The sequence below is a fragment of the Salvia miltiorrhiza genome, chromosome 3, assembly GCF_028751815.1.
Source record: "Salvia miltiorrhiza cultivar Shanhuang (shh) chromosome 3, IMPLAD_Smil_shh, whole genome shotgun sequence".
Lineage (NCBI taxonomy): Eukaryota > Viridiplantae > Streptophyta > Magnoliopsida > Lamiales > Lamiaceae > Salvia > Salvia miltiorrhiza.
Genome location: NC_080389.1, coordinates 41,192,178 through 41,335,734, shown reverse-complemented (window position 1 = coordinate 41,335,734; position 143,557 = coordinate 41,192,178). Strand labels below are relative to the sequence as shown.

At 37.5% G+C, this 143,557-nt stretch overlaps 11 protein-coding genes, 2 long non-coding RNA genes and 1 other non-coding gene across 21 annotated transcripts; 6 read left to right on the top strand and 8 right to left on the bottom strand.

Annotated features, from left to right (window-relative positions):
• Window positions 1-6,818: 6,818 nt before the first annotated feature.
• Window positions 6,819-7,697, top strand: LOC131018815 (uncharacterized). The gene has a single exon (XM_057947521.1). The coding sequence runs from the start codon at window positions 6,819-6,821 to the stop codon at window positions 7,695-7,697; it is 879 nt and encodes a 292-aa protein (XP_057803504.1).
• A 24,133-nt stretch (window positions 7,698-31,830) lies between these two features.
• On the bottom strand, window positions 31,831-34,353 carry LOC131016759 (60S ribosomal protein L4). The gene is made up of 2 exons (XM_057945482.1): window positions 33,160-34,353; window positions 31,831-32,187 (listed from the first exon to the last, which is right to left on the bottom strand). Exons 1-2 carry the CDS (start codon window positions 34,261-34,263, stop codon window positions 32,074-32,076), a joined length of 1,218 nt encoding a protein of 405 aa, XP_057801465.1. The 5' UTR covers window positions 34,264-34,353; the 3' UTR covers window positions 31,831-32,073.
• Window positions 34,354-35,471: 1,118 nt separating this feature from the next.
• LOC131016758 (mediator of RNA polymerase II transcription subunit 4-like) lies at window positions 35,472-38,676 on the bottom strand. Of its 2 annotated transcripts, none has more exons than XM_057945481.1 (3): window positions 38,397-38,676; window positions 38,143-38,259; window positions 35,472-36,924 (listed from the first exon to the last, which is right to left on the bottom strand). In XM_057945481.1, exon 3 carries the CDS (start codon window positions 36,904-36,906, stop codon window positions 35,686-35,688), a length of 1,221 nt encoding a protein of 406 aa, XP_057801464.1. In that variant the 5' UTR covers window positions 36,907-36,924; window positions 38,143-38,259; window positions 38,397-38,676; the 3' UTR covers window positions 35,472-35,685. The 2 variants fall into 2 exon arrangements, with proteins under 2 accessions (XP_057801464.1, XP_057801463.1); XM_057945480.1 differs by having other exon boundaries at window positions 38,147-38,259; window positions 38,397-38,669.
• A 9,843-nt stretch (window positions 38,677-48,519) lies between these two features.
• LOC131016757 (uncharacterized) lies at window positions 48,520-51,250 on the bottom strand. The gene is made up of 3 exons (XR_009099209.1): window positions 50,953-51,250; window positions 49,395-49,459; window positions 48,520-48,817 (listed from the first exon to the last, which is right to left on the bottom strand). It is a non-coding gene; the product is annotated as an uncharacterized LOC131016757 (long non-coding RNA).
• A 3,266-nt stretch (window positions 51,251-54,516) lies between these two features.
• Window positions 54,517-55,437, bottom strand: LOC131018814 (cyclin-dependent kinase G-2-like). Its single transcript, XM_057947520.1, has one exon. It carries the CDS (start codon window positions 55,435-55,437, stop codon window positions 54,517-54,519), a length of 921 nt encoding a protein of 306 aa, XP_057803503.1.
• Window positions 55,438-63,528: 8,091 nt separating this feature from the next.
• On the top strand, window positions 63,529-72,953 carry LOC131016754 (uncharacterized). Of its 5 annotated transcripts, none has more exons than XM_057945474.1 (20): window positions 63,529-63,965; window positions 64,168-65,508; window positions 65,597-65,662; window positions 65,742-65,940; window positions 66,638-66,722; window positions 66,842-66,964; window positions 67,050-67,118; window positions 67,224-67,305; window positions 67,383-67,442; window positions 67,569-67,621; window positions 67,701-67,867; window positions 68,742-68,910; window positions 69,567-69,624; window positions 69,744-69,800; window positions 69,881-70,126; window positions 70,621-70,682; window positions 71,137-71,193; window positions 71,300-71,393; window positions 71,967-72,107; window positions 72,274-72,953. In XM_057945474.1, the coding sequence occupies exons 1-20, from the start codon at window positions 63,963-63,965 to the stop codon at window positions 72,349-72,351; spliced, it is 3,210 nt and encodes a 1,069-aa protein (XP_057801457.1). In that variant the 5' UTR covers window positions 63,529-63,962; the 3' UTR covers window positions 72,352-72,953. The 5 variants fall into 5 exon arrangements, with proteins under 5 accessions (XP_057801457.1, XP_057801456.1, XP_057801460.1 ...); XM_057945473.1 differs by having other exon boundaries at window positions 65,594-65,662; XM_057945477.1 differs by having other exon boundaries at window positions 63,530-63,830; window positions 65,594-65,662; window positions 66,638-66,716.
• Window positions 72,954-72,978: 25 nt separating this feature from the next.
• On the bottom strand, window positions 72,979-75,766 carry LOC131016756 (uncharacterized). The gene is made up of 3 exons (XM_057945478.1): window positions 75,088-75,766; window positions 74,223-74,529; window positions 72,979-73,608 (listed from the first exon to the last, which is right to left on the bottom strand). Exons 2-3 carry the CDS (start codon window positions 74,502-74,504, stop codon window positions 73,183-73,185), a joined length of 708 nt encoding a protein of 235 aa, XP_057801461.1. The 5' UTR covers window positions 74,505-74,529; window positions 75,088-75,766; the 3' UTR covers window positions 72,979-73,182.
• Window positions 75,767-83,652: 7,886 nt separating this feature from the next.
• On the bottom strand, window positions 83,653-86,607 carry LOC131016753 (uncharacterized). Its single transcript, XR_009099208.1, has 3 exons — window positions 86,451-86,607; window positions 84,530-84,596; window positions 83,653-83,929 (listed from the first exon to the last, which is right to left on the bottom strand). It is a non-coding gene; the product is annotated as an uncharacterized LOC131016753 (long non-coding RNA).
• A 5,966-nt stretch (window positions 86,608-92,573) lies between these two features.
• LOC131016752 (uncharacterized) lies at window positions 92,574-93,420 on the top strand. The gene is made up of 2 exons (XM_057945472.1): window positions 92,574-92,790; window positions 92,874-93,420. The coding sequence occupies exons 1-2, from the start codon at window positions 92,656-92,658 to the stop codon at window positions 93,144-93,146; spliced, it is 408 nt and encodes a 135-aa protein (XP_057801455.1). The 5' UTR covers window positions 92,574-92,655; the 3' UTR covers window positions 93,147-93,420.
• Window positions 93,421-100,693: 7,273 nt separating this feature from the next.
• On the top strand, window positions 100,694-101,887 carry LOC131016751 (histone H2A). The gene is made up of 2 exons (XM_057945471.1): window positions 100,694-101,091; window positions 101,495-101,887. The coding sequence occupies exons 1-2, from the start codon at window positions 100,882-100,884 to the stop codon at window positions 101,735-101,737; spliced, it is 453 nt and encodes a 150-aa protein (XP_057801454.1). The 5' UTR covers window positions 100,694-100,881; the 3' UTR covers window positions 101,738-101,887.
• A 417-nt stretch (window positions 101,888-102,304) lies between these two features.
• Window positions 102,305-106,387, bottom strand: LOC131016750 (soluble inorganic pyrophosphatase 4-like). 2 transcript variants are annotated; one of them, XM_057945470.1, is made up of 10 exons: window positions 106,256-106,387; window positions 106,096-106,144; window positions 104,890-105,018; window positions 104,788-104,816; window positions 103,913-103,978; window positions 103,735-103,842; window positions 103,242-103,307; window positions 103,048-103,168; window positions 102,834-102,915; window positions 102,305-102,575 (listed from the first exon to the last, which is right to left on the bottom strand). In XM_057945470.1, exons 3-10 carry the CDS (start codon window positions 105,014-105,016, stop codon window positions 102,533-102,535), a joined length of 642 nt encoding a protein of 213 aa, XP_057801453.1. In that variant the 5' UTR covers window positions 105,017-105,018; window positions 106,096-106,144; window positions 106,256-106,387; the 3' UTR covers window positions 102,305-102,532. The 2 variants fall into 2 exon arrangements, with proteins under 2 accessions (XP_057801453.1, XP_057801452.1); XM_057945469.1 differs by having other exon boundaries at window positions 106,096-106,381.
• Window positions 106,388-113,954: 7,567 nt separating this feature from the next.
• LOC131019208 (small nucleolar RNA R71) lies at window positions 113,955-114,061 on the bottom strand. The gene has a single exon (XR_009100130.1). It is a non-coding gene; the product is annotated as a small nucleolar RNA R71 (small nucleolar RNA).
• A 5,876-nt stretch (window positions 114,062-119,937) lies between these two features.
• Window positions 119,938-123,484, top strand: LOC131016749 (ras-related protein RABE1c-like). 2 transcript variants are annotated; one of them, XM_057945468.1, is made up of 9 exons: window positions 119,938-120,076; window positions 120,256-120,336; window positions 121,122-121,194; window positions 121,283-121,383; window positions 122,246-122,311; window positions 122,486-122,583; window positions 122,901-122,963; window positions 123,039-123,131; window positions 123,203-123,484. In XM_057945468.1, the coding sequence occupies exons 2-9, from the start codon at window positions 120,264-120,266 to the stop codon at window positions 123,281-123,283; spliced, it is 648 nt and encodes a 215-aa protein (XP_057801451.1). In that variant the 5' UTR covers window positions 119,938-120,076; window positions 120,256-120,263; the 3' UTR covers window positions 123,284-123,484. The 2 variants fall into 2 exon arrangements, with proteins under 2 accessions (XP_057801451.1, XP_057801449.1); XM_057945466.1 differs by having other exon boundaries at window positions 119,943-120,076; window positions 120,199-120,336.
• Window positions 123,485-137,586: 14,102 nt separating this feature from the next.
• Window positions 137,587-139,353, top strand: LOC131016748 (trihelix transcription factor ASIL2-like). Its single transcript, XM_057945465.1, has one exon. It carries the CDS (start codon window positions 138,150-138,152, stop codon window positions 139,293-139,295), a length of 1,146 nt encoding a protein of 381 aa, XP_057801448.1. The 5' UTR covers window positions 137,587-138,149; the 3' UTR covers window positions 139,296-139,353.
• The last annotated feature ends 4,204 nt before the right edge of the window (window positions 139,354-143,557 follow it).

Here is a 143,557-nt window from a genome sequence, read left to right as displayed (position 1 = left end):
ATTTATGACATGTGGCGCATCAAGATGGTGACACGTGGCAAGGAGCTTCCAAGCATTCCAAGGCAAAATCTGGAGGGGTAAAATTGGAATGTAATTTCCGAATTTAATAATTAAAAAAATATATATTTTTTTTAGATTTGCTCAAAATAGATATATTTTAGATGCATATAGTTTCACGCAAAGATGCATAAAGTTTTCACATGAAATGCATAACTTTGAACAGAAAAATGCATTTAATTTTTCCAGTTTTGGTATTTTCACCACCCCACCCCATACCACCCCCCAATCCAGCCCACACCACCCCCAACCCTCCCCATTACCACCCCCCAAAAATAGGAATGTTTCACATGCATATAAAATCAAACAAAAATGCATAAAGTTTTCACATAAAAATGCATTAAATTATACAAAAAATGCATTTCATTTTAATAAATCTGGTAGTTTCGCCACCCCACCCCCACCCCACCCCCAATTTTTTTTTTTTTTCAAAAACTGATTTTCTGATTGCTGGCCCACCCCCACCCACCCACCCCCCCACCCCCCCCAAAAAAAATATATTTTTTAATTTTTTTAAAAACTGATTTTCAAAAAAAAAATTTGGGGGGTGGGGGGTGGGTGGGGGGTAGGGGTGGGTCAGTGGTCAGAAAATCAGTTAAAAAAAAAATTGGGGGGGGGGGGGGGGGGGTGGGGGGGGTAGGGGGTGGGGTGGGGTTAGGGGTGTGGGGGGTGGGGTTGCGGTGGGGTGAAATCTTATGCATTTTTATATGAAACTTTATGCATTTTGATATGAAAGTTCATGCATTCTCGTATGAAACTTTATGCATCTAAAATATACCTATTTTGAGAAAATTTAATTTAATTTTTTTTTTAAATTTCGAAAATTACATTCCAATTTTACCCCTTCTCCAGATTTTGCCTTGAAATGCCTTGCCACGTGTCACCATCTTGATGCGCCACATATCATAAATGTGTGGTCTAGATTTGGATCTACGGATCTATTATAAGCATAGGGATCCACCGGAACCCAACCCTATATATATATATATATATACCTCTTATAATAATAAAAAAAAGTTCCAAATTTTCGAGTTAAACATGCTATAAGTAAAGCCAATACCATGACTCATCGGTTCAACTACAATTTATAAGAACCTGTTTTATATATATGTTTGGCACTATGGCCAACAATTTCGTCCTTGGCACTATGGCCAACTCGGTTACTGATCTTCTCATTCTTAAGAATCTTTCCATCGCTGGACAACCCAGGAAGCCTTTCTCCTTTATTTACGTTGCTTGGCACCTTCCCCCGCCGTCTTGGATTAAAGTTAATACTGATGGCTCGGTCCGGGAAGGGAGGATTCATGCGGGGGGGCGTCTTTAGGAATGCCTTCAACGACGTTCTTGGTTGTTATCATTTTTCAGGCGGCCATGGGGTTGCGTTCGAAGCAGAGCTTTTATTCTTACGTGGTTCAGCTTCTTCGGTCGCTTTCTGAGACGGTTCCTTGGAGATTCAAGCCTCGGTGGCAGCTTGCTCTCTCCAAACTCCATACTTTCACGTGGCGCATTTCTCACATCTTTCGCGAGGGCAACAGATCGGCGGATTTTTTGGCTTCACAAGCTTCGGAGGAGGGTTTTTGGCCTCATGCCATTGCTGGTTTAAATGATTTTGTCAAGGAAGATGTTTCTATTCCCTATTTTACTCGATTCGCTTAATTTTTTGGTTTTTTTTCTCTTGGTTCTGGATCGGTTGTGAGCCGGGAGGCCTAAGGGTAATGGTTCGGCCGGAATCCTTGAGACCTCCTAACTCAGCTCTGTCAACCTTGGTCCTTGACGAGTACTCTTTTTCCTCAGCTGTTATGAGGTTTTTAACGAGGCTCGGCCCTTAGTCTGCAGCTTTGTGCTTTCAAGGGTTTTTGGTTCTCCGTTGTTAAGTTTCTTTTCTTTTAATAAAATCTTATTTCAGCCAGTTTTATATTTATGTTTGGCATGAATCTGGATTTTGTAGAAGATCGTCTCTATATTCCATGTATGTACAATTATTAATAAATATATGTGCGCGTGTATTGGCGTAACGGTAAGAGATTAATGTTCAACACTTGAGGTATTGGATTTGAGTTATTAGTCGCGCGATTTTTAAAATTTTCTTTTAATTTATTTATGTAATTTATCAAATAATAATAATAATAATAATAATAATAATAATAATAATAATAATAAGTTACAAATATACGGGATATCTTAAAAGGTTTAGTGGGTCCGTCTTATAACTACGATTAATAATGTAATCATAAATTCGAATAAATTAAAGAGCCGACTTGATCCTTTTTTTAAGAATCAGCCGACTAGATCCTTAAGGTGGGAAAATATAATATTTTGCAGCCTTGATTTGGTTGGTCGGGTGTATTTTATGGGGTAATTGTAATTTATAATCTCAACAATGGAATTATTTATAAAAATTATTTGAATTTCAAGAAAATATAAAAATAACTTTCTTTTAAGTTATTTATAAAAGTGACTCAAATTTTGGAGCTATTAGTAAAAATTACATGAATTTTAAAGTTATTTGTAAAAATTGCTCGAATTTTATAAATATAAAAAATAACTTGAATTATGACAATGTGAAGGATCGAAGTTGGGATGAAAATTATGTGAAAATTCTAGTAAATTCTTTGGAACATTCCTAACAAAATATAATAATTCTATTTTCCTATGAACCCTAATCTAGCACAAATAATTTTATTTTCCCTTTTTTGAATGTTAAAATATTTGTGGATAATGTCAAAAATATTTTGCGAGAAAAAAATTATTTGTGCGAGATTATGATTCATAGAAGACAAGAATTCTTATATTTTATTGGGAATATTCCAAGTGATTTTTGAATTTTGCGTCAACTTCGGGTCTTTCACATGGTCATAGTTCGAGTTCAAACGTGTAAACTCATGCTATTTTTATAACTTTATGAAAAGTTTGGTACGTCATGTCCCTTGTTGATGGGATATGGTCGGCTCTCGCTTTCGCGGAAAGCAGCTTTGGTCGGTGATGTGCTTTCTTGCTGGGTTCGCCCTTGGAAGCGGGTCTCCTGCTGGCGTCTGGTTTTATTCTTTGTTTGTTCGCTGTTGGCTTTGCTCTTCAGGGTCAGGAAGGTGTCCGGGGAGGCTTGGGGACGATGGTTAGGCCGGAGTTTCCGAAGTCTCTCCCTCCTTTTTGACTTTTTTTGTTCTCTGGTTTCGCGTTTGTTTGTCTTTAGACGGGTACTCTTTTTCCCCTTTAAGGTTTTTCCCTTTGGGTTTTCTTTAAAGGGGTTTTAACGAGGCTCGGTCCTTAGTGAGCTTCTCTGTGCTCTCAAGGGTTTCTAGGTTTTTTCCTTTTTTCTTTTAATAAAAACTCGATTAATAATATAACTTTATGAAAAGTTTTGGTCACTTTTTGTATTTTTTTAAAGTTTGTGCCATTTTTACAAATAATTTTAAAGTTTAGACCATTTTTTTGTATTTTTTAAAATTCATGTCATTTTTACAAATAACTCCAAAGTTCAAGCTATTTTCCTATATTTTTTTTAAAGTTTGTGCTATTTTTTTAAATTCGAGTCGTTTTTACAACTAGTTCCAAAATTCATGCCATAAACATTTGTAATATTGTTCGACCTTTGATGGCCAAATTTTATTAAGTTTTAATGGTCAAATAGCGTACAAACTTTGACAACATTTCTAATTTTTGTTCGACCTTTTGAAACATTTTAATATATTATCTGTTTATAATTTATATTAAATTAGACATTTCATCAATGTTTTCGAATTTCGACCATTCTACATCGAAGAGTACATGAATCCCAAAAAAATTTAATACGTATTTAGAGTAAAATTTGTAATAGAGTACATTATTGAAATCTTTCAAAACTTGATTTAAAATAACAAAATGAGTAATAATGCATTATTTAGCTATATATTAATCAATCTTTTTTTTATAAAATGCATTAAATTTTTCATTACTAAAAAAACTATTGATAGATTTTTATTATCCTAAACTTGTTGGGGACAAGTTTAGTATACTTACTCAAAGGCGATATCTATAGTTCCAAAAGATCATATATTCGTTGAGTAGTGATTTTCGGACACTGCAGTGTCCGGACACTGCATGAAAAACCGGTTTTTTTAAGGTTTTTTGATTGAGCCGGTTTTTTGCTAATTTATGGTTTTACTAAAATATCATTTCCTTAAATTTCTCAACTACTTTTAATCTTTTCCTAAATATATTTTATTTACATTTTTATTTTCTGTAAATTTCGTTTTTTTTTTTTGCCATTTTTTTTCGAAAAATATTTTTTATTTTTAAATTGTTTTTTTATTTTTTTTATCGTTTTTTTATTTTTCTTTTAAAATATTCTTTCCTTAAATTTCTCAACTACTTTTAATCTTTTCCTAAATATATTTTATTTACATTTTTATTTTACCTAAATTTCGTTTTTTTTTTGCCATTTTTTTCCAAAAAATATATTTTATTTTTAAATTGTTTTTTTATTTTTTTTATCGTTTTATTATTTTTCTTTTAAAATATTATTTCCTTAAATTTCTCAACTACTTTTAAAATTTATATTTTTTTCGAAATTAATATTTTAGTTGTTTTAAGAGTAAATTTTTATTTTTTTCCAAAATTATGTTTTATTAATTTGTTTCCAGATTTTTTTTATTATTATTATTTATTTTTCGAAATTAAATTTTTTTTTCGAATTTTTTTTTCCGAAATTAATATTTTAGTTGTTTTAAGAGTAAATTATTATTTTTTTCCAAAATTATGTTTTATTAATTTGTTTCCAGATATTTTTATTATTATTATTATTATTTATTTTTCGAATTTTTTTTTTGAAATTTATTTTTTTCCGAAATTAATATTTTAGTTGTTTTAAGAGTAAATTATTTTTTTCCAAAATTATGTTTTATTAATTTGTTTCCAAATATTTAGGGATTCTCTTATAAATAATCATAGATTTGTTTCTAGATATTTTTATTATTATTAATATTAATTTTTCGAAATTACATTTTTTTTTCGAATTTTTTTTTGAAATTAATATTTTAGTTGTGTTAAGAGTAAATTTTTTTTTTCCAAAATTATGTTTTATTAATTTGTTTCCACATATTTAGAGATTATACTAAAATAATCCTAGATTTGATTCCACTAATTTAGAGATTTTCATTCTCCAAAGATTAATCCTATATTTGATTCCAGTAATTTAGATATTCTCCTAAAATAATCCTAGATTTATTTCCACATATAATTTATTTTGCGAATGTTATGTTAATTTTTTTATTTTTACTAATTTAGAGATTCCTTTCAAAATAATTATAGATTTGTTTTCATTTATATATTTTATTCGAATATTTTTTAAAAAATAACATATTGAAGATGATTTTTTAAAAAAAAAACGAAATACAATAACAAAAAAATAAAATTGGAAGAAGTTTTTTTTTAAAAAAAAAACGAAATAAAAGCAAAAGTTGCGAAATTTATGTTAATTATTTTTATTATTACTAATTTTAAAGACTCCCTTCAAAATAATCCTATATTTGTTTTCATTTATATATTGTTTTTGATTTTTTTTTAAAAAGAACATATGGAAGATTATTTTTTAAAAAAACGAAATATAATAAAAAAAAGAACATTTGGAAGAAGATTTTTTTAAAAAAAAACCGAAATAAAAAGAAAAAGGTGTGTTTGCGGGATTTTAACCTGAGACCTCAATAATATGTGAGTAATACTTTGCCACCTTGTCCGGTAGTGACAAACGCATTAGTTATGCGTTAGAAATAAATTAAAATGAATCATACTATGGGGCATCGATTGAAAAATTAAGGAGTATATACTTAGATTAAATATATTATAATAATTGGAATAATACGAATAAAGTTTACTTAATTAATTGAAATAAATTAATGAACTTGAAAAAAGGAAATTGTGAATACGTTGGGATATTGGTCGGAAAAGTATATAACATATCATTGAAGATAAATAATAATGCATTGTAATATAGTATTGATGTCGATTTGATAATAATGCATTGTAAAGCATTCATCTGGACCGGAAGTACTCTGAAGAAACCTTCTTTTTCTGTGAGTTGGAACAGAGCTCGTGCTCTGAAGGAACATGGCGGCATTGGAGTCAAATCTTTCTCTGACATCAATAATAGTTTCATGTTTCGGCTGGGTTGGCATATTATGAACATGAACAGCCTCGGATATCGGCTGCTTCGTCAGAAATATCTCACTCAGACCATGGATTGGGCTTCCCAATGGGCGAGTTCGTCGATTTGGACTGGTGTGAGAAGGACGATTCGGGAGATTGTTTCGGATACCTTCTGCACGATTGGCACTGGAGATACGATTTATTTTTGGAGAGATAATTGGCTCGGGTATCGGCTGATCGACAAAATTCAAATTCCGGAGTTCATGACACCCTATTTCTCTCAGAAAATTTCAGACTACTACTTTGATAATAAATGGCACCTCACTTCTAGTTTTATACAGTCTTTCCCGCGCATTTCTCTAGACATCATTTCTACCCCCATTCCTGGATTGGCGGACGACAGATCCTGAGTACACTCGGGTTTCGGGAACATTACAGCTGCTTCGGCCTTTGCTCACATTCGACCACATTTCCCTAAGGTCGACTGGGGCTCCTGGATTTGGGCCCCTTTTATCCCCGCTAGGCGATCTCTCTTTGTCTGGCGCACTATTGTTGGCAAGCTTCCTACCTTTGATATGAATCGCCTCTTTGGTATTCAGGGGCCTAACCGCTGCACTTTATGCTCGGCAGCGGAAGAGACGATGGATCACATTCTGTTGAACTGTCCCTTCTCGGCTTCTATTTGGGCGGATGTCTTTCGTTGGTTTTTGATTGAGCAACCTTTGCCGTTGGACGTGGGCAGCATGATTCGCTTCTCTATCCACCAGAAGAACAGCAAACAAGTTGGCAATTTGTGGAAAGTTGGGGTGGTCTATCTCCTCTGGAGTCTCTGGTCTCACCGCAACAACGTCATACACAAAAATTTAGCACCTTCGCGCCACTTGATTCTCAAGCAGGTTCGGGTTTTTCTTTGTGAAGCTGCCAACAATTTTGTCCTTGGTTCTATGGCCAACTCGGTTTCTGATCTTCTCATTCTTAAGAATATCTCCATCGCTGGACAACCCAGGAAGCCTTTCTCCTATATTTACGTTGCTTGGCACCTTCCACCGCCGTCTTGGATTAAAATTAATACTGATGGTTCAGTTCGTGAAGGGAGGATTCATGCGGGGGGCGTCTTTAGGAATGCCTTCAATGACGTTCTTGGTTGTTATCATTTCTCAGGCGGCCAGGGGGTTGCGTTCGAAGCAGAGCTCTTAGCTATTATTTTTGCGATTGAATCTGTGCATCGAGCCAAATGGGAGAGAGTTTGGTTTGAGTCGGATTCTTCTTACGTGGTTCAGCTCCTTCAGTCGCTCTCTCAAACGGTTCCTTGGAGATTCAAGCCTCGGTGGCAGCTCGCTCTCTCCAAACTCCATACTTTCACATGGCGCATTTCTCACATTTTTCGTGAGGGCAACAGATCGGCGGATTTTTTGGCTTCTCAAGCTAGGGAAGAGGGTTTTTGGCCTCATGCCATTGCTGGTTTAAATGATTTTGTCAAGGAGGATGTTTCTATTCCATATTTTACTCGCTTCGCTTAATTTTTTTTGGTTTTTTTTTTCTCTTCGTTTTGGATCGGTTTTGAGCCGGGAGGCCTAAGGGTAATGGTTCGGCCGGAATCCTTGAGACCTCCTAACTCAGCTCTGTCAACCTTGGTCCTTGACGAGTTCTCTTTTTCCTCTTCTGTTATGAGGTTTTAACGAGGCTCGGCCCTTAGTCTGCAGCTTTGTGCTTTCAAGGGTTTTCGGTTTTCCGTTGTTATTTCTTTTTTTCTTTTTAATAAAATCTTATTTCAGCAGATTTGATAATAAGATAATGAACTACTATAGTGTAAATAATGATGTCGAAATAATTATACTAAATGAAATAATGTTGAACTAATTGAATGAATGAAATTAGTGAAGTCAATAACTATATGACATATATATGAAGACAATGTATTATATTTTAGTATTAAACGCGATATAATTATAAGAAATAATTATACTCAACGTTCATCAATTTGAATTTATTAATTCAAATAAATTAGTGAAGTTGATAAAAATAAAAAATAAAACAATTAATCATACGATGGGATTTTGATCGGAAAAGTATGTAACATATACTTTATTTGATTATATTATAATAAAGTATTGTAATAGATATCACAATAACTAAATAAATCACTATTGTGTGATTAATGAAGTCGAAATAAGTGTATTCAATGAAATAAAGTTGAATTATCTAGTGAATTTGAAAAAAAAAATGAAATAAATTGAATTGTATAAGATATATATGTAATGAAGGAAATTTTATTAAAAATGAAAGAATATATATGTTGGCCAATTAAATGAAGACATATATAATATTAAATATATTATAAATGAAGGAATACGTATGTGGGCAATATAAATGATGAAAATTATAAAATTAAATATTATATAAATGAAGGAATATTTATATTGTACAATTGAATATGTTTTAGCCTAAAAAACATAAAATTGCATAAAATATATTATAAATGAATAAATATATTACTCAATGGAATTATGTTGTGTAATTAAAAATCTTACTTAAACAAAATGAATCATACGATAAGACATCGCTCGGGAAACTATATAACATATACTTGAAGAAAATGTATCATAATATAGTATTGATGTCAATTTGATAATAAGAAAATGAACTACTATAGTTTAAATAATGATGTCGAAATAATTATACTCAATGAAATAAAGTTGAACTAATTGATTAAACTAAATTAGTTACATTTTTAAAAATAAAATGAATCGTATGATGGGAAATAGATAGAAAAAATAAATAACATATACTTTATTAAAGGTGATGTAATAATAAGAAAATGAACTACTACTGTGTGAGTGACGATAAGAAAATTAAAATAAATGAATCAAACGAATGGATTTTGTTTGGAAAACTATGTACCATATACTTTGTGAAGTCGAAAAAATTATATTCAATGAAATAAAGTTAATAAATTATTTGAAATTAAGTGAATTTGGAAATAAAATTAACATATAAAACTATTTAACATATACTTGAGGGAAATACAATGTTTTATTGAAAACAATTAAACTTGATATGCCAATAAGACAATGAACTGCTATACTATAGTTTAACGAAGTCGATATAACTATTTGTTATAAAATTATGAGTTATTAATTAATTTAAGTTAAATTTATGAATATAATATATAAATAAATGAAATAAAGTGAAATGATTCATACAATTGGATTTCGGCCGCGACACTATTTAACATATTTTTGGATGAGAAAGAATGCATTATACGATGTCATTTTGTAATCTATTGAAATTAATTATTGAATTTGGAAAAAATAAAAAAATTTATACGATTGGATTTCGCTTGCAAGACCATTTAACAAATACTCCCTCCGTCCCATGAATCTTGACACGTTTTTCTTTTTGGGCTGTCTCACGAATCTTGACACGTTTCCTTTTATTTTATCAATTTTATACACACTTAAAACACTAATCAACAATATAGTTAAATTATATTAACAACTAATATTTTTATAATCAACATAAGAATTAAATTGAATGTATGAAAAAGCTAAAATGAGCTAAAATAAACATAAGTACACGACATTAGAAGGTAAGTTAATTTCCAACCATGAGGCTGCCACCGCCGGGCAAGGTGGCAAAGTATCATATACATTAGACGAAGGTCAAAGGTTCGATTCCCCCTTGTCCCTTAGAGGGGGTGATTTTTTTTATGGCAACAAATCGCTAGTTTTTTTTAAAAAAAATCGAACAGGCATTTTCACAAACACATGGCGTACAATCACTTAAAATCTTATACAAAACATAATCAATATTATTTTTTTCCTTTTTCTTAGCCTCAAATCTGCGTTTTAATATTCTAATTCGTAGACTATATATAACATTAATATTTATTTATTTATGGCGACATTAGAAAATAATTTACTCTTAAAACAACTAAAATACTAATTTCGGAAAAAAATAAATTTTGAAAAAAAATATTTAATTTCAAAAAACAAATAATAATAATAAAAAATCTGAAAACAAATTAATAAAACATAATTTTGGAAAAAAATAAAAATTTACTCTTAAAACAACTAAAATATTAATTTCGAAAAAAATATAAATTTTAAAAGTAGTTGAGAAATTTAAGGATATAATATTTTAAAAGAAAAATAATAAAACGATAAAAAAACAATTTTAAAATAAAATATATATTTTTTAAAAAAATGGCAAAAAAAACGAAATTTAGGTAAAATAAAAATGTAAATAAAATATATTTAGGAAAAGATTAAAAGTAGTTGAGAAATTTAAGGAAAGAATATTTTAAAAGAAAAAAAGAAAAATGATAAAAAAAAAATAAAAAAACAATTTAAAAATAAAATATATTTTTCGAAAAAAAATGGCAAAAAAAAAAAAACGAAATTTAGGCAAAATAAAAATGTAAATAAAATATATTTAGGAAAAGATTAAAAGTAGTTGAGAAATTTAAGGAAAGAATATTTTAAAAGAAAAATTAAAAAATGATAAAAAAAAATAAAAAAACAATTTAAAAATAAAAAAAATCGAAAAAATGGCAAAAAAAAAAATGAAATTTACAGAAAATAAAAATGTAAATAAAATATATTTAGGAATAAATTAAAAGTAGTTGAGAAATTTAAGGAAAGGATATTTTAGTAAAATCATAAATTAGCAAAAAACCGGCTCAATCAAAAAACCTTAAAAAACCGTTTTTCATACAGTGTCCGGACACTGCAGTGTCCGAAAATCTTTATTGATATTGGTTTTTTTTTTTTTTTGAGAGGGATCATATATTCGTTTTTTAAAAAGAGACAAACTATCTTTATGATTTCTGTCTTTACAAGTAAATCTAAATATAGTAAAAAATATGTGAATTGTAGTTTGCCCATAATAAGTAAGAATCAAGATTACTTATAGATACAAATAAAAGGTAATAATGATTTATTGGGAGATATTTTGTTAGCATGATATGCCATGATTAGGGATGTCAATGCAGCCCGAAACCCGTGGGCCGACCCGAATAACCCGACAAAATTAGAGGGTTAGGGTTGAGAAATCGCAACCCGAAAAAACCTCCAGCCCGATTAGCCCGCACCCGACTAACCCGGAACCCGATAGGGCTAGCCCGAAAACCCGATGGGCTGGCCCGGTGGGCTAACGGAATTATGACTGATGCATCCAGTTACAACTTCTGCAATGTTTAGATCTATGGTATTTGCTTAAATATATATATGTAGCCTCATTAAAAAAAAGTGAAATTAATTAGTTAGAATATATATATGTGTGTGTGTGTGCAATCTCATTAAAAAAAGAGAAATTAATTACAGATTTTTTGTAGAAATTGATTATTAGTATCTCATTAGTTAGAAATTAATTATTAGTATCTCATTTTAAAGTGATACCAATTTTTTTTTTTCTGTCAATGAGACGTGCATGACAAATCCACTAATTATTCAGTAATAATCCAGATTGATTCTAGTGCATTGATACTTGTTAAATTTTACTATCTCATTTTAATATAATTTTGTTTATGTAATCTTGAATATCTTATATTTTTGCATTTCATGCTTTGCTATATAATTTATATCTTTAATATCTATGTATATTTTATATATTATACATTAGATCATTAGGAATAATAAAATACAAATGATAATTTTATTTTTACGCCTTTAACCTGATTAGCCCGATGGGCTAGCCCGAAACCCGAAAGTTTAGGGTTAGGGTTGAAGATTTACAACCCGAAAAAATCTCCAACCCGATTAGCCCGCACCCGACTAACCCGGAACCCGATAGGGCTGGCCCGAAAACCCGGTGGGTTGGCCCGATTGACATCCCTAGCCATGATAATTAGAGGACACCTTACCAACCATATATGAGTTGGCAAAATCATTCATCTTTTGGGTAATGGTGTCACGGAAATGTCATTGTTTATGCTATGAATTCAAATTACATTAACTTTTTAATTGTATGTGTATATAAGATTTATTTAAGACGAGTTATCATTATTGTGTAGTTTACGAAGTATTATTATTTACCATCAAACTGCATTTAAAATACAATACGTGTAGAATTTGTTTTTTGTTTTAAAAAAAACACAATACTGCTGGTGTAAGAAGTTTGTTACACATTCAGTCACAAGTAGAAATGGTAAAATCCGAAATTGATGAACAGTAGTGAAAACAAATTATCTTCTTGTTGCTTTCAGAAAAACATGAGGAGTTAAAGAGAGATGAGACGTGAGAGCTATTTAATGGAGTATATAGTTTCCCATACCCATTTTTATTTGGGTTTTCTGATAAAAAATAAATAAAAAGTTAAAAATGATTTGTAATTGAATTAACATGTTTAAGTTTGGTGAATGGAAGATTCTTATATATTCTAGTATTGCAGCAGGTGTGTAGGGGAAAATGAAATTAAATTTTGTGACAAGGTTTGATGACCACCTAGGAATAGCAAACAAGTGTAATGAAGGATCAAGTGTATATGCATGGATCGAAAGAGATTAATAATGTGGGGGCGTGAGGCTAAACAATCCACAGACGTCTATTAATAATCATATTTGAAGGATCAATTATATGCATGGATTTGCATGTCCGAACTCATTAGAAATAGAAGCTTCATCTTGATAGCATTCTCAAACTTAACCTTAATAATTGAAATAATTCCAACTAACCAAGCACCTATTAGCGTCAACGATGGCCAATCCAATTGTCAAGCCAAAAACAATGTCTCCCACCGACCAATCACTTGAAGGACTTATCTGCAAACTCAAAGTTTCTCTACACTTTTATGCTGCATTTTGGGATCCTAATCTACGGCTTAGATTACTCCTTCTCCATTGTATAAATTCTGTATTTTTCAGCTTACATCACACATTGTTATCATCTCTGTGAGTGCGATAGATTAGCAGCATTAAGGAGAAAATAGAGAGACTGCAGTGCCTTTACACTAGGCTTAAAGTTTGTTGGTTTTCTTCTTCTTTGCCGCTGTTATTTCCTGAGTTGATTAGTGAAGTTGAGAGCTCTACCGTGGATGTAGATCATCTTGATCGAACCACGTAAATTTGGTGTTTTCGTTGATTGATCTTTTACTTCTTTTATTTCTATTTGTTGTTCTATAAGAGTGTTAAAATCTTGTGTAATTGAGTTGAGATTCATAACAAGTGGTGTCATCCGGTGGGAAGCGATGATCACAACGAAGAAGACAGTGGAGGCAACTCAATCTGACACAAGAGCAGCTGGGATCCTATCATAGCGACTGCCAAGTTTGATACTGAGAAATTCACTGAAAAGAATGACCTCGCCCTCTAAAGATTGAAGATGAAAGCTATTCTAACACAACAAGGCCTTCTTGGTGCATTGAATAGCAAGAAAATGCCAAAGGAAGAGGATAAAGAAAAGCATGAGGAGCTGATGCAGAAGGCACACAATGCCATCATACTTTGCCTTGGAGACAAAGTATTGAGGGAAGTAGCTTGAGAAGAGACTGCAGCAAGGGTATAGTATAAACTGGAGTGTCTCTACACGCCAAAGTCATTAACAAATAGACTTTACATGAAGAGGAGACTCTACTCCCACAAGATGTCAGATGATAAGAGCATTCTCGACCAACTAGATGAATTCGCTAAGGCAGTAGATGATCTAGAAGACATTGAAGTGAGCCTCTAAGATGAAGATAAAGCCATCCTACTAAATGCTCTTCCCAAATCTGTTGATAATCTAAAAGATGTCATGATCTATGGTAGATAGAACTCTATCACTCTGGAGGAAGTGCAAAATGCACGGAGATCTAAGGAACTACAAAAGGCAGCAGAGAATAAAATCGCAGCTGCAAATGAAAGCCTAAATGTGAAAGGAAAAATTCACCAAAGGAAAGCCAAATAAGCCTTGGAAGGACTACAAGAAGCCTGGAAACTCTCAGGCTAAAGAAGATGATGGAAAAGAATCAAGAACCTGCCCCTACTGCAAAAAGCCATGCCATATCAAGAAGGATTGTTATAACTGGAAAAAGAAGTAAGCTCAGAAAACCCCTACAGCTACTGATGCAGTAGACATTGCAGAGCAATGTCAAGAAATTGAAGCTCTCAATATACTTACTTCAAAATTGGGAGATGAATGGATCTTGGACTCTGGTTGTTCATTTCACATGTGTTATAACAGGTCTTGGTTTATTGATTTGCAGGTGGAAGATCAAGGTTCAGTAATTCTTGAACATGATCAAATTTGCTCAGTGAAAGACATTGGATCTGTCAAGCTTAAACTCCATGATGGCTCAATAAGACTGCTAAAGGATGTGAGGTACATTCCTACACTAAAAACAAAATTTGAATTCTCTTGGATCCTTAGAATCTAAAGGGTATGAATTTAGATCTTCTAAAGGTAGCTTCCATGTGACTAAAGGATCTAAAATAGTCATGGAAGGAATTAGAAAGCATAGACTGTATCATCTAGAAGCTAAAACTGTTACTGAAGAGTCTGCAATAGCGTTAAATGATGAGGCAAAATAATAGCATGTTAGATTAGGACATGTTAGTGAAAGAGGGCTAAATGAGCTAAAGAGACAAGGGATTCTAAAACTAACTCAAGCGGCTAGGGGGGCTGAAGCCCCCTCCCAATTTTTAAGTTTTTTTTAATTTTTAATATAGAAATTTATTTTACTTTATATATCTATATATATGTATATGTGTATATAAATAAGAAATAGAAGAAAAAATATAATACATTATTTATAGTATATCCAACTATCCATATTAATTCTTTGAAATTGTACATTGATTTGTTACATTTATGTTATTTTTATCCTATTTTTTTTCTTATTTAATTTTTAATGTTGAATTTGAGTCCATTCAAACGTTAAAAGTAAAATTACTAATTATTAACAATGAAAGTTAGTTTATATTTTTTTAAAAGAATGCATATGCATAAAAGTATTGTTTTGTATACTTTCAATCTACTTGATGTTGAATTAATTGAATTGCAAACAATTATCTATTATATTAAGTGATTGTTAAAAAAATGCATGAAAATAAAGTGTACGGAATGTTAAAAAAAAATTGATTATGTCTACATACGTCATAGATCAATAAATTCAGCCCTCCCTAACCTCAAATCCTGGATCCGCCCCTGAACTCAAAATAGTAGCCCAAAGAACTGTGAGGAATGTATATTAGGTAATAAAAAAAACAAGAAACTGACCTTCCCTAAAAGTAAACAGCTTTCATACATGCCGCTTGAGTATATTGTGACTTATGGGGGCCTTCTAAGACTTCAACCATTGGGGGTGGAAACTATTGCATATCTTTAATTGATGATTACTCAAGAAAAGTATGGGTTTATGTTATTAAAAACAAATCAGATGCATTTGACAAGTTTGTTACGTGGTCCAGAGAAGTTGAAACTGAAAAGGGCACAATGGAATTGAGTTCAAATCAGAAAAGTTTCAAGATTTCTACAAACAAGAAGGCACTAAAAGGCATAAAACTGTTCCAACAAATCCATATTATGGAAAATGAGACATTTGTAATGGGACAGAGGAAGTATTATTATATGCATCAAAATTTTTATTTGTGTTATTTTACCGACAAATATTTTTATTGGTGGGTGATGAATTCGTTAACTATAATTGTTGATTTAAAACAAGATGATTCACCTATAGTATGCAACAGATCGATAAACTAGTGAAAGCAATGAAAATAGTGTTGTATTGCAGATAACGTTTCTTTACAATAGCAAATGAGTTCCATATTTATAAAGATATTACAAGGAGGGAAAATAAGTCTTTTTACGTCCCGTACGAACCCCGAGTCGGCTGAGAAGATTCTCTCGCAAAAGCTGTTAGTAATTCGTACACCCTCGGCCCTAATCCAGCGTAGAAACTCTTCAGCTCTAGGTTTTTCACGGTAGACTTGTCAGCCTAGTCCGATGAAACGAGTTATCTCTTCCCTGTTTTATTCCGACTCTGACATCCGTTCCATGTTGTGCTCTTCTCGTCATGTCAGCTCTGGCTCTTTCTGTAATAAAGTCCCTTTTGTTCTGGCTCAGAAGCTTTCACTGTATGGGCTTTTCGCAATGGATAGTGACTCATCCAAAAACACCTAGTGGATGGACTCGAATTTATACGAGGTCGTCCTAGGGTGGTAAGGTGACTCAAGTCGTCTCTCAAGGAAGGCTTAGCAGGGCTTCAATTGTGCTACTCACAAGAAACAGAAATAAAACCTAAACACTCTAATCGGGTAATTGGGTCTGACACTCTCTCTTTAATTCTAGGTGTAATTAAATAAAGCTTGTAAATTATCTAATGCAGAATCAACAGAAAGCATATAAATCTATCTAGGCGAAAGATGGGAAGCAGATTAAGAACGCAGGAAAGCCAAAAACCTAGGGTTTTAACTAGCAATCTAGAAAGCAATAGTAAATCAACAATCATAAACACTAATTATCTAGGCGATGAAAACATCAAAAGCATAAATCAAATATCATTATCTAAGTGCTCAATTATCTAGGCAATGCAATAACAAGAAAGCTTGTAAAGATTAACTAATCAAATTGCGAACTTACAATCGATTCAATGTAAACAACGATCTAGCGGAATCCACAAGTATCTAGAATGTTTCTATCTAACTAAACTAAGGGAAAAAGCATAAAATTGCGTCTGGAGGCTGCTGGGGTCGGAACCGTAGAATGAAACCCTAAAAATCGGATTTTAAAGGTGAAATCCGTAACTGCCGGAACTGCACAGGGGCGGCGGCGCCGTGGACGGCGGCCGCCGTGACACGGCGGCACCGTGAGCGCCCTTCGCATTTCTCACCAAAAATGTGCACGGCCCGCGCCGTGGGGCCGCGGCCGCCGTCTCCACGGCGGCCGCCGCCTGGCAGCGGTGGCCGTGAGCCGAACTCCAGAAAATGCTCGAAAAGAATGCCAAAACGCTCGGCAACTCGCGAATCCTGCACGCGACAATAGTACATCCAAAAGATCATCGAGCACGTGAAAAATAAAGCACAAAGGTATGAAACGAGCTCAAATGCACAGCAGGAAAACTCACAAAATTATCACAAAATAGGGCTAAACAACCCCCCCACACTTAAATCCTTGCTTGTCCTCAAGCAACAGTCACAACATCGACAGAAAATCCATAAGCGATTCTTCTCACCAAGCAAACACTAACCAATCCAAGTCCTTCAAGATATCAATGTCCCCAATCAGAAGTTCAAAGTTAAAGTTTAAAAATGCAACAACAAGGTGATACAACTCAATCCGATCAGACCCGATTCTCCGCTAGGGGTGAATTTCCTAATGCAATTTCCTTTACAATCATATCTCATTCCTTTTTCACATTCTTACATTTTTTTCACATTTCACTTTCTCTCTTTTTTTTTTTTGGGTCAAGTTATTTTCGCTCTCAATAGACGGACCATAATTCACGAGATTGGACTTTTGGAGGTGATCCAAAATATTCTCGTGTGGTTTCCCATGCTCATAATGAAGCCATTAGAGGAGCAGAGACCCAGATCTATCAAAAACTCAACAACCAACCAAACAATTCAACACAGAGAATGATATTAGGAATTTGCACTGAAAACACTCCCCCTAGCTTCTACCGGACAAATCACCTCAAAAGTTGCTCATCAGGGTGTTGCACCAAAACCTTAAACTAATTACACTTCATTGGGAACAAATCAATCAAGAAAAACGAGGATAACAAACAACACAGACACAATCCAGAATCGCCAATGAATCACTATCAACATGCGATGCACTTAAAAACAAGCAAGAAAACAAGGCAAGGGGACCATTCGCCCCAACACAAGAAAGCCCAAGGACACAACAAGAAGACACCCACAGGATTTACAAATACCAACAAACGCCCCCCCCCCCCCACACTTAAAATTTGGCACTGTCCTCAGTGCAACAAAAAGAGGGGTGAAAGAGGAAACTTCCCTAAATACCAATCCAGTGGTGAGTCTGTAGTGTCCCACGAAGTCTGCCTGTCTCTATCCACTCAAACTATCATTCCCAAGCACCAACCTGCACAAACACAAGAAACAACAGAAACACAACTCAAACAAAGCAAGAGAAAAAACAAGAGCAAAGAATAAAGCAAGAAAAACATGGGTTGCCTCCCATGCAGCGCTAGTTTTAAAGTCGCCAGCCCGACTAAGATGGGTCCTTAACCAAAACCCCATTGAAGCTCCATCTGCCTTAGCATCTTTGTACACATATCTCTTTCAATCGCAGCTGCGGGCCCTCCAGGTGAGCGTTCAACGCTCATATCATAAGATGATCTCCTGTCTACACATTCTTGGGGACCGAGTGGAACTACCTCATCAAACTTCTCTTCCAGTGGCAGGGCAAGCAGAAAGCCCTGCTCTACATCCTCATCCTCTTGCAGCTTATCGATAAACTCCTGCTCAATGTCAGCCCCATCCTGCAGGTTAGCAAGGGATTCCTCCTCGATCTCGTCCTCCTCCTGCAACTGATTAAGGAATTCCTGCACAATATAATCCTCATCCAAAGCATCAAATGTTTCAACATAAGAGCAGATTTGAATTAAGGGAGTGGGGGTAGTAGGTCTTCTATCAAAAACTGAGAATGTGACCGCTCTACCTGCCCCTACCATACTTACAGTTCCCGTACCCACATCGATGCGAGTATGGGTGGCAGCCATAAAGGGTCGGCCAAGTAGCACGAGATGCCCATTCTCGCCTCTAATCCCTTTTCCCACATCAAGGACAACAAAATCAACCAAGACACTAATCCCCCTCACAACAACCTCAACATCCTCAACAAGGCCCCGTGGACTACTAATAGAGCCGTCAGCTAGCTCTATCTTCAAATTCGTGCCTTTCAGCCTTGTATTACCCAATTTTTCAAAAATATCAAACGGCATCAAATTGACTGCCGCGCCCAAATCAAGCATCCCAAACACCTTTTCAACCCCACCTAAGCTAATATCCAAAATAAAGCTACCTGGATCTCCTTGCTTGGGTGGTGATTGGTCTCGTGCAACAGTGACGGGTGGCCATGGCTCACTGGGGCATTGGGTAGCCTTGATTGCCTGCACAGTTTTGCTTCTCCATCTCCCCATGGTTATTGGGGCCTCGTCCTTGACTACCTCGACGGCATGAGCTTGATGCGGCTGTTGATCCTGGTTTGGGAACTTTCCCGTTGGCTGTCCTTGCTGCAGCTGATTCAATGCTCCAGTTAGCTGCCCAACTGTAGTCTCGAGGCGCTTGATGGTAGCACTCTGAGACTCCATGTTCTGTTTGGTCATCTCCATAAAGGACTGCATGGTGTCCTCGAGAGACGGCTTCTGCGGTTGAGCTTGCTTCTGAAACTGTTGAGGAGCATTCTGGTATTGCTGCTGCTGCTGAAAATTCCCTTGTTGCATAGGGAACTGTTGATACTGCTGATACTGCGGGGGCTGCTGCTGCTGATAAGCTTGATTGTAGTTCTGCTGCTGAGCTCTCCAACCCGAATTGGAGCTTTGTTGCCCTTGATTAAAGCTGGGCCTCTGTTCAAATTGAGGCCTCCCCGGATAGCCCTGAGCAGCATAGACTTCTGCTTGTCCTTCAGGTGGGAATTCGCCCATTCGATGGCATGCGTTAATTCCATGGCCAAATTCGCCACATATTCCACATCCTTCTGCTGGTGGCGCGTGAACTGGTGGGGCTTCTGCCTGGTTCATCTTGAGGTGCTGAACTTGCCTCATCAATTCTGCTACTTGCTTCTGAAGCTCATTGTTGGGAGCTACTGCATTGGCTTCAACCCTCCTTCCTCTAACTGATTTCTGTTGAGAGCTCGCTGCAAGTGTGTTGAAAATCTCCTTGAGCTCATCAGCTGTCTTCCGGGCAATGTTGCCCCCTGCTGTACTGTCCACCATAAACTGTGCCGTCTGAATCAATCCGTCATAGAAAAACTGCATCAACATGACGGGTGCTAACTGGTGCTGTGGGCACTGGCGGAGGAGCTCTTGGAATCTCTCCCAAGCCTCGTGGAGAGGCTCGTCAGCTCCTTGCATGAAGTTCATTATCTGGCTCCTAATCTCCTGTGTCTTGTGGCTAGGATAGTACTTGAGCATGAACTTCTCACATGCCTCTCCCCATGTGGTGATGGAGTTCGGCGGCAGGGACAGTAACCACGTCCTAGCTCGGTCCTTGAGTGCATAAGGTAAGCACTTGAGTCTCAACTGATCCTCGGTGAGTCCCGACAGTGGGAAGGTTTTCACTTGAGAGCAGAAGTCACGGACGAACTGCAAGGCGTCCTCACTGGGCATCCCATGAAAGAGCGGCAGCAAGTTTGAGTCGTTGGGCTTCAGATTATAATTCCGGACCGCCGTGGGAAACACTATTGCAGAAGTGCTAGTGGTCCCAATAACAGGCCTGGAAAAATCCCCCATATACTGTACGTTCTGCTCTACCATGTTTTCTTGGTCAGGATTAGGCCGAACTTCTTCTTCTCCTTCCGAGTGCACAGGAGGTGTATCCTCGATGGCTTCCAGAATGGGATTGGAAGCGATTCTCTCGTCACGGTCTCCCTCTTGAGACTGTGATTCCACAAAGTTCCTCGAACTGGACTCGGACTCCTCCTCCAGGCTTAAAGGGACCTCACGAGGTCGGTGAATGTTGTCAAAGTAAGGCACTAGCTTTCTCTTCAAGCTACGGCGACCTTGCATACACAACACTAGCAAACCAAATCAAACGCACCGGAGGGAGAAAATAACCAAGTCAAAAGAAAGAAACAAAAATAAACACGGAAAACAATGCAACACAATCAAATGCCTAAAGCCTTCCCCGGCAACGGCGCCAAAATTTGACTCATCCAAAAACACCTAGTGGATGGACTCGAATTTATACGAGGTCGTCCTAGGGTGGTAAGGTGACTCAAGTCGTCTCTCAAGGAAGGCTTAGCAGGGCTTCAATTGTGCTACTCACAAGAAACAGAAATAAAACCTAAACACTCTAATCGGGTAATTGGGTCTGACACTCTCTCTTTAATTCTAGGTGTAATTAAATAAAGCTTGTAAATTATCTAATGCAGAATCAACAGAAAGCATATAAATCTATCTAGGCGAAAGATGGGAAGCAGATTAAGAACGCAGGAAAGCCAAAAACCTAGGGTTTTAACTAGCAATCTAGAAAGCAATAGTAAATCAACAATCATAAACACTAATTATCTAGGCGATGAAAACATCAAAAGCATAAATCAAATATCATTATCTAAGTGCTCAATTATCTAGGCAATGCAATAACAAGAAAGCTTGTAAAGATTAACTAATCAAATTGCGAACTTACAATCGATTCAATGTAAACAACGATCTAGCGGAATCCACAAGTATCTAGAATGTTTCTATCTAACTAAACTAAGGGAAAAAGCATAAAATTGCGTCTGGAGGCTGCTGGGGTCGGAACCGTAGAATGAAACCCTAAAAATCGGATTTTAAAGGTGAAATCCGTAACTGCCGGAACTGCACAGGGGCGGCGGCGGCCGTGAGGCGGCGGCGCCGTGAGCGCCCTTCGCATTTCTCACCAAAAATGTGCACGGCCCGCGCCGTGGGGCCGCGGCCGCCGTCTCCACGGCGGCCGCCGCCTGGCGGCGGCCGCCGTGAGCCGAACTCCAGAAAATGCTCGAAAAGAATGCCAAAACGCTCGGCAACTCGCGAATCCTGCACGCGACAATAGTACATCCAAAAGATCATCGAGCACGTGAAAAATAAAGCACAAAGGTATGAAACGAGCTCGAATGCACAGCAGGAAAACTCACAAAATCATCACAAAATAGGGCTAAACAGATAGCGTCCTGAGTCTTCTCTACTCTTTCGGTTCCAGGGTTGAGATTTTCATTGCTGTCTGATCTGACTCACACATATTTTACTCCCCATCAGTGGGTAAGTGAAAAAATGAAGGGTTGAACATGAGATTTGGGTCGTTCATTTTAAAAATAAAGTGTAAACAATTTTCAGTAAATTTAAATAGACGTGCTACTACAAAATTAAACTCTTCAATCTACTTTAATTTTTAATTTTAAAGAGTATCGATAATGGTTCTCCAATTAATGATTTTCCAATAAGTCATTTTGATGCTTAATAGATATGTAATTATCAATCTAATAATAATAATAATATGTTAATATAAATAAATATAAAAATTCATACAAAAACATACTAAAAATTTAATAAATCTAAATCTTATTTGAAATTCATATATATATATATATATATATATATATATATATATATATATATGTGTGTGTGTGTGTGTGTGTGTGTGCGCGTATGATTATTTATCTATAAATTTATATTAATATAAAGGGTTAATTGCCGGAAAAACCATATACTTTTTCGAAATTTGGTTTTTTCCCATGACAAAAAAAACCTGAACAGAAATCCATGAATTGAACAATTTATTGCATTTTTCCCCCGCGTCCATTTTCCGGCGATCTCCGATGGAGGTCCGATCCAACGTGGCTGCCACCTAACCTTAATTTTCCACCTCACCCTAACACCTAATTTTCCACCTCACCTCAACCCAAAACCCTCACAGCAGCCCTAAGCATCGAAATTTCTTCTCTTCTTGCGATTTTTTACAGATTCCATCTTCAGGGTCAATACCACTGTAAAAGCTTAAATTTTTACCATTGACTAAGTTAATTTGTAAGTACACAGTCACTTGGTGGTCCCTCAAAGAGAATTCCTCTCTCTCGGTCGTTGGAGTGATGGCAAATAGGTAGGGCTTCATTGAATTCTTTTTTACCTTGCTTTGTTTGGTGTAGATTTTTTATTATTGTTTCCCCCCTTTTTTTGCAGCAGCACCTTCGACCTATTGCTCTACTATGGAGGTCAATTTGAAGAAATCAATGGCGGTAAGGATGGAATCGATTGCTACGTGGGAGGATTTGCAGTTGGGAGGTATGGCTTAGACTTAGATTTATTCGGCTATTTTGACCTCAAGGATGAAGTAGATAAGCTAGGTATAAAAAACTGGAATGGCTTGTGGTATGTGAAACTGAAAAATAGTACCCGGGAAGAGATTGTAGATGATAAATGAGTTATGTCAATGTTAAGTGATGTTAGTGATGATTACAGGCACGTAGATGTTTTCATTGAGGGTGGGGATATATCTGGTGTTAGTGCTGCTAATAGAGAGTTTGAAAATGTAATTAGGGAGTGTGAGGGCAGGGACCCTGATGAGATCTTGATAGACAATTATAATGGGGAAGAGAGTGAGGATGGTGAGGATGATGACTATGATCCTGTAGAGAGTGAGGGTGGTGGGGATACTGAAGTCAGTTTAGGTGACACAAATTCAGGAGATGATGAGTTAAATGAGAGTATGAAGAAGTTAAAGGAGAGTAGGAAGAAGATAAGAGAGAAAGATCCTGTCTTTAGTCACATTGATGATCCAGAGCAAAATTTCAATGAGTTAGAGGTGAGTGGGAATATTTCAGAGTATGAAGAGAGTGATGGGTATGTTAATACTGATGAGAGTGACTTAGATGCTGAGACCAATAAGCTTAAGTCTAATATAAAGGTTTATGATCCTACTTGTGATCATAAAACCTTAGAATTCCAACTAGGCATGAGGTTTGACAATGGTTGGGTTTGTAGAGATGCATTGAAGACGTGGGCTATAGAGAATGGAAAGCATATTAGATTCAAGAGAGTGAGTGCTGATCAATGCGAAGCCTACTGCAAACCTCCCTGTAAATAGAGAGTTTATGGGTCTATTGTTGGTGCTACAAAGACTTTCAAGATAAAAACTTTGGGTAAGAATCATTCTTGCAGTAGGGATATGAGCAACAAATTGGTGGGTTCGAAGTGGATTGCCACAAAGTATCTCAATATCTTTCGGTTGAGGCCCAACATTTCAGTTGAAGAATTGAAGGCTGACTTGTGGGAGAGGTTTAGTACCCGAGTTGGTGTTGATAGGCTGTATAAAGCTAGGTCTTTAGCTAGAGAGATGGTGATGGGCTCAGTGGATGAGCACTATGGTATGCTAAGGAGATACTTAGCTGAACTTAGGAGGGTTGACAAGGATGGCAGGTATGAATTGCTTGTTGGGGAAGAAAACATTTTCAAGGGCTTGTATATTGGCATTTCACAGTTGATAGGTGGGTTTATAAGGGGATGTAGGCCAATAATTGGTCTTAATGGTTTCATATTAAATGCAAGGGGTAAACACATAATCCATATGTGTGAAGAGATTAGGACCTCTATTATGAGTAGACAAGTGAAGAAGCTAGAGTTAGTCAAAGATAGTGTTGAAGGAATATGTCCAAATGTGAGAAAAAAGCTTGAAAAACTTAGGTTTGAGAGTAGGAATTGTATAGCATTTCCAGCTGTTGGTTGTAAGTTTGAGGTACAATTGCATGCGGATAGATTTGTAGTTGATGTAGAAGAAAGGGTTTGTGCTTGTAGGGTGTGGCAGTTGACTGGTCTGCCTTGTGTACATGACATCTGTGCCATCCAATATATAGGGAGAGAGGTGAGTGATTTTGTTGATGACTACTATTCGGTGGGTAAATACTTGGAGGCATATAAGGTTGGTGTAGAGCCTATTAATGGCCATTTGCTGTGGCCAGAAGTAGAGGGGTTCACTGTGAAGCCTCCAGTGGTTAGGAGGATGGCTGGTAGACCTAAGTTAAAAAGGAAGAGAGCAGCAGAGGAGATTGACCCCAAGAACCCCCATAAACTGAGAAGGCATGGTCAAGTGATAAGATGCAAGAACTGTGGCATGGAAGGCCATAACTCCAAGACTTGCAAGAATGAAAAAGTCGAGATGCCTAAACCTGACAAGGTAGCATTCTATTTCTGCATCATTGTTTCCATTACATACAACATATAGTCTTAACTTTTTGCACTCTTATTTACACAGAAGAAAAGAGGAAGGCCAAGCAAGGACAAGCCCTCAACCTCCCAAGCACCAGCCCAAGAAACCTCTCAAGCACCAGCCCAAGAAACCTCTCAAGCACCAAACCAAGCACCATCCACAGCTCAAAGTAGTGTTACAGCTGCCATCATTTCAAGGGAACTAAATTTCTCCAAGAAAGGAGTTGGAGTGTACACGAACTTAGCAACTGGAAATGTCTACTTCCAAGGGCGTAGAATCACTCGAGGAAGCACCTCTCAACCTCCAGCTAGGGGAATCACTCGAGGAAGCACCTCTCAACCTCCAGCTAGGGGCAGAGGCAGGGGAAGACCAAGAACTACTACTAATGTGGTGACAACACAAGAAAGTGTTGCTAGAGCTCCAGGAGATGGTGAAAATTGATGTTTGAACTGATGCTTTTGAAATATGTAAACAAACTTGTTTTTTTGTGAAGTTGTGTATTGAAGTTGGAATATGTAAACAAACTTGGTGTTTTTTTGTGAAGTTGTGTACTGAAGTTGGCATTTATGAAATTCACATTTTGGAGATATGATTTGTTCACTTTATTGTGCATTCCATTTCCAGTTTTTTGGTGTCATTAAGCTCTGCATTTATGGTTTTTTAGCATTCCTAAGTTAAGAGCAAGAATCTCTCCAGATTTCTTCACATTTCCAGTTTTGAGCAGATTGTTGAGCAGATGTTGAGCATTCCATTTCCAGATTTTTGAGCATTCCATCTCCATATTTTTTAGCATTCCATTTCCAGATGTTTGAGCATTCCATTTCCATATTTTTGAGCATTCCATTCCATTTCCTAAGTTATGGTTTTTGAGCAGGGACAAGTTAAGAGCAACATTTCCATTTCCAATGATAATGAACAACAACATTTCAAACAAACCAACATTTCATTTCCATTGATTATCAAAACAATGTTGTTGGCATAACTATTACATTGAATTGCATTAGGCAAAATAAACAACCATAACACAAGCTACACACAAAATCACTAAAGCTCGGATCTTCCATTCAAGATTCTTCACGGAATTCTCCAATTTTGTCAGATTAGTCTTCACTTCATCAACACAAATTGATTATCCATCATTTGATTTAGCAAAACACAACCCATCGGAATTTCCATCTCCAGCTTCACCGTCCTCGGCCAGAGCTTTCAACCTCAGTACAGTGGTCTTGTAATACGGCGATAGCTCAGGATCCACCCATTTCCACATGCCACAATCGCCCTATAATACTACAAAATTATCAGCAAGATCAACCCAAAACACAAATATGCAAAAAAAAAACACCAACCTTTACATTTCTACAACAAAGGAATCGCCGAAACGAATTTTTCTCGGTGTGAGATACACGAAGGACGGTTGGTATTCGACATCCACATTGTGCAGGCGGTTGCAAAGCTCCTGAATTCGAGCTTTCCGACATTTTGCTCGACGAACCCTAATCGCGACACCAAATGTTTCCCAAATCCTAATTTCAAATTTTCTAATTCAACTGTAAAAAAAACATAAAACGACGTCGTTTAATTAAAATTAAAACGGCGTCGTCTCGTTCAATTGCCGGCGATGACACGCTGGAATTCCGATTGCCACCTCGGATTCAATTTCGCCGGAAAATAGACGCGGGGGAAAAATGCAATAAATTGTTCAATTCATGGATTTCTGTTCAGGTCTTTTTTGTCATTGGAAAAAACCAAATTTCGAAAAAGTATATGGTTTTTTCGGCAATTAACCCTAATATAAATTTGACCTTTAAAGATATATTTTTAAGCTAAAGAGTTTTAAAATGAACAAATATAAGTTTCATCTTTTTAGTTGAATTAAACTAAAAAATATACATAATAAAATATAAAAAATAATATATGGTAAAAATATGAGTATAAAATAAATATGGAAAAATGAATGAAAGAGAAAAAAAGAACGGTGACATTAAGAAAATGAGAAATGAGAAAGGATATAATAGACAAGAGAATAGAGATGACAGAGGAAAAAAAATTGCGACTTTAAACGATAACAACTTATTGGGTTTAAATTTATTTTTTATAACTTTTACATTAAATTAAAGATATTGTCATTATATTTAATTTAACATCCATGTTAAATATTTTTTAATAAATCAAAGTTGATGATTTTTAAAAAGAATCAAAATACAAAAAAAGAAAAATAAAGAGAAAAATTTTGGTGGAATTTTTTTTACGTTAAACACCTCTTTTATATATTATATAGATTATGACTCATGCAATCATTGATCGCTGAAATTGGAGTTCAAAATTTTTGTAGGCCACTAACTTAGGGCGCTTTGCAAAATTAGGCCACATTTTTTCGGACTTACAAATTTGGGCCATTTATTATTAATTTGGGCGTAAATGAGCAACATTTGGGCCCGTTCGGGCTATAATGTGGCTTAGTTACGCCGAAATTAATAATAAATGGCCCACATTTGAAAGCCCGAAAAAATGGCCTAATTTTGCAAAGTGCCCTAACTTTGTGGCCTACAAAAAATTTTGAACTCAATTAAATTGGTGGCTAACATTTGACTTTCACTATCCATTTCGCATATTTCGCACCATTAATACATTTGAGAATGTATATAATGAGAATAAGTGTAAATAAAAGAAATTTGAGAAAAATTCAAATAGTGAGATTTTAGATTGTCATGTAGAAGAGAAAAACATAGGTATATGTCTTTTTATAAATATATAAATAATTATTGTTATCTTGAGGAACATACATTTTGATACATTTTGTTACACGGTGCGACCTCAAAATCAGGGGAGGTCGCCCCAAGATTTGAGCCCTAATCCTCTTTCCTCGACACCGAGCCCTAGTTTTCCTTGCCGTCGAAAATCTGCCACCGCTGCGACTGGATGGCCGGCGAGATTCGCCGCGTTGCTGGACTGTCTTGAGGCGCCGCTGCCTCTCCGACGTTCGGCTCTTTCTTTTCGGTCCTTCGAGCTCCGACAAGCAGCAAGGTTCTGCCTCGTCGCGCCGTCGCCGTTCCGACCGAGCGGAGGTGCGTCGTTTCCGATTCAGAGCAGGCAGTCGCCCACTCCTCACACTAAAGCTAAGTAAAAACTCGACCCTCTTTCTATCGGCTCTCAACGCGAATTAAAGACAAGGCGTAATCTCTTCTTGTTTGTATAAACTCAGTTATGCACATTAAAACTACATATAAACTGCCATTTGCTCACGAGAGTATATTTGGTGGTTCTGCTAAGTTCTATAGCGTGAGGTAACCATGAATGAATCATGATGTAGTTGGTGTTTGTACTATAAAGAATGCAGCTTTGCTAAGTCCATTATGTCTACAATGGTTTTCTGTCATTAGATGTTGATCATACTTTGGTATGTATGCGAACTGAAATGGATATTTGGTATAGAATTAATACCTTGGGAATTACTGTTGGTTGGCTGATTGCCGTTGAGTTTAACGAAATGGAATGATTGAACTGAACTGAAATGAATGTTCTTTGCATTAATGCAGGTGAAATCTTAGAGGAGTTGAAGAGAGTTAAAGAAGTTTACCTCCTGGCAGAGAATGTATGAAGGCCCATGCTGTCCTGAAACTTTCTAAGTTTGGAATGGGAACGAAATGGAGGTTAATAGCTGCTGAAGTCTGGAACAAAAAGGAGTTGTTGGATGTGGTATGCACACTTGAGTGTGCTAGGGAGAAGAATGCAGAGATAGGGTGGCTGATGTGTGGGTTAGATTAGATGGGGCTGATATGGGGAAGCTAGCTGAAAGACTGCACACTTGAGTGTGCTAGCAAAAAAGGTGCAGAGCTAGGGGTGGGAGATGCTGCTCCAGCACACCCACACGTCCTTCCCCCTTTTTTTTTTCTTTCTCTTTCTTGTATACTTGTTTGACTATGGTGTAATTTTTGGTGGAATTTTTTTTGGTGTAATCAAAATACAAAAAAAGAAAAATAAAGAGAAAAATTTTGGTGGAATTTTTTTTACGTTAAACACCTCTTTTATATATTATATAGATTATGACTCATGCAATCATTGCTCGTTGAAATTGGAGTTCAAAATTTTTGTAGGCCACTAACTTAGGGCGCTTTGCAAAATTAGGCCACATTTTTTCGGACTTGCAAATTTGGGCGTAAATGAGCAACATTTGGGCCCGTTCGGGCTATAATGTGGCTTAGTTACGCCGAAATTAATAATAAATGGCCCACATTTGAAAGCTCGAAAAAATGGCCTAATTTTGCAAAGTGCCCTAACTTTGTGGCCTACAAAAAATTTTGAACTTAATTAAATTGGTGGCTAACATTTGACTTTCACTATCCATTTCGCATATTTCGCACCATTAATACATTTGAGAATGTATATAATAAGAATAAGTGTAAATAAAAGAAATTTGAGAAAAATTCAAATAGTGAGATTTTAGATTGTCATGTAGAAGAGAAAAACATAGGTATATGTCTTTTTATAAATATATAAATGATTATTGTTATCTTGAGGAACATACATTTTGTTACACGGTGCATTAGGATATCTTGAGGAACATATATATTCCGTGTCGTCGAGCAAAGACAATTATTTGTATATTTTAATGTATTTTTAAAATATTTTTTAATTCCTTTTTTATTTGTGTTTTTTTAATTATGATTATTTTATTATTTATTTTTACATGTGTATAAATATACCAAATAAAAGAATGAAATAAAATTTCATATGAGCGTTCGGGCTCCAACTATGAGTCTGTGAAGTCACGCACGTCTCACGTGCAAAATAGCTCGATCGGGCCCAAAATGTGGCTCATTTACGCCAAAATTAATAATAAATTGCTCAAATTTACAAGCTCGAAAAATGTGGCCTAATTTTACAAAGCGCCCTAAGTTAGTGGCCTACAAAAATTTTGAACTCCTGAAATTGAGAACATAAGCGGAATCTTCTTGACCTAAGCTACAATACCATAAAACCATTTTACTAATCCTTGTATAGATTTGATGTTGGAATCGCACCTCAAACAACCAAGAAGCCCTAAAATTGTACCATCAATTTTCCCGACTCAAGTCAATTGCTTGCTTAAAGGACGTCCGACGATCAAATTAAAAATATAGATTGATAGTCAGTGAATTCTAAGATCACGGAGTTTAAATTCATTCTCGACATTGAAATTCAGACTCGAAAGTGGCGTTACAAAATATTCACGCGCAATTTAGGACATTCACCATCTGATTGACAATCCAAATGAACTATTGGAAAACTCTTGACAATAGCCTAGATTCGATTATCATAAATGGCCGAAATATGAGTATATGGTAGGATAGAATGTTAAAATAATATAATTTTGCATGTATTGAGATATAGTAATTGTGAAAAGCACGAAAGTTAATTTTCGCTTTATATTTTCCAAGCTAAGCATATAGGATAAAAGAAAGGGTTAATAGTATTTTATGTCCCGAACTTTCAACGTTTTCCACAAAATGTCTCGAACTTTTATTTTCTCTTAGAAAATCTTAAACTTTCAATTTTTTCCATAAAATGTCTCCCAAACTTTTATTTTCTCTTAAAAAATCTCAAACTTTCAATTTTTTCCATAAAATGTCATGCTATACAAAATTCTGTGACAAAAATATTAATTTTCTCGCAAAGAAATATTTTGGAGACCGTTATTGTTGAAAAATCATATTAGGAACCACCATTGTTGAAAACTGCTGAAAGTTCTGAATTTTTTTATCATGTTTCCGTCAATGAATTTTGTATAGCGGAACATTTTATGAAAAAAAAACTAAAAATTTGGGACTTTATAGGAGAAAATAAAAGTTCGTGACATTTTATGAAAACACACTGAAAATTCGAGACATAAAACACTATTAACCCTAAAAGAAACAAAGAGAACGGCGACATTACCGTTCAAATTACTCTTTTATTAACTTTTTGTGTGAAAACAAACGACAGTTAATATCTTTTCTCAAAAAAAAAAAAAACAAACAAACAAACATTTAATATCCCAAGTTACAAAAGTCAATAACTAACTAAGGCCAAACTTGCTCACAAGATTGGCCTAAATTCTTACACTGAAATGCGATTATTATTTACAAAAGTCAAATGAGTTAATGGGCTCAATTAGCCATTCTTGTATAAGAAAAGGAAAAAATATCCATCCAAATAAAAATATGGAAAAACTAGCCTTTTCTAACGTAAATATACAATTATACCCTTAATACTGTTACACATTTTTTTCCAAAAGTGTGTAATAACATAAAGTGTGCAAGTGTGTAACAGTGTATTTTACACTGTTACACATTTTTTCACAAAAGTGTGTAATAATGTAAAAGTGTGTGGTTGCGAAAAAATGTGTAACAGTGTAAAATACACTATTACACACTTTTTTCGTTTCTAAAAAGTGTGTAATAGTATATTTTATATTGTTACACACTAAAAGGGTATTTTAATCAGAAATGCTATTATTTCCATATTTTTATTTGTATGGCTAGAATTTCCTATGATTAAAAGGTTTTGACTAGACTATGTAAGATGTTTTGAGAACGATCCAAAATAAAAAGAGAGACGTTTGAGGGACGGAGATCCAAAATAAACGTTCATTCAAACGCCTATTTTTAGCATCAAATATTCCAAACCCTCCAACACAATACTGTATCACATTTGTTTGAGACCATTCTCTATATAAATATATATAACTAGCGATGAAAAAAAATTAATTCGATGCAGATCACTTTCAAGCAATAACATGGATTACAAAACAGAATGCAATAAATTAATTATGCAAGATGAAAATAATAGAAATTCAAAGGTAGTCGATCACATAATAAAAATACGTAAAAAACATTGAAATAATATCTAAACCAAAATTTCTCCAACTAACAGCGAGATACTTGTGCTCCAACATAACAAGGGAATGAAGAACTAAACTTGAGATAGAAAAGATATTGCAGTCATTCTTATCCCACACAACCACGTCCATGTCTTAAGATAGCTCAAAGGCAAAAAACAGTAACAGAGTTCAAGATTAATATAAAGACTATAACAAACTTAAATCAAGATTTGAATCACTGAGACGCACCCAACCACTTTGTGAAGTTCTCAAATTCTGTGTAGTCACTATCCGAGATCATGGTCTTGTACCATGATTTGCTAGCCGACTTGATCGCTGAAGCTTCCTCCTGCAAGAGACAAATAATGGAATGAGCAAGTCACAATGGGCAACTAAATGAGTTAAGGAAGCTCTGCTTCAGTGAAATACTAGTATTTATTTAACTTGTACAGTTACAAACAAGAAACAAGCCATAAACTAGAAAATGGAGTATTAACTAATAAACTTGGGATCTCCTCACATAAATAAATATACAATCAATAACTAAGCAATCACAAAAGTAGATAATCTATTAGAAACACTTAAGTCTCAGCAAACAATTACTGCAAAGTATATGTGAGAGAGAAGCCACTTAAAGATCTGATAAAATAACAACTATAACATGGAGAATGATCAAATAAAGAAATCATAATCAAAATCACACGGGCAACCAAAATCAGATGACATATATACTCTTGAAAAACACAAGCGAGGAGCCTACTACTACAAAGGGACCCTAAATATATAATCCCATATGAAATGAAAGATGAAAGTCTCTCCTGTAGCAGGTATTATCAAAGTGATAACAAGTCTAAGCTGAAACACAGACATGATATGCTACAACCAAAATGAATAAATGCAAACCAAAATAATGTCCTCTTAAAGGTGATTCTTCTGGCTCAAAATATAACAAAGTTGATTGTAAGAAACAGGTCATATAGAAAGTGATTTATACAAGACAATTTGCAAATAGGCCCAGATAGAAGCCATGAGTTAAAACAATCAACAGTATTCACTCCAAGTATACTTGTGAAGTCTTAGGCAACACAACTAAGTAATCAATACTACATATACCACCAACTATCTGAAACAGAGGCATACACATGAGCAGAATCATACTTTAACAAAACATTGACAAATACCGAACAAAATTGGGAATTAAATCAACAAAACCAGGAACACAAGTGTAAATGAAAAATTATATATTGATTAGTAATGATATTGCAAATAAAAAATCGCAGAAAGAAAGAATGAACACATAGAAACTCAGCATTAGAATTACCTTAGTGATCGGCTTCCTCTTCTTATCAAGCTTCTCCTGCTTCGCCTTAACCCTCTGCGCCTCAGCCAAAAGCGCCATCCTCCTAGCAGCCTTAGCGTAAGGGTTCAACTTCAACATCACATTGAGATTCTTCAATGGATTCTTCTTCAATGGGGCCCTCTTCACCTCCTTCTTGATCGGTTTCACAACCGACTGCACCTCATCAGAGTTAATAATCCTAGCGAGATCGGCATTCACCATCTTCGCCCTCGGCAGAACGTATCCATTCTTCTTCTCAGAAACCTTGTCGAAGGTGCCGTAAATCTCATCGAGTTTCTCGAATGCCGACTTGGTCCAGATAACAAACCTGCCTAGGTGGCCTCCCGGTGCGAGCTTAAGGAGATTAAGGCGAGAAACATGAGCAACCTCAACTCCAGGAATGTTCCTGAAGGCCTTCACAAGCTTCGCCCCCTCATTTCCATAGACAACGAGCGGCCCCTTCCTAGAAATGTATCTACGATTACGCATTTTTCCCTTACCTGCACGGATTCCCTGGCTATCCTTTGCCTTTTCCGCATCTGGATGAGCTCCGATTTGCTTCAAAACTTTGAGCGCCGCGCTGGTTTTCTCGACAGCCTCAGCAGCGTCGGAGACAACCAAGGGCAACTCAGGAACCTCCTCAATCTTGTGCCCACGAGCGAGCACCAGCGATGGAACAGCGGAGGCGGCGATCGCCGAGACGACAGCGTGGCGCTTCTGCGTGACGTTAACCCTCCTGTGCCAGCGTCGCCAGATCTTCGTCGGCGCGAACATACGCCCGCCGCGGCACATGTTTCCGAAGGCTCCCTGTCCGGCACGGTGCGTTCCGCCGCCGGGCACACGGGGGATACGTGATACGGCACGACCGGTTCCCCACGACTCGGCGGAGGTCTGGTGGCCGGCGCGCTTGGAGACGGCGTAGGGTTGGCGGGAGTTTTTGGAGATCTGGCCGTGCACGAACGTGACGATGTCGGGGCGGATCGCCGCCTTCATGACATCAGGAAGAGGCACGGAGTTGGCGTCGGTTGCCATGTCGCTCTCGAGCGACTGCACGGTGACGAGAGGGCGGGCGGCGGCAGCAGCCATTTCCTCAAGCTCTGAGTTTAGGGTTTTGGGTGGAGTGAGAATTTAGGGTTGAGAATGGAGCAAAGGAAAAATATTTATACATTTATATACGCTGCAACTTTACTTATTTACGGAAATGCCTTTACCTCAAATTTGTTAGGGTTTCAGCCCATTCTGATTTGGCCCATTTTAATCGGACTTCGCTTATCCATACACGATTTGTTCCATTGAAGCTAATTGCATTTTTTAATTATTATTATTATTAACTGTATTATTTTGGGGAAAAAATGTTATAAATAGATTTTAAACTTTCATTTATGTTAAGGAGGAATGAATTTCTGCTCACCCTTTGTTATCACCTTTCTTGAACACCGCTACTATTTAGTTCACTCCAACATTGTTCTTTTTATCTTAGTAGTTCTTAAATCATTATTGGAATCATTAAGCAAAAAATAAATTTTGATTAATTCTTCTGTAACTTAAAAGAGATTAATAGAAGAATAAAATCAATGCTGACATTGAACCGTAGTTCAATTGGTAAGATGTTTTCCCTTCGACGAATGAATCTGGTTTGAGTCACCACAGGAGAAATGATGAACTATTATTATTTCTTTTAGAAAACGGAAAGAATATATCAAAATTAGATTAAATTTTGTGAAAATTTCTTTTTTTTAGGGAAAAATTAAACTTATATTAATCAATATCCGAAAGCCAGGATGGAAAATCTATAGCCTAAAATTAGATTAAATTTTGTGAAAATTTCTTTTTTTTAGGGAAAAATTAAACTTATATTAATCAATATCCGAAAGCCAGGATGGAAAATCTATAGCCTGACATCCGGCAGCAACAATATGGCCCCTCAAGACACGCCCTACACTTTATTTATGTTAAAACTTTGATATTTGTATTACAAAAAGGGCAACCTATTTTGACATAATAAAAGTACAAATACAGAAATACTTGGTTTGTTCAAATGAAAGTTTAAGGACCAATTAAAAGAAGTGGAAGTATCGAATGTGTACAAATAAAATTTTAGGAGACCAAACTAATGAATAAAAACTTGAAAATATGGTATTCCAAATATAACCACTTAATCATAGATTTTTCTTTGTTCCTCAGCAGGGAGCATTTGTCAAACTCCTATAATGAGAGAATATTTCTCAATGATTACTCATATAATTTATAAATAGAAATCTATAGTGCGAGTTTTCCTACCTGATTGCAACCTATTTGGATAAAGAAAGAAGCTAAATTTCATTAAAATGTGACGTTATCATATTACTCAAACTTCATCACTCATATAAACGTACGAGCAATAAACTTTGAATCTACAATAAAGTGGTACAAAACTATTGAGTAGCGACCAAAAGGAAGGGATCAAACCATCTAGAGCTTCAAGCATAAATGATAAAGACACTAATTTCCATAGCTCCTATCAACCAATCAATCACTACCAGAGCTGGCATCATCACTGCTGAAATCTTCACTACTGTCATCCTCAATATCAAGCTGCACATGCCGTACCTGTATAGGCTCCGGAGCTTTCGCAAGACCAGGAGGAGGGCCGGGCCTTGGCTGCTGTTCCTCGACTCTTGGTGGGAGAGGAAGAGCATCCAATGGGGGCAACGGGTCACCAGGCTTCCACCCGGGAGGCGGAGGAGGAAGAGCTGATAGATCAATAGGCAGTTCCACAGGCATTCCAGGTTTCCATCCTGGTGGTGCAACTAAAGTCGAAGTAATTGCTGATAAGCTTGCCAGTGGATTGCTCTCTGCAGGTGGTGCAGCAGGGGTTTCGATGAGTGATTCGATGATTTTCTCTTTACCCTCATCTGTTTTGGGCAATCCAATATCCAAATCAGCAAAGTTATATAACTGTGATGCGCGCATTTGCTCGTCTTGTGGTGCAGGAGGGAGTGCTCCCCGGAGAGGAGCTTGTCCAGCGCCGAATTCTGGAGGTGCAAAGGTAGTATAGCTAATTTTATGTGCATAGGAGAGGATATCTGACAATTTTAGCTGTGTCTCAACTGTAGTTTTCGAGGAATTATCCGCGTCATCCACTGATTTGGTTCTTTTAGGGCGACGGTAGTCAGAGTAATCATCAACGAGCATGTCGAGAACATGCTCGGTTTCCTTAAGTTTGTTGGCAAAGGCAAGAAGAGAAACATCTTTGGACCTGATGTCGCGGGTGAGCTTCTGTTTAGCATCTTGAAGGTCGAGTATCTCCTGGAGTTCAGCAACGGCTTCAAAGAGCTGACTCTGAAGGGTTGTGAATTGAGCAATGATTTCTTTGGCAGAAGAGGGGGCGGAGTCTGCCTGAGCAGGTGTTGGGGATTGTGATTGTGAAGACAAGAAGGAAGGCAGAGAGCCTCGAAATGCACTGATCCAATGTGGACGATTGGGTGAGACTTCAAACAGTTTAGAGGCAAGAGATGCCATTTGAAGGAGAAGAGATTGAGCTCTGGGGAGAGGTGGTAAGAGAGGAAGGAGTGTTGATGAGACGCTGGGAGTCGTTAACTGATTCAATGGCTGGTGGGACTGTTGAGTTTGTGGGTTTTGAGACGAGAATTTAGGTGGGTTAGGGTTCTGAAGAGATGGCGAGTTGGGGTTTGGCAGGCCCAACCTCGCTGGAGATTGCACAATCTGGTGGGGAATGCTTTGCAGCATTTTTCAATATAAGAACTCCTGCAAATAAGACAACCATAAGTACATGCCATAAAAGAATACCTGTAAGCAATATCAAAAAATAGCATAAGCTCTGTGTCAAACAACCAAAATGCATCTAATTTGGCGAAAGGAAGAAGATAAACAAAAACCAATGTTACTCGAACTAATGTCTTCTTGAACTCCATACACAACATTACCTTATGATCAACTAATAGTTATCAGACAGAACCACCAGGGACTTAAAAACACCATGATATCGATTTGCATCTCCTTTTTTTTGGTGGGTTAATAAATACATTAAAATAACATAAACATACAAGTTACTAGGGCTAGAGGAAAAAGCTCAAAAGAGTGGGGAAGGGGTAACACTCGGAAGACCTAACAAGAAGTCCACCATGTTAGCTGAATGTTCATTTCTTTTCCAGTATAAACTATTCTTTTTGTTAGGGGACAACATAAACTACTCTAGTTATCTGCAACCATAACCAACTAGTTGAAGAGTTCATTCAGTGAAACAGTTAAAACTTCTGAAACATATTTAACTTTTAGCAGAAAAATATAGACAATTAGTTTTCCCATTACAATAGTAATGTCAATTTTGGAAACAGATTCAATAGCTTAAACATGTGAAGTACTCATAAGCTACTAGAGCAAAATTGATTCAGCAAAATCACTTGCATCAATGCAATCCAAGGATAGATGGAAGAACACACTTAACCCTGAAACTTTTCAAACAGCCATTTCACTTCTGAATTAACAAATTAAGCAAAACCTAGATCGAGAAGTCTTCAGCATATCTTTGTTTAAGTTGTAATAACACGACACATGACCTCAATCACTATTATCAAAATAGAGTTTTGGAGCAGTTAGTTTTGGAGCACAGAAAATCAGTTTTCTTTTTCCTTCTTCCTAAAATTCCATAAAAGAACAGCTACATGAAATGTATAATCACCATTCGTGATGCATCAATTGTGAGTTCCATTCTTCAATTTTTCCACTCCCTAAAATAATTTACAGCTGATTTCAATAACAAGAGCAAAATTTCCACCCACCAAATGCAGAGAAATGTCGAACAAGGAGACTGCTTTGATTTTGATGCAAACAGAAAGTTTATGAACCATTGGAACAGGAAACATCAAATTCATCAAAATTATGCCTATAAAACCAAACTAAAGATTTCCAAAACTATAAAGCAAAGTCGATATAAAAACGTTTTCTAGGGTTCAGGATTCATACTTACACGCTGAATGAAGAAGTTACTCTGAACGCACAGAGGCTTCGAGAACGAAGATTGAATCGCCGGCGGCGGTGGCCTCGGAAGCTGCGGCGTCTGTAATTGTGATTGTATTTGATCTAATACGTCAGATCACAAAAAATTAATGGTGTCAGCATTCACCCCAAAAAAAAAAAGTTTTTGAGCCCTAAGCTTAATTGAAGACTTGAAGGAATGAATTGAATGAAGACTTGAAGGAATGAATTGAATGACTGACCTGCTGGCTGTTGCTGTGAAGGCCGGACGGAGCCGCAGAGGCCGTAGAGGAGGACTGCCGTCTGCCGGACTCCTGCTGCGGTGAATCTGGGGGGAATGCTGCCGGCTTGCAGCGCTGCTAGCGGAGGAGGCGGGGCGGGGCGGGCGATCGGGGGCGGGGGAGACCGGCGGAGAATGAGAGTGAGGCCGGCGGAGAGAAATATTTATGACTTTGTAAGATACAGATACAGTAAGATTTACTCCCTTCGTGTCCGACGGTATGTGAAACCTTTTCTTGACAGGAAAATTAGGAAAAGTGTATTTTGTTTGTAAATGAAAAAGTGAAAATATGTTTAAAGGGTAAAATCTTTACCAAAAAATAAAAGAATCTCACTTACAATTGGACGTTTTAAATAGATAGAGTTTCAAATACAGTGAGACGGAGGAAGTACTTATTTAGATCGATATATGAAATTGGCTCCTTTGTAAAATTAAAATTTGTTCACACATATAAAATTTAAAATTTGGTCGATTTTGGTGTAAAAATACAATTTTACCCCTTGTATAAAAAATTAAAAAATGGCCACACACTCTCCCTCTCTCATGCATCATCTCCCCATCTGATTCCCTCTCTCTTTCTCCTGCAATGGCCGTCGATTGCCACCACCTTCATCTCCATTGATGTCGCCGCCAACCACCCGTTGTAATTCAAGTGGCAAAAGGAAAACAAATTCGTTCTCTCAGTTCCACCTTCATGGGCATAGCTCCGCCATCAGCTTCAGCCTGCTGCGAGATCTCGTCGGCGATGATCCGAGAAATGCTCTAGAATAGTTATCTCTCTCTCTCTCTGCGGTAGTCTCGACCGCCTTCGCCAGATCATGGGGTGGCTAGCGTCGATGGCATGGAGCAAATTAAATCGATGTACACAAATTGAATTTACAGACTGGTGGAAATCGATTGATATAAATTGAATTCACAAAGAGGACAGAGCGTAGGACATATATTTTGGTGTGGAAATTGGTGGATACAAATCTAATAAGCTAGTGCAAATGAAAAATGATGAAATCTATATTCCCTCTGTCCCCAAAATAAGTTCATCTTTGGGGACGGCACGGGTTTTAAGGAAAAATGGTAAAGTGTATTGATAGTGAAGAAAAATATATTACTCCCTCCGTCCACGAAATGAGTACCCATATTTCCTTTTTCGTCCGTCCACGAAATGAGTACCCATTTCCCTTTTTGGCAAGTGTACCCCACACATCTCTTTAATTAATACACTCAAAAAGGGGGACCCTTAAACTATTTACACTACACTCCATACATTTCTTAAAACCCGTGTCGTCCACAAATGGATACTCATTTTATGGACGGAGGGAGTATAATTAGTATTGGGAATAGTGAAAAGGTGTAAAAGTGTTATAATTAGTATTGAGAGTGGTGAAAAAGTGAAAAGTAAGGGCCTGTTTGATATGGGTTTAAAAGCAGGATAAGTTAAATTAATATGGATTTATGTAGTGTTTGATATTATGTGTTACTAATATGGTCAACTCCAGGTTTATCCCAAGACCCTAGCTTATTTTGTGGGATTAACCCACACTAATTATCCCACCTCCCCCATGGGATTAACCCACACTAATTATTCCACCCCCTCCATAGGCTACTAATTTAGGTATTTGATATGTTAATCCAACCTATTTCAATGGATACCAAACACTTTTTGGGATTAATTACCAATGATATCAAACACTCATCTGAAATTAGAAATCATGACTAATCCACACTAAATTATCAGGATAATTTATATCCTGATTAATCCAATACTGAAAATCAAACGGGCCCTAAGAATAAATAAAGTATTATTAGTGGTGGGGTAGTTTTCCAAAAATGGAAAGAAAGAAAGAGGAACTTGGAGGACGTCCCAAAAAAGAAAAAGATGAACTTATTTCAGGGACGGAGGGAGTATTATATATAAAAAGGCAGTTCTAACAACTATTTTTTACCGCCAAATTTTAAAAAATTAGTTTTTTTCTTTTCCAACTATAATCCCATATTTTCGGACACTCATCCAATTTATCCAAATACGGTTTAGTTTCTCAGCCCACCTTAAAAACATGATACTTTCCCAAATTTTTTTTCTTTCTAAAATGTGTATAATCTATATAATACTATATAAAAAAGAGTTTTTCCACTATTTCTTTCCTTTCTTTTTTCTCTCTCTTCTCCCATCAATTTTTATCACTAATTTTTTCTTCTATATTTTAATTCTTTTCTAAACATTGTCACATGATTTGATTTTAAAAAAATATGTAATATGCATTTTAAATTTAATATAGTATAAAAATCGTGAAAATGAATTTAAAGCAAATAAGTTATGAAAAAAATTAAAAATTAAAATATTTTATTTGCTCTCTTTATTAAAATTTTACAATTTTCCATTTATGTTTGTGTATGAAAATATTTATTTATTTATTATGATGTGTAATGCTCGATAATAATAATGCGTAATGCTAATTTTTATTATAGACTTTTTTTATATTTATTTAATAACTTTAATTATCATTACTCTTTATACAAAGTTGAAAATTTATATTTTGAAGTTCAGGCTTTTATTAAGTAATTGACGTGGAATGTTTTAGTTTATTTTATTTTTAAAATATATTTTGTATTTATATATTTTAATTTTATTTAATATTTTTATTTATTTATTTATTTAAATATATTATTTAATTTCAATGTTCGTCGTGCATCGCACGAATGGTTCGTGCTAGTTTGCAATAAATTTTCAACTGGCCTCATACGTCTACGGGGAAAAAGTTTTTTATGGAGAAAAATGGGGAAATAAGTCTATAATGAAATTTACAATAAATTTGTAGAAATAATTTTTGAATAGAGCACAAGTATGTTGATAGAAGGCTTGCGCGCACTACAAGAAAATGCGGCTCTAAAGATCGAAATTTCGGTCGTTAAAATCCAAAAATCGGTCGTTAATAATATTAACGACCGATTTAACGACCGTTTTCATCGGTCGTTGTTTGCATCGTTGTGCCAATCTTAACGACCGTTTTTTCGGTCGTTAAATTTAACGACCGAATTTTCGGTCGTTAAAAAGAGAAAAAAATAAAAAAAATAAAAAAAAATATTTTTTATTTTTTTTTAAATAACGACCGAAATTTTATTTTTAACGACCGAATTTTCGATCGTTAAAAATAAATAAAAAATATTTTTTTTTTGAAAAAAATATATAAATTTTTTAATTATCTTTGTATCCTACAAGTATTTTAGTGTATTTCTAGTGTATTTTGACCTTAATTGCATACCATTTGACGAACTTCCTAGTGGATCACCCATCTTAATTGTGCTTTAAGTCAAGCACACTTAACCTTGAAATTTCTTACGAGCGGTCACCAGTACAGAACACTCGTGCGAGGACGTGGCTGCTATCTCTGCCGCCCAACTCCATAACCACTTGGGGGGAGGCGTGTGAGAAGTTCATGCTGAAGTACTACCCGAATCACAAGACAAAGGAGATCAGAGCTCAAATCATGAACTTCATCCAAGGAGCGGACGAGCCTTTTCATGAGGCTTGGGAGAGATTTCAAGAACTCATCCGCCAGTGCCCGCAGCACCAACTGACCACTGTGATGTTGATGCAATTTTTCTATGACGGGCTGGTGCAGACTGCCCAATTCATGGTGGACAGCACTGCAAGAGGGAACATTGCTAGGAAGACTGCAGATGAGCTAAAGGAAATATTCAAAACCTTAGCTGAGAGCTCCCAGCAGAAGACAGTCCATGGAAGGAAAGCAGAGGCAAGTGCAGTGGCACCGAGTTATGAGCTCCAGAAGCAGCTGGCCGACATGAGGAGAGAGTTGCAGCAGCTGAAGATGAGCGAAGTGAAAACCCCTCCTACCCACGAGCCAAATGCCGTGAGTTGTGGCATTTGTGGCGAATATGGCCATGGTGCCAACGGGTGTCATAGGATTGGTGAGCATACTTATGAAGGAGGAGCGTAAGTCTTTGCTGCACAAGGGTATTCGAGTGGGCAACTCCAGGGTCACATGCAACGACATGGGCAGAGTCCTAATTCTGTCAATTCCAGCAGCCTATGGGTTATCAGACCCAGCAACAGTTCTACCCACCTCAGCAGCACCAACCTCCAGGTCTCTTATTTGAGGATCAGATACAAGCTTTCATGCAAGCTAGCAAATAGGCGATGGAGGCTCAGAGTGCTACCATCAAGCGCCTCGAGACTACACTTGGGCAACTAACGGGGGCCTTGAATCAGCTGCAGCAACAACAGCCAACTGGGAAGTTTCCAAATCAGGACCAACAGCCGCATCAAGCTCATGCCATGGCGGTAGTCAAGGAAAATGCCCAAAGGACCACGGGAAAATGGAGGAGCAAAACCGTGGAAAGCAATAAAGGCTATCCGACATCCCAGTCCGCCTCTGCCACCAGCCACTGTTAATTCAACCTAACCACTACCGAAGCAAGAAGATCCTGACAGTTTCATTTTTGGTATTGGTTTGGGTAGAATTGGGGAGGTATCGAGCATGCTAGATTTGGGTGCGGCAGTCAACTTGATGCCACTCGACATTTTTGAGAAGCTGGGCAGGAAGAAAAACGAGCTGAAGTGCATTGATATGAGAATAGAGCTAGCTGACGGTTCTATCAGCAGTCCACGAGGACTTGTGGAGGATGTCAAAGTCACGGTGAGAGGAATTAGAGTGCTGGTGGATTTTGTGGTGCTTGATGTAGGTAAAGGAATTAGATGAGAGAATGGTCATCTCGTTCTGCTTGGTCAGCATTTTATGGCTACCACCCACACTCGCATTGACGTGGGATCAGGAACTTTAAGCATGGCAGGGTCAGGTAGATCGGTAACATTCTTAGTTTTTGATAAGAAATCCACTACTCATAATCCTTCATTGATAAATTGCTCTTATGTTGAGATCATTGACTCTGCGGATGAGGATCGTGTTGTGCAGGAATTTCTTGACAACATGCAAGAGGAAGATGATATTATGCAGGAGGAGGACGACATTGTGCAGGAGTTTTTTGCTAACTTGCAAGATGAGGTGGCCATTGAAGAAGAGTTGTTGGACAAGCTGCCACACGAAGATGATATAGTGCAAGAATTCCTAGCTAACCTGCAAGAGGAGGCAATCATTAAAGAAGAATTTCTGGACATGCTGCAACGCAAGGATGATGTAGTGTAAGGGTTGCAGTGTGTAGTGCCATTAGAGGAGAAGAAAAAAAGGGAATTTTCAATCTGGCTCCCGAAGAAGAGTTGTAGGGAAATCATTGTATGCGATGAGCGTTGTATGCTCATTAGGAGGGCCCACAACTGTAATTAAAGAGGATGTGTTTACATAGGCACTTAAGCAGCTGACGTTTCAATCGGATTTTGGTTAAGAGATCCTCTTAGTTGGGCTGGCGACTTAAAAACTAGCGCTGCATGGGAGGAAACCCATATTTTTCTTGCTTTCTCTTATTTTCGTTTTTCTTTCGTTTTGTTTGGGTTTGTGTTTCTGTTGTTGGTGCAGGTTGGTGTGTTGGGGATTGTTTGTTTTATGGATGAGAGATAGACAGACATCGTGGGATACTACGGGCTCGCCACTTGGATCGGTATTCAGGGAAGTTTTCCTCTTTCACCCCTCTTTTTGTAAGCACTGAGGACAGTGCTAGATTTTAAGTGGGGGGGTGTTTGTTGGTATTTGTGGATCCTGTGGATTGTGGATCTTGTGAGTGCCTTTGTTGTGTTTTGGGCTTTCTCGTGTGGGGCAAATGGTCCCCTTTATCATGATTGCTGCTTGGGTTCAAGTAATACTGCACACTTTGATGATTTGTTCACAAGTAATTTCATGAACAGTGTCGGCTTGGTTGTTATCTTTGTATCTCATGCTATGCATATTCCTTGCTTGATGTAAGTTGTTTAATGTTTTGGATGCAACACCCTTATGAGCTATTCTTGACGTGATTTGTCTGGTAGATGCTAGATGGAGTGTTTTCATTGTGATAGCCTACGATCTTATCCCTTGAGTTTGAATGTTGGTTTGTTGTGAAGTTTTCTATAGCTCTGGGTCTCTGCTCCTCTGACGGTTGTGTTATGAGCATGGGAAACCACGTGAGAACATTTTGGATTACCTCCAAAAGTGTTGATCTCATTAAATTTGGCCCATCTATTGAGAATGAAATAACATCACCTTGAAAAAGAAAGATGTATAAAATGAGAGTTGGTTTGATTGTTTATCATCTTCAAGTTATTTGGGATTTGATTATAAAGGTAATCACATTAGGAAATTCACCTCTAGAGGAGAATCGGGTTTGATCGGATTAAATTGGATCATGTGGTTGTTGCTTCTTAAAATCTTAACAATGAACATCTTGTGAGGAATGTAAATGGCTAAGAGACTTAGATTGGTTTGAGTTGTGAATAGTGAGGAAGTTTTCTTGTGAACTATCATTTGGTGTGTGACTTTGCTTTATGACAAGCAAAGGATCAAGGGTGCAGGGGTTGTTTACCTCACTTTTGGTTGATTTTTGCGGGTGTTTGGTGGCACATTCTAGCATATTCTGCGCTTTTTTGTATTATTGTATACTTGCTCAATGGAGTTGTGCTCGTTCTTGTAGTTTTTCAGGGTGTCGAGGTGTTTTTGGCTTTTCGTGAAGTTTTGACCACATTTTGAAGAAAAATCGCGGCCGCCGCCCACTCATGGCCACCGCCGCCTCGACGCCGTCCGCCGCTTCGCACCGCTCGCCCACTTGCAATTGGTGAAGAGTTGCGAAGGGGGTAGACTGCGGCGCCCACTCACGGCCACCGCTTTCCGGGTGGCCATGACCGCCTGCGTGATCTGGCAATTACGTTTTTGAGGGTTTAAAACCCATTTTTTAGGGTTTGAGCGCCCATTCTCGACTCCACAGCCTCCTTCGGCGATTTTCCTATATTTTTCCTTAGTTTTTGAGAGTTAGAACACGTCTTAACAACATTGGATCATTTGGATTGGAGTTTTGCATCGAATTATTGTAAGAACTCATTGAATTCTCATTACTGGTTTTATTGATTTCCCTTGGTTGATCTTGGTTGTTTATTTGCTTAGATGAATGAGTATATTTAGATAATTGTTATTGATGTTGATTTATGTTTTTGATTATTCCATCGCCTAGTTATAATAGTTAGCTTGTTGGTCGATTTGTTAGTGTAATTCTCCGTTGAATTTGTGTTGCTTTTCATTTACATGTTCTTCAGGATTAATGATGGCTAGTGCTTTCCATAGATTTGAACGCTTGTTTATTTCCCTTGCCTAGATAACTGTTGTTTTGTGTTTTTTTTCATTTAATATTGCTTTCTAGATTGTTAGTTTAGAACCCTAGTTCTATATGCTTTCTTACTGCTTTCTTTTTCTGTTTCCTTTCGATTGTCTAGTTAACTTTACATGCTTTATTTCAATTACGCATTAGTTAATTGGAGAGTGTGTGTCAGACCCAAACTTCTGATTAGAGTGTGTAGGTTTATTTCTTGTTTTCTGTGCGTAGCATGATCAGAGCCCTGTTTAGCCTTCCTTGAGAGACGACTTGGGTTAGCTTACTACACTAGGACGACCTCGTACGATTGCGAGTCAATCCCTTACGTGTTTTGGGTTGAGTCACAAATCTACGGTTATTTTTTGGAGAATGAGAATTTCTAAATTAGTGGAAACAAATCTAGGATTATTTTTAGAAGAATATCCAAATTAGTGGAAACAAATCTAGGATTATTTTTAGAAGAATATCCAAATTAGTGGAAACAAATGAAAATAACAAATTTTTTGAAAAATAAATAAATAAATAAATGTTCGGAAAAAACTAACATAATTTTCGAATATAAAAAAATTAAATTTTAGAAAAAAATATTAATTTCGAAAAAAATAATAGCTGGAAACAAATCTACGATTATTTTAACAAGAAACCCTAAATTATTGGGAACAAATCAATAATAAAATTTTAAAACAAATAAATCAAAAAAAATTCGGAATAAAAAATTATATAAACTTCGAATTTTATGATTTATATAATTTTCACAAATAAAAAATAGAAAATTAAGGAAACAAAAAAAATAAGGAAACAGAAAAACTTAAATTTCGGATATTTAGGAAGGGATATTTTAGTAAAAACACACAACACTAAAAAACACACAACACTAAAAAACAACAAATTGAGTATATTTAGGAAGGGATATTTTAGTAAAAACACACAACACTAAAAAACCAGCCCATTCTACACTAAGGCAAAAAACCGGGTTTCCGCATGGTGTCTTCGACATTGAGTGTTCAAAAATCATTTCCGATTTTTAATTTATGTATGCAATAATAACATATTTTTAGAAGAGTGGATTTTGAAAATACCCACTTTCCTTCAGTAAAATTAAAAATTAGCCACTAAAATAAAAACTTTAAAAAATACCCACATTTACCATTTTACCCTTACATATAATTTTTTTACAAATACCTACGAATTCACAACCAATGAATTCACAACTGAATAACAAGTATTGGTTGTGAATTCAAGTTTTAAAGTTTGAATTCACAACTATAAATAGTGTTAGCTGTGAATTCGCTTGAATTCACAACCCACACTATTTCAAGTTGTAAATTCACAACCGATAAAACTTGAATTCATAACCAACATTTTTTCAAATTGTGAATTCACAACCAATAAAACTTGAATTCACAATCAACACTGTTTTAATTGTGAATTCACAACCAACGCCGATAATTCAGTTGTGAATTCATAAACTTGGTTGTGAATTCAAGAACATTTGTACAAAATTGCGCGATTTTCATCAATTTCTTCAATCTGTGATCAAATATACTTAGTATTCAATCAAAGCAAAGTTTATGCAGAAAATTTATTACATTTCCTTTCTTGAAACGAAATACATCGCTTGTAAAAATCAAAAATCCTCAAAATAAGAAAAATTTAAAAAAGCCCCAAGTTCATCTAAAATTAGGGCACAATTTCCCCAAATCAGGAAACTAAATCACCAGAGACTTCGGCCTCTGCAGATCCGGGGCGGCGCGGCGCTAAGGCGGCGGCTTGGTGAAGGACGGGGTGGCGCGGCCGAGGCCAGGCTCCGCTGCACGCCATCGGAAGCAGAAATCGAGAGAGAGAGAGAGAGAGAGAAATCGGCGCCGGCTGAGATCCGACGATGGAAGCGCCGCTGCCGGGGTTGGTAGCTCTGCCTCTGGCCTCATCTTGGGCGACGGAGTTGGCGGTGGCCGTGGGAGCGTGCGGCGGCGCCGCTTGGAAAAGAGAAATCCAGAGGGGAAGTCCTACGAAGCTGCTGACAGGACGCGGGAGACGGCGGAGGAGACGGGCGCCAGAGCCAGGGAGACGGGGGAGTACACGGCGGAGAGGACGAAGGGGGCGGCCGACGCCGCTGCACAGAAGGCCGTATAGACTAAGGATGCGACGACGGAGAAGAGAGAGAAGAGAGTGAGAGATGAGAGAGCGTGCAGAGAGAGAGGGAAGAGCAAAAAATATGTTCTAAAAAGTGTTACCATAAATTTTATTAATTTAGAGATGTTAATAGGCAGAGAGAGAGGGAAGAGCAAAAATTTGGCCTCGGTAATGTGTCGTCGGGTATAATGTCGGCTTATGTCTTAATTTTACCGAGGGAATTCCCTCGGTAATCCCTCGGTAAATGCTCCCATTTTACCAAGAAGTATGTTTCTCTCGGTAATTTATGGCTATATTTTTTAAATTTACCGAGTGAGATTTCCCTCGGTAAAGTTTTATTTTTATGTTTTTTCAATTTTAATTTTTTACGTACCTAGTTACGGCAACTTGTTTATCAATAAATCCAATCACAACATAATCTAATCATAATTTAAAATTCATTCGACATTGTTCAATATCCAACAATATGTTTATATGTAAATAACATAATAACATAAAAAGTACTAAATAAACTAAATCTAAGCGAAATATCATAATAATGTATCAAAATGTACCAAACATACTATACGAAAGCTAAGAACCTCCTGAGTCACTACTCCTCGACTGCTGGGACCTCAAGAACTGCTGGAGCATCTCATTAGTTGTCACAACCCACTATCCCAATGACGGGTTAACCGGGGTTATGACTTGGGGTGAACAAAAAGAAATGGAAATGGACAATTACTTAACATTAAAGTATATGAAAATGTCACTCATAAATAAAATGCTATGATCATATATGATTATTTGGATACTTATAAAACATACACATAAAGGAGAACTGATTAAGGTGGGTTACCCAATAACACGTGTCACAACTTCATAACATAGAGCTATCTTAATCAAAGTGTTTTGCAGCGGAAAACGTGTGAGATATACATATGAAGATGTATACTCAAGGTTACATTTCTTGAAATGTCAAAGGAACACCCGCTCAACGCCATTCCATTCCATCAGCTGCTCAACCTGCACATTTAGAAATACATGCAGGGCTGAGTATAAAAATACTCAGTGGGCATAGCCGAAAATACAACATGCATACATATATAAATTGAACTGCCATAACAGTAACACACAGGGGTTTTCTTGAATGGCCTGCGCTTACTTAAAACATTTCGTTCATTTTCATAAAGTCAATCGGCCGATCATTTTCCTTCATATGATCCATATCTGTTCCTTTCTGTCACGCGCCGGGAAGGAGGCCTCCTTACCACGGACGCCAAGACCGGTCGCAAGCGACTCGCGGTCTCCATAAGTGTACACGTTAACCCTAGCTAGCGACCTTTGTCTAGCATAGGATCCCAATTGGATTTCCTTTAAAGTTGGCGAACCAACACAGATAGGATACATATAAAAACATAAACATTTTTGGCAGTCAATCATTTCATAAACATTTTCATTTTCATTTCATAAGAGTCATTTATCATTTGGGCATAATAATAAACTGAAATTAATAGTTAAAATCATCTCATGCATATATTCGTATAAGAGGCCTACGACACGCAGGGGATCTCTATATACGTATAGTAAAAGTAATGCCCACCTCAAACGTTCTTAAGCTAGCGTGGAGTCGCTTCTTCTTCGGCTTCATTTCCTGTCGCCCGGACCCTTATTGATGAAGAGTCGGTAAGTTCGTGAAGAAAATTGTCACAAGACAAAGTCTAATTCTACGTGTCTAGGGTATCTTTTAGTATTTTAGGGTTCTAGCATCCATAAGTCGTTTCGATTAAAATAATCAAAAACCAACATAACATCGACTAACCACATAACAAACGAAATAATAGAATTCAATATCCTTAAACTTAATATCATTTAGAAAGCTAAGAGTTTAATATAAAACATTCTCAACCCAATCCTTGAAAAATAAATCACATAAACAATTAATCTCAATAATAGCATTCTTGAAAAAAAAACTAAACTCGAGGTTTCTTTGTAAAAAAAAATTCTCAAAATTTCAATTTGAGCTCACATAGTACACAAGAATACAATTACATGATCATACGTCTTAAGAAAAAAATCAACAATCGGCTTCCCCTTTTTATCATCATTTTCGGTCCTCCCATAAAATCTTAGGGGATGGTTCGTCTCATCTCATATCGCATATATGAGCTCAATTATTCATCACATAGTCATATATGTTCACATCCAACACCTAACTCATCTCATATGAGAGACCTCATACAAACGCGCAAACTAAACTCTTTGAAAATTCAAAATCCTTTCTAATCCTTGTAAAATCCATACTCATAAAACCTTAACTCATACTCTATCTCATATTCTATCTCCTTACTCAACTCTATATAAACTCTCCACTCATCTCAAATCCTTAAGTTCAAGGATAGGTTTCAAGAAAATCATGGTTCTAAGTCTGGATTTATCTCTCATATAAGGCTCGTCTAATCTCATTCAAACACATAGGCCACAATCACATAAAGCACATAAGAATCACAATCAAACATCATTAAAACATGCTCTGTTTTTACACTGATTCAACTTTAAAATTTAATCTGTTCTGACCCCGACATCTCCTGGACTCGATACTCATACCGAAAGAAAGATCTTCAAGTCTAGTTTCTTATAAAAAAAAGTAGAGTTGAAAACTCCAAGTGGTTTGAGAGATATGACGTTTTTACCACGATCTACCATATTCGGCAGTTTTGAGCAATCGAAAACTTGGATTTTTGAAAAATAGTAAACGTTGTCAAACTGGACTCAACTTTGGTGGATATCTATCTAACACAATAAAGTTAATACCATAAAAATTTGGAAAGCTATATCACAAAGGAAGCTACTGAAATGAATGACTCTTTCCCCTGTTCTCTGAAATTCTCGGTAGTAATGTGCAGTTTGGATTTTTCATTTTAAAGAAATATCAAACGAAGTTGGAATGGCTTGAAATTTTACCAGGGTACTCAAGACTCATGTAGGGACTTGCTATAAAATTTTCAAAGTTATTAGACATCGACAAACCGTCGATCACAGTAGGTCAGTAGGCCTACGAAATTCACCAAAATGTCATCTCAAATTCTTTAAATGCTCAAGATTATATACTCACATATAACATCATACAATCTAGATCTATGAAAATAAGAATCACTTACCCAAGATTAAACAAAGATCAAAGTTTTCCTTTCTCACTCTTCAAACCAAACCCCACGGTCCTCTTGAAATCTTCAAGAATTGAAAGGTGTTTATGTTGATTTGGTGGAGGATTTGATCTTGAAGTGAACTTGGAAGCTTTGGTGATTAATCTATGGCGATCTTTTGGAGCAAAATTGGAAGAGAGGGATTTTTGGAGGTGACCGAGAGTTGAAGTGTGAGGGAGTGAAGTGATGAGCTTTGTCTTGCAATGGAAGAATGATTAAGGACAAAGCATTATTCATGATTAAAGCTTGGTTCCCTACCACCTTAGCACACTAATCCTATCTTCACTCATCACACTTCCACTCATGTCTATTAGATAAAAAATAAGTTAGTGGTAGGGAAAAGAAAATATTAGTGGTGGTAGGGAAAAAGATTAGTGGTAGGGAAAATAAAATATTAGTGGAGGATAATGGGGTGTTACATTAAGTAAATATAAAAATGTGGTGTAGGAATAACCCATGTGTAAAAAAAAATATGGAAGACTAATCATCAATTAATAAAATGCTAGAGCATAAAACTCTTGTGATCAAAATTAAAATAAATAGCACTAACATTAGTGCACTCTCTCAATTTATAAATACATCATAGGAAAATAATTTGAGAAAAATATTGATGGAAAATTTTTATAACTCATCATTCCTAAATTTCTCGGTAAAAATAAATGAATACATAAATTTTTTTTTCGATTTGAAAACTCAAAATAAATCTTTGAGCTCCATCATTCTCTTAATGGACTAAAAAAATATTTTGAGTGCATCATCCGTTGAAATAAAAATAAAAATAAATCATCACGTATGTAAATCATCAAATTCACATAAGTCCGTATTTTATTAATGGATGCTGAACCCTAATTACCATAAGAAATCCTTAAATCAATAATTAAAAGTCTATAATCCTTAATAAAAAGTCAGGGCATTACATACTATCCCCCTTAACATAAATTTCGTCCCGAAATTTGTACCTCAGAAAATAACTCTGAGTACTTCACTTTCCTGTTAGACGGTAGTCTATTATTGACCATGATATATTCATAGGTCCCTTACTATCGGTATTGACTTAGTCCTTAGTACCTGAACTTCCCGATCTAAGATAGATTTGGATCTTCCTTCGTAACTCAAATATTGACTAATAATAATGTTGTTCTTATGGATCATATGCTTTGAATCGTAAACATACTTCTCTATTTGCGACACATGGGATACATTACGCACATTCTCAAAGCTTAGTGCTAACGCCAACCAGTAAGTTATTGGGTCTATCCTTTCTACAATCTCGTATGAGCTTATAAAACGGGGTTTAGGTTTACCCTTTACACCGAATCTAACGATTCCTCTTGATGGAGAAACCTTCAGAAAAACTTTCTCTCCATCTCGTATTAAGAATAAATTCTTGATTCATGTATTCCTACGCAAATTTTTAAATTGGTGAGAATATCGCGAAATTTCGAAAAGCTTTTGAATTTTACGGCAATTAACCCTAATTAATATATTTTAATAGTAATTTAATATCGATCTAAGAAATCAATTTATTCTTCTAAATATATACGTATATAATTTACATAATTATCCTTAAAACTGAAAATACGTAATAGGTAATGTATCTTTTATGCCAAAGACATTTTTTATACACAAAATCTCTTGTACACCCGGGTGTACGGTACACCCGGTCGTACCCAATCCAGATCCTGATCCGAATCTAACCCAATTGGACTATCCTACCTGAATATTAAGTGTTAGTGTCATTTCAATATAGTGTTAGTATCATTTACATGTAGTGTTAGTGTCATTTCAATATAGTGTTAGTGTCATTTTCGAAATAGTATCATTTGTAAAACAAAATAGTGTTAGTGTTATTTTCAAAATAGTGTTAGTGTCATTCCAAGATCATGTTAGTGTCATTTTCGAAATAGTATCATTTGTAAAACAAAATAGTACTGTTAGTGTCATTCCAAGATCGTGTTAGTGTTAATGTCATTTCGTGTTAGTGTTAGTGCCATTTGAAGAAAAAATGTATCAGAATAGTCCAATTGAGTCAGAATTCGGATCGGGTACAATTCGGATGTACGGTACACTCGGGTTGTACAGGAGACCACCTCTTTTTTATATTATAATAGATCGTAGACACCTCAATTTCCTTGGAATTACTGAGTACAAGCACACACGATAACTAAAATTAAATACATACTTCCTCCGTCCCTAAAATAACTTCCTCTTTTTCCATTTTGGAACGTCCCTCAAATAACTTCCTCTTTCTTTCTTTCCATTTTTGGAAACCTACCCCACCACTAATAATAATTTATTTATTCTTACTTTTCACCACTCCCAATACTAATTATAACACTTTTCACAACTTCCAATAATAATTATATCATTTTTTCTCCACTATCAAAGAGGAAGCCATTTCAGGGTACAACTTTTTATTAAAATCCGTGCTGTCCCCAAAGAGGAAGCCATTTCAGGGACGGAGGGAGTATTAAATTATGACGAGCAAAGGTTTCACGACATTAATTCATCCTTGGGTGTGAGGAATCTTAAACCATGTTTTACGGATTTAGTGCTCGTTTGGTTCAAGTAAAGGAATGTGATGAGGAGTAAAATATGCACCATCATTGTGCGCAACAGGACCAAGATATCTCTATTTATTCTTATTATTATTAATACTGCTAATATGTTAATTTTAAGTATTTGGTGCAGTTATGAACTTGACAGGGCTGACTTGGCCCCACTTTCCAGCTATGATACACACCAGCTCTGACCACTCAAGGCTCTCGCCCCGGCCAAACTCGGCTCTACATCAGTTCTGTAATAATGACCTAGGCTTAGTTATATGGGCTAATAGGCCTTAAGGGCCAAATGGGCCAAGGCTACTTAGATGCTTATAAATAGGACTTCCATTATTAGGTTAAGGACTCTCTCTCTTCTAAAAACTCTCTCAATGTACAATGTAATCTAATACGAAAGATAGCGAAACTCAAGCAATCCTTTTGGACGTAGATCATTTATGATCAAACCACGAATATCATTGTGTCGTTTTATCTGTTTTTATCTAGTTTTCCAATTATTAGAATTATTTATGAACTCATAAGAATGGAAAGAGAATGGATATAAATAAAGGAGTGGAATGGTAACAATAACCATTACTTTTATTGAGTGTTTGGTTTAACAATGGAAGGAAATCATTAGTAAGACATTCACTTTCTTTTGTTTTCCCTCTATTTTGAGGGGTAACAAATTGAGTGATTATGTTACCCTCAAGTAAGGGTAATGGTTAATTCATTACCCAAACCAAACAACAAGTAATTGATTCAATTAATTGAACCCCTTTCCAACCTCTAAAAATACCCAATCAAAACTTGTTCTAAATGTGTTACTGGTTTGTAAAAAAAAAAAAAAAGGAGGAATGAACAAAAATTTGTATATATTTCATTCGATTTGTGAATAAAGATATGATACAAAATAATGAGAGGTGAATTACTTTAATAAGTAAAAATACAGAGATTCTTAAACATATGCATTTAGACTCTAAGTAGGAATAGCGTCGAGTTCTTGAAACCAAGCGTGATTGAGTGCGTCTTTGGCCGTGATCCTATACTCTGGTTGGTACTCGAGAAGACTCTCAAGCAAGTCAAATCCGGCGGGAGTGAGGGAGGCGATCGCGGTGGCTGGAGCCTCCGCTGCAGCCAGCTTCAATTCCCTGCGGAGGAAATTGAAGGGCGGGTTCATGGTCCATCTTATGCGCCAAATCTGGTGGCACTCGGAGTCCTCTCGGAAAAGAACTCGATCTAGCAACAACTCGGCCATGGTGGCCCCCACCGCCCACATGTCGACCGCGCACGTGTAGTCGCGCGAGCCGTGGAGGAGCTCGGGGGCCATGTACCAGAGGGTGCCGACGCCGGGGCTGTATGGCTGGCCCGGGAAGCGGGCGGAGAGTCCGAAGTCGCAGATTTTGACCTCGGAGTTGTGACCCAAGAGGATGTTTTCGGGCTTGAGGTCTCTGTGCATGACGCCGTGGTCGTGGAGAAATGCGACGCCCTTGAGTATCTCCTCCATCAGGTACTTGATCTCGATGGGCGCGTAGGGTTTGCGGCGCTTGAGCCTCCAGCGCCTGAGGTCCGACATCATGTGCTCCATCACGACGTAGGCGCGGCCCCCGTCGGCGCCCTCGGCGGCCTGCTTGAAGGTGATGATGCAGGGGTGGGGCGGGAGGGATTTGAGGATGCTGATCTCCATTACGGTGGAGGGGCACAGCCCGCCCACCTCCTCCTTGATCGCCACCGTTTCGCCGCTTCTCTCGTTGCGAGCACTGTACACCACGCCGAACGACCCGCGGCTGATCTCATCCAGAATGTCGTACTCTTCGTCGTCGGGATCTTTCTGGAAATCCTGCTCCCCACCCAAGTAAGCCTTTGGAAGAACGCCTAACCCTAAACACTTGGTGCCCATTTCAATTTCTGAGATGATTCACAAATTAATTATTAAGCACATAGATACAGCTTTTAAGTATGTATACTTGAATACTATATCCCAATCCTATTAGAATTACAAGTCATGAAACGCTTTCAAATTAAATCAAGCCTCTTAGATTTTCTAGATTCGTTTTATTTTTAAACGTGCATGCATATGGATCAAGTATGGAGTACGTAACATCGGATAACTTTAATTATTAGTAATTTGATTTGGGTTAAATCTTGAGGGTCTACGTCGTGCAAATGTATGTTATCTTTAGAATTCAGGCTTCAAAATCAAGCCATGTCGTTGTTTTACCAGGATTTACTTTTTTGGGCAAATAATAGCAGTAAAATAAATTGTCTATAATTTGGGAAAATACATATATAAGATAACTTTGAGTTTTAATCTACCTAAAACTATATTTTAAATTTGTACATATATGCACTTTTATAATTTAGCTTATAACCGACCTAATTGTTAAAATAGGACAGTAACTTTCAGGATTTTTAGAAAAATGACTATATGTTACAGAATTTGAAAATGAGGACTATAACTTTTTTATTAATATTTGCACTCCTGTTTCGGGTCCAAAATCAATTATTCGGGCTTTTGGTGCCACCTAGAGCCCGTTGCTGATGTGGCCATGCCATGTCAACATTTTTGACAATTTCAAAATAGGAGTGTAAATGTAAAAAATAGAAGTTATAGTCTTCATTTTCAAATTCCGTAACGTATAGCCCTCTTTCTAAAAACACTGAAAACTATTGTCCTGTTTTAACAATTAACAGTTATATTTGTTTTATCTTAATTAATTTAATATCCTAAAGAAAGTTACATGTATAAGTTCATTATAATATTGAAAGACATGTATTTTTTCACATTTAATTAAAAGGATAAATTATAAAAAAAACATGCCATCAATTTTTGACGACTCAATAAGAATATAAAGTATATCAAATTCACTATTAGCACCAACTAAATTAACTAATATATGAAGAAAGTTTTTGAACCTCACAAACCTCATAATCATATATATTTGACCCCTAGCATCACGTCACTTGAAAATTATGACACGGGATCATAGAGTGGAGACCAGTTTATTGTGTCGTTCCCTTTACACAGCTTGCATGCGTAGTAGCCAATTGCTTTATAGCTCCAAGAAATGTAGCCGCAACAGTAGCTACCATCCGCAAGGGTTCAGCAACAGTAGCTACCATCGTGCAATCAATTAATCTTAACTCTTAAGTATAATGCAATAAAATTGTTATCGACGGGTGTAGAAATGTGGACAGAATAACGACGAGAATGTAGGAACCGAGGCAAGAGTTGGACTCTTTCTCCATAAGACAAAATTGCCCCGCACAGTACACACGGTTCGATGGCAAATGTCCCCAAGATACAACGGTTTTAATGAGTACGAGACCTTGTACTAGGAACTCGAACTTCCAGCGAACTACTGAATACTCGGGACTCGAGTATGAACTAGAAGAGAGAATGAGTAAAATAATTATCTGAATTAATTTTTGGTGTGTCTAATCTCATTCTACAGGGCTGTATTTATAGGAGAAGGAAGGGTGCTATGAAGAGGTGTCTGCCAGGGGGTGTCTGTTCGAACCAACCCAGATTCCTTATCCGCCACGCGGTGCCACGTCACCGGGCCACCGTTTCATTTGTCAAAACTAAAGGCTCCTCAAAGCTCCTCGCGAAGTGCAAAGTGCGCCTACAAAGCGCCCATTGCGACAAGTGCGACGTGCACGTGCTCGGCCTCGGCCTCGGACTCGGACTCGGAAGGTATGCTTCGCACCTTCCTCGTAGGAATTTGAGTTTTAGCCTTAAAAGGCTAAGTCAAAACCCACTTGGGTGCACCATATGGTCCACCATAGAGAAGCACACTTGATTGTTCCTTTATGGTGGAAAGCACTTTATAAATAACTTTCAACTTCCTTATTTTTCCAATGTGGGATGACACTCCACATTTTCATTTTCAATGGCTATCTTTTGGCATTTAATTACTCATTCAATTTTTAATAGATTTGAACAAGTAAATATACCAAATTAATCTACTCAAAATGTAGATTCCAAATATGCCATTTAATTCCATTAATTACAAAGTAATTATGGACTAATTAAGCCATTTATTCAACAAAAATCTTAAGCTCGAGCTGCGTCGGCTGCCGGGCACGGGCTGCAGCCCTCGACAGCGGAGTGCCATTCAAAAAAAACATGCATGACGTATGTTTCTTTTCTCTCTAAGTTGCACCATTCTCTTGCTTTACTTTCATAGCCTCTGTTGCTCGAAGATTGGAATTGAGGGTCGTCGTCGGTAAGGGTGAGCAAAATATCTGAAATTCGAATATCCGATTCGAACTAAACCGAAATTTAAAATTTGGTTTGAATTTTTTGGATTTTCGGATCGGATCGGATTGACACTTCAAAAATTCGAAAAAATTCGAAATCCGAATTATATTTATACTATAATTAATATTATAAATAAATATATATAATTATTACTGTTGGGAACTTAATGGAATATCCTAATCCTTGTTTTGATTATACCAAAATCCATAGGCTTTGTTTGTAATAGACTATAACTGTTCGAACTCAAGTGTTAGAGTTCTTTTTCTAGTTTAGTTGCAGTTCTGAAGACTGAAGAACGAAGAACTGAAGACTGATGACTGAAGTTGCCGACTGAAGTATCAGTCGAAGAATCAGTCTTGAACTGATTACTTAATGCGTGCCACGTGGAATCAGAGGACTGATACTAAAGTCAAGTATCAGTTAAACATTCTTCCTCGGACTGAACCTCCAACGTTCAAAGGAAGCCACATACTCCAAAAGTACAACCGCATTAAATGCAGAGATCTCAGGATCGTCCTTTCTCTGCAGAGGTCATTCCTATTTGGTGACTACTTTATCAGAGACGTCGCATCTTCTGCTCTCCAACATAGCCGTTCTCATCAAACAAGGAACCTCGAAGATTGAAGCCTCAGCCCAAGTTCAAATTACTCTCTAACGGAAGAAATCTTGAAGACCTTCTCCGCCAACGGATCTATTCAAGACTTCTCCTATAAATAGCGCTCGAGGATCACTTCAATCTTCACCGATTCAACAATTAACATAAGCTGAAACTCTGCCAAAATTGTTTCTCAGCCAAAAGCTTAAGATCTCCAAAGCTTGAATCGAAGAAGAGAATTCCAAAGCCAAAAATCAGTCACTGCTGATTACATAAATTCTCTTAGACATTAGGCAAACCTTGTTTACCCAAAGCCTAGGTCAAACTAACTCCAAAGAACTTGTTCTTTGAAGTTTAGTTGGCAAGATTTCAAACCTCCCTTCGACCGATAGAATCGAGTGTTTGAGTTGCAAAGGAGTTCAGGAAGGTACTCTGTCCCCGTGAGGTCCTAGTGCCAGTTCGTGCTAGGAGTGAGAAATCCAACAAGGTGTGTTGGTACTGAAGATTGGATCTTCAGTTGTTTCGGTTGTGTGCACCCGCAAGCACACGGTTCGGTTTGTTGTGCACCCGTAAGCACTAGCATCGGTTTGCAGTGCACCCGTAAGAACTTGCAGAGTGAAGTTGTTGGTCTAATCAACCGACCGTGGATGTAGGAAGTGTTTTCCGAACCATGTAAAAATCTCTGTGTTATTTATAGCTTTCAGTTTTTAGTTTCTTACTTGTGCTTCTCATTTCATAAACTGAAACCTGATTAATTGCAAAGAGAAACTTAAGACTAACAACGTGCTCAACTCAAAAGGCTATTGCGAAACAAAAGATTTCCGCTGCATGTGTTATCAGTCTGACTGATCTATCTTCCGATAGTCAGTGAGATTTATAACATCTCTGTTTATCAAACTCGACTGAAGCCTTACGTGCATCAGTTAAGTTCTTGTGACTTAACAGATAACTCCTTACTGAAAAGTCTTTCAGTATCAGTCGTCAACCCTGTTTTGGTCAAAACTCTTTTCAGTAAACAGGTGTCTGAGTTTGTATTTGTAGTTTCGCTTTTGATCTCTGAATTGAGATCTTGCTTTTAAAAAATAGCCTATAGGTGTATTGCCCCTCCCCCCATACACCTATTCGAAACCCTCCGGACCTAACAATTACTTTTTAAATAATCAATTATTTCTAAATTATAACCCTATACTCTCATTTTGGTTGATTATAATCAATGGCTTGTTAATTAGGACCTTAATTTGCTTGTAATTATCTAATAGGTTATGTTGACATCTATTTCGGATTTATCAGATTTTTTTCGACTTTTTCAAAAAAAAAATTAACATTTCAAAAAAAAAAATCATATTTCGGATTTTTCGGTTCGGATCGGATCGACTTTTATCCGAAATTTTTCGGATTTTCGGATTCGGATTTTTAGATAATATAGTTCGGATCAGATTGAATTTTAGAGAAATTTCGGATTTTCGGATCGGATCGGATCAAGCAAAAATTCGATCCGTAATCCGAATGCTCACCCCTAGTACTCAAAGTATCAGAGATTGGATCAAAATTGGAGCTCTGAAATTAGGGATTTATATAAAGTTAGGGTATCAAGTGAAAATTGGGGATTAGAATTGCTGCTTCTTTTTCTCTTTGAAGCTTAAATGTGCTTAATTAGAAAAATGATAATACAAAAAAGAAAGAAAAAAAATTGCTAAAAAGTTGACATGGCACGGCCACGTCAGCAACGGTCTCTAGGTGGCACCAAAAGCCTGAATAATTGATTTTGGGTCCAAAATAGGAGTGTAAATGTTAAAAAAAAAGTTATAGTTCTCATTTTCAAATTCCGTAATATATAGTTATTTTTCTAAAAATCCTAAAAATTACGGTCCTATTTTAACCATTAGGTCGCTTATAACCAAAAGTGTTGAAATATATATTTTCCATTTAGGGTATATTAATTACATTTTAAATCTTAAACTATTAAAGTTTTGATAAAAGTATTTTTAATCATTGCTAATCTATATATATAAAAGGAGATCAATTTCCATAAATAGTACGTTACGTTTTTTTACCGTTAAAATCACCTTACTATTTATGAAAATAACTTTTTTCTAATTCTAATTTTTTTTTAATTTTATCTACTCCAAATCATTCGTATATTTGTTTGTTGTAATTTTTTTTAATTAAAGTATTAGTTAAAATTTTCATCTTTTAAATATATTATAAGTGTTAGTTACACGAATATATAAAATGATTGCAAATGATCACATATGTTTAGTAAATATAAATAATTTTTTCTTAAAAGTAAATAAAATCACTAAAATATTGATATTGAGAAAATTTATGATTATACATGGACTTATAACATATTTATTTATTCTTTCACTACAAAAAATCGCGCGATTACCGGCGGCATTTTCCGTCGGTAATCGTGAGGCGATCGCCGGAAAAACGATTACCGGCAGCGAATTTCCTCGTCGGTGATTCGTTTACCGGTGGCAAACGACCGCCGCCGGTGAATCTTGTCGTTGATCGGTGGAGCTTCGCCGGACTTTACCGGCGACGGTGGTTGCCGGTGATTAGCGGCGGCTCGGTGCCGCCGGTAATTATATTTTATTTATTTATTTATTTATACCCTACAAGTATTTAATTCTGTATTTATATAGTAGTGCATACGTTAGACGAACTTCCCATCTTAGTTGTGCACTAAGTCAAGCACGCTTAACTTTGAAGTTCTTTTCGAGTGGTCACCAGTACAGAACACTTGTATTATTTATATATCTAGTACCTATTAATTCATTTAAACTCTATTACAATATACAATATCATACATTCATAACCTTAGAATATGTCGAGATGATATCCAAGAGATGTCGTTAATTATTTGCATTTGATTTCCTCGGTATACTGCTGTAATATTACGAGTCCCTCAAAGTGTGCCACATGTACTTCGGGGTCCCCTGATCCATCATAATCTAGGGCAATAGACTTGTGATTTCGAGGAAGAACATCCAACAGTATATCCTCAGAAAACGGACTAGGTCTCAGTCGCAGTGCCAACCTTATGTCAATGACGGCCCTGCACTTTCCCTATTCCGGGAATAACTATTGACATCCCTGTGTCTAGAATGTTCATGATGAGGGGAACGATCATGCTTCACATCCTTTCTTTTATCCCGCTGTAATTTTTCAGTTAAGCGATCTTTTTCTTCCATGGCTGCTTCAAGCTCCTTGATGTGTTCTTGCATGCGGGACACTTTCCCAAGCAACAGTGCAGATGTGCCCTTGTTCAATGACTTGCCCATCTGCTTGCTTGCAGGGGTGGTTTTACTAGACGTGTTTGCTACGTCTTCAATACAATCCATGTCTCCAGGGAAAAGAGGTCCCATTTGTTTGAGCATTTTCTCACGCTCTTTCCCCACACCTGAGTAGCGGTCTTGTTTAGCGTTGAATGGGCTATCTCTTTGGCAACAACAGTGGTGCCTCCAAGAATAACAACGATCCCCACATCCAGCGAGACGGGTAGCTCCCCTGTTGGTAACACATGTGGCGCGATCGGGGTGAAAGGTACTCTCATTATCTGTCTCATTACAACATAGTTAATTAAAGACAACAACATTTGTTATGTCATGGTGACATTGACCAATCCACTACAAGATGTAGCTGGTCCAATAGTAGGCAAGCTTGCTCCCAGAGGTGTAGTGAATCCAGGTGGTAACGATACCGGCGTGGTGAATCCCAGTGGTGCCGACATTGGCATGGTAGCGGAGTTCAGAGTAACAGATGCCCTGACGGCCTTATCATTCAGATTAGGTAACGGAGGTACCTCGCCCTCAAAGTCTTTAGCTAGATCCTTGTTAACAGTCGCAAAATCCATAGAGTATCCCTGCACAAGTTGTAATAGAGAGAAAGTCAAATCAAAGGTGGGGGTGGAGGGGTGCGGGTGGGTCAGTGGCAAAAAAATCGGATCGGTCGAAAAATGCAATGAATTTTTTTGTATAATTTAATGCATTTCTGCGTGTAAAGTTATGTATTTTTTTATAAAAAAATTGACCTCGGGGGTGGGGTGGATCAGCGGTGAAAAAACCAAATTTGTGGAAAGTGCAATGCATTTTTTGTACAATTTAATGTATTTTTGTGTGCAAAGTTATGCATTTTTGTTAAAAAAAATTAAAAAAAGAAAAAAGAATTAATTTTTTTTTACCTTGGGGGGTGGGGTGGGTCAGCGGTGAAAAAACCATATTTGTGAAAAAGTGCAATGCATTTTTCGTAGTACAATTTAATGCATTTTTGTGTGGAATTTTATGTATTTTTGTGTGAAAAATTATGCATTTTTGCAAAAAAGAAAATAAAAAAAAATAAAAAATTTGTCTTGTGGGGGTTGGGGTAGTGTGGGGTGGCAAAAATACCAGATTTGTAAAAATGAAATGATTTTTTGTATAATTTAATGCATTATGTATGAAAAGTTTTGAATTTTCGTAAAAAAATAAAAGAAAAAAATTAAAAGAAATTGTCTTGGGGGTATAGGGTGGGGGTGAGGTGACGAAATACCATATTTGTAAAAATAAAATGCATTTTTGTTCAATTTAATAGTACATTTTTGTGTGAAACTTTATGTATTTTTGTGTGAAATTATATGAATGTAAAATATGTCTATTTTGAGAAAATCTAAAAAAAATTAATTTTTTTTTATATTTGATTTTGGTTTTTCAATTTTACCTATGTACAGATTTTGCCTTAGAATGTCTTGAAAACTCTTTCACGTGTCACAATTTTAGTGCGCCACATATACAAAATGTGAGGTCAAGATTGAGTATATAGATCCAAATCTAGACCATATAATATGGTCACGTGGCTAACTAGAAGCGCGACACGTGACATAGTAATTTTTAAAAATTATTAAAACAAATTAAGAAATATTAAAAAAAGATTGGATAGATCTATGCATGAATTATTAATAAATATTAACATTTAAACGACATAAAATACTTCTAAAATGAATTGGTGCCCACAAATTTATCTGATCTACGATTCGCTCCCAACTTTCTTCTCGCTCCTTCCGTCTCACCACGACTTTTCCTCTCTCATCAAACTTAAAAGCCAAGAAAATGCTGCTTTTTCTATATAAATAAATAAAAAATATATCTTTTTACTCCAACTTCAACTGCTGCTACTATAACCTGTAATCCATACCGCCAATCCAACTTTTCAGTTTTCTCTCAAATAACAGAAAATTTCACAACCAATACCCAAAACCCTAATAATTTCCCTCCTTCATTGTTGTTTCCTTCCATTGTTAGATCTGTGATTTCTGAACTATTATACTCGTAGTCGCGCTCACGAATTGGAGTTTTGGATTGAACAATTGACGCAGTTACCAGATCTGTCGGAGTTTCATTTTCGGATGAGTGATTGGATTTCAATTCCATTTCCCGTTTTATTGGATTGAAAGGTCTGTTTACATGCGTATATTGCTTTAAACTCAGTTCACAATTTGCAATTTCGGCGATTCCATGGATTGAGCGGGTTTTTCCGGTGCTTTCGGGGTGTATGAATTTTCACGGGACGTTGCATTACGTAATGAATGGTAGTCATTATCTTTTGGTGACTATTGAGTGAATTCAGAGCTAAAATTGTTTGGTATTATCGGAATACCGTCAAATTTGATAGTTTGTCTATCTAATTTCTTTTTTCACATCGTCGCGGTCTGTCTTTTTCTTTTTTCCTTTAATCTGAATTGGTGGTGCAGACTGCGCTGCTGAGTTTCTTGTCTTTTTCATTGTGTGTAGGGTTTTTGTGGATGGGGGAGGTGGGAGTGGAACTTGGGTGGTTGTTATTTCGTTAATGCGATGGAAATGAACGGTGGATTGAGGATTAATTCAGAGAGCGGGCAACATTCGATAGGGTATGGTGCGGGAGGCGAGTGGATGGTGCAGGAAGAAACGAGGAAATCATTCAATGATATTGAGATGACGCCTTGTGTGGCAACTGAGTTTATGGATGGTGAAAGTGAGTCTGTCTTTTATGACGTGAAGGTAACTGAAGAGGTGTTCGATGAGACTGAATTGATGTGTTCTGTTGACGTCTTGTCAAGTAACAGTGAATTAGTTTATGAAAGCCACGTGAAGAATGGTGCTAAATCGAAATCATGCTCTGAAATTCAGCTCAGAGGACCTGTGGATTATTCTGCGTCGGAACCTTGTACAAGGGCTCGTGCAAATGATGTTTTTAGTAGTGCAGAGCTAAAACCCTCTGTGGAAGATCATGAAACTGAAATATTCATGAATGACATGGCAAAGGAAGCACAGAACGGTGGAGATACAGAACCGAAGGGAGTACTGAATGATAGTGAGATGGATCTGCGTGCGGAGAATCATGCACTGGAACAGTTAGATGATGGTAAGGTTGAGCTGTATTCTAATAGTGACGAGGTGAAAGAAGCACAAAATTATTCTGGTTTGGAGACGTGTCACAAAAATCAAGTTAAAGAGCCAACCAATGATGATTTGCATTCTGAAGTTTCAAACCCAAATCTGTCCCCGAAACAGGTTACCTCAAGCTTCACCATTAGCAGTCAACCTCTTGATGTGCTTAGTGGTGAACGTGGTGGTTGTGGAGAGATTACATCAGCTTGTTCCTGGAATTGCTTCGCTGATGGAAACTTTCGTGAAGAAGAACACAGTAAGTGCAAACAGGAATCACTTTCTACAGCTCGTGTGGTTCTTGAAATTCCAAAGCATGTTAGACCCACTGGTATTCGAAAGATTACATTTAAATTCAGTAAACGGAAAGACGAATGTGATTCAGACCTATCCATTAAGCCCTTGGTTGATGACAAATTTAACGAGGACCTTTATGATAATGAAATATCTGTGGCTGCTGCTGATGGTTTATCTATCCATGGCTTTCGCAATGATGACTGGATTGCTTTGGAGAACTCAAAAGTGAAATTAAGCATGGTTGACGGAGAGTGTCTTGACCCAAGAAGTCCTTCCTCTTGTGCTCCCAACATGGAACTGAGGATGTCTAAGAAAATAATTCCAGATAATTACCCTTCAAATGTTAAGAAGCTTTTGTGCACTGGAATACTGGAAGGAGCTAGAGTTAAGTATATTTCTATGTCTGGCGAGGTATGTAGTTGGTGTATTTGTGCTTTCTAATCTTCATAGTTTTATTCTAGTGTGATGTTAACTCTGGTTTCTAATTTATTGCTAGAAGGAGCTTCCCGGAATTATAAGAAGTGGTGGGTACTTGTGTGGCTGTTGCATCTGCAACTTCTCCAAAGTAAGTCATGTCTGCAAGTTAAGTTGTTCTTTTGATCAGTTGTTTGGTCTGTTCTAATTATTTAAATTCACTTATGCAGGTGGTTAGTGCATACGAGTTTGAACTTCACTCTGGTAGCAAGACAAGACATCCAAATAATCACATATATTTGGAGAATGGGAAGCCAATTTATAGCATAATTGAAGAACTCAAAACTGCTCCTCTCAGCGCAGTGGATACAGTGATAAAAGCTGTTGTAGGTTCTTCTTTAAATGAGGATTACTATCAGCTCTGGAAAGGTAAAATTTCAATTAAGTTCCCTTTTCTCTTTTAATTTCACTGAAACAGTCTGTTCTTTATACAAGAAAAGTTCTTCCTATACTGGATTGAAGGGTAGGGTATATACTTCATAATTACAACACTCGAGTATTTCCAGGCAGGTTCTTGCAAGTGTGCCTGCATTTCTCTCTAACTTACAAATAGTTGAACTGAATAGGTCCTCTACTCTGGCATCTTAGTTCGCAAGCAGAAAACCTCTCATGCTAGTGGTATAGTTCTGGTTGGGGACCATTACTTTGTGGACAGCTGGGGATTGCACATATGAGGTTTCTTGTCTGGTGTGAGTGGAAAAGGTGATAATGAATTACGTAAAAGTTATAAAGAGGAGGGTTACAAACGTTTCAGAATATCTAAGATAAACAGTTTTAGCTACTTACCCATCCAAATGTCACTTGAGAAATCGGAGATTGTTCTCCTATGCTATAACTTATTCATCAAGCTGATTTATATGTAAGATTGCTAAAATAAGAAGGAGATGACAATCAATCAGTTGGTGGCATTCTCGGGCCTATGGAGGCAACCACCTAGGTTTTTTAGTGCTTACGAATCACTACAATGGGTGATCACTGATCAGGGTTTTAGACATGAAAGAGGATAATTTATTGCATTTTCTGCCAATATTTAGTTTCTGATGTTTTATTTCCTAAAATGTTGTAGCAAGTCTTGAACATAAACATGATGTAGCCTATGGAGACAGTGTACACCACTATTTTGGCATGTCGCACTCCACCACCAGGTACGTGTATGTGTATAGTTTTCAATAGAAATTCATAGAATCCTTTGTGATGTGTATGCACATCTCTTAATTAACTTATTGTGCTTATTGGATATTCTCACTCTCTCCCTGTTATGATTTTCCAGCTCTGTGAGACACTCTACTGAAGACGGCACTTGTCCTAATGCATATCTTTATTCTCATGTAACACCCTTTAATCGGCAAGGCTATGCCGAGGCACAAGTTGAGCAGAAGCGTCCAATCAAGAAGTTTGTTTATTTTCCTTGCCTCCTCTGTCCTCTTTTCTCATATTAATGCAATTTTATCAGGTGCTCAATATAATTTCTTATGCAGGCCAAGACACAACCATTCTAGCTCTTTTTGGGAGCATAAGAAGACCACAGAAGGTGGAAACAAAAAAAGGCAAGCTTGTTGTTATCTTGTATTTTTCTAATTTCCTGTACATGGCTCTTTGTTGGTCTTGTCTGACAGCAAAACCTTGGTCTAATGAGTATTGATGTACAATAGGGACAATGATTTGCACAAATTACTTTTTATGCCGAATGGACTGCCAGATGGGACCAGTTTGGCTTATTACTCTAAAGGAAAGGTTGTATATAGCACTCTCATGCAGATCGCACTGTTTCCAGCATATAACTTATGACAATTTTTCTTGTCTGTTCACAGAGGATTCTTGGGGGTTACAAGCAGGGAAATGGCATAGTCTGTAGTTGTTGTAACTTTGAGGTAAGTACATTTATCTGTGGATTTGAAGTTTCTGTTTAATGGATCTGATCTGTTATAATATATCTAGCTCAAGAAACACTCAAGAAACACATCTTATGCTAGCTATTCTTTTTATTTTAAAAACAGATCAGTCCCTCCCAATTCGAGGCTCACGCTGGATGGGCAGCTAAACGTCAACCGTGAGTTGCTTTTGAAAGTTTATAATGTTTTTACCTGTGCAATTGGTGTTCAGAAATATGATTTCTATTCTTTTCGCAGCTATCGTAATATCTATACATCCTCTGGATTAACACTTCATGACATCGCCTTGATGCTGGCGAATGGCCAAAGTCTTCCATCTAGTGGAAGTGATGATATGTGTGCAGTATGCGGAGATGGAGGTGAACTTATTATATGCAATGGATGCCCTCGAGCTTTTCATGCTGGTTTGTTTCACCTTTCTTCTTATTGTCAATTTCTTCTTGTACTTGATCCGATTGTAGTTCTGTTTGTTATCTTTATACTTTTATCCTTACTGCTAGACTTTGTGAGTACCTTCAGTATAAAAATCACTATTTGTTGGAAACTAGTTGTTCTTCGAATATCTTCTTCATACCATATTCAAATGCATCTCTACAGATGCGCCCTGTACAAAATGTAAAGATAGACTAATTAAAGGAAGAATATACTGTCATTGTCCCAACGCTTGCCGATTTCCCCAAATTGTCATGACATTTAGAAGTATCATTTCCGTCCCCAACATTTATATATTGTGACTAAAATGTCCCAAGTCACAATTTCAAGGTTTCAAAAATCGACGTGTCAGACCAAAGTTTCTCCACTTGCTACATATCTCTTAGACGATATCGACCTCCTACGTGATACGTGGGTATTCCGAGTCCGAAATTGTGACTCGGGACATTTTAGTTACAATGTCCAAAAGTTGGTTGCTGTATCATTTTTAAATGTTTGGACATGTCTGGGAAAATTGCCAAATGTGGGAACAATATAGTATTTTTCCCCCTTAATTAGATGCATCTTTATATATGCACCTCTATAGATAGATTAATTATATAGATTTATATCACACTTTTATGTTGAGTTGTATGTGGTTCAATTAGTTGGCACATATACAGCAGCTTCACTTGTTGCATTTTCCTTTATTTGCCACCATATATATAATTAGTTGGTATATGGTGGTAGCCTTGTAGGTGAAGCTTCTGCCTTTGTGTTAATTAGAAATTAACTCCATTCTATAATCTAATGTGCTCGTGAGCTAGTTTCATGTTTCTTGATCCCTTTGTATCGATACTATTGCAGCTTGTTTAGGTTTACAGTGTCTCCCCGCAAATGATTGGTATTGTCCGCATTGCAAGGATAGACTTGGTCCTGGTAGAAAAGCATCTGGAGAGTCGAGACCAATTATCCTTAGACTAAAGAGAGTGGTAAAGGCACCAGAATTCGAGCCCGGTGGCTGTGTGATCTGCAGGTTTGTTGCAGTGGTTCAGTTATATTTCATTTGTCTGTATTCTATTGCAAGTTCTTTGTTAAAATACTTGTTTTCAAGATGTAGTTTTTGGTTGTTGATTGTCTTCCACACATCAACCAAGCAGTCAAATTGATAGTTTATTTACCGTAATTGTATTCTATTGCTTCTTGCCGTTTTCTGCTTCAGAGGACTCACAACAAATAGGGATAGAAGTATAGCTTTCCAACATGCGAGTAGTCTTCTGCATCTCTTTTTCTTTTGACTTCTCAATTTATAACTCTCTCAGCATCTTCTTATTTATGGCAGAGAATAACTGCTATTGGTATTTTTATTTGATTTATGATCAGAGGTTTTTTGAAAAGAAGAAACTGGTATAGTGGAATTTTCAACGGTATTGAATTATTATGAATTGGACAGATAATTTTAAATCTCTGTTGAAGTATCTATTCTAGATAAAAAGATTTTGACTGTTAATCCAAGTACACTTTTCTCGTCTGATATGTTTCTTTAGCTGCAATTCCTGTAACTGACCAGTTGGTTCCACAACTTTCTAACTTAAACTTAATGGCTTCAATAGTTGTTATTCTGAAGTGTGTATGCATATCTCGGTAAATTTCTAAAATTCTATTAAGTGGTTCTTATCTTCTGCTTTGTAGGTCACAGGACTTCAGTGCTGCGAAGTTTGATGACCGAACAGTGATAATATGTGATCAAGTATGACTTGCTTGCTTATCTTCGTTTTCGACATTTATTCTGCTTTTTCTTGGCCATTTACTTATCTTTAGCATATCATTTTTTTTGTTTTATGACTCCATATTTATCTTGTTGTCTAGTGTGAGAAGGAATATCATGTTGGTTGTTTACGTGAGTCCGAGATGTGTGATCTGAAAGTAAGTCTTAAAAGTATTTTTCATCAAGGAGTAATTTTTGACAGTTCGTTTTTAATGGATGCTCAAATATATGGCAACAGGAACTTCCTGAGGATAAATGGTTTTGTTGCGATGACTGCTATAAGATTTTCGAAGCACTACAGAGTTTGGCTTCTGGTGAACCTGAGATAATTCCAGCTTCAGTGTCATCTGCAGTATGTGAGAAGCATGCAACAATTGGTTTGAATGATAGGTATATGAATGAGATCCAATGGTGCATTCTGAGTGGAAAAAGTCGAGCTCCAGGGCATCTAATGTTGCTCTCTCGAGCAGCAGCAATTTTTCGCGTAAGCTTTGCCATCTAACATTACAAGATGATTTCCCTTTTTTAGCTAATATACGCCTTGAGATGTGTTGGAAGTCTAAAATTTGTTACCCTATGTTAACCATCTTTGCAACTTAAATAGCTATTAGATACTATGCCAGGGAGCATGTGTGTGTTTTCCATGGTAACCTGAAAATTTGAACATCATCAAGAAACCTTACATGTCTAACCATTGAATGGTTGAGGACTAATATTATAAGTATGTCATTTGGTTTATTATTTCTTACAACATTAGATATACTGACTGTCAGAAGCCTCTTGTGTTAAGTGCTTTTTAAAGCATTTAGATTGCCAGAATATTGATGTTGGCATAAGTCATAATATGAAGATTGAAGTATGAAATATGTTGTGTTATGGAATAACTAACAACAGGTGGATCCTACATATCACAAACTGGTTTTATATGGAAATCATGTATTACTGGAGATGGCCTTAATATAAGTTCATTGTCTGTAGGAATGCTTTGACCCCATCGTTGCAAAATCTGGTCGGGATCTTATCCCAGTTATGGTGTATGGGTAAGTTAGCCTCTTTCTTTTGTATATACTATATTTTTGTTGGAAATTTGGTTGTTGCTTAGACCATCTTAAGGTGAAGGCCATTGTATGTTCAGTTCTTGATTTTAAATGTGCTTCGTACATCTGTCCCTGTAGAATTGTCATCTGGTAGTTCAAGTACAATAACTTCTGTAAGATTTTTCCCTTTCTTGGGACAGAGCAGGGTTTAGTAGTTCAGGATCTCAGGAATTTACTGAATAATGGGATTAAGATTAATTCGGGAGCTTACTGGGAGATATAAGGGGACATTTTGGGGAGATAAATTAAATCAACTTTTCTGGATTATGATGATCATATATTGCACCCAAATTTTCATGATGTATTACATCATGAATTGATATGTTGCACCCAAATTTTCCTTGGTTAATGATAATGAACTCCATCCACTAATAAACTTGTTTGAACTTGTATGCAGAAGGAACATATCTGGGCAAGAGTTTAGTGGAATGTATTGTGTGGTTTTAATTGTGAAGTAAGTTGATGTTCTCAACCTCCTTTTAGTTTTTAATTTTGCTTTGTTATTATTAAAAGTAATATGACCCATGCAAGTTGACATATTATGCCCTTGGTACGTGCAGCTCCATTGTTGTATCAGCTGCTCTCCTCAGGATATTTGGAAAAGATGTTGCTGAACTTCCGTTGGTAGCTACTGATAGAGAAAATCAAGGAAAAGTAAGACCCTCTTGGACACACTCTTTAACTTTAAACCTATGAAAGCATAGACCTTTTCTTTCTACTAGAAAGTACATTTGTTTTGCATTTTCTTTCAATTCGCTTAGAATTCATCCTCAATCGTGTTCAACGGCAAGCATGTTTGTCATTCCTTGTTTTGTTCACGGGTGTATTAGGTATGAATGGTACTATCTGTGACTGCGTGCATGTAGTTGGACGCTTGGGTTGCAGCAGTACGAGACCATTTTCCTTTTTTCTTTATTTATGTAGGGGGTTGGGGTGCTGAACCTTGCGTCACCACTGGGGCGTGCAGATGGGCATGATTTATGGAAAAGGAGTTCTATTTTTATTGCTCTGTAGGCACACATGCTTGCTTCTTTTATGTAGTGAAAGATTCCCACTATAATCTGTGTTTGTGTTTCATTGTTGACTACAAACAAAATAAGGATTTGTTATTCCAGGAATTTCATACTTATTTTAAACTGCTGGAAGTATTTATTTTTTGTTACTAGGTTTTGTTTAATGTGATTACATTGACAGTGACATAACTATTACCATTGAAATGCCATATAGGGCTATTTTCAAGCGTTGTTTTCATGCATTGAGAGATTCCTATCATCCATGAGTGTGAGACACCTGGTACTCCCTGCGGCTGAGGAAGCTGAACCTATGTGGACAAATAAGCTAGGCTTCAGGAAGACGAGCCATGAGAAAGTAAGTTTCTTATCCATGCATCTTTTATCGATATTTTTCGGTTTGGTACTGGAACATAGGAGCATAATTTGATTTTTGTGAGAAACCCTATATACGACTGTGTCTCGTTGCAACCCTTCAATGCTTGAGAAAGTTCTGACAGTTGATCTAAAATTTCCTTGAGCAGATGCTTAAGTACACGAGAGACTTTCAGCTAACAATTTTCAAGGGAACATCCTTGTTGGAAAAGGAAGTACAACCATAGTGGACAATTTCGAGAGATGTGTGGAGTGCAGCTGCGGCAACTAGCTCGGGGGTGCCTTTGTTGATACGACTGAGGCTCACATCCCACGATTGATGATATCTGGATGCGCCGCAGTCAACCTTTTCGTGTAAAAGCACGATTCTGCCATATGCATGGGGGTAATCATCAGATGAATGGATGGAGCACTCCACCTATATACAGAGATAAGGTTTGGACAAATGAGGGAACTTTCATAATATAGCATTGTGGTGAGATTTTTAAGGAGTTGGATTTTTAGTTTCAGCATGATATGTGAGGCTACATCCTGCTGCCATAGAGATGCAGTAGTGAAAATGTCGCATGCAAAAATATCCAAGCATGCTACCCTTTTTAATACGCATGCAGGATGAGCTGAGCTGATACCCTTTTTTTCTTTTTCTCAGTTTTTATTTTATGAAGTTAGGGAGATAGTGGTTTGTTTTCGAGGTCCAAATATTTTGTTTCATTTGATTTGTACATTTTGACTGATGAAAGCTATACTTGAGTTGGATTATAGTGATGCAATGTACAGTTTCATACGTCACGCTTTTGTGGCTTGTAACAAAGTTGGAGTTTTATGTGTATGCTTCGGAGTTGTAAAGTACACAGTTACATAAAATAAATCTCTTGGATGATAGGTGTAGATTTGCTATACATGTATGCACGAAGTGCAGATTCGGCACCAAACTTCAGAATACTATAGTGTCCCACAAACACAATTCGTTCCCTTTCTCAAAAATCCAAACTCTTAACGACTACTTATTTGTTTACATTGGAGGGAGAAAACATGCAAGGCAAGCCCATGAATGCACGTCATCGTGTAGCCTCCGCAACGGGGAAGTGCAATTTCTGGACCGATTCCTTGAGAAAGCTACTTCCACAGAATGGATCTGTGCCGACAACGTCGAAATCAATGATGCCTGCCTCAGGCTCAGAGAAGCTAGCCACACTGTCATCATGTACAGACTTGAATTTACTGGTGGTGCCGCCATTCTTCCGAGCTTGCTTCTTGTCTTTGCCTTTGCCCCCTCTCGAGGATTTTCCACCTCCTTTCTGTTTGTTCTTCCCATATTTCCTGCCATTATTGCGGAGGTATTGATTCCTGCTTGATGGTACATGAGATACCGATGTTGGAATTGGATCGTATACATCAGGGGCCCAAGTGACGGACAGCTTCTTAGGCGGTATACCCTGCTTTTCACGGCTACCTTTCATGGCAGATGCAAGCTTGGAACGAGTCTGAGAGAGAATAACATTCAAGGAAAAAAAAACAAAAAAAAAGACCGAGAGAAACACTGTTAACATTATCTTTAACATTTATATATACCACTGGAGGAATTAAGGTAAGCAAGAACATTCAATAACTCAAAAAAAACGAAAGGCAAGAGCTACTATGCTTGCCTGCACCACTAACAAAGAACGTTACGAAATTCAAAGAAAAACACATATCTGATCAATTGGGGAAAATGAAAAGGATCCTAAACGTGAAAGTAAAACCTCATGAATTAACGTGAGCACATGAGATCAAAGTTTCTGGCAATTCTTTGAAGAGATATGTAATTGCTGCCAGAAGTCGGAAATCAAAGGAAAGATTCAGTTTATGCATTAGCAAATATACTCTCAAAGACCTGGGACTGATGCCTACCATCCCAGGATATTACATGATCCAAGGGACCAGCACCGTAATTCCACTAATGCAAAATTAAACAGCTGTCAGTAGACTACAATATATAGCCTGACAAAATTCAGCATATGATGTTAACTTGGTAGAACGGGAGATTCAATTTCACATGATATATTTGAGAAGTTACAAGAATTCATAAATACTGGAAAGAGGTTGAAAGAAAACTTACAGCAGAAGACGTGGACTCAGGAAGATTGTCGCCCGATTTGTTTGAGTAGTTGCAGTCATCTTCCACCACAAAATCACATTTGATATTGCTTCCAGCCGATAAGCCACTAGTTGATATTCCAACGTCTTCAACACTTATAAATTCATTCAAGCACATTTTCAGATCATTCATAGAAAGATCTCCTGATCCGTATTGAATTTGGATACTAGGAGTCGTCACAGGCTCACTGTTGCTGCTTGATTCTTGGGAAGCCAGTGTATCACTAGGAACAGAACCTTCCATCCACAACTGAGGTTGAATAGAAGAGCTGCAAGAAAGGCAGAATTCGAAGTTGATTACTTTCAATTTTATTCCAAGCACAACCAAGAAATTATATCTAGGAGGCAGATCCTTAAAATGAGTGTATCACGAGGAGAATATCTAAGAAAAGTCAAACTAACTGGCAGAGAAATTCTGAGTTCAATCAACTTATAAAAATTCAAGTATTACCTCGAAGCTTTACTTAGGTGTTACATTCAAAATTTATACAGCCATAGATGCCATTCTGCTATTAGCACCCCTAGAAGATTGTCGATGTACTGGATCTAAAACATATAAATCCAATCCTTCCATCTCTCACTCAGCCAATTAAATTAATCTACGCACTCTTACTAGTGAGGTTTTGGAACTACATTGTGCTGGCAATGCAGTCATGATTATTGCACCCAAAAAAGCTACAAAATATCTCGGGCACCAATTTCACAAATATGTTGATAGAAAGTTGAATATCAACCATTTAAATCTCAGAGATGCGAGATATACTAGTTATTCCCTATTAATAAAATAAAAATGTAAAAGCTTAACAAAATCCTAATCCAGAAATTACCTTATATCGGTCCAACACCCGTCGAGAATCCTCAATAGTTAATATCTCCAAAACGAGATCCGATCCACAGGAAGAACAGAAGATCGTCAAATCGAGACAGCTAGATTGCCAACAATATTAGATCCACCACTGGTTCACTGATAGTATCGAGACACACTAACAATATCACGTCGGAACCGACAAACAGCACGAAAACGTTCGAAACTGAAACCTTCGCGAAAAATTAAGCTAAGATCTTGCGGAGAAAACGTTAACTGCTAAGATTACCGCGTCGATCACTTTTCTGAAGATGTTTCCGGCGATGAAAAGACGAGCCATCGTAGTACGACGTCATATGCGGGCGCGTGAGCGATAGAAAGTAGATTGAAAGCACCGGATGCATTATCCGATGCTCTTAGATTCACGAATCTCCCTTTTTTGGATGCTTTCACGCAATCCAACTGTGTGCGGAGCGTTCGATCAAAGTAACACGAAGAATTTACGGCATGCTTATGATTGAGAGAACGCGAACTTGGATCTGAATTTCAACTGGGAAGTAGTATGTGGAATTGATCTGAACTTGTCGTCGAAACCTTAAGGGGAAACTTGATTGGATTGATCGGAAAATGGATAGAACTTCTGATGTGCGTGTGTGTGAGAGAGAGTGTGTGTGACTGCGAGTCTTGTATAAATTGTAGTAGTAATATTGAGATTTTTTGGGGTTTATCTAATCGGCCCTAATTACTATTATGCCCCTGGAATTTTTATTAATTACTTGATTTGTCCCATTATTCATGTTTTTTGGACACTCTCAATTAACACAATCGGTTTCCTTTTTAGTGCTCGTTTGGTTCAAGTAGAGGAATGAAAAGTGAATGAAATCAAATAAAGGAGTGAAATGGTAACAATAGCCATTACTTTTATTGAGTGTTTGGTTTAACAATGGAAAATAAATATTAGTAAGGGATTCCCTTTCTTTTATTTCCCCTCTATTTTGATTGGGTTACCCTCAAGTAAGAATAATGATTATCTTATTACCCAAACCAAATAACAAATAATGGATTCAATTACTTGATTCTCTTTCCAACCTCTAAAAACATCCAACCAAACGTGGGCTTAAGCTATAATTAAAACTTAATTAAACTAACTAGTTAAACCTAAATTCTACACTATTTTTCAATTCACCCTCTCACTTTTTCTTCTCGCCGCCTCACCCCTGCTTTCGTCTTCTTTTTTCCCTCATTCGCCACCGTCCCCCACCACTCTGGTTGCCGCCTTCTCCACCTTGAACACACCCCTGCTCTACCATGCGCTAGATTCGTCCGCCATCCACCCATCTGAGTGGAACCCTAGCAGTGGCGCGATGCGACGCCAAATCCGTCTGCTATCCACCCGATCCGAGTGAAACCCTAGCAGCAGCGCCAGATCAGTCCGTCGTGTTATGCTCGATCCCTTTCTCTCAGAGGCATTCAAAAAGCCTTCTCTGGATTCTGGTCGGAGCCCTTGAAATTAGGCGAAATTAGGCCTCTCGAAATAAGTTTTGCGAGTTGCCCTTATAAAGAATGCGGTCACTCCTATGACCATGACTATGACTATGATGAAATGCGATTTTATATATAAAAAAAAGGAAAAAGACCTATGACCATGACTATGAGATCAAGGAATTAGTTTTGTGATGGCCTATGAAGTCATTGGTAGGATGGAGTCCATTTCGCTCGTCGCCTTAGGGTTCATGTTCACCACTAATGATGTCGATTTCACCATGAGCAGAGTCACTATATTTAGAAGCAATAGTACGTTTTTCATCTATTAGAATGTGGCTCTCATTAGTTTAAGCTTTGGATAATCGCTTTTCTGCAATCCCTTTAAAGCTTTGATCTGTTTTGTTTTGTGTTGTTGGTGATGTTTTTTGTGTGGCTGTTGTGATCTTATTGCAAAAGAATTTTAAAATGCAGAGAAATATGGACGTGTCTACAGCTGCAAGATTTTGAGTAAAACTTTAATTAATTTTCTAATGGGACATCTTTCCTCTTAATTTTTGTTCTTCTTAATCTCCCTGTCGAAAATGCATAGGCCATAAATAATGGGACGGAGGGACCCATGAATTTTATTTTTTAAATCTAAATATATGAATTTTGTGCTTGTATGATTTTTCTCATGAAACTTAATTTTTTTTTTCAAATTGTTGCGACCAACGTTAAACCTAAGGTTTTGATACCAATTAATGAAACCGTATAGTGAAATACAATTTTTTTTTTTTCTCATTTGGTTCATTTTTGGTTATCAAATCAATAATCATACAATAATAGCTATATACCTAGCATGCATCTAATAATTTAACCGCATCACATTGGTGGTAGAATCACTTACTTGAGAAGTTGCAGATGAAAGATTCCATATATAATCTTGTGGATTGTGATCTTCTGTCAATGTTCTATATCTTTGGTGGGCGAAAATTCATAGAATAATCCCACTTGAATTGCTGCTCACTTTTAACTATGGGGGTGCGTTTCCGAATGGCGCATGTATATGTCGTCCCCTTGTCTTTGTCTTTCTATTTATAATTCTCTAATTACTATCCTAGGATAGGTCTTGAAACTCTGGCCTAATAATAATTAATTATAAGCCTCAGATAGACCTGTTATAATTAAATAATATGGAGTGGGCTTTCACATAATTGCAGCATTAATTCCCTTGGGCTTGAGCTTAAGTAGAGCTAGTTTAGAGACCAAATAAAAATAATAAAGATGAATGAAATGTAGCTTTACTAAGTAGAAAAAAACCAAAAAAGATAAGGAAGAGGAGGGGAAGAAACGAGCACACGATGCAAACTAAGGGCCAGACCTCGTTAAAACCTTTACAGAGAAAACCCACGAAGGAGAAAACAAAGCGAAGGAAAAAGAGAGCATGTCTAAGAACTCAAAAAATTGAACAAGAGTGGGTGAAACCCAAGCTTCGGACTAACCATCACCCGGGATGCGCCCACTCAAAAGTCGTCTCCTTATTTCTTATATCCAAGCTAGGATACAAACTAATTAATAAATATTGATTCATTCCACCATATAATCAATGTTGACCTACCTAAGGGTGTAATATCGGGTTCCGGGTACCGGGTATACCCTCACCCGCCCCGATACCTGCAAAATTAACGAAGAGGGTCGGGTGCGGGTAGGGAATTCCCAAAGATTGCGGGTGTCGGGTACCCTCGGGGTACCCGCGGGTACCAGCACACTCGAAGTAATTTTTAATTAAATAAATAATTTTTATAGTATTAATTTTTAGGAAATAGGAATTATTAACAAGGTAAGGTTTCTGAATATAGCAAGGGCTAAGCTAATTTTAAAATGCTGGATAGCAACGCAGTAAGAAATAATCTACTTAGAAAATAAAAGAAAAGTCATTTCCTTAAGCATACATCTCAAATGGAAAGATTTCAAATGTTTAATACTAATTCCGAATATAAAAATAAAATAAATGCATATTGCCCATTGCTTTTTGAATTTGAAGTTAGTTTCGTTTTTTAGTAGTGTGTACTTGCATTTGATTCCCCTTTTTAATTCTCACTTCTCAGTATGTGTTTGGGTAGTAATGAGGCTTGACCAACACAAGATCAAACAGTTTGGATTTCTTTTGTTTTTGTAAATATGAATCTCAGTTGGACGAATTTCTTTTACTTCATTATTTTTCAATATACTTTTTTGATTATGAATATTCTACATTGTCATATTTAATTATATTAATACAAACTTAATTTGATATTACAAAGAGGGTACCCACAAATTGCAGGACAAAAATACCCTCCAGCGGGACAAAATACCTACAAAATTAAAATCCACCAAAAAATCACGGGAAATGAGGGTACCCTCATACTCGCAGAGGATACCCATTGCAGGTATTCAGGTACCCGCACAGTGCCAGCGGGACGGGTGAGGGTAAGGTATTTTGACGATTTTGTCCCACGGGTACCCACAATTTGCAGGTAGGGTACCCGCGGGTACTCGATTTTACACCCCTATACCTACCCATTTATCTCTGATTTGAGTCGGGTTTGTATTATACATGTCTTAACCTGTATTTAAGATTACAAATATCCATTAATTAATTAAAGCTATTTACTAGCTTATACTATTAATTAATCTCTTATCAATTCATCGAGTAATATCACTCATCCTTATTACTTGCATGTCTAAACTTAATCAACCTGTAGGGTTTTGCACAATAATCTTTATGGCTCTTCGATGGGATATCATCACCCTAAACGGATACGGTATCAAGATACAAACTATCAAAAATCATAAACGCATTGTTGCTACCCAAGACACAAAGAATATTGAGTATGGACTGACTCTTACCCATAGTAAGTCAAAATGACACATAATATGCATGGACCCTTATACTTTTATCAAGAATAAAGTTATCGACAGTCACCGAGATCTCTCATTCTTCTTCTTGAGTCAGTTAAGAAGAACACATCTCACCCTCAATACGTGACAATGTACCAGCATAACTAAATAACCAAGATAAGTCATTTATTTATTACGTTGCAATCTAAACTGATAATTTGTCATGGATTATATCAATTGAGATTTAGTATTTTATATCTCATAAAGGTTAATTAATCCAATCATATAATCTATCTGCGATTCGATTATCACCATTTGATTTACTTATATAATGTGATAAATGAACATCCATTTGCAATTGTAAATAATTCAAATAGGATAATATTGAAGCAATGTGATAAATGGACATCCATAGGCATAAATTTTTTTATCTTATAGTATACAACCCCAATACATCCATATGCAATTATAAGATGAACACTAACTGGAAAGTAAACCCTGGAACTGAAGGCAAGCCAGTGGATCACATTACATACAAAGAAATCATTGGATTATTGCTCTATCTCACTACCAGCCGACCAGACATCTCGTTCGTTTTAGGAGTATTTGCTAGTTGCCAGGCTTATCCACACGAAGTTCATCTATAAGCAGCAAAGAAGATATTGCGATATCTACGTACTACAACCAATCTTGGGCTATGGTATCCCACTGATGATAATTTTGAACCAACAAGATACTCAAATGTTGATTTTGCAGGTTGCAGGATAGATAGAAAATCTACTTTCAACACTTATCAGTTCTTGGGAAGCAAGCTGATATCCTGGTTCTCAAAGAAAAAACTTCAATAGCTAGATCCACAACTGAAACTGAATGCATGTTTGTTGAAAGTTCACAATCTAAATAGATTTGGGCAATCTATTGGTAACAACTAAAGTATCTAAGTTGTGCTTATAATTATTTAAGCATATCAGGAGATTTATCCTAATCTTCCTAGAAATCTCTATCTTAGCCCATCTACACCTATAAATAGGGAAGAGGGGAGAACAAAAATCCTGCATTAGAAAAGACAATTTCCGTCCCCCTCGTCCCCCCTCCCATAGGTAGTGGCGAAAATTTTCCTCCCCATTCTAAAGGATTTTTGTGCTCTTCTTTCGACTATTAGGCTTGTCAGATATCTATCCATCCAATGTTCAAGCTATATGAGGGAATAAGTTAGAAGATTATCAGGTCGAATCAGATAATGCTAAAGTATTCAAAGGCCATTAAACTACAGTAAGGTAAAATTCAAATATCAGGATTTGTAGTATTTCGCTTTATTTGGTTGTAGATTTATTTTGTGATGGCTATAGAAAATTAATATGCATGTTATTTAATTTATCATCATATGAGTAGGGGTGAACTAAAATGCCGAAAAATTAATATACCTCACTTGCCGTATCGAACAAATGTCGAAAATATTGAATTTTTGGTATACTATAAATTACGGTACAGTATTGTACCATACCGAAATTCTTTGGTACGACAACGGTATCAATTTTTCTCATATCATGGTACCGATATATATATCGGTACCGCGGTATACACTGAAAAATCAGTATATATTGTTGTTTCGGTATATACCACAATACCGGTATATATCAAAATAATCGGTATACCGTACTGATTGAAATAAATTACATATATATACACACACATATATAATTCTAGATTTGTGAGAAGGTTATTTATATTTGTTTAATGAAATTTCAGTATGCACAAATACACGATATATCGTAATATTTTGGTAAATTTAAGCATGAAATGATATACAAATAATTTTGGTATATTGACTTTCGATACGGTATACCGCACTATCGATACGACATCGTCATGAGAAAAGTTCATACCGAAATTTTCGGTATGCTGATCTTCGGTATACTGAAGGGTGGGTTCGGTACGACAACAATATGAAAATTCTTATACCGCAATTTACGGTACGATATACGGTATGACGAAAAAAAATCGGCATACCGTACCGATCCACCCCTACATTTGAGATCCTTGACAGAAATACGAACTTCTCACCAGGGTTCCATACACAAAAGAAGTTATGCTGGTCAAACTTAGCACAACTAAAATCCTTGTCACTCGGCACAAAAGAGGTGTTTTGACTCAAGGGTTAATGTATGCTGAAAAGTCGCCTCCATCAGCTGATAAGTTCAACGACTGACGACTACGTGGCATCTAATGATTACTACATCGACAGGCTAGTAACCTGAACTTATATCGCATTTATTACTTACGGTTTCTATATTTAAAAATATGATTTCATATTTATGTTACATCAGACGTGTTAGACATCACATTTAATGAACCTGCTAAAAGGTTTTCACTTTTTCACTTTTTACTCGACCGAGGTGCGAGTACAAAATACCAACAGTCTCTTAGCCTCTTATGTGCCTACGATTTGCCACTCATTTACACCCACATTTGAGCTACATCATCACACATTAAATCTTGACATCTATATAACTTCTCAAACACAAATTCAAAACTTACACCCTTAAATTATCAGATTTCTTAAAGTTTCAGAACTTCATACTTTCTGACAAATCACTATGTGCTCGTCTGTGAAATTTGTGCCTTCAATTCTTCTTTCTTATTCATAGAGGTATTGCATAAAATTATAATAACTTATTGCATATCATATGAAATCTGTCTAAAACTAATAGGTAGATATTCTCCCTAGCTCGTAATAGCTCATCCATATTCTATAAATATAAAACTTGAATGTTGATGAGCACACTTTGTTTTTCAGGTACAATGTATCAATATATACATTTTGATCATGCTTATAGCTTCACATGGTCTAACCTTCCCGAGGACATGTTTGTCTTCAAGCTTTTTGACTTCCATTTCTATCGGTGGAGGTTGACCAATTCTGTAAAACCCTTAACCATGATAAGGAGTCCAATGTCTTACAAGCCTCCATTCGGGTGAAAAAGATTTAGGATGATGACAATCGGAAGAAGGTCTTTTTCAACATTAATATTGTTCGTGTTGTCGAGTATATATTTGAACTAGAAAGAAACAGTATGATCACTTATAGTGACCTCGATGATAGCTACATCAAAGCCGATCTAAGGAGGATGGTGATTAGCCCACGTGATGAGATGTCATCTACCATACTTCGTGCTGAGCTAAAACCCCAATCCAGACTTCTGTTGATGATGGTGCAGAAGAGGTTTTTTGCATATCTTGGTTCTTTCAACCAAACCTCTTTGGTCCAAAAACACATGATGGTTGTTATCGCCAACAACTAGAAGTACAATTGGAACCTCGCATTCGTAAATCAGTTGTTGAGCGATACTTCAGCTTATGACACGAAAAATAATATATGACTTGGTTCTAAAGTCTTTATCATCATTCTACACTCCACACAGCGAGTTTAGGTGGAATGGGTGAATGTACTGCCTCCCTGCCAAGGACTTGAAGCTGAAGACAGATGTTGATGTTCGCCAAATTTTGGGGAAAGATGCTACAACTGGTACTCCTACCAAGAAATGAACCCAAAAAAAGAGTTTCGCTGTGGACAAGACTGAAAACTAAAGAAAGACGGCGCTCGAAACTCTGCACAAAAAAATGTATATATTGCATGTCAAAACTAATTAAACAGATGTGATTGTGAAAATCTACTAATACCTTTAAAGAATCAGCTGACTCTTAGCCTATCTTTCAAGTGAAAAGGAGACCAAAAAGTAGGGATGCCAATCCAACCAAAATTGATGGGTACCTGAACTCGATAAAATTAAAAGGTTAAGTTGAAAAGTAGTAGCCCGATTACAAATCAGGCTAGCCCGTTAAGGCTGGCGGGTTAGGCGAGTCAACCCGCCGGGTTGCTTATAAAAAAAAAATGCTAAGGTTTGAAAATTGAAGTTTAAATACTCGCACACCACTTCATTCCACCCCAAAGTCACGAGGCACCTCCAAATTTAGTCACACACCACTCCACCTCATTCTTCATTGCACCACTGCCGTCGGAGACCTCGTCTGCTACCACTGCCGGTTGCCCCACCTCCTTTCGTGCCACCACCGCGATGCTCTTAGGCCTGCTTAGCCTCTGCACTGCATTAGCCGCCGCCTGGAACTGTCACAGCCCGCCCTAACTAGGGATAGTTAGGCCGAGTGATCCACGACTAGGGATGGGGTTAAAGAAGAAGGGGAAGAAAAGGGGCGTCATTTATAGCCGTAAAACTTACTCATCTTAATAAAACTCGTCATTTTTATTCATTAATACTCAATTGAAAACAGTCTATGAAAGACTGCATAAAAGTTAATTAATATCATTAATCAAGTTATACATCATATGAAACCATTCTCTTAAGACTCAAAGTATGACATAACATACTATAACATCAACAACATCTTGCAGCGGAAAGTAGCTAGACATATGTATGAAGACATATTCTAGACAGGTTAACTATTTATTAACAACCCTGGAGACTCCGCTCATTGCAGCACCATCATCACATCAGCTCAACCTGCACATTTAGAAAACATATGCAGGGCTGAGTACAAAAGCACTCAGTGGGCACGTATGCCTAGGTATAAAAATACATGCTTCAAAACTGTAAATTGTCATGCCATCATAAACAGTACAGCAAGGGAGTTTTTCGCTAAAAAGGCCCAAGCTTACTAAATTCATTTGTGATTCTTAAAGTTCGTCTGCAGACTAAGTTCTCTTGTAATCTATCATATCAGGAACTTTGTGCCGGAGAGGTGGCCACCTCTCACGGTCACTTGACCGGCCAACCCGCTAGATGACTCACGGTCACTGGTGTACACTAGCCCTGGCAGGATAGCTATCAACTGCTCAGGACCCGAATTCGATTGCATCATTGGCAAAGCCAAAGCAGATAGATATCATACTAAAATTTAAACATTTTATGGCAAGACAATACTTGAAATAACTTTAACTCAAAGATTTTGTCATGAAATAACTTGCTTGAATGTAACATTTAAACTCATTTGATATATATGAAACTGAAATTAACAGTTAGATCATCTCATGCATTCATTCGTATAAGAGGCCCACGATACGTAGGGGATCTCTATATACGTATAGTAAAAGTAATGCCCACCTCGTTGTGTCTCTGTATCAATGAGTAACGTCACTCTCTCCCTCAAGTCGTTACTTCCCAAAAGGACCTTCATCGTTATGAAGAATTGGTGAGAAGTTATAAAAGAAACCTCGATTAATAATCTAATCTCTTTTATGAAACATTAGTATCTCTAATGTTCATCTCTCTTGATTGTTAATCAATATAACAATTATTATCTCTCGTCATTACTCATTAATTATAACATCCTTATGTTATAATTAACAGCACTTCAATTAAAAGAAATATTTAACACATCGAAAAGTCCACTTTCTTAGCAGATCTATTCGCTCTCATCTCGTCTAATTAACCAATTAGAAAGTTAAACTTTCCATTAGGCATGTATTTGAGTCACGGGTCAACAAGAATTGACTATGCTCAAATCCTAATTTCACTAAAAATTTCGGCATGACCCATTCATATATAATGTCAGCCACGAGATTTCATCGCGTGAATCTCACTACGTGAACTCGTCTCTCGACTCCAAACTTAACATCTTGACATCTTTTCAACGCAAACCAAACAATTCAAAATCATCAAAACTCTTTATCAGTAAACTATCATTTATACTCGACACCAATTGTTCGAGTGTCAGATACCAACATTTATGTGCGTTAATCATAACTCTCACAACTCACACCATTTAGTCATATCGTATCATCCATCAAAACAAATATAATCAAGTTGTTTTCTAGAAAGTTTTGCTGTTTTTGTGTCATCTTTAAAAATTCATAACAACCAACTCAATCATCATAAACTCTCATACCAATTGATCTCAAAAACTTCATGAAGTGTAGTTCACTCTAAAAATGGTAGTTAACCAAAAAGGTTAAAGGTTTTTGGAGATATTGCTCTTTCAGTGCAGGCTGTCAAAGATTGACAGTTTCTGCCAATTTTGTTTAGGCCATTAGAAACCAAGGCAAACCTTAATAAAATTCCATCAAATTTAATCATCCAAAACTAAAGGTATCCTTGAAGATTTGGTTAAAATTTCACAAGAGAAAACGTTCATATGATCTGCCAAATAAACAATGAAACTCATACACTTTTACTGTTGGACAAATATGACAGCAGAACAGGGCATTTTTGAAATAATAAACTGCTCTGTTTCAGAGGTCATAAAAATCGAAATCTTATGTTTTTAGAAAAGTATTGAAGTCTAGTTTCGTTTAAAAAAAAACGGTGATGCAAAATCCTTCATGGATTAATAGATATAAACGTTTTTGTGAAGTCTACCAATAGTTGATAGATTCTGTCAAGGATTTTTCAAAATATCTTTAAAATAGCAAACATCATCCAAAAGACATGAAATTTTGCAGCAACGAAATACACATATCATAGATAAACATACTAAAATTTCAGAGCCATCAAGCAATGAAAACTCATCGAAACATAAGCTTGAAACTGCTGTAAAATTTTGACAGAATTCCAGTTTTAATTTCGTTCAACAATTATCATCCATAAATTGTAAATCAATTAGCATGCTCATGTGATATCGTAGAACACATATACGCAATAATATTCATTATGCAACGTCCCAAACTTCACGAATTTAAATAATCATACTCTAAAAACTTATACAATTTTCGTGCTTGGAAAAATACGAATTTAATATATATCGATTCTAGCATACCCCTAAGCACAAATATCAAGTCAAAACGATCAAACAAAAATCGAAAGACAAGCTAATATGTGAAAAACGGGGCTGCCCTCATGGGTTTCATAGCTACGGTCCGTTCCGTTCTTACTCCCTTCATTAAACATGCTCAACATCTACCCAAGAACAACATACTAAAATTTCACGACGATCCGACGTCGTTTCAAAATAAAGTCGAGAATCGACGTTTTTCGACGTCGACGAAAATCGAAAAGAAAACCATCAAAACGTAGGTAGAGATCTTACCTACTTAGATACGTGATCGAAAAGATGATCGGCGCTCGTCTCGGTGCTCAAATCGGAAGTCAAAAGCTTGAACACCAAAGAAATGGTGTTAACGTGAAGTGTGTGTGTGTTTCTAATGTGTTTTAGTGTGTGTGCAGCACAAATTAGTGTGTGTGTTGTGTGTGCAGCGTGAGTTAGGTGAGATAGAGGGATAGTGGGCAGTTGGGGGGGTGGTTAGGGGTAGGGTAGGTTAGATATTTAGGATATTAACCCGTTAGTCGTTAAATATCTCGTTTCGTCTCGTTTTAACGATTAACTACCCATACTCTTCGTTACTCGCCCTCTCAACCTCTACTCACTTTCATTGCACTCGTAATTCTATATAAATATAGAAAACGCAAGCTCGTTCTCGAAATTCTGATAAACGAGCTCGGTTCGTTTATCGAGAAATCCCGATTTACTATTCACTCGTCGTCCAAAAATAAAAACTTTCATTATTGGACTCGTATCGAAAAATTAAGAATATTTCTCGACGACGTGCACGTAAGATTTTGAAAGTCGACAAAAAGACGAAATAGCAGTATTTTACTATTCATTGTCAAAAAGTCAAAAATTTCAAAAACGTCTTAACGGACTCAGATCTCACTTCCGAGTTCACCGTTCTCATTCAAATAATTATCTCGAATTATTCAAATACTCAAACTCAATTACGGATACAAAATCACACATCATCCTCACATCATCAAAAGAACATCTCAACATCTTTAAAATATAACAACAAAACTTCATATAACTCCTCATCTCTATACAAAGTAATCAAACAAGGGATCTTATACCCTACTTACTCAAACTTAAGCAATTAAACACGTCATCAAAAGCCCGGGTATTACAGGAACAGACAGAGCTCAAGTCGCCACCTCAGCCTACATCGGTTTCTCCAATTTCTCCAACAACCTCGTCCCACCCGCCTTTGCCGATAGTCGCTGCCCGTTATAACATAGTTAGTGTTGTTTGTCAACTTGTCATTCTATTTTGTGATCTTATTTCCTTTCCAATTATGATGCAATCTAGACTATACTGATTAATTCTTTTGTAATATGCTTTTGTCATGGTTTTTGTTTAAATGGATGAATTAATTATCATTTTACATCAATTTTTGCTTTTATAATGGTTTGTGTTTAAATGGATGAACTAATGACTAATTTTGATTGAGATCATCATGATTCGTGAATAGAATTAAACATTGCTTTAAAAGATATTTGCCAAAAGTAGAAAATATCTTCATTTAGTATGCCAAGAAATTTGATTTACTCTCATTATAAATAACACCCCACATCGTTGTAGTTGATTATTAATTTAAATAAGAATTAATTTGAAGTAACCAAAGAATATTTAATAACGCAAATGAGACCAACAATAATAAAAGACCTACACGGATCTCAATCAAAATTGATGTAAATCAATTTTCTCCGATTTGTTCTTATTTTGTAGAACATTTCCCTTTATATGTTTTTTCTTTTCCAAGCCATAATTTACTACCACGGTAGGTTGTGACTATTGGTAATTTTTTATTCTCATGTGTTCATTTATATAATTTTTTTTATCCATGCTTTTTTTATGTCAACCCAAACTATATTATATTTTAATATTATATTTATTTTTAATATATGGTGAAATTATGAGCAAGAAGTCAATGATCAAGTTGAAACTCCAAACATTATAGATGTTGAAGAAGATGTCATTCAGGTGTTTAGACTTTAGATTCATTTATGAGATACTTTGATTCTATGAGGCCTAACTACTGTTTGTTAGAGTTATTTTAACTCTAAGATCGAATTAATTCATATTATGAATTAAATCCTTTTATTTTATCATTTTAATTAATTATCAATTAAGAGAATTAATATAACACTACATATATATTTTCGGTTCTTTTATTTTAAGGGAATTTAATTTTGACTTTGTCAAAATTTAATTTAATTTTGAAATCAAAATCAATCACTCCAATTTCATGTTAAATACTGAAAATTTAAACCAAGGACATGACATCAATTAGTGAAGAATGCAGGGAGTGAAGAGTAAAGATATATGCTTGGAAGAGAAGTGAAGATCGGAGGTGTAACAAGCTGAACGGATGTGTAGACTTTATCTTCCATGTTTTTAGGGAATGTTGTTACACATGTGTAACCAATCTCTAAACTTGGGGAGCAAGAGCTCAACCCTAGCCACGTTCAAAACCCTAGATTATCAGCCAAGTTTTCGTGCCCTACAAGCTTAGATCCACATCTATAAATAGGGGCAGACTTCCATGCATTCGGTACCAGTTTTTGAAGACTACAAGATATACAAGTGCAGGAACGTCGAAACTATTTTTCAAACATTAATCACGGTATCTAGTACAAACACACCTTGAGTGGGAGACTCGTGTGCTTAGCAATCCGTGAGTGGGAGACTCGATTGTTAGGACTAGTGTTAGGTTGATTGTTGTTCTAGTATAGCTTCATTCAAGTCTAGTTGTTGCTAGCATCGTAGTTGATGGGATTAGAAGTGATTTCTTTTCTTTTCAACTTCTGTTCAATTAGAGGGATTCTAATTGAATGGTTCATGTATCTTCATTCTAAAAGGGATTTTTATAGTCAACATACAACTGCAATTAATTAACATTACTGTATAAATATTATCCATTATGCGTACTTTACATTTCTGCTGCTTACTGCTTTTCTATAGATTGTTGTGTATGTTGTTTGAACATTCTACTCAACAATTATGTATTTGCGAAAGCAACAAAACTTTCATTGTTGAACAATTTATCGTTATTTTTATGTTATGTAATCTTGACTTATTTTCTTCAATTTCTTAAATTTTGCATTTTATGTTTGCTATATATTCCCTCCGTCCCACCTATCATGAGACACTTTTCTTTTGGGGTGTCCCACCTATCTTGAAACATTTCATTATTTGGCAAAAGTTTTACCCTTTATTCATATTTTTACTTTTTCACCTACACACAAAACACTATTTTCTTAATTCTCGTGCAAAAAAAAGGTCTCAAGATAGTCGAGAGGGAGGGAGTAATGTATATCTTTATTTTTTTGTGTATATTTATTTTTTTATAAATATAAGATCATTAAGAATAATGCAATGGATAATTTTAATTTTAAGTTTTTTACTCGATTAGTTTGATGGGCTAGCCAGAAATTGGGTTGATCCGATTGAGATTCACAGAACATTCTCCCTCACACGCCCACAGATCCATCCTTACAACAGAAATATCCCAACACATTTTTTGAATTTCCTGATGCCAAAGACTTAATTCTCTCATTAGCTAGATCCTTACGATAAAATTGAACCCACTCAAACTCAGCAGACTCCTCTTGAGACTACTAAGAAAATCATCCCTGATCCTCACGATAAAGATGGACAAACAGCCACGTCAATCTCAAGAGGCATCACCCATGATAGCTTTCTTCAAACAACAGCCCAGGAAACGCATCATGTAAAATGCATACACATTCAACAATTTCCTTCCATCAAAGGAAAACAGCTCACTGCATGCAAGAGTTGAACTTCATTAAAGCTCTCACAATCGACAAGCTACATGAAGATGAGATCGGCATCTCAAATGAATTCGGCTTATGAGAATCATTATTCTATAATCAACAGTCACATTGTCGAAGCCAAGAAGCAGTACAACTGCTGCTACATCATCCATAAGGTTTGCTGAGGCTGAAGAAACAATCAAGGATATTACAGCTGAAAACCACGTCAGCTGCTGCTGAGAAATCTCAAATAGTGCCGAGATAAACACACTCAGCTTGCTCATACGTAACAACAGATCAATAAGAGTTCCTACTCCCAATTTCAGCCAGCCCTCGCCTTGTTTTAATTTTTTCAATAACCTTTGAATCTAATTTTGAAGGCTATCTTCCCAAATTAAATTCCACCAAGACGTGGAAAAATTTATTGAATAAGTTTTGGCTACAAATATTAAACAATCAAACAAAAAGTAATAACAAAATAAAAATAATTTAATTCAAATTTAATCGACATTTTTCTGATCGACTTGGTATGTTAGTTTAATTTAGTTCAATTTGAGAAAAGTATAAAACTCGATTCAAATTTATTTTAGTGCGGTTCAATTTTAAACAGACTGTTCGAATGCTAACTTTTAATTATCCCCCTAATTTAAAAGACAAATTTTATTTGGAGTCAAATTGTGAGATAGTCATATTGAGCAATGAAACTCAATATTTGGCCTCCCATCTAAAAGACACAAATTTTTACCATTTTTTACGTTTTAGGACTATTTTGCCCTTACTTAGGGGCCGTTTGATTTGCAGTTTAGGATTGATTAGGATTAAAATTATCTTGAGAAATTAGTGTGGATTAGTGTGGATTTATATTATTTCATGGGTGTTTGATATCATGGCTACTTAATCCTATATTATGTTTGATATCTATAGGATTATGTTGGATTATATTATCTAATACCAAAACTATCCTCACATAATTTTAAAAATATCATGTGTGTCCACCATTACTTGGGCATTTGCATCGATATGCGTGAGGAAGGGTACCAGAATTTTTATCCAACTTCTCAGTATTAAATTTATCCGGGGGGGTGGGCGGATTATTAGTATGGGTTAATCCCACAAAATAGCATGGAGAAGTAGGATTAAGTAGGAGTTGACCATATTAACTGCACATGATATCAAACATCACACTAATCTGTATTAATTTAATTTATCCTACCTATAAACCCATATCAAACAGGCCCTTAGGGTGGACCAAAGTTGGGTCTGCGCGCGGATTGGACTTCGGGTTCGGATTGGCGCGTGCGGGTTATGATGGTACAGTTGGTACAAATGGGTAAATTTGTGCCAATTGTGCCATTATTAGGTACACTTGGCACAATTATGCTCATTTGTGCCAAGAGAAAGGGCGCGGCCGCCGCGGGGCAACGCGACATGAGTAAGAGCATCCGAGAGAGAGAAATCGCGGCCGCCGCGGGGCAACGTGGCAGCGGGGCAATGAGCGAGGGTTATGATGCTACAGTTGGTACAAATGTGTAAATTCGTGCCAATTATGCCATTCATTATGTACACTTGACACAATTATGCTCATTTGTGTCAAATATGACTGAAGCTTGAATGATGGTATAGTTGGTACAAATGGAGAAATCTGTGTCAATTGTGTCATTCATTAAGTACACTTGACACAATTATGCCCATCTGTGCCAAGAGAAAGGGCGCGACCGCAGAGAGAGGCACGACCGCTGACTTTTTCGCGGTCGCGGGGCAACACGGCGTGAGCGAGAACGAGCGAGGGAGAGAAGCTAGTGGCCACAGGACGACGTGGCAGTGAGGCATTGAGTGAGGGAGAGAAGGGGTGCGAGTAGGGGCGGATATACAGTATGGCTGCACTGGGCTCCAACCCAGTGCAAAGCCCAAATTATATATATATATATATATATATATATATATAGGGTTGCGCTAAAATAAAACCCAAATTTAGTCTATAAAATAAGAACCAATATGAGTCATTAGATTATCTATATTGGACGGACAGATCTTAATTATAATTTCCTTAACTAATTAACGTCTAGGGTAGAGAAGTAATTTCAAAATTCTAATAACTATCTTCCCCCCCTTAAATGAAGGGATTATGTTTAGACCAATATATTACATTCCGTAATTAAACAATTTATAGTTATCATTTCTATTCTTTTAGCATTATTTTTAAAAGCAAACTCGATTAGATTCTTGATATGAAGAAGATAATTTATAAATTTGATATATATGTTGATATAGATCACGGTATTGACATAATTTTGAAAACCAAGGAAATAATTTAAAGGGTTAAAGTACATATTCACCCCTGAAGTCCATACCCCTAGAGCGTTCCGCTCCCCACACTCGGCTCAGGCCCAAATAACTCCCCATAGCCCATAAAAATACTACACTTAAGCCCACCCGTTTGACGGCCCAAATACTCCGTTTCTTAAATAATTTTTTTTGTATTTTATTTTCGCGTTGGGCCCACCTTCCAACGGTTCTTTAATTAGAAGTATGAACCCTAACTTGCGATTGCAGGGGCGACGAATTGGCAAAAGTAGAAGAAATTTTGTCAAATTAGCTTAGGGTTTCTTCTGGATATAACAAATCGAGGTAAGAACATGAGTTTGAACTCAGGATTTGGGTCCTGATCGTCACGTGGTCGAAGGCAGATGGATGCTGAGCATGGGAGTAATTACGTGTATTGTCGTTGCGAGTTTGAAGGCAGGAGGCTTCAAGCTCCGAGAATTACCTCATGGACAGACGACAACCCCGGGAGAAGGTTCTACGGATGTAGAAATTGGAGAGTATGTCATTTCTTCTTTTACTTGGTTGTAGACGAGAAAACTGTGGTTTTTTTAAATTTCATACTTCGTTGTTTTCTTTGTAGATGAAAAATTGTGGTTTTTTCGTCTGGTATGACGAGCCCATGTGTGAGAGAGCTAGAGAAGTGATAAATTACTTGAAGAATGAAAATATGAAGCTCTTAAGGATCTATCAACGTTCGGCCTCCCCCCTGGATGTGGAGAATGAAATTGACAACCTTTGGAATGTAATGGAAGGCTTAAAGGAAGAATCCAGGAAAGTTAGAAGGAAAAATACAATTGTTGTGATGGTTTTGATTGTATCTTGGTTGATGATAGGCTATGTTGTTCTAGCATGAAATTGGCAATATTTGGAATGTAATTGAAGGCTTGGTAGCTTTTCATTGTTTTTGTATCTACTGTATGCACTACTTTATAGCAATGAATGGATGAAATGAGTTTGATTAACATACTCTTGCTCCAATCTTACCAAAAATCAGAATCCAATAATACATGTGCAATTAAAGGATGTTAATCTTTCAAAAATTCAGAGATTTTCATAAAAGAACCTGCATTTCATTAACCACATTTAAGCTTAAACAACTGTGTATGCAGTATACATCCCCAAAAACAAACCAAAAACCACATTTGTCTATGCAGTATACAACCAATAGTTATGGTAGCAAAAAAGATGAACTTCAACAAAAAAAAAACAGACAAATTTCATCAGTTTTTTGGCTCAAAACACAATGCAGTATGCCATTTCAACTAGTTGTTGTTGATTCAACAGTTGAAATGACGTTCTTCTCTTTCCCTCTTGGTGATCTTCTCAGAATTTGTTGTTGCTTCTCAACCTGTGTTTCTTTCCCCCTTGGTGCCTTAAATGGCTTTGCAGCAGCATCTTTCTTCACTTTTGAAGGCCCCCCACTTGCATTGTTTGGTCTTATCTTCCTCTTTTCCTTCCTGATTTTGGCTTCATTTGGTATAAGGAACCGGGTGTTTGGATCACTCACCCTTTGTGAGCCTTCATCTATCACAATAGATGAAGACCTTCCGGGCTGTATAAGAAGTATCACCAACAAAGTGATAAAATCAGATAACAAGTATAGATAATTGCATGACAAAGTATATACTTTTGACTTACATTGAGGACCTGCTTTCCAGTCTCCAGATTGACATACAACCCTAATCCAGCAACCTTGGAAGATGTTGAAGCTTGTGAGCCTTCATGTAACTACACTCAGAAAAAAGACATAAGTTTTCATTCATTCAAAAGAAATGTATAGCATGCAGAAGAACATTACCTGAGAAGGCCTTTGAGAGCATTTGTCTTTCTTGTAGGTTTTGCTTCCACAAAGACTGCAGTGTTGGCACCTTACCAATTCTTGAGAGCTTGTGCTTTAACTTTGGCTCAGTGGGAGCTCTAACTCTGTTTTTCTTCGGCCTTCCCACTTTCTTCTCAATGGGTGGAGGTTCAATGGCATCCTTCCACTAGACATTCCAGAATTTCACACCTGGAATGGGTTGTATAGCATACTAGCCATAAACTGCCCTATTTTAACTTCTTCACCATCACTCTCACTAGAATCAGCACTATAAACACTCGAGTCATCATCATCTACCTCATTGCCCTCTGCCTGATCATTATGTTCTAAGCTCTCAAGACCCCTAACTCCCTCATCATCCTCAACACCAGCTTCTTCTAAACCAATTTCAGTACCAACTCCATCTGCCTCTAAACCATTCCCTGAGTCTAATCCCTCGTTCTCATCCACATCTAACTCTGCCTCTAAATCAATTTCAGTAACAACAGTACCATTCCCTAATTCTAATCCCTCATTCTCAACCACAACTCCCTTTGCCTCTAAACCAATTTCAGTAGCAACATTGTGATTCCCTGATTCTAATCCCTCTGCTCCTACCCCACTGCCCTGCCCTGCCCTATTGATGCGCTCAATACCATCTTCTGAAAATAATTGAAGTGGTGTAATACTAGGCATAGGATCAGATTCATGGTGAGCAAAAAACTGAATTTCATCTTGCCCAATCAGTTCAAGGTAGTCTAACACTTTTGCACAATGTTTTTCATCCCTAAGGAGTACTAGGCCATCTTCTACAGAATAATCCTCATCAAGCGCATAGACTGCCCTAGGTTTAAATTTTATGCATAGCTCGAATTCATTCATTATTCTTTCCAAAGTCATATTTCCTAATGTATCTTCTATTTCGGTCGAGTTCCAGCCATCATATAACAATTTACCAGTTTCTTCATCTTTTTTCCAATAACCCCAAAAATTAAACACAAAGTTGACCTTTGCATCAGACATTCTGCACAACCAAAACACACGACAAGAACACAACATAAACATTCAAGACATGCTATTGATGATTCATCTAAGAGAGAAATAGTGTAGAATCGGTTTGCATGCTCTGGAAAAATAAATATCAAGTTTATGCATGACTTACCTATTTTCGGAACTGGATTAGTTTCGTCGTCGAAACACTCGTATCACTTGCAGAAATCGCCGGAACAGTCTTCTTCTCCTTCGATTTCGTCTGCAGATTGTGAGTTTGAAAGATGGAAGAAAAACTCTTCGTATCCTGAGGTATTTACACAAACCCGCGTAAACAGTGGGAAGGTGGGCCCCACGCGAAAATAAAATACAAAAAAATTTATTTAAGAAACGGCATCTTTGGGCCGTCAAACGGGTGGGCTTAAGTGTAGTATTTTTATGGGCTATGGGGAGTTATTTGGGCCTGAGCCGAGTGCGGGGAGCGAAACGCTCTAGGGGTGTGGACTTTAGGGGTGAATATGTACTTTAACCCTAATTTAAATTCATACTTGGCATTCATCTAATTCATGCCATAATCTGATTGTATGTTGATTTAAATTCATACTTGATATTCATATGTTGATTATATTTATCAATTATATGAATTTATATCAATTGTTCATTCAACTGACATAGTTGGTTTATAACCAAAACGTAAAAATTCATACATAAATCGAAAATAATTCATGAAACAGATAAAAATTCATACATAAATAAAAAAATAATTCATACAACAGATAAAAATTCATACATAAATGAAAAAATAATTCATGCAACAGACATAAAAATTCATACATAAAAATAATTTGGTTCATAGGGTTGTATTCTTAATGAAATCATTAAATCTCATTCGTAAATTGTGCTTATATCCTTCTATTGATTTGGCTTAAATTCATTTTTAATTTAATTAATCTTCACTGGTGTGAATTTATAAATTTGATATATATGTTGATATAGATCACGGTATTGACATAATTTTGAAAATCAAGGAAATAATTTAAATTCACACTTGACATTCATCTGATTCATGCCATAATCTAATTGTATATTGATTTAAATTCATACTTGACATTCATATGTTTATTATATTTATCAATTATATGAATTTATATGGATTGTTCATTCAACAGACATAGCTGGTTTATAACCAAAACGTAAAAATTCATACATAAATCGAAAATAATTCATGCAACAGATAAAAATTCATACATAAATAAAAAATAATTCATGCAACAGACATAAAAATTCATACATAAAAATAATTTGGTTCATAGGGTTGTATTCTTAATGAAATCATTAAATCTCATTCGTAAATTGTGCTTATATCCTTCTATTGATTTGGCTTAAATTCATTTTTAATTTAATTAATCTTCACTGGTGTGAATTTATAAATTTGATATATATGTTGATATAGATCACGGTATTGACATAATTTTGAAAATCAAGGAAATAATTTAAATTCACACTTGACATTCATCTGATTCATGCCATAATCTGATTGTATATTGATTTAAATTCATACTTGACATTCATATGTTTATTATATTTATCAATTATATGAATTTATATGAATTGTTCATTCAACAGACATAGCTGGTTTATAACCAAAACGTAAAAATTCATACATAAATCGAAAATAATTCATGCAACAGATAAAAATTCATACATAAATAAAAAATAATTCATGCAACAGACATAAAAAATCATACATAAAAATAATTTAGTTCATATGGTTGTTTTCTTAATGAAATCATTAAATCTCATTCGTAAATTGTGCTTATATCCTTCTATTGATTTGGCTTAAATTCATTTTTAATTTAATTAATCTTCACTGGTGTGCAGGCACTCGATTACCTCAAATCAAATCATAAATTCCATAATAAAATAGCAACTAAATCGGAAACAGTGTCATTGGAGATACGGAAGGTCAAATACAATTATCAATTATACCCTTCGAATGTAAATAGGTATGCATTGTATTAATTAATTCCACGAACTACATGTTGTTCCTCAGATTTAATTGTAGACGTTTATTCACCATGATCGATGGTCAGATTTGGGTCTTATTTTATAGTCTAAAGGGAGTTCATTGAATAGCGCTCCCCTATATATATATATATATATATATATATATATATATATATATGATACTCCCTCCGTCCCCCAAAATTATGCATACCATATTTTTGGACACTACTCCACATATAATTCTTACAATTTTACCCTTTTAACTTATACTATTTACTCACAATCTACTTAACAATACTCTCAATGTGGAACCATTTCTCCACTATTATTACTACAAATAACTTTTTATTAAAACCTGTGCCAGAGTCAACCATGCATAATTTTGGGGGATGGATGTAGTATATAATACCAAGCCCAGCCCATAGACATAGCCCAACCCAACTCTCTAGAGAAAACATAAAAACATTCAAACAGATGGTCAAAGAGCAAATGCACAGTAAACAAAATTCAGAAAAACATAAAACATAGCTAGCGTCCCTCTCTTGAGCAAAGTAATAATTTGTGTGGAGAATTGATTTTTAACTTATTCCCTCATTCTCATCTCATATATTCAAGGTATGTAAATTCAAGAACCCTAAAATAGAATTAATATTAAAATTGAGTTTATTTTTGTTGAATTTAATTTGATGAAAAAAATTGAAACTTGAAATAGAGGTAGAAGAATTTCTTATCTTTTATTTGAAACTCTCCTGTAAATTGCAACTTGTAGTTTCAATATATAAAAATAAATATAATGAAATTCTTAATTTTTGGATATCTTGTAGTTCTTCAATAATTTAAATGGAGCATCAATATATTGCAAATAAAGGAAAATGACTTATATCATCTTTCTTTAAGAAACGTGATCTTCAAGATACTCAAGACAATGGAGATAGCTTGGAACCTTCAAGTTCAACCATGGCCGTTGGAAATCAAACTAATCAATCTCCTTCAACTCCTATGGAGCAAAATCCAGTTACATGTATTGAGCGCGAATCGGGTAAAAGGAAACAATTGTGTGAAAATTTTGTTAATGCACGGGATGATATAAGACGTGCATATCTAAAAGTTGGGCCTTATCAACCGAAAATGGAAGTGTATCCTGTTACAAAGTTTGGTACTCAAAATTGTAGTTTTCAGAAAAGATGGTTTGCTAAGTTTCATTGGCCGGAGTATTCGCTTTCTACAAATAAGGCATATTATTTCTATTGCTTTCTTTTCATCAGTAAAGTTAATATGCATGGCTCTTCTGCATTAGTCAAGGAAGAATTTGGCAATTGGAAAAAAAATAAATCAAGGAAATAAATATGCATTTCTTACTCATGTGGGTTCTGCAACTACATCACCAAATACTATGTGCTTAAGACGTGCAAAAGATTTGATGAGACCAGTTAGACATATAGACAAAGTGATGCATTCTCAAACCATTATTGAGAAGGAGAGGAATTGACTGTGCTTGAAGACCTCGATCACAAGTCTCTGATGGCTTGCGCTTCAAGGTCATGATGAGTCTTCATCTTCATCGAATCGTGAGAATTTTATTGAATTGGTGAAGGCTTTTGCAAATATGAATAAGGAAGTAAATAAAATTCTTCTTGATAATGCTCCGAAAAATACCCAATATATTGCTCCAAAAATTCAAAAAAAAAAGCTTTTGAATATTATGGCCAACAGAGTACGTCAAATGATTCGTGAAGAAGTTGGAAATAAATATTTTTGTATTCTTATTGATGAAGCACAAGATATCTCAAAGCAAGAGCAAATGGCCATTGTCTTGAGATTTGTGAATGATCATGGAATTTTAACTGAACGTTTTTTTTGCAATTAAAGGTTTTAGTGACACCACTTCATTAAATTTGAAAAAAGAGATATGACGTGTTATTTCTCATCATGATCTACAGGTTGAGAAAATCAGAGGTCAGGGATATGATGGTGCTAGTAATATGTGTGGTTCATGGAATGGACTTCAGACGTTATTTCTTATAGATTATCCATATGCCTATTATATCTATTACTTTGCGCATCGTCTACAATTGGCAATAATTTTTACAACTAAAGATATTGGTGTTGTTTGGGATTCATTTTTTACTTAGATAATGTTGTTAACATTATAACTTCTTCACCAAGGCGTGTCTCTCAACTACACGCTGCTCAAAGAAATGATATTAAGAGTTTATTGGTTGTAGAAGAGCTTGTTTCTGGAAGTGGTGCCAATCAAATTGGTAATTTGCAACGAGCTGGAGCTACTCGTTGGAGTTCACACTACAACTCCATGAGGAGTTTGATAGGTTTGTATCCTGCAACTTGTAAAGTGTTTGAATATCTCATTGAACATTCTCAAAATGGAAGATCTAAGACCGAAGTTCAAGGAGTTTACAAAAATATGATAAGCTTTGAATTTGTGCTCACACTACACCTAATGCATAGGATTATGTGAGTTACTAATTCTCTTTGTCAGATTCTTCAAAGAAAAGTTCAAGATATTTTGGCTGCTATTGCTTTAGTCTCTACTACTAAAACTATTATTCAAGAATTGAGAGAAAGTGGTTGGGAAGATTTTTTCGAAGAAGTTAAGGTCTTTTGCTTGAAGAATGATATTGATGTCGTCGATTTGGATTCTCCATATAAGGCTGGTCGTTCTCGTGGGCAAACTACAATTGAACATCATTATCATTTTGATGTTTCAATGGAGCAATAGATTACATCTTGATGGAGTTGAATACAAGGTTTAATAATGTGTCAGTTGAATTGCTTTCTCTCAGCGTGGCCTTAAATCCTAAAAATTATTTCGAATCATTCAATGGTGTTGATATTTGCAAGCTTGCGAGGAAATTCTATCCTTAAGATTTCACTGATCAAGATATTGTTTCGTTAGAGTATGAGTTGAGACATTGTAAGCACGATGTGATAGTGATGCAAGAGTTTCAAGTTTTCACACTTGTCGAGTTGAGTCAACTACTTGCTAAGAGCGAAAAATTGAAGGTCTATGTTATGTTAACTAGACTGATTCATCTCATTTTGTCATTGCATGTTTCTACTGCTACAACCGAACGAGCAATTTCCGCAATGAAGCATGTGAAGAGGACACTTCGTAACAAGATGGGAGATGATTTACTTGAAGATTCATTAATGCTTTATATTGAGAGAGATTTTGTTAAACATATAAATATAGACTCGGTTATTGATGAATTTTATGTATTGAAATCTTGCAGGGCACAACTTATGTGAACATCGAAATATTTTGGTAGTATAAAATTTAATGTGTCGAAATATTTATTTTTCAGCCCACCCCATTATTAAATCCTGGATCCGCCCCTCAGCGCATGCAAGAGTATTTTTGACCGAAATTGTAAAAAATTTCCATAATTTGTATTTTTCATATGGGTGATCAAAAATTGAGTTTCATTACATTACTCAATATGGCTATATGAGTGCATATTCTCCTTTATTTTATTACCTATGTTCTAATATTATTCCCTCTTCCCAACTATCACAAAAAAAAAAAATCCCTCCCACAATCCTAGGCTCTTACAATTGTCCTCTTCTGATTGGTCTGATCCCAACCTCACGGATCTCAACACCTCATCTCAGAACCGTCGATAAGAACCAATCCGACGCTCCAAATTCTCCTTTCTCCATCTCAACGTGAACCCCACTTATTTAACCAACAGCAACAACTCTTCACGCTCACTCTTTCACTCTATCTGCAAAAATCTCTCCATCAATCAATTCCCGTTTGCAGCGAAATTAAGAAATGGAAACCGGTGGGAAACTGAAGAAGGGAGCTGGCGGAAGGAAGGGCGGCGGCCCGAAGAAGAAGCCGGTTTCCCGGTCTGTCAAGGCTGGCTTGCAGTTTCCAGTCGGTAGAATCGGCCGGTATTTGAAGAAGGGCCGTTATTCCCAGCGGGTCGGAACAGGCGCGCCTGTTTACTTGGCTGCCGTGCTTGAGTATCTCGCAGCTGAGGTATTGCTTCTATTTTCCTGCATTTTCAATTCCGGGTTACGTTGTTGCTGGATTTCTGAATCTGATCGTGCAGTTTACTTGAACCTAGCTTTGCTTTTCTGTGAGAAATTGGCGTAGTGAATCGGGTGTTTTTTTTAGTTTTGAGCGTTGATTGAGCTGGTTAGGGCTAACTACGGCAGTATTATTGGATTTGCAACTCAGGTGGTTTGAATTATGGCATTTTTAGATAAGACTGCTATGAGGGTTGATTTCCAGACATCAACGACAAAAAAGAGTCAGTAAATTGAGAGTGAAAATGCATTCTTAAAATTGATTTTTGATTGTATGAATAAAAGCGGGGGTGTGTGGCATTGATGGCTTAAGTGAATCTGTGGGTTGTGTAAATTTCTTGAATTGTGGGCAGGTGTTGGAGTTGGCAGGCAATGCTGCTAGAGACAACAAGAAAAATAGGATAATTCCGCGGCATGTGCTGCTTGCTGTGAGGAATGATGAGGAGCTTGGAAAGCTTCTTGCGGGAGTCACCATTGCTCACGGTGGAGTTCTACCCAACATCAACCCAGTGCTTCTACCTAAGAAGTCAGAGAAGGCGGCCGAGAAGTCACCAAAATCTCCATCCAAGGGGACCAAATCTCCCAAGAAGGTGTAGAATGGCATTGTTTAGGTTCTTTGTATGTAATTTCAATTGTTGTTGATTATGTAGGGAAGGAGGCTGTTCATAACTGGATTAACAATCTCTCTACTATCTCGTTCGGTTGTTACTTGTTAGAATTCAATGGAAACATCATTAGTTGTTCAAGATGATTGGCGTATTTACTCGTTGTCGGTGGGAAAAGCTTTAAAAATTTCAAAGTACAAGGACAAAAAATATAGTTATAGTAAGTAAGAGATATATAAAGTAAATGAGGGTATATTTCTTTAACATACCGACAAATATAAATATGGTATCTAATAACTGAAGTCAAATAACGAGTCATTTTAATTTTGCCCAAAAACTGAAGTTTGATTGATTTTATGAATACATAGACTCGAGTGCAAAGAAGGAAAGATGAAGTCGTTTTGTGGGGGACGTTTCCGATACTGCATGCATGCACAAACCAATCGATGCTTTGACAAAGTAATGACCATTTACAGCTAAAGGTAATTGAAAATCTTAAACACACGTAATCTGAGGTGGATAAATACGACATAACGAAATAGTAAAAAGGACGAGGCAGAAACAAATTATCAAAATGCACAGATAAAATACTGTGACAACTGTTATAGAAGGATTGCAGTAGCAGCCAGTTAATTTTTACATACTATGGTTTTCACCTTTGACTTCAACAGGCCTTTTCCGTCGGTCTATTAGGATATTTTCGTCTTCATCAAAGTATTATACTACTATATATGGAATATTACGCATAGGTCAAAACAGCATGCAGAAAATATCTCGATGGGCAAATTAGCGCCTGAGACTCTCAACGATATAGTCTGCATACAAGTCCCTGCACAAGAATAAAGCAAACATATGTTCAAGCCTCAACAACGACAAAGAGAAGAACACGTATACAAGGAAAATAAGTCACAGGGATGTCTCATATCAAAATGTCAATTGTTCAATTATCATTGATATCACTAATATTTTATTCTACACTCAAACTAAGTAATGAAACACCAGCACAAGTTCATTTTGCAAAAGTTATGATATAGCTGCTCTTATTTACTAATGAAAATGCTGTTCATAAAAAGAAGGGGTAACTTACATGGAGAGCTGTATAGCTTCATAAGCGTTAGTGGCTGGCAGAAATTCATCAACAGCAACATCCTTATTCTCATTTTTCTTGTCTGGTTGTTAGTTAATTAAGGTGAAATACATGGTCATTAGTTAAAAATTCTGAAAGGGTGAAAATGGGCCATTGTGGTCGAGCAAGAAAAGGTAAAGAGTCGACTTTTATTAAATTCTTCAACAAAGGATACAGTCTTCAAAAAAACGGCGGATTTCAGCCAAACGATGGGGTGGAAGCTCTTTAATATCCGTATAATCACGGTATTCAGGATCGTCAGCACAGACAGCAATTATCTTGTCATCTTTCTCTCCCTGCTCCCAAAGATAACTCAGCTATTCTCTTCTCCATTTAAGATGAAAGTGATGTGAACTTAATAAAGGGTACCTGATCAATCATAGGCATGAGGCCAATAGCTTTAGCCCTGAGAAAGCACCCTGGAAGAACTGGCTCCTGAAAATGTTGATGGAAATAGTATTATACTAGTCATCAAAGCCTAGAGAACTCTTAAAGATGAGTTCACAACTATGATTTATCAACATTTGCCTCACATATAATTATGAACTTGGCAGAACACCAAGACAGCGATTAAAAATGAATGAATTTCGCAGAAATCCCTGAATATATTTTATGATGCATCCTCAAAGCCTCGAATTTCAGCAAAAAGAAAAAATGCATGTATGGACAGTCTCATAACTAACAAACTTCATAGAAGTTCTCTAAGTGTAATTTCCTGAATAACACGTAGCTTAATTAAATATACCAAAACACGTATATTGTAAATCTATGGCACAATTTAGCTATACCAATTGCAGCACTAAAACTTTAGAGTTTAGTTTTATAAGAAATATTTGGTAAAAATTTGAGACCAGCATTTTACCTGCATAATGACCAACACATCCATTGGGTCACTGTCTTCACAGAGAGTGCGGGGTATGAAGCCATAATTATGAGGGTACACAACAGATGAGTAAAGAACTCGATCAACCTGCATGTGAAATTATAATAAATAATTTGGTACCAATTTCAATTGTTCTGCACATCACCCTGCAATTTACCTTGATTAGACCAGTTTTCTTGTCAAGTTCATATTTCACCTTACTTCCCTTACTTATTTCGACCACCTGCAGAAATTAAGATAGTTGGAGTTAGAAGCTTCAGAATACAGCAAAAGTATTTTCTATAATCATGAGCGAAGAGGATAACCAGACATTTTAGCTATAAAAACTGGGCAATTTTAATCAGGTGAATCCCAATTAATGTAATTCCAGTTGCAATTTAAAACAAATATATAATACTAAAAGGAATAACACAACACGCATGAGCAGGATGAACTTCAGAAGATGCTATTATACATGTTGAATGCAAACAGATCATTCGACATGCAGTCATTCAACGGAACAACACAAACATGTAAATCTGGGAGTGATAGTTTTGGCAGAAAAGCCAGAAGTAGATGTTATGGGAGTTAGGTACCACAAACAAAATTAATCTAGATGGGTGGAACCGTGGAAAATTAAAGTACACAAGTGGCAGAAGGGGAAAAGGGCTGAGGGAAAGTAGTGTCTGGATTTTGAAGCAGCCACAAAAATGAAGGATAACTTTGCAATTTTCAAGCTAAGTTTATGCATCAGATTTTACCTGAACAATTGGTATATCAAACATGGAAAGTTGGAAACACAAAATGGATAGGCATAACTAAAAAGACTTCTTTGAGTCAGGCTACCATGCTTGAAAGCTAACAACACTTTAAGTCATGTCATTACAGATGTAAGCTTCTAGGATGAATCATATGATACAAAATGTTGTTACTTTGTTGACAAAGAGAATGAACGAAATTTCACTTTAGTACTCAATCAGTCAATCTAATATGAAAGGTACTTCAAGATTGTTACTAGAATATGAAAGTCAAAAAAGCTGTATATATACATACACAGTTGAAGATCGTTGGAGCTCCAGGTCCTGCATTGACAAGTGCACAACAACATTACATGCCTTTTGTGTCATTTGATATAATATAAGTAAAGACACATGCCTATCTCAAGATCATGCCAAGGATGAGCAGCGACAGTTTTCCTAGTCATGGAAGAGAGTATCCTTTCATTAAGAGGCAGCTTCTGGAAAACAGGGATTTTTTCTGACTGCTCTGTAGGTGGTGCCATAACTGCAGGCAGACGCATTCAGGATATCAGCAGATATAAGCTTATCTCACATAATTCCCATTACAAATGAAGCTATGAAGAAGATTTAGCTAAACTGGGATAAAAATGATGGTTAACATATAAAATTGTTAGGTCAAGAAAATAATAATATTATGTACACTGAGAATCAAAAGATTTCATGGATCCAGGATTTTATAAATGAAAATATATCTGACATTAGTGTTGCTGATCCCTTGATAATGTTTCGACCAGATCAACATGGTTGACGTTAAACCTTTTCAATTCACCCAATAGCTAACTGTATATAGCTTACGAGGTATAAAGTCCTCAACAGAACAGGTCAGAAACGTAAACTAGCTTCATGCTGATATAGAAGATGGAGTGAATGGTTAAATGTTCGTGACATATAGACAACCTTACCAAGATCGACACATTATGTTGATATCTTAGCAATACTATCAATATATCACACAAAAAGCTAAAACATAACAAAATACTACTCTTGCCTTAACACATGCAGCAAGACCATTCACAAACTCGTAAACCTGAGACGATGACAAATCAAAAAGCAATATAGCATAACCACAATATAAGTTTATTAACAAGGCAAAACAGGGCGATTACACGCAAAAGAATGGCGGCTCTCCTTAACGCTTCTGAAAGCATACGATCTTTCCCCACCGTTAAATTTCCGGCGTTTTTAGGATTATAGTTGGGGGATCATAAAGCGTAAAAACTCCATCAATTGAGCGATTTACAAAGAGAAAGTGCTGTTCCATCTTACGCACCACGGGCAGAAAAGCAACGGCGAGAACCGTGAGCATTGTAGACATACATATTCACACAAAAATTTATAAAACAAAACAAAAATTGTCCACACCGCACAAAAAACAAGAGGACTCAAGCAATCAACGCTCTATACCGAACGATCTACAACATACATGAATCAAAATTAAGTAAACACGCTCAAAGCATTATAATCAGCTCGGGCGTCGCATAAAAAACCAAAAGTAGTAAGAATAATCCAAAAGCACTGTAAAAAAACAAACGGATCTGCAAATGACGAAAGGCATTTTTACCTGAAACGGCGAACAGAGGCGAAACAGAGCACAGGAAGGAGAAAGGCGCCTGTAATGGAACGAAACGGCTCAGATCTCCGTGCGAACGATACTCGGCGTGAAAATGAAGGCAAGCGTTAGTTATTTATGCAGGAGGTAAGAGTTTTAGAGAGATAAAAACCCTAGAAAGAGAGAAAGAAGAGCTAAGTAAAGGAAATCTTCCACTCTGAGCTACTGCTGGGGTACGTCACGCGTTCCCGCTCTGTTTCGTGCTAGCCTTGTTCGCCATTCAAAGACGAGCATAAATACGATAAATTTTCTTACGTTTTTCCTTCTTTTTCTATTTTGCGTGAGCGCGTGGGGTCTTGGACACGTGTCGAGTTCTTGTTGGAGCTTCCTGGCGATAGTGGACTATATTGGACGTAGCTGGACTGCCACTGCTCTTCGGAGATAATTTACTAAAACGGGAATTTTTCGAATGTTGGGCCCAATTGGGCCAAGGTCGAAGCTATTTGGTGGGTTTTTAAATGTGATCTCACTATTTAAAAGTTCATCCTATATTATGAGGTAATAAACACCTCAACTCTTAAATTTTGATTTTTATTTTATATTTAATTTTAATATTATTTTTAATTAAATTTAACTTTAAATTTTACAACTTAAATTTCATTGAAATTAAAAATTAATCCTACATTGATTGCAAATAAAAATTGCATTACAATAAAAATAAAGTCTTAAATTACTTCAAATTAAAAAAATATTAAAAAAAACCTACAATCTATGGGAAATCATTACGTTTCTTGATATCTTCCACCTACAAGTGAAACACCAACTTGTTGGGTTTCATGCCAGAGGTTTCCCTACCCAAGATGATGTCATCCGCGAGGTCGCGTTGGGCTTGGGAGAAGATGCCCATAACCTTGACCATGTTCTCCATGGACTCGAGAGCTCGAGTTTGCTCGTCGGACGATTTCGTCTTTTTCTTGCCTTCGTCTTTCTTCGCTGATACGATCCTTGCCAGACCGTTCAAACGAACACACTAGTGGAAGACTGAAGAATGAATGATAGATAGAACAGATAATGAAAATCCCAAAACCTCTTAATCTAACCCACATAATGATAGAATGAATGATAGATAGAACAAATAATGAAAATCCCAAAACCTCTTAATCTAACCCACATAATGATAGGCAATGGAATCCCTATACCCTAACGTGATGTTGACGCAGCAACTCGAAGACGATGAATGACACCCGACGAAGGTTGGTTGACTCGCCGTTACGCCGATAGATGAATTCGTCTTGGAATTTCAAGAGGAATTCAAAAACTCGCAAGAGAGAATAAAACTCACAGTTTTGATAAATAATAATGTTCAATTTTCGTCCACTGCATAGCAACCATATATATAGACAAAAATTATACCTAGTTTAATAAGGAAACAACTTAAAACAAACCCTAATCAGCCAAACAATGCCCTTACCTTAAAAATTCGAAAAAAACAAAAATAAACTAACTATTGGGCTCTAAAATAACAAGGCTGAAAATAAAATAAATAAAGTCTTCCAACTTCGGCCCAAATGCACGTAAATCAAAATCAAACGTAAACGTGGACGATCCAACGGGCCAATTCCACCAACTCCAAATGGCTTCTTCTTCAACTCTTGCTTCCAAACTTCTTACACTAACGACGAACCTTGGGCTGCATCATTCCCCTTCTCTTGAAAAGGATTTGTCATCAAATCCTAGTCGTCACCTACATCAAAAGGAAACCTTTGCTTGCGCTTATGCAACCATAACCAAGCACCAGGTTCAAATACCAATTTGACGAACTAACTAGGACTCAAACTCTTCCTCACGTGCCCCTTGGCCAGCAACTCGCCAAATGGCCTCTCCTCCTTTACGGCGCACTTCCAATCACTAGCTCTTGCAAGAAAGGATTTGTGCATCAACCCATTCTTCTTTTTAACTACGGGTTGTTCTTTGGACTTTACCTTATCCGCCTCATTTTGCAATTGCACTTGATCCTCATAAACTTGTTTAGGAATAAGAGGAACAAGCGATACCTTATTCTGCTTATACTCAAAGGAATATTTGTTGGTGAAGCCATCATAAGTCACGCGTCGATCAAACTGCCACGGTCGCCCCAAGAAGATGTGACTCGCTTGCATGGGAATCACATCACACAACACCTCATCATCATACTTCTCAAGGCTAAAAGGAACCTTGACTTGCCTCGTAACTTTGATGACGCTGGTCTCATTCAGCCACTGCAAACGGTACAGCTTGGGATGCTTCACCTCGGTCAGCCTCAATCTCTCAACCATGGCTCTACTAGCCACATTCGCGCAACTCCCTCCATCAATAATCATGCTGCACACCTTGTCTTGAACAAGACATCTCGTGTGAAAGAGATTTTCCCGCTGCTCGCTCTCATCGGATTGAGTTTGAACACTCAAGGCTCTCCTAGCTACCAACAGCTGTCCAGGAGGTGCGAAAATCTCCTCAACCTCCTCTTCATCGTCGACACTTTTCAAAACTGGCATATCCGGATCGGTGTTCTCCCCATCAGTCACAACCTCGCCGTCATCTCTCATGATCATAAGTCTCCTATTCGGACACTCACTCATAATATGCCCAAATTCCTGACACTTGAAGCACTTCTTATCTCGATTCCGACCATCGAAAAGTGCCGGATTTGCTGAATTCGAACCCTCGGGTCGGGACCTAAAGAACGACTTTTTTTCATCTCTCGGCGATATCTCTTTCTTCCATTGGTTCCCTTCTGACGATGAACCATTAGAAACTGGTTGGGATTGCCTCCAATTGTTCTGATTCTGCCTCTGGTTGCTGTTGTTGTTGTTGCCCCTCCTCTTGAGTTGATTCTCTATCTTTATGGCCATGTGAACCATATCCTCCAACTCAACATAGTGTTGCAACTCCACCTTATCACGAATGTCCCAATGCAAACCAACTAAGAATCGCGCCATAGTCGCCTCTCGTTCCTCCACAACATTGGCTCGAATCATGGCAACCTCCATCTCCTTGTAGTACTCATCCACGCTCCTACTACCTTGCTTCAAATTCAGCAACTTGTTGAAAAGCTCTCGGTAGTAATGATTAGGCACAAATCGCTTCCTCATCACAGCCTTCATCTCAGGCCAAGTCTGAATAGATGGTTCTTCATTTCTCCTCCTACTCGTCACCATCTAATCCCACCAAACAAGTGCATAATCTGAGAACTCTATCTGAATGATGAAGCCCAAGGTTCGTCGTTAGTGCAAGAAGTTTGGAAGCAAGAGTTGAAGAAGAAGCCATTTGGAGTTGGCGGAGTTGGCCCGTTGGATTGCCCACGTTTACGTTTGATTTTGATTTACGTGCATTTGGGCCGAAGTTGGAAGACTTTATTTATTTTATTTTCAGCCTTGTTATTTTAGAGCCCAATAGTTTAGTTTATTTTTTTTATTTTCAAATTTTTAAGGTAAGGGCCTTGTTTGGCTGATTAGGGGGTTTTAAGTTGTTTTCTTATTAGACTATGTTTAGTTTTTTCCTATATATATGGTTGCTATGTAGTGGACGAAAATTGAACATTATTATTTATCAAAACTGTGAGTTTTATTATCTCTTGAGAGTTTTCGAATTTCTCTTGAAATTCCAAGACGAATTCATCTATCAGCGTAACGACGAGTCAACCAACCCTCGTCGAGTGTCATTCATCGTCTCTGAGTTGATGCGTCAACATCATGTTGGGGTATAGAGATTTCATTGCCTATATCATTCTGTGGGTTAGTTTAAGAGGTTTTGGAATTTCCATTATCTGTTCTATCTATCTGCTCTATATCATTCCGCCATCTACACTTGTTGGGATCATCAACCTAACGACATAAAAAAATAGAGCATGTTGGAAAGCAACCCGATGTTGTAAGTTTTCTTTCTTCTTTCCCTCTCTTCGTTTGTTTTTTTTATCTTCTTTCCTTGTGTTTTCTGTGAGTTCGAGCAAGTTAAGTTTGGGGGGATGTGCAAGTGTGGCGTACTTATCTTTGAGCTTTTTTTTTGCTTTGTTGTCGTTGTTTTATTTTTTGTCTTATTTTTTATGTTGATTTGTTTGAGTCTCACTTGTCTACTAGTGTATGAGATTTTTTCTTGTGGGATTCATGATGACGAGCACGATATTGGAGATTGATGACATGACTAGTGATGAGTTCTGCTTAAATTTGTGAACGAATATGCATGTGTAATTTTTACATGAGAAGTTGAGCATAATTTGATGAATAAGAGTATTCAACCTTTAAAGACTTGTGATCAAAAGAAATAAGCTGTGAGGATTTGAGCTTTGACTGTCATTATTTTACAGTCTTATTTCATGTTCTTGAGTGATTTATTTGAGCTTGCGTGTATTTCACTAGAACTTGTCTTGGTTTCTCCCTCGAGGTCACATTAGTAACTTAAAAGTGATTTAAGGTCATCTTTGCTGGCCTATTTATCCCATTTTGCCCAAATACTTGATATGATCCTACTTTGCCCTTTTGAGCTTTGATATATGTTTATTTGATTTAGCCAAATTGGGGAAGAAAGGTGTCGTGAAGTTGCATTGGAGTTAAGTGATATAAACCTTGATTTTGTTGGAAATTCTAAACACCCTATGAGCTTCGAAGTAAATAAAAAGAAAAAAAAATATGAAAAGTGTGAAGCTCGTGGAAAAGGTGTTATTGATTATGAATGGGTATGAGTTGAAAGACTTGATATTGTGTAAAATTTGATTGGAGAATGTTGTTGAAAATATGATTTTGGAGAGGTGGATTAAAGTGTTTGTTTTGGAGTGATAAAGTGAGTGATTGTGTTGATTGATTGAATAATGAGAATTGAGTCACTTAGCCTAAATATATCGTACCTATTCAAAGAGCATACATTACAACCAAGTTGAAAGAACTTTTTGATCTTTGTTATAGGAGCACACATTTAAGTGGTGGAGAGGTGAGACGATTAACAAGCCTATGGTTGATTCATGTCTTGCTTGAGTTGAGTGTATACACGTCCCAATTTCAAACACCTGAGATATGTGTGCTTATCTATATTCTATATATTTTTTGTGAGGATTGCAAGTTCGAAGAGGCTGTTATTTAAGTTTGTTGAATGTGCAAGATTTTGATTGTGATTTTCGCATGTGTGTGTTTGATGTTTTTGGGAAAAAAAATTGAAGCCAAAATTGTTACATATATCCCTTCTTGTGTTTGTTCTTTTGTTTATCATCTTTGTCTTGTCCGAGGACGGACAGTAGTTCAAGTTTGGGGGATTAATGAACACACATATTTCTATGTTCTTAGGGTCAATATGATTTCAATTTTATGGGGAATTATTTGTTTGATGGTTAATTTGAGTGTATATTGGTTTATTATCAAAAACTTGTTACTTCCATATAGTTTTGAGCGAACAAAAAGTAATCATTAGAAATCAGTCTCCGTGGATATGACTTTACTTGCCTATATACTCAGTTACATATGCACACTTAATAAGCGAACAACTCATTGTGCCATCGACGACCATTGCTTCTACCGCCACAGCATTTCTGCGACAGCCACCTTCTCAAATCATCCACCACCACCATCAATTGCCACAATTCATAACCCGATCAACCACCGCCACCAATCCACAGATCTACCACCACCATCGCCACCAATTCACAGATCCACCAACACCACAATACATGCTCGACTAGCATGGAACATTGAGCATTCACGCGTTGCTTGACAAACATGGTTTTCATACCTCAATTCCACATGTTTTGTTGTCATTTCCCTTCATGTTTTGCTTGTGAATGCTTGTTTGTGCCCGAATATTTAGTTTTATGAAGATTTGATATCTTGGTGTAGTTTTGGAGTAATTTCAGGAAAAATAAAGGATTAATTGGAGCATTTTGAAGATATGAGATTGAAGTACGTCTCGAGAGGAATCCGTGAGCGCAAACGGCGACCAAATCCGAGTCCGGACGAGGGAGAACGGAGCAAAACGAGCGGACTGTGCAAAACGCCCAGTACCCCGCGGTCACCACCCGCGGCCGCGGGGTGGGACCGCGGGTCAGCTGTTCCCAATTCCAGGGGTGTACCGCGGTCACCACCCGCGGCCGCGGGGCGGGACCGCGGGTTCCCTGAGTTTTTCCCACGTTTGAGCACCACGGGCGCGGGCCATGACCGCGGGAAAAGAGCGGAGTCGCGTTTTTCAGCCCTTAAACCCCTTTCTCCCCCTTTTCCTCACACTATTCATCTTCCCCAACCTCATACTCACCCATTTCCATCTTCCCCAATTCATTCACACCAAACCCTAGCCTCCATTACCACATCTTTTTACCAAGATTGAAGGCATTGAAGAGGAGAGAAGATTGAAGAAAGCTCATTAATAGGATTTGTCACTTCTTACTCTCTCTTTCATTTATGTATTTCTTTGATTTTGGTTTGTTGTTTGTGAACATGTTTGGATAAAATCCCCCATTGGTTTGGGGATTAGGCTCATGGATGATGTAATGGATTGATTATTATGCTTAATATATGTCTTGATTACTTCCTTGTCATTATCTTTGCAAGCCCTAGTATTATTTCTTGTATGGATTGTTGGCCACTTTCTATGCATTTCTCATTTGTGATTTGAATCGGGAGAGGATAATCATAATAGATTAGGAGCTTGAAACATATTGACTCAATAAACCGGGAGGTTGAGAGTTGGGTGAGAGTTTATCGATCTTATTGTGCTTTTGGGAGTTATAGGTTAGAAGTTGACCGGGGACGGCAGCTATGACTCGTAATCTACCGTTTTAGTCGTCCGGGAGGGGGCTAGAACTAGTTGGGAGATCACTCTAGATAAATAGGAGTATCAAGACTAATATTGAGCTAAATTGAAGTCCATTGCTAATCCATTGTTGCCTAATCCCTAAACCACCTTCATCACTTAATTAATCCACTTTATTTGATTGTTCTTATTTTGTCTTTGAATTTGTTAGTTAATCAAACCACTCACCTCCTTGTTTAGTCTAAATAGCTCTATCATAATGACTTAAGGTAATCACTAGAATTTGACTACTAATCCTTGTGGAATACGACCTTGCTTCCCTATATTGCAACTACACCGTATACTTGCGGCGTGGTGAAAATATTAGCGAACAAGTTTTTGGCGCCGTTGCCGGGGATTAGTTTAGTTTCTTTGCTTGTGATATTTTGCTTCATTGTGCTTAACTACTTTAGACATTTTACTTGCTTTAATTTTTGTTTTCTATTTTAAGATTGTGATTTGACTCTTTGTTCTTGTTGGTTGATAGGTAGTGTATGAATACAAGGTCTAAAGGTGCACCTCTTATACCTATAGACCTTGAGGTTGAAGCTTTTTGCCGACACAACAAAGCAAGAACAAGAAGAGATAGAGAGTTGGAGGAAGCTATGGCGGAAAATTTCGATTTAATCCGTCAACTCCAAAGGCAATTGGAGGACATGCAAGGGCAAATCAATGAGCAAGAGGCTCAAAGGAATGCACCACCACCACCACCTATTAGCAATATGTTCCAACCCGTGGTCCAACAAGTGGGAGTGCATGCCCCGAGAATCAATGCCAATAATTTTGAGCTCAAGCCGGCCCTCATCAACATGGTGCAACAAAATCAATTCGCCGGTCTTTCTCAAGATGACCCGAATGGACATCTCGGCAATTTCTTGGAGATATGCGATACTATCAAGATAAATGGAGTTCCGGAGGATGCCATTCGACTCCGACTCTTTCCCTTCTCACTAAGGGGCATGGCCAAGACATGGTATCAATCTTTAGAGATTGGTTCCATCACTACATGGGAGAAAATGGCTCAAAGGTTCCTTATCAAGTTCTTCCCTCCAAGTAAGACAATGAAGATGAAGAAGGACATTGTCCAATTTCATCAATTCGATGGAGAGACCTTCTATGAAGCTTGGGAGAGATTCAAAGAGATGATAAGGAAGTGTCCCAACCATGGTTTGGATCAAAACACCATTATTTGCTCATTCTATACCGGGTGTAGTGGTGAGATGCAAAGAGACATGAATGCATCGGCCAATGGAGCATTGTTGGAGAAGAGCCACGAGGAGGCCACCCACATCATAGAGAACTTGGCAGCCAATAGCTACCAATTTCCGGGGGAGAGGACTATTTTGAAGAAGGTGGCGGCTACAACAAGCTCGGATCCGATAGCTCTTTTGACAGCTCAATTGACCGCCATGAATAACAAGATTGATGCTATGTCAATATCAAGGGTAGAGCCCGTGGTTGAAGAACAAACTAGCTTCGAGGATGTGAACTACATCAACAACAACAACAACCGAGGCCAAGGGAATTTCCGGCCTTCACATCAAGGTGGTTATCAAGGCCAAGGGCAAGGGCAATACAATCAAGGATTTCAAACAAATCGCCACCCAAATCTTGCCTATGGTAATCCCAATAACTTCTTGCAACCACCGCCCGGATTTGCGGTGAGTGATGGCATGATCAAGGAAGAGAAGAAGCTCAACCTTGAAGAGATCTTAATGAAATTCATGACGGCCACTCAAGCCCACATGACAAGAACCGACGAAAGGTTAGAGGCTCAAGCAACCCAATTGAAAATGCTTGAGATGAAAGTGGGACAAATTGCTGAATCCTTAAGCAACCAACATCAAAAGGGGCAATTTCCGAGTAACACCGTTGTGAATCCAAAAGAACATTGCAAGGCTATCACTATAAGAAGTGGGAAGATACTTGAAGAATCCAAGATACCTCCGGAAGTCAAGAACAATGATGAGAACATTTCCTCAAAAATGCAAGGCGATAAGGAGAAGGAGAAAGATGTGTACAAGGCACCACCACCTTATTGCCCACCAATTCCATTCCCTCAAAGACTTCAAAAGAAAAATGTGGAGAGTGAGTTCTCTAAATTCCTTGAGATCTTTCGGAAGGTACACATCAACATCCCCCTTGTTGAAGCTTTGCAACAAATGCCCAAGTATGCAAAATTTCTCAAGGAAGTTCTATCCAAGAAGAAGAAATTAGAAGAATTTGAGACGGTCAACCTCACCGAAGAATGTTGTGCCATTCTTCAAAAGAAGCTACCCATCAAGATCAAGGATCCCGGGAGCTTTACTATCCCATGTGATGTTGGAAATGGTCGTTTTGGAAAGGCCTTGTGTGATTTGGGAGCAAGCATAAATTTGATGCCTCTCTCCATCTTCAACAAGCTTGAAATAGGAACCATTAAGCCAACCACGATTGCTTTGCAAATGGCGGACCGTTCCATTTCATATCCAAAAGGGATAGTGGAGGATGTCTTGGTGAGGGTTGACAAATTCATTTTTCCGGTGGATTTTGTGGTGTTGGATATGGTTGAGGACAAGGATGTACCTTTGATCCTTGGACGTCCATTCTTGGCGACGGGGAGGGCCCTAATTGATGTTGCAAAGGGCAAGCTCACATTGAGAGTGAATGATGAGAGTGTTACCTTCTCAATCCACAAAGCTCCCAAGCACAAAGATGGGGAAGAAAGAATGAGAGTGGAGGAATGCAAATTGATGCAAGTGATTGAACCTTGCATCAACATGAAAGAAAAATTGAAGGGAGAAAGGAAAGAGGAGGAAGCCCAAGGCTTGGAGTTGAAGCTTCTCCCCACACACTTGAAGTATGCATTCTTTGGTGAGAATGAGATACATCCAATGGGGCAAGACCGTGTACTCCAACTCAAAGAGTTAGATGAGTATCACGCATTTGAGAAGTCAAGCCTCTACAAGGAGAGGATAACAAGTGCTAATGACGAGATGATGCAAAAACGGGAGTTTGCACCCGATGATGAAGTCCTTCTCCTCACCTTTCGTCAATCACTACCTCCGGAAAAGCCAAGATCAAAATGGACGGGTCCTTTCAAAATCAACAAGGTTTTCAACAATGGAGCAATTGAATTGAGAAAGAAGGATGAAAGAACCTTTGTGGTTGAGAAGGAAAGAATCAAGGCATTTTTGCCTTTGAAACCAAAAGTTGAAGTGTTCGTTGGAACCACCCCCGAGCCATAACACCATCATGGAGACGTCTAGCTCATGACGTTAAACTAAGCGCTAGTTGGGAGGCACCCCAACAAGGTACCCTTTAATTTTTGTATGGTTTATTTTTTTTTATATATATGTTAGTTTTTTTTGTGAGTCCGAGACAACTTCTCCTTCTCTTTTCTTCCAAACTCATTTTCACTTTGTGTGAAATAAGTTTGGGGGGAGGGGAGAGATGGATTAGTTGTCTCATCTATCTTAAGCTTTACTTGTTTTTGTTTGTTTTAGTATTGTTGTCTTGTTTTTGTTATTGTTGAATAAATGAAAGCTTGAGAGTTAGTTGGGTTGATATTTTTGTTTTTGTTTTGCTTGGGATAATTGTATCAAACTTTGTGATGTTGATTGAATGTCATTGGGCTTATGATATGAATCGTTTCTTGGAAAAATTGTGTGTATCACTTGTGGATTATGCATGAAAAGTTTGAACTTGTGACAAGTGAGTTAAATGTTTTGCCTCCAAGAACTTGAAAATGAGCTTGTAAGAATTGAGCCTTTGATTGTCATACATTTACAATCTCATTTTGTTCTTGAGTGTAAATCATTTGAGCATGTGTGTTGATCTCTAGAACTTGCCATGAGTCCTTTCTTGAAAATAAAAGTAGATGTGTTGTTAATATTGAAGTGATTTAAGGCCATCTTTGTTAGCCACTTAACTCAAATTGTGTCCAAATTCTCATTTGATCCTAGTTTACCCCTTTCGTGCCTTGTAGCCTTTCTTTTAATGAACCAATGATAAAGGGGTAGAACTTAGAGTGTTAGTGGTTGCTTTGATGAAAATGGTTGGAAAATGATTGAAATTGCTTGTCAAACTTCGATTGAGTGAAAATCACTAGTCTCCTATAAGCTCAAAAAGAAAAAGAAAGAAAAATGAAGAGACATGTGAATAAAATAGTACAAAGGGGAGTGATTTGCCTTTTGAATCATGGTCTTGATAAGTATTCATAGGGTGAAAAGGAAGAAAAGTGGGGATATTGGTTGATTGATTAGAAAAGAACAATGGTGAATATGACATATTCAATTTGGGAATTGTATGGGATATGAGTCATTTTGCCTATAAACACCTCACCTCACCAAAGAGCTCTCATTGCAATCTAAATAGAAGCCCTTTTTGATCTTTATTTGTAACACATTGAAGTATAGAGAGTTAGGATAAATGGCAAGCTTATGGTAGATTGCATACTTGTTTCAATTTGAGTGCAAACACGTCCATTCTAAACACTTGAGAGTTGAGTGCGTCATTGAAACATCCACTTTGTTAGGATTCAAGCTTGGAGGTTATAATATTGAACTCATTATCACTTGTGACTTCTTGGAATGCATTTCTACTTGTGATGCACTTTTGAAAGATTTTTTGTAAAATTTGAAGCCCTTGAAATGACACCAATTCATGCTCACATGTTTGTTTACTTTTATTTCTCTTCTCTTCGTCGTTTGGGGACAAACAACACTTTAAGTTTGGGGGGTTGACAAACATGGTTTTCATACCTCAATTCCACATGTTTTGTTGTCATTTCCCTTCATGTTTTGCTTGTGAATGCTTGTTTGTGCCCGAATATTTAGTTTTATGAAGATTTGATATCTTGGTGTAGTTTTGGAGTAATTTCAGGAAAAATAAAGGATTAATTGGAGCATTTTGAAGATATGAGATTGAAGTACGTCTCGAGAGGAATCCGTGAGCGCAAACGGCGACCAAATCCGAGTCCGGACGAGGGAGAACGGAGCAAAACGAGCGGACTGTGCAAAACGCCCAGTACCCCGCAGTCACCACCCGCGGCCGCGGGGTGGGACCGCGGGTCAGCTGTTCCCAATTCCAGGGGTGTACCGCGGTCACCACCCGCGGCCGCGGGGCGGGACCGCGGGTTCCCTGAGTTTTTCCCACGTTTGAGCACCACGGGCGCGGGCCATGACCGCGGGAAAAGAGCGGAGTCGCGTTTTTCAGCCCTTAAACCCCTTTCTCCCCCTTTTCCTCACACTATTCATCTTCCCCAACCTCATACTCACCCATTTCCATCTTCCCCAATTCATTCACACCAAACCCTAGCCTCCATTACCACATCTTTTTACCAAGATTGAAGGCATTGAAGAGGAGAGAAGATTGAAGAAAGCTCATTAATAGGATTTGTCACTTCTTACTCTCTCTTTCATTTATGTATTTCTTTGATTTTGGTTTGTTGTTTGTGAACATGTTTGGATAAAATCCCCCATTGGTTTGGGGATTAGGCTCATGGATGATGTAATGGATTGATTATTATGCTTAATATATGTCTTGATTACTTCCTTGTCATTATCTTTGCAAGCCCTAGTATTATTTCTTGTATGGATTGTTGGCCACTTTCTATGCATTTCTCATTTGTGATTTGAATCGGGAGAGGATAATCATAATAGATTAGGAGCTTGAAACATATTGACTCAATAAACCGGGAGGTTGAGAGTTGGGTGAGAGTTTATCGATCTTATTGTGCTTTTGGGAGTTATAGGTTAGAAGTTGACCGGGGACGGCAGCTATGACTCGTAATCTACCGTTTTAGTCGTCCGGGAGGGGGCTAGAACTAGTTGGGAGATCACTCTAGATAAATAGGAGTATCAAGACTAATATTGAGCTAAATTGAAGTCCATTGCTAATCCATTGTTGCCTAATCCCTAAACCACCTTCATCACTTAATTAATCCACTTTATTTGATTGTTCTTATTTTGTCTTTGAATTTGTTAGTTAATCAAACCACTCACCTCCTTGTTTAGTCTAAATAGCTCTAGCATAATGACTTAAGGTAATCACTAGAATTTGACTACTAATCCTTGTGGAATACGACCTTGCTTCCCTATATTGCAACTACACCGTATACTTGCGGCGTGGTGAAAATATTAGCGAACATTGCTCGACATTGAAGCGTCGAGTAATAGTTCAATCCAAACAATTCCTCGACACTCGAGCGTCGTGTGTTGAACATCGCGTGTCCAGCATCAAGCATTGCATGGTGAGCATAGAGTAATAGTTCAATTTGAAGTATTGCTCGACACTCGAGTGCCGAGCACTGAACTTAACTCAAACCCGAGGTGAGGCAGAAGCGCAACGCGGTGAAGTGAGGCAGAGGGGAGAGACGACTGATCTAGAGAGAGAGAGATAGATGCAGATGCGCGATGCAGCAAGGCGGCAAATTTGGAAAGAGAGAGATGTAAAAGTGCAACGAGGTAAGACATGACATGGCTCAGCGAGGCGTAGAGAGAGAGAGAGAGAGAGTTTGTTTTCATGGGAAGAAGAGGGAGATGTGTTTTTAGTTTTTTGTTTTGAAACAAAATATGTTTTTAGTTTTTAATTATGACTTCATTAAGGGTATCAATGTCAAAATTTTCAAAAAGTAGTACTCCCTCCATCCCGTAAGAGAGTATCACATATGATATGACACGAATTTTAAGAAAAAATGGTAAATAATATGTTGAGTAAAAATGAGTGGTTGCGGTTGAATTGATTGTAGGGTTATGTAGAAATAAGTAGTTGTGGTTAAAAGGATAAAGTGAGGCCATGTCCCAAAATGAAAATGATATTTTCTTATGGGATGGATGAAAATAAAAAATGTGATACTTTCTTATCTGATTGAGAGAATATTATCTATATATTTTAATTTGTTTAAGTATTTATTTTATATTTCTTTTTTTCAAGAATGGATAAAATCTACCATTAACCCAATAAAAAAATTGAATGAAACGCAACATTTGTCTTAGCATTGGAAATTTTTTATTGACTCCTTCAAACAAAAACTTCAATTTTATAAATTTAATTATTATTATTATTTTTTTTGGAGGAATTATTATTATCATTTGATATTGGAAAATTATGCAAATGAAAATAAGAGTTCAACGACCGATCGCTGCTGACCTACGCTTCCCTCCTCTTTTTTCTTCATTCCTAATTTATTAGATCCCTCGATCTGGTACAAATTTTTGTTTCTCTCTCTAAATTTCTTTACCATCTTTAATATTCAATTTTCAAATTTCAAATCATGTTTTGATTTCATTTTACCATAACCTGATGCATAATTATCATAATTGACAGCTTATTTATGTTGCTTGGGTTTGTTTAATCAAAATAAAATTAAAAAAAAATCTGAAGCTAATCAGATGGCTGCTGCACCCGCCAGAGCTCGAGCTGATTACGATTACCTCATCAAACTCCTATTGATCGGCGACAGCGGTCCGTGTTTCTTCACTCAAATGTGCAATTTTGCAAATTATTATTGTATTTTTTATGCCTATTGATGTAAATGTGTGAATCAGAATTTGTGTTTTTGTACGTGTTAGCTACATTTGATGTGGAGAGATCCTAGTTCCACCGGTCATTGATGATTTCATTTGGGGATATTAATGATATTATTTTTGCCCATGAAAGTAATGTTTCCAATGATCCAGTGACAATAATTTATTGAGTTAACTGTTTTCTTAGAATGCGTGTGCATATGTTAAAACCTCCTTTTAATTTGTTGAATGCTAAGTACAATATGTGGTGGTACTGGGCTCGTGGTTTACACCAGTAGCCTACATGTTTGCAATTTGAATAGCTAAAAATGGATGTTGTAGTGCCCCGGATATTAGGAAACAAACTTGACTGGAATTTGATTTGGGGAAAGTAAGTAGTATGCAAAGTAAATGTTTAGCAGTGTAACTTATCGATGCTCGATGTTATCCAGAGTTTTTATCTTGAATGTAAGCAGCACGCAAAGCAAACAAGATTATATATTTCAAACGGATTGAGGATATAGATTGGACATATGCTAGACAAGCATATGTTGAACCTCATATGTTATAAGTAGTTGGATTGTGTATCAAAAAAGATGCGAAAAGAGTCAACGCGAGTCACATGACCAAGTATGTCTTTTCGAGAGTTCACTCAGTCTGTTTTTGATAAAGTTGATGTGATTTTTTCAATTTGTATTATTTGATAACTTTGCTCTAGAAGTTATTACTATCTTTTTTCCTCAGGTGTGGGTAAAAGTTGTCTTCTTCTAAGATTTTCGGATGGCTCTTTCACCACCAGTTTCATTACTACCATTGGGTTAGTTGTCTTCGATGATAGATTGTACTCCAAATGGGTTTTGTAAGTTTTTCTGCATGCATTAATTGATAATGTTTTTTTCATGCAGGATTGATTTTAAGATAAGGACTGTAGAGCTTGATGGTAAAAGAATCAAGCTACAAATTTGGGATACTGCCGGACAAGAGCGGTTCCGTACTATTACTACCGGTAATGTGGTTAATTTTTTGTTGGCTAGTCTATTCTCCAGATGTCAAATGTCTGCCGATCCTTTTGTCATTTGCATTCTTTTAAACAGAAACTCAACTCAATTCACAACATTCTTCTAATTGTAACATTTTATATTTTCGAGTAAACATATGAACACCTGAATGGAAAATATGAGTTTAATTTTTTGCTAATAAAATATTAAAATTGGAAATTTTGTTTGTTCATTATTTCTTATTGAACAAGATCCATGGTTATTTGAGTAGACACTACTTGGTTGGGACCATGTTAAGTGAAATACTTCATATTAGTTATCTCTTGATTGATTATGCCTATAGTACTATATGAATCATTGGATGGAACTGGGCCATAAAATTAAACATTCTTAATTCTGATGGAAAAGGGAAACTGCATTATCCTTTGCAACCAGGTAGTTGACTGATTAGATATACTATAAAGGCCAGAAATTTTGTGGCGAGAACTGTGTGGACTAACTTTACCAATCGATTGCCATCATAAGCCTTATAGCTTAGTGGTATTCCTCATCACTATAAAGGTGATGATCTGGATTTGACCTCAATCCTCCCTCCTCTAGTAAAAGAAGTTAGTTGATTAATAATGACATTTTCTATAATTGGCTACCGACAGGAAGATCAGTGGAATCCTAGAGAAAGCACCTTCTTAGCAGCCCTGTTTCATGCTATTTCTGTTATCCCTTGGTGTTAATTTTTTTGTTTGTTTCACTCTTAGACTAATGAGTTTTTTTGAGTTTGCTTGTTGCAATAGTCTCCATCCCACTAGCAGTGCATAACCTTTTAGAAGAACAAAACATTTTATTTTGCTTGAGAAACTATTTATTTTGCAGCTTACTATCGTGGAGCTATGGGCATATTGCTGGTGTATGATGTCACTGATGAGTCATCTTTCAACAGTAATAACTTTGATCCTTGTTTCTCAATTTTCATGACCAACCTTATTGTTAAAATCTTGGCTGAATCTTCTCCTTGTTAGTGTTTCCCCTATAGTTAATTATTGTCTTAACTGCACCATTGTTAGTGATGGTATAGTAAGTTATCTAGTCAAAATGATTTATTCCTTTTTGCAGACATTCGGAACTGGATTAGAAATATTGAACAGCATGCCTCCGACAATGTCAACAAAGTATTAGTTGGCAACAAGGCTGACATGGATGAAAGTAAAAGGGTCTCTCTCTCTCTCTCTCTCTCTCTGTGTGTGTGCTTGCATCCACATGTGTGTTTGTGTTGTGTGTGTGTAATAATTATCTAGGCTTGTCCTTTACCTTAACTTGAAATTAGAGGTGCACATATCTTCAATTTACTTGAAACTCGACATGTATATATTCCATGGTAAAAGTTAAATACTGCCTAATGCTTTTACAAAATTTGAGAAACAAGTGACACTGTGGGAAAGCCATTGGTACTCACATCCACTGGTGTATGGTGAAAGATGCATGTTTATCAAGTGTCAAAAGCTGAGATAAATTGCTCAAATGTTTATAGGCCTTTCCTACCTCTAGGGGTCAAGCGCTCGCTGATGAATATGGCATCAAATTCTTTGAGACAGTAAGTAGCAATTGCCATTTATGATGTTGGGTATAAGTTTGAAAGATCCAACCCAAATAACTCATTGTTGAACAGAGTGCCAAGACGAACATGAACGTGGAGGAGGTTTTCTTCTCAATAGCTCGGGACATAAAACAAAGACTTGCTGAGACAGACTCAAAGGCGGAGGTATGTATATATTTCAGCTTACTCTATATGTTTTGCTTAAGGATATTGAGACGTATGCCGTGTGAATGCAGCCTCAGACCATTAAAATTACCCAACCAGACCAAATAGGCGGGGCTTCCCAGGTTGCTCAAAAGTCGTCTTGTTGTGGCTAAACGCGTCGCCTCTGAAGATTGGATGGTTAGATACATCATCCCTTAAAATTGACCATTTCGACGAGGAGATAGTCTTTTTTATGACGATATCTATGTTGCTTGTAATGTCACCCCTCTCTCTAATTATTTTTAGGTGCTACACAATTGTGTTCTATTTATTGGATGGATGGATTAATATATTTCTAATGAATTTTCTGAGCCTGGTACCACAATTTATATTTGTAAATTTCAATAGAACGAATATTTAAACATTTTTTGTGAATGCTGAAAAATGAAATTATGATGTATTTTTTGTGGATAGACAGAGTATTCAGTGTTGAGGAGGTGTCGTCCGGTACAAAGGAATTTGTATTCAGTATTTACCCTTCTATTTACCTTAAAAATGTACTAGTGTTGTAATTTGTCAAAATTTGACAGGCAATTACTTTAGTTATATTTATTTATGGGAATAATAAATTAAACAATTTTTATATTAGAGCGATATATTTGAATTTGATAAGTAAATAGTTATTTTATTATTCATTCTCATTACAAAAATGTATAGTAATACGTGTTAACTGTCCACACATGTTTAAATTTAGGGCTAATTGCCTGTAAATCCCTAACGTTTACACGGAATTGGTTTTTGCACCTATTTTTATTTTTCTACTTTTAAATACCTAACCTTTTGTTTTTGTCTCAAATTTATCCGGCGATTGATTTTTTCTTACGTCGGCGCTAGAAATGCCACTGTGGCAGCCGGAATCGACAAGCTGGCAGCCGGAATTGACACCTAAACATATTTTTTACATGTGGCAAAAAAATAAAAAAAATAATAAAAAAAATTCCAAATCATCATCATCTTCCTCAAACCCTTATCCCCCCTCCCCCAACTCGCCGCCTCCTCCCCCTACCAGCACCACCGGCACCGCCCCCTTCCCTCCCCCAATCCGCCGCCGCCTCCCCCCTGCCACCACCACAACCATTCGCAGAATTCCACCACCATCAAATTAATCCAACAACCACTACCGAGCCCAGATCGAGCGCCTCAATCCTGTCCTCCTTCACCTCCAACAAGATCCTCAACAACTACCGCCGCGCCCCCCTCGGTCTCCGTCCTCCTTCACCTCCACCAAGATCCTCAACAACCAACCGCCGTCGCCGAATTCGAACAGAACAACCAAATCGAATTCCTCACCGACGGCGCGGTGGTTGAGAGACAGAGATGACTTCGCCGAAGGTCGAACCAGCGCGACCTTCTGCCGGCCCTCCGCCGCAGCCCAGCGCGGCCTCGAATTCCCCTAAATCACTGGGGACAACCTCCCTTTCACCGGCCTGCTCGGAATGCTCAGAATTAGTGGGGTTGACGCGCAGGACTGCAACGGAGGGTGGGGAAAAGGGAGGGAGCGGCGGTGGGTGGGGAAATTATCGAGATCGAGATCGGCTTTGGAGTGGAGCTTCTTGATTTGGAGCTTGGTGAGGCGGAGGACGACGGCGACAATCAGCTTCCTCCGCTGCTCTAGGCGGTAGAGCGTTGGCGGTGGTGGCGGTGGGTGGCGGTGCCGGGTGGAGGGGAGGAAGAGTTAGGGTTTGGGGTGGGGGAAGGGGTAAAGTACGATTGGGGGGGTGATTTTCTTTTTTTTTTTTTAATTTTTTTTCCACATGTATTTTTTATTTCAATTTTTTTTTTCAGATTTTTTTGCCACATGTCAAAAATGAGCCATGTGGAGAATTCCGGATGCCAGCTCGTCGATTCCGGCTGCCACAGTGGCATTTCCGGCGCCGACGTAAGAAAAACCGATCGCCGGATAAATTTGAGACAAAAACAAAAGGTTAGGTATTTAAAAGTAGAAAAATAAAAATAGGTGCAAAAACCAATTCCGTGTAAATGTTAGGGATTTACAGGCAATTAGCCCTTAAATTTATAAATATAATTTGTTACAGTAATTGGTTATCCGTCTTAATGGAGACTTGAATATTAGAAAATAAATATTTATACAAAAATAAGAGATTAATTTTTTTTTTTAATTACGTAGGCATGTTGTCACACCAATTAATTATTTGTCACAGTAACAAATCGACATTACAAAGTAAACACTAATATAAATAAACTAAATAACTAAATATTGAAAATTAGAGAAAATTTTATGTAAGCATACTGATTAATGTTAGAACCAATTTACAAATTATAAACTCGTACCTGTCTCAAATATGATTTAAAAAGATGATTTTACAACTTGTTATCGTCCCAAACTCATATAGTAATACCTGTTTGATGAGGGGTGAAGTATGTATCCCTCTAAGATCATGACACGTGGCCCACCTTATTCAGCATACGATCATAAGAGATCGGTAGTGTTGAGGAACGCTTAACCCCAGATTAGATCAGAGTCAGGTCAAGGATAGGCTGGGTCAGATCAGAGCACGCCAGAGCAGCATGTACTCGACCAGAGTAAGCCAGAGTCAGAAGAAAAGCCCAAGGACAGAACAGAGAAGCCATTGCTGAAAAGACGATTTCAGGGCAGAGCTGAGAGATAACGCCAGAGGCGAAGATTGAAGACAATATCCCGACAAAGAATCTGATACTCATTTTCTTAGATATATTCGCTTAGACCTAGTTAGTTAAGGCGTGTAGCGCGTGTATTAGTGTAAAATTACTATTTTATCCTCCTTGTAACCTCTATAAATAGGGGCACCCTTGAAATAAAACATATGCTCTCTCTATTTTTCCACTATCCGATTCTCTTTAACTTTCTGATATTTACGCTTAACTATGGGAACACAGGTAGATAATAGAAAACTTTCCACCATAAATCTGATAGGTTCAATTCTAGATTCACCACCGTTAATTATCCAAACTAATTTATTATATATACATCTATAAAACTAAATATAATTTGTTATAATAATTGGTTATATATGTCAATAAAATCCGAATATTACATAGTAAATATTCATAATAAATAGTCTAAATACTCGCTAATTAGTCCCTATTCATCTCAACTCTATATAATAATATTCACTAGCTTAAATACGACTATCGTTGTACATGAATTGTATAAATTTTATATTATCATTATATTAATATTATCTAAATAGTGAAATCGAATGAAAAATCGACGTGTATCGTTTTATATAATCTAAATAGTAAAATCGAATGAAAAATAAACATGTAGCATTTTATTTAGATTTTCAATTGACGAATTCTATTGAAAATCTATTATAGTTGTACAAAATTTATAATTTAATATAGATTTTTGAATTGATGAAGTCTTATCAGTATGATATTCAAAATGAAATGGAATGAATGGTGTTGTGTTTTTCATTATAATATTGTAAATAGACATCTCATCACATTTACTTTTGAAAAAATATTTATATTTTAAAAAGATATATGTATTTGTAGTGTTGGAACGAATGAAAAGATACTACTCTCTCAGTTCCAATATTGTTGGCTCGTATTCCTTTTCGGGTCATCCCATATAACATGACTCGTTTCCTCTTTGGGCCATAGTTAGGAGTGTATTTGTTACTTAATTAATAACAGTATAAAACTCTAAATTATACCTTAATTTTCACCCTCCTCCCTCCCCCCCTCAATTCTCTCTCATTTCAGCAGCTCTCTCTCTTTCTCTCTCTCATTTTAGCGGCTCTTTCCACCACTGTCACACCTCCACCAAAGATGTGGAGGCACGGCGAAAGCAAAGGCGCAGTAGTACGTCGACGCAACAGAACGGAGGCGAAACTCTCTCTCTCTCTACTATGCCCACCTTTGTCTCCCATCCCACCACCGCTTCCACCCTATACTCTCCATCGCCTCCATGCAGACAGATTTTTTATATTTGCAGTTTTGATTTTGAAGTTTTGATTTTTGATTTTCGAGCATCAACGATCTTGCAGTTTTGGATTTTGAGATCTTAACTGTGAATAAAATTATACGCTATACAGGCGGAGAGTTGGAGGCGAAAGGATAAATATCCCCGTCCAATGTTTCTTGCCGTTCTTGCCATCTCCCCCTCTTCTCCTCTATTGTTTCCCCATCTTTTTTATCCTCTTTAAATCTTAAAACAAAAAGGTTGAGTTTGAGGAAGTGGTGATTGCTCAAAGTTTTTTTCGAGGGAAGGTGAAACTCACTCAAGGACCTCATTCTCCGGCGACGACACGACGGAGGAGGCGGAGGTTTTCCATAGGCTATCTCTTGATTAACAATGATTTAATATCAATTAAAAATCACACTAAACATGTGGGTCACACATTCCCCCCCTCCCCCTAATTTTGATCTCCTAAATACCCATGCATAAAAGAAACGAGCCATGAATATTGGGACGGAGAGAGTATTAATTTACAACTAAAAAAATTCTTTAGGAATTTTGTGTGATACTATACCATTCAATAAAATAAACCCATTTCGCTTTCGGCAACATAATGCCTGTAATCGATTTTTTTTTAATTTGCTATTATGGAATTTGTAGTATAAATACAATTTTTTGAAATATTATATAAACAAATATTTCATTTTTAAATTTTGGTGATTTAAGTGGTAAAATGTCAAGTAACTTATGATTTTTAGTGCCCTTGATTATCCATGTAATACAAAAATGTAGGCACATGACGGGACAAAATTTACCTAATTGAGAATAATTGAAGTTGTAATTGAAATTAATTTATTTTTCAATGTAAACAATTGTGTATATATAACGATTCTAAACTTAACCTCAAGGAGCATTGTCGCTCTTTTTCCCCTTTGATTATGGGCATTTTAGAGCCCAAGAGAAAATTTCATAAAATTCCTGATGGGTTTTGGCGTTCTCTTAATATGGTTCCGGCTCACCAAAACTCTCGTCTCAACAAAAGTTCTAATATTTGGGTTTTCGCTCACCCTGATGTCGTGACTAATATCATTCTTTCTTCTGAGCAGGCTGTGGTTATGGATTGTATCTGGAACAGTCACAATTTCTGTATTGCCATTGTGCATGGGGCCAACACGAGTATTTTAAGAAGACAACTTTGGCTAGATCTTCTAAGCGTGGCCGATGGCGCCACTATTTTTGCAGGTGATTTTAACGCGGTCAAAGGAGCACATGAACGCAGTAGTGATTGTTTACCTAATGCTGCCTCGTGCAAAGATTTCTGTGAGTTTATTGATGCTTCTGGTTTTATTGAATCTCCTACGATTGGCCTTCAGTTTACGTGGTCGGGCAGACGTTTCATGCCTTCGCATGTGGAATCCAGACTTGATCGTACTTTATTTTCTACGGAGTTTGCTGCTGGTTGGAGCAATATTTATACTCAAGTGCTTCCAAGGATCACATCCGACCACTCGCCCATTATTCTGCGTTGTTGCTCCTCGATCCCTCGAAGCCAAAATTTCTTCAAATTTCTTCATATGTGGACGCTCCATGACTCTTTTCAGGATATGGTGAGGACTTCCTGGAACGAGGAAACTACTACGCGCTGCCCTATCTATACGGTTATGCTGAAGCTTAAGCGACTGCGGGGCGTGATGAAAACGTGGAATAAAACGGTCTTTGGGAATGTGGACAACTTAATTGTGGATACTCAGGAGCAGCTGGTTCAAATTCAATCTCAAATTGCTACGGTTGGGTACACTGATGCTCTTTTCGACGGGGAAGTAGAAGCTCAAGCTAGAATCAATTCGGCTCTTACGAGGAAGAATGATCTTCTCCGGCAGAAATGTCGAGTCTCTTGGCTTAATGATGGTGACCGAAATACCACTTTCTTTCATAATATGCTTAAGTACAAGAAAAAACCTAATCTCATCTCACATATCTCTATTGCGGGAGAGACGGTTTATGATCAAACTGTTATTGGTGATCATATTATTGCCTATTTTTCTAAGCTCTTTGAGGAAGACAATCAAGAAGACCTCGATATTACTTCGGTGGAAGCTGTGATCGATGAGGTTATTGAAGAGGAACACAATAGGTTTCTCACCAAGACCCCTGACGAAGAGGAAATTAAAGCTGCTGTCTGCCTTTTTCGAGAAATCATATCTTCCTACTGGATGTAATTCCAGCGTTATGGTTCTTCTCCCTAAGAAGGAGACCGTTTCTTCGGTGGCTGACCTCAGGCCGATTGTGCTCTCGAATTTCTTCTTTAAGATTTTCTCTAAAATTCTTGCCTGCAGACTCAGTTCTGTTGCCACCAGGTATGTTAGCTCTAATCAATTCGGGTTTATCAGTGGCCGATCTATACACGATTGTATTGTGCTTGGGTCAGAGGGTATTAATTGCATGCGGCGATCTGGAAAGGGCCTTAATATTGCTTGCAAAATTGACATTAAGAAAGCTTTTGATACTCTTCATTGGGATTTCCTCTTGGCGGTGCTAAAAGTTGGAGGATATGATCACAAGTTTATCAACTGGATTAAAATCATCTTGACCTCTGCTCGTCTCTCGATCTTGTATAACGGTCGTTTGCATGGCTATTTTGCATGCTCTCGTGGGGTTCGGCAAGGGGATCCGCTATCGCCCTTACTTTTTGGAATTGCTGAAGATGTTCTTAGCAAGCTCTTTAAAAATTGCGTTGATGCTGGGAAACTTGTTCCTATGAATTATTGTCGAACGCGTCATTTTCCTACTCATCTTCTTTACGCTGATGACATTTTGGTCTTTTGTAAGGCCTCCGAACAAAATGCTAAAACTATTCAGCACATTCTCACGTTCTATGGTTCTATCTCTGGCCAATGGTATAGTCCTGAAAAGTCTCATATTTATTTCACGGAAAAGGTGCCTACGGCGTTAAAAAGAAGTATTAGGCGTGCTTTGAATTTCACGGTTGGGCAACTGCCGTTCGTTTATCTTGGTGTGCCGCTTTTTGTTGGCCGAGTTCGTGCTTCGTACATGAGATCCATTCATGATCGGATCATCCAAAAATTTTCCAGATGGCGTGGACGACATCTTTCTATGGCGGGTAGGGTTTATCTGGTGAAGTCTGTTATCCAGAGTTCTCTTACACACTCAATGATGGTTTACAAGTGGCCACGTTCTTTGTTAAAAGAGCTTGATGCCAAGTGCAGAAACTTTATTTGGACTGGCAACACGGAAAAGCAATCCACTTGCACGGTTGCTTGGGCTCGCGTTTGTGCCACGAAGGAGGAAGGAGGACTCGGAGTTAGATCTTTCTCGTTGATGAATAGAAGTTTCCTTATGAAACGTGCTTGGAGCATTATCGACGGCTCGAATTTTGGTATGGAGATCATGAATAAACGTTATTTGAATAAATTCGGCCATATTAAATCTATTACTGCTCCCTCTTCGGTTTGGCTGGGTATTAGGGATGAAGTTGGGCCTCTTACTAATGATTCTTACTGTTATATTGGCACCGGAGAATACACTAGTTTCTGGAACGACGATTGGCTCGGATATTCTATTGCTAGGAAGTGTGGTGTCCCGCATTATGTCCAGGATTTTCTTCATCATTCTGTTGCTGAGTACTTCTTTGATGGTATTTGGCATTTCACGAGCAACTTTGTTAATGCTTATCCCGAGATTGTTTGTGACATTCTTATTCTTCCCATCGGAGAGGGTAAGGATACTCGATTCTGGCGGCCTTCGCTCCATGGTAATGTCACCGCCTCTTTGGCTTTTGCTCGTCATTGCCATTGTTTCCCAGAAGTTCGTTGGGGGAAGTGGATTTGGGAAAAGTACATACCTATTCGCCGTTCGATGGTTTGTTGGCGGATTCTGCATCGAAGACTTCCCACTCTTGACACTCTCATACGTCAAGGTCTCATTGCGCCTAATCACTGTCCTTTCTGTTTCAGAGATGGTGAAACGATTGAGCATGTTTTCTGGAGCTGCAGTAAAGTACATCCTATTTGGATGGAATTTCTTGCATGGTTCAATAAAGAACATGATATTTATAATGTTGACATTTTTTCTATGTTAGTAGCAGCTTGGGGTTACGATTTCAGCTCTCAATTGGAGAGTTATTGGAAGGCCGGGATCATCACGCTTATTTGGAGCATATGGAGGCAGTGGAACAACTGCATTTTCGAGAATGCCAAGTTTGAGGCTAAAACTGTGATTCACTCGATCAAAGTCTATTTTAGGGAAATGGAGGAGAACTTTAAACTTGGTGCCATGACTAATACTTGGGAAGATCTTTCCATTCTCAAAAGAATTGGGATAAAGGGTAGAGCGTCGCCTCCCCCTGAGTTTGTGAATGTGTACTGGTGGCCTCCGCATAATAACTGGATCAAGGTTAATACTGACGGCTCGGCTACGGGGGCCCCGGGCCGAATTGCTGCTGGTGGCGTCTTTAGAGATAAATATAGTGTGGTTCGTGGCTGTTTTCACAAAAAAAGAGGAGTTGGATTCGCTTTTGAAGCTGAGCTTCTGGCTATCATCACGGCAATCCAAATTGCTCATCATAGGCAATGGCGCTATCTTTGGGTAGAAGCTGACTCCATTTATGTCGTTCGTCTATTACACGAGCGTTCCTCTTCTGTTCCTTGGCGTTTCCTCGCTCTGTGGAAGCAGATTCTGGCTTTACTCTCTGATTTCCAACTTCATGTTACGCACATCTTTAGAGAAGGGAATGCAGTTGCTGATATTTTAGCAGCCGATAGTATGGAGGAAGGTTGGTGGCCTTTGGAAATTGATATCATCAAGACGGCGGTACGCCGGGACATATCCAATCATAGCTATGTTCGACAAATCCGTTAATTTGTATGGGTCTTCTGTTTTGGTTTTAGTTCTCTTTTTCGTTTGGAATAGCTCTTTCAACAAACACTTGGTGGTCGGTTTTTATCTAGCGATTCTCTGGTGGGTTGCAGCGGTTTGCTCTTTGCTGGAATCACTGGATTTCTTAAGTGCTTATGAGATCGGGGTCTGTCCGGAGTGGGAGCTCGCGCGGGGGGGTGTTGGTCCTGTTTTTGGTTCTATTTGGTTTGGTTATTTTTTCGAGCACTTGGTGGTCGTCTCTGGTTGTGATTTTTCAACGGAAGATTATTTCCTTTGCGAAGGATCTAGCTCGAGGTTACGTTTCGTGGATTACTACCGGCGACGGCGTATAACCGGCCGTGTAGTTATTTTGGGTTTGGTTTTTCTGGGGACTTCGCGGCGACGGCGTATCACCGGCCGTGGGGTTCTCGAGGAATGCTCACGGCGACGGCATCTAACCGGCCGCGTAGCTTTCCTTGTTTGTTCGGGCTTACAGCGACGGCGTCTTACCGGCTGTACAGCTCTTTGTGTGGGTTTGAGTTTAGATTCTTTAACTAACTCACGGCGACGGCATATAACCGGCCGTGTTGTTTTCATTGTTTTCGTTTATTTTTTGTCTTTTTTCACGGCGACGGCGTCTAACCGGCCGTGGTGTTTGTTTTGTTGGGATAAAGCCAGGATTGTTTGGGGACGATGGTTAGGCCGGAGTTCTGGAAACTTTCCCTTCCGCTCTTTCCCTTTCGTTTTTTTGCTTAGACGAGTACTCTTTTTCCTTTTCACGGTTTTTCCCACTGGGTTTTCTGTGAAAAGGTTTTAACGAGGCTCGGCCCTTAGTCTACTTTTTCTGTGCTTTCAAGGGTTTTCTTAGGTTTTCTTTTTCTTTTTAATAAAATCGTAATTTAATAAGTATTACATATTTATTTCTAAGTAATTAGATAACTCATATATCTTCACAGTTTTAGGAATTCACACCCCTATTCGAAGGTTATATTTTCAAAATGTATTTCTTAATTATATAGTATATTTTATAGAATAATGTTATTAGATCCACTTAGGCATGACCAATTTGATCAATTTAAATTAACTGAACTCTTTATTTAGTTGAATTAAATTAAATAAACTACAAATAACAACATTTTAATAAATATTGAAAATCTCACACAGAAATATTGACTAACTTAGTGTTATGAAAATTTTAAAAACATAATTTGATTGCATCATCCAACAAAATAAAATGTAATGATAACCTATAAACAATGCAATAGTAAGCCATACAAATTAAATTACGCTTATTTACTAAATATAAATATGAGCTCCACAAATCAAAAGAAGTGTAGATTTTAGGATAAAAAATTTAATTTTGAATCAATATGTTATTAATTGTTGCATTCACAAATGAAGGTGATTGTCTGATGACGAAGAATGTTACTAATTGGTGCATTCACAGTGAAGACGAAGAAAAAGGGGGTTGGGGAGCTCGGTGATTGTCTGATGCATTCACAAATGAAGGTCGATTTTTTTTAAAAGATAATTGAAACTAAAGTTAATTAAATTAATTGGAATTGTTGAATTGTATTAATCTAAATTTAAATTTGAAAATAACCATAAAAGAAACAAATTCACTAAATTTAAATTAATCAACTACACTAATGATGTGACCCACAACACTTTATCACATAAACTACCTCTCCTTAATCTCCGTGCCCAAATGAAGTGTGTCTTCATTATTGGGACGGAGGGAGTACAAATTATCACGCTTCAATATAGAGTTGCAAAACAGCACGTACTATAATCACTTTTCCAATTTAGATTTGAGATTAAGATTATAAATATTTTTTAAACATAAAAATTGTAACATATGTTTATAGAAAATTATAATATTAAACCATATATTATTTGAACGATTATCTTGATTTTTCTTTCACCAAATCCTAAAAAATCATAAATAAAATTATAACATGTATATATAATGTCTTTTAAATGCAATATAAACTATTAACAATAATACCAAAGTGAAGCCTCCAAAACTTGGATATGTCATTCCTAGTGGTTGCTAATTAGGGATAGTCCTAGTTGTTTAGTTTAATTAACATCATTGACAAATAGAGACGGTCAAAGTGAAGCATTCCAAACCAGGAATGTAAATCCTAGTGATTATTGTCACATTGCAGAAGAAATGTTTTTTCACAGAGGGCACCAAATCATTCAAAACCAAATCGAGGCAGTGAACATGCATAGCCAAAGATTTTGAGAGGGATAGTGAATTAGGGAACAAAATCACCTGATCAGAGAAGAGGCAACACACTAGGGCACAAAATACCCAAGAGTTCGAGATACCAGATTTTCCTTTGAACGGTCCACTCAAAGGGGATTAGAGGTACCCTTAGGCGATCCAGGGCACCGAACTCAATATGGAGCCTCACGACTTCATCGATATCAGAAACCTCAGAATCAACTGAGGAATCTTCATCAACTTCCGAATCAGACATCACAACCTCATATAGAGGCCCTTTTCCGGCGATTTCTCTAGAATCGAAAGGGATTTCACGCACCATAGTATTAGGCGAAGATTCATGAGATTGACGGGACCATTCATCTGAAGAAATCATCTTCAAGATGAGAGAAGCGGCTAGAGTTCTAGATCAGAGAGAGAGTGATAGATAATTTTAGAATCGTTGAATAAATGGGTAAATGGGTGGGATAGTGTTAGCTGAATTAAGGTTAGTGTTAATTAATTCAAGTTAATTAACTTAATGAGATTAGTTAAAATAATTTGTGTAGATTTGTAATGACAAATTGTGTAAATAAGTGGGTGTAGGAAGGATTAAAATTAAACGAGTAGTGTGGAACATACTACTAAAAATGGATGCGCCATATTTTTTGTGGACATTCAATTGTGGCATAATGTTCATGGACGGAAGGAGCACCATATAGTTTTTCTATATAGGAATGAAATCATGTAGTACTCAAGTTTTAGGTAGTATGTAGTACTAATTCTAGACCACACATTTGTCCATGTGATACACCAAGAACGTCACATGTGGAGGAGGATTTTTAAGGCATTTCAAGGCAAAATCCGTGTAGGAGTAAAATCAAAATAAAAATTTTGAGTTAAAAAATATATATATAATTTTTTAAATTATTTTAAATTTTTCGAATGTGTCATGTTTTTGATGCATAAGTTTTCACACAAAAATGCATAACATTGCACACAAGAAAGCATAATATTGTACACAAAAATGCATTGCATTCGATCAAGTATTTCTCCCCACCCACCCCCCATCCCTCGATCGATTTTTTTTTTCTAATGAAAGATGACATATTTTTATGCATAATTTTTCATACAAAAATACATAAATATTGTTCAAAAAAATACATTGCATTATACGACCGATCATGTACCTCTCACCGCTGACCCTCCACTCCCTTCCCCCCCTCACCCTGTCTGAACCATGTATAAAATGCATGCATTTTATATGCACTTTTATGCATATTTGTGTTTATACATACATATGCATTTTTGTGTGTAAAATTATGCACAAAAAAAATGACCCCCACCCCCACCCCCAGTAGGATCCATCAAAAACACATATATTTTTGTGTGCAAACTTATGAATGAAAACATGCGAACTTAAAAAAAATTGATCGAGGGTAAGTGGGTGAATCAGCGGTAATATATACCTGATCGGTCGTAAAATACAATGCATTTGTGTGTGCAAACTTTTGTATCAAAAACATTTCAGCTTCAAAAAATCCCCCCAATTTTTTTTTATAATTTTTTATTATTCAAAATTTTTATTCCAATTTTACCCCTGCATGGATTTTATCTTTGAAGGCTTTAAAAGCTCTCTACCACGTGTCGTGTTCTTAACGAGCCACATATATAAAATGAGTGATTTAGATTTAATACTACATACCTAAGGATATGGTACTACCAGAACTCAACTATATATATATATATATATATAGGAAATGATTCCAATGAGAATGGACAAATGTGCTGAGAAATAAGAATGAATCTGGAAAGTTATATTTACAAATTCTATGATTGATATTTAGTTAGATGAGGCGAAATTTTACCTAAGCTCGAATCCTAAAAGAGCGAAAAATTTATTAATTTTTTTAATATCGTTAATCAATACTATATATTGTCTTATTCAACACTATATATTAGTTTATTGAAAGAGATAAAAATTAATTAAATATTGAAAAATTTGGATAATCGAATGACTGTAGTAGTTGCTATTAATGGTAGTATAAGAGCATCCGCAATGGGCTTACTTGATAGCCTACTTGATAGTGGAGGACCACATTGAGTAAGTAGTCTGCATTGGGGTTACTTGATAGCCTACTTGATAACATTAGTTTTGATTTTTATATTTTTCATTTAAATTTAATTGTTCAAATTTAAATAACACAATTTATTTCAAATTTAAAGATGATATTTGGAAGAACAAAGATGATATTTTGCAAGAAAAATTGAAGGATGGAGAAGGAGTGAGTTGTGATGAATGAGTGAGGGAGAAGTATTATTATTTATAGAGAGAAAAGAAGAGAAAAAAAAAAAATAAAAAATAAAAAAAAGTGTCAAACGGCTAAAAGAGCCGTTGAAAAAAAATAATCAAAAAAGCCGTTAAAAGCCGTTGATTTTTTTTTAATTGAGGCGCGTGCACAGCACGCGCCGCTCGAGTACTACATGAGCACTCGAGTAATGCTCGAGTAGACCCCCCCGCAACGCCCCTACATGATGGCAACGCTCTACTCGAGTAAGGCTTTTGAACGTTGCGGATGCTCTAAGGCTTTTGCGGATGCTCTAAGGCTTTTGAACGCACGGATGGTGTTTTCCTTTCAAGATGTCTTCTTGACTCGTGATGTGTTCTTTTGTATCTTTTGGGTTGGGTACACTTATACTCACTTCTATTTATCATATTTATCTTTTAAAAAAAAAATGCAGCGTGACGAGGAGTAAATGATAGGAAGCAGGCACCGCTGCAATAATGAGCAGGAATCAGCCAAGGCAAGTTATTAGTCAATTTGTGTGTATTGGAGTGAGGTGGGCGGCCATCACACACATGTGTGTGAAAGAGAGAGAGAGAGCGGTGGCGTTGATTGAAGTTGATGAATGATGAATGCGATGCTATCCAAGTGTACCGGTTGCCTTGTTGGCCTTTGGCAATCTTGAGACTTTTGTTGGCCACCTGAACTGTACCTGTTACCTGCTGCTGCTGGACTTGATGCTATTTTTTGCTGCATTTTCCTTGGTGTGCTGCTGCTGTCAGTTTCGCTGAGCAATGCTGCAAAGTTCGGCCTCAAATCTAAGCTAGAGGATAGCCTAAACCCCGAAACAGAAATGATCATTGACCACTACAAGCATGATCCATTGAAATATGAAATTTGTTAATACTTACTTGCCTAGTACTTGTATTCCTTTGTAATTTTGTAAAGGCAATGTAATTGATAGTTTTTTGGGGTACCTTCTCTAAAGGTTTCCCTCCCCACTCACCCGCCCCTGCCTATCTCACTTGAGATTGGGAGTTTTGTGGCATCTGTCCCCCACTTGGGTATACCCAAGGTTTTTGTGTACATCTTTTTTCGTTATTTATATACGATGTCTTTTCATCAAAAAAAAAAAAAATAAATATAGAGAGGAGTGAGGATTATAGGTTTAGGTAAGTGGTGGTAGGGTGGGTGGGGATAGGGTGGCGCCGCGTCCGGTGGTGATGGTAGTGGGGTTCACTGCGCGCACACCGCAGCAGCGCATGCTAGCATTCATCACCCCCCTCGGTCACCATCCACCCCCACTCACCCCACCCGCTCTGCCCAATCTCTTTTGCCACTACAACCTCATTCAATCTCTCTCTCTCTCTTTTACCCAATCATTTCAACCACCTCCCAACTCCTACCACCACACTCACCCACCGCATCTTCTTGCTATCGTGCGCTTCATCTTGTTCCAACCCCCCCAATCCCTATCCAGTAGCCGCTAGATAACAAACGCCCCCTCCCCTCCCTCCTCTTCTCCCATCCCATTTATTTCCAATTCATTGCTCTTTCCAACTCATTTCTTGTTCACCAATTATCGATTTTCTTACGCCGCCTTTCTACCGTGCGCTACCTCAGTCAGAACCCCATAGCTGCCTTAATTGCGTGCCAAAATTGATACTTTGTTGGTGTGCCGCCGGCCGCTTAGTTATAACCACATGTCGTCCCCCACCGCAGCCGACGACGCGGTCACGGTGGCTGACTCGGCTGAGAAGCCTCAACGGCGGTTTCCGCCGCCGTGCTGGACCCAAGAAGAGACCTTAGTTCTGATCGAGGCGTACCGAGAGCGCTGGTACGCCCTCCGCCGCGGCTACCTCCGGACGGCGGACTGGGACGCGGTTGCCGCTGCCGTGGCGAGCCACTGCCCCGGCGCATCCCCGGCGAAGACCTCCGCGCAGTGCCGCCACAAGATGGAGAAGCTCCGGCAGCGCTACCGCGCTGAGAAGCAGCGCGCCATCTCCTTCCCGCACCCCGGCGGCCGCTACTTCTCGTCGTGGTTTTTCTTCGAGAATATGGAGGCGATGGAGAACGGCACCGCGCCGCCGGCAACCGGACAGAAGCAGGAGGATTCTGCCGACGGATCTCGATTGAAGTCTTTTATGGATCAGAACATAGTGAAATTGAAGCTCAAATCGAAGAACAGCACCGATCCCGACCCTGAACTAGGGTTCGCCAACGGCGTCAAACCTAAGAGATTCAATTCAGGAGCTCAGATCCCGATCGATTACTCTCCCTACTCGAACGCAGAAATTCCAGATCAAATGCAGGAAAACATCTCTCACGATCACGATCTCGCAAATTGCGGAAGCAGATCTCAAAAAGCTTCGGTCAAATCCAGAGCGAAGAACCCCAGTAAAATGCTCAACAATTTCAACATCAGCGACGGATTCAACCACCAATTATTCCCAGCGCCTATGAGGATCAGAAAGCTTGAGAATTTCGAGGCAAACATGGATCCAGGCAGCATAAGAAGCAGGCACAGTCCAAATGAAGAATTCTGGGCGAAATTTCCCGTGAACCACAAAAATAACAACAGCGGCGGAGCGAAGAGGGCGAGGAGCGCGGTGGAGGAGATCGTGTCGTCGATAAAAATGTTGGGCGAAGGATTCGTGAGAATGGAGAATGCGAAGATGGAGATGGCGCGTGAGATGGAGGCGGCGCGGATGGAGATGGAGATGAAGCGGAACCAAGTGCTGCTGGAATCGCAGAAGCAGATTGTTGATGCGTTTTTGAAGGGATTGTTTGAGCTCAAGAAGAGCAAAAAAATCAAAGCTGCTCCAACTCCCGCAGATTCAGCTCACTAATATATGTATTTTTTTTTTTCATGTTTTCTGATAAATGTTTATATGCATTAGAGAATGGCTGAGATTTTTATGTAGCACTTTCTATAAAATAAATAAGTTAAGTATCAAGGCTCATAAAAAAATATGTTTTATAGCACATTCTCTCTCAATATCTAATGGTCCCCACATATATCACTTCTCTCTCTCAATATCTAATAAAAAAAATTATTAAAAATGTCCACATCCCCACAAAATCTCGGCCACAACACTTCAAATGAAAAAGTAAGTCAATTTTCGAATCTTCTATCAAAATCAATTTTGTCCTATATTGTCTTTTTCTCTCTCTTCCTACACGAACCCTAGCCTCCCGTGTATGCACAGAATTTTCACGCCTCTCACTCTTTTGCTCAAGAAAATTTCCAAGTGAAACCGTGTGTGCACACCATTTCCCTCTCTTGTACAAGCTCAAATTTCACCCAATTTGAGAGCAAAATTTCACCCAATTTCACGCCTCTCACTATTTTCTACAAACTACCTATCGTGTGTGTACCGTGTGTGGTTTGAAAATTGAAACCCCAAAGCCGTGTACTCCATAATAGAGCAAAAACAACTTGGTGAATTATTCTATCTTCTCAATTAACAATGAGTGAAACTGAATCCGACTACTCCAGAGAGGAAGAACAGCATGTAGAACGAGGCCATCGCCCGAGTACATCGAGGAGGGAAAAATACCCGACGCCGAATCCGGTAAGTAACCGTGAACTATATTTGTTAAAATTTGAATTTATGTGTTTTGTATTGTTAAATTGTGCACAATAGTTGATTATTAGGTGTTTATGTATGGCATAATGTTGGTAATTTGCGAAATTTTGATTCTGGAAAGTAATTTGAACAACCGTGTACAACCGTGTATGGTTCTTCAGTACACGGTTGTACACGATTAGGTATTTATGTTACACGATTAGTATTAATTGATTTAATATGCCCTAATTATGTATTTTCAACGTATAGATGTATTTTTCGTGTATGAACAAACCGTGTACAACCGTACACGGTTTGTTCATCCGTACACGGTTGTACACGGTTGGTCTATAATCTGAAATGGTTGTACACGGTTGGTCTATAATCGTACACGGTTGTACACGGTTGGTCTAGAATCTGTACACGGTTGATATTTTTTGATACTGATCATCTTTTTGAATTAATTGCAGCCTCCGAGGCATGTTTGGTTACGTCCGTGCATGCAAGGTTATGCCGGACGAATCAATCACTATGTAAAGGACACGACACTGAAGGAAGTGGAAACCTGTCTGACGCACTACCAGCGTCTTGAACAATTTAAGGAAGGTCCGTTTGGGCATTTACTTCAGTTGAAGAGGCAGGATAGTGCGAATGCCGCACTGCACCATCTTCTTGCACGGGAGTTGTATGACGAAGCATTCGGTCCGTGGGAGAAGTGGTTCCACGTTGGTGGACACGACATTCGATTCGGCGCAGTGGAGTATTGTTTGGTGACGGGGTTATGTTTCGGGCCATCCCCGTAGCGTTTTGATCCTAATGTGGATCACCGTGTTGGGAAGCAGAGTCTATGGCACCGAGTTTTTAAAGGCAAGAAGATGGAAGTGAAGGATCTGCGAAAGTGGTTCGTTAACCGCAGTCTGGGCAACAGTGCCCAGGATTATTTGAAGGCGGCCAATATTCTCGTGGCGTATGATCTCCTCTTCTGTCGGGATTATAAATACGTGCACGATTGGGTGTGGGCACTGGTAGAGGAAGATCAGAAATGGTCCGACTTCCCGTGGGGCTCTTACTCATTCCAGATTTTGTGTCATGGGATGAGTGTGTTGAAGAAGCATCCCAACGAGATTACCGGTAATAGGAAGACGTACCACTTCTATGGGCCCATATGGGCATTACAGATTTGGTCGTACGAGGCCATTCCGAGGTTGGGCCGCGCGTGTGGGATGCGTGACACGAGGATGCAGATGCCACGATTGGTGAACTGGACGACTTGGAAGTCGGCTTCTGACTTCACCCACTTTTTTGATGCTCATGAGGTAATTATTGTTGTTTTTTACAGTTTCAATCCTTTTATTATGTTATGATTAACGAATAATGAGAAATGATCGATTCATCTTTGTGCAGGCCGAGTGTCACCGGACACTCGAACCGGTGGAGGAGGAGAATGATTCATGGTATTTGCAGACCCTGAGGCATCCAGAGCCTTTTTCTGTACGATACCATCCTGGAGGGAAATATGCCGGCTTGACAGAGCCAGTTGTACCGGAGCCGCCTCCTCCTGTTAGGCCTCCCCCTGTGCAGAGGAGTATCTCACGAGCAGAGAGGGCTCGTGAGAAGCAGCCTGTCCATGTTGAGCGGCATAGACAGACGTATGTTGATCCGATTGGTAGCCCATCGAAGCGGCCCAGGCCGCAGGAGTTCGATGATTCAGTGCCTCGAGCAGATCCAGATGCTGATTATTGGAGGCGACGTGATGAGGACTTGATTGCCCGTGTCACTGAGAGCGTGACACGGGAGCAGATCCGGACCGTGATCCCTGAGGTGCGGCGGGCGATTGTAGACGACGACTCCGAGCATGGACTGGTTGCCAAAATTACACGGAAGGTCGTGGCCGCTGTGAAGGATATATTCGGTGGGCGATCTTCTTCGAGGAAGCATAGATCATCATCCAGCCATGCCAGTCGTCGTAGACACGGGAGTGAGGAGTTGGACCAGCCGAGACCCAGTCACAGACGGTCTACATCTCACATTCCTAGTCCTGGGCATCGGGGTCATGAGGATCCGCCTCATGTGAGCCATAGGCACTCAGTTGGAGACCTGGATCGGCAGCATCGGGGTCACATTCGATCACAGCATGGAGATGATCCACCCCATGCGAGTCAGCGGCGATCTGCCTCACGTCACAGTGAGAGGGAGGCATCTATGAGGCGATCAGCCTCACATCGTGGTGAGAGGCAGACATCTTTAAGGCGATCTGCCTCACGTCACAGTGAGAGGTCAGCTCGTCAGCGGAGTCCAGTGACGCCTATGCATGGAGAGGAAGATGACGATGTCCAGTTCAGCTGGACTACTGACGAGGAAGAGGCCCAGGATGTAGGCCGGCCACGACGCCCGATTAAGCCGTCTGCTCTTCTACAGAGTCCGTATGTGACCGATGGCCCACTTGACACTCCTACGGCAAAGAAGGTTGCTTTCCGCAGATTTAGAGAGATGGGCGACGATGCATGTGTTGCTGTAGTGGAGACTGGATATATGATGACCCAGGGCTTTTTTGGGCGTATTTTGGATCGTCGGGCTGAGTTCGATGCTGAGGTATAATATATTCGTAATATTGTATTGTTTAATATGCGTTGTGTTACTAACGAATTCATATTATTTTGGATGCAGATTATAGACCTCTGGATTTTGAAGCAAAATCGAAGGATCAGAGTCAACCAGGAATATATAGTGCATCGGTCTCGGACTCAACTCCAGCCGGGTATTAGTCGAGTTAGAACTCCAGTGGCTGCAACCGTTTTATATGTAAGTTTAATGTGACTTTGATTTATTTTGAGGCTTCCAATATATTGTTACATTCATCATCTCAATTATTCCTGTTCAGGATACCCTATACAGAGAGTATGGTAAGCTGCATCCAGAGGATCCCCAGGGGAATCATCCACCACCGCGAGATGCATACACACATTGGAATGTGCCCTACAATCTCATCACAATGTTCCAGGGCACTGATGCAGATCATACGTGGCATTGGTTGGAGGCTAATGAGGTAAGCTTAGTAATTCTTAAGGGCAATGCGACATTACTATCAATGGGGTTTAGTTTCTAAGTTTTTATCGAATCATCACTATCAATGCAGATTCTTACTATTTGCAATGTCAACGCGAGTCATTGGTGCACTGTGGTCAATTCTATCGAACGATGGGAGGTTCGAGTGTATGATTCTCTGTCACATGTTGAAGGGATCACACAACGTCGACAAGCTTCAATGAGGTACATAACTCGTTTGATGCCTAGATTGTTGCACACTGTGGGGTATTGGGATAACAATCCCAACAGGTTTGTCCATGCTGCTGATGCAGAGATGGCGTATGTGATGATGCCCCACAACCAGCAATTTGTGCAACAGGACAGCATTAGTTGTGGTGTGTATGCATGTGCTTACTTAGATCGTCTGGTATGTGGAAAACCGAAACGGGAACGGATGAGAACCAATAGGGATGTAGAAAAATATCGCTACATGGTAGCTGTTAGGATATGGGAAT

Excerpts from the sequence above, each read along its gene's own strand:
- LOC131016758 (XM_057945481.1), bottom strand. The coding sequence starts at position 36,906 with ATGCTGCAAAGCATTCCCCACCAGATTGTGCAATCTCCAGCGAGGTTG.
- LOC131016759 (XM_057945482.1), bottom strand. The coding sequence starts at position 34,263 with ATGGCTGCTGCCGCCGCCCGCCCTCTCGTCACCGTGCAGTCGCTCGAG. Across the intron at positions 32,188-33,159 it reads AGAGGAAGCCGATCACTAAG|GAGGAAGCTTCAGCGATCAA; the intron begins GTAATTCTAATG and ends TGTCTCTTGCAG.
- LOC131016756 (XM_057945478.1), bottom strand. The coding sequence starts at position 74,504 with ATGGAAGGTTCTGTTCCTAGTGATACACTGGCTTCCCAAGAATCAAGC. Across the intron at positions 73,609-74,222 it reads CTGAGTCCACGTCTTCTGCT|ACTCGTTCCAAGCTTGCATC; the intron begins GTAAGTTTTCTT and ends ATTCTCTCTCAG.
- LOC131016752 (XM_057945472.1), top strand. The coding sequence starts at position 92,656 with ATGGATGCTGAGCATGGGAGTAATTACGTGTATTGTCGTTGCGAGTTT. Across the intron at positions 92,791-92,873 it reads ACGGATGTAGAAATTGGAGA|ATGAAAAATTGTGGTTTTTT; the intron begins GTATGTCATTTC and ends TTTTCTTTGTAG.
- LOC131018815 (XM_057947521.1), top strand. The coding sequence starts at position 6,819 with ATGGATCACATTCTGTTGAACTGTCCCTTCTCGGCTTCTATTTGGGCG.
- LOC131016751 (XM_057945471.1), top strand. The coding sequence starts at position 100,882 with ATGGAAACCGGTGGGAAACTGAAGAAGGGAGCTGGCGGAAGGAAGGGC. Across the intron at positions 101,092-101,494 it reads TTGAGTATCTCGCAGCTGAG|GTGTTGGAGTTGGCAGGCAA; the intron begins GTATTGCTTCTA and ends AATTGTGGGCAG.
- LOC131018814 (XM_057947520.1), bottom strand. The coding sequence starts at position 55,437 with ATGGGCACCAAGTGTTTAGGGTTAGGCGTTCTTCCAAAGGCTTACTTG.
- LOC131016754 (XM_057945473.1), top strand. Across the intron at positions 65,941-66,637 it reads TTACTATCAGCTCTGGAAAG|CAAGTCTTGAACATAAACAT; the intron begins GTAAAATTTCAA and ends AAAATGTTGTAG. Across the intron at positions 69,625-69,743 it reads CAGTGATAATATGTGATCAA|TGTGAGAAGGAATATCATGT; the intron begins GTATGACTTGCT and ends CTTGTTGTCTAG.
- LOC131016749 (XM_057945468.1), top strand. The coding sequence starts at position 120,264 with ATGGCTGCTGCACCCGCCAGAGCTCGAGCTGATTACGATTACCTCATC. Across the intron at positions 122,584-122,900 it reads ACATGGATGAAAGTAAAAGG|GCCTTTCCTACCTCTAGGGG; the intron begins GTCTCTCTCTCT and ends AAATGTTTATAG. Across the intron at positions 122,964-123,038 it reads GCATCAAATTCTTTGAGACA|AGTGCCAAGACGAACATGAA; the intron begins GTAAGTAGCAAT and ends ATTGTTGAACAG.
- LOC131016748 (XM_057945465.1), top strand. The coding sequence starts at position 138,150 with ATGTCGTCCCCCACCGCAGCCGACGACGCGGTCACGGTGGCTGACTCG.
- LOC131016750 (XM_057945470.1), bottom strand. The coding sequence starts at position 105,016 with ATGGCACCACCTACAGAGCAGTCAGAAAAAATCCCTGTTTTCCAGAAG. Across the intron at positions 103,979-104,787 it reads CTCCAACGATCTTCAACTGT|GTGGTCGAAATAAGTAAGGG; the intron begins GTATGTATATAT and ends TAATTTCTGCAG. Across the intron at positions 103,308-103,734 it reads ATGTGTTGGTCATTATGCAG|GAGCCAGTTCTTCCAGGGTG; the intron begins GTAAAATGCTGG and ends CAACATTTTCAG.